The sequence below is a fragment of the Dermacentor andersoni genome, chromosome 5, assembly GCF_023375885.2.
Source record: "Dermacentor andersoni chromosome 5, qqDerAnde1_hic_scaffold, whole genome shotgun sequence".
NCBI classification, from domain to species: domain Eukaryota; kingdom Metazoa; phylum Arthropoda; class Arachnida; order Ixodida; family Ixodidae; genus Dermacentor; species Dermacentor andersoni.
Genome location: NC_092818.1, coordinates 119,114,440 through 119,258,618, shown reverse-complemented (window position 1 = coordinate 119,258,618; position 144,179 = coordinate 119,114,440). Strand labels below are relative to the sequence as shown.

Sequence of the window (144,179 nt, the reverse complement as noted above, 5' to 3'; positions counted from 1 at the left end):
ATAGAATAACCACTGTGTGTGCGTGCGTGTGTGTGTGTGTGTGTGTGCGTGTGTGTGCGTGCGCACGCACGCACGCACCCATTCACCCACACACACACACACACATCACACACACACGCGCGCGCGCGTGTGTGTGTGTGTGTTTGTGTGGTGATACAGAGGAGTGAAAAAGGAGGAACCTTAACCTGACGCCGTCCCACTGGTGCACTCAACACGTGCACCCGCACGCAGAGACGCGCATACAAAACGCGCACAGACGCAAGCAGACAAACGCAAAGCGCTCACAAAACACGTATGTAGACGCACGCACCCTCGCGACCACGCCAGGAAGGGCCAGTATCGCGTCGGTGCTTTAGAAAGGCTTAAGCCTGTCATAACTTCTTTTTCTACACGATACAAAACATTGTCGACCACATTTCACTTAAGTACGAAGGACCGTGCTATAAGCCGTGCCGAACTTGCACGAACATCGTATTTCTTAAAGTTCAAGCGCTCGGAAACAGTGCAGAAATACGCAGCAGCACCACGCCCGGCGTAGCGCAGCAATTTTGACAGAAACGCCTGTTACACGGGGGGCCATCGAGGTAGCCATCTTGACGTACTTCTAGCGCAACTTCTTTAGCGCTTACATGAGTGAATTATGCTATGGCATCATAGTGAAATACTTCTACAGTCAACCATAACACGTAATCAAATAGACGAACAATAATAAACGGCCACTTGCCTGAAAGCTTTCATGCTGACAGTTGTACACCGACCGCCGGCCCCGGACACGTTTCAACTGGTCGCATCAGTCTCCGTATATCCATCTTCCAGCGCATACCAGCACTTTGCGTTGAGTTGGGGCACTGTTAGTACAAACCGCATGGGCCAGAGATTCAATTACACCGCGCACAAAACCAACACCCGTTTACAGTTATTCGCAGAGCGCCAGACGCGAACAAAGGCAAGAAAAGGCAATGCATCTTTTGAATCAAGTGCCATAGAACATCGAATGAAGTGACAGACAGCTTCCACCTTCCAGGCCTGGCGCACACTGGTTTTTCTAGGCAATGGTACAGCCGTACAACGTCGTCGCGTCACTTCCTGTCGCTTTTCATTCTGGAGGAAGGAGCCGCGTAAATATTGATGCGCCGAGAGCAGTCGAACTGTACCGATATTATCTACCGCTACCCGTTTATTCGGGCAGGTTTGCTTGCTCGCGTGGCCGCATGCTTGCTGCTACTTCGCTGTGGTCTCTAGATACAGCGATGAGCTGGGAGTTGCGAATACAATGCGGTTCGGGCCGAGCCTTTCTTTTTTTTTTTCTTTTTGGACGACGCCTATGCCGCGTCTCTGTAGGTACAGCGCACCAACCCTGATCATGTGCGAGACGATCGGAGCTCTTCTACAGGTGTTATCAAACTACCCGCTTCGTCCGAACTAGGCGACCACGCGACGTCACCGCGTGAAGTTTCAGCGAGATCGTGACTCGATAAGGGCACTCACATATTGGTTGTGCGTCGGTGAGGCGCAAGCATTCACGTCCCTCATGCTCGTCTGCCAAAGGAGTGATAGTTGTGCTCTTCCGCAGTATATGTTTTGGTTTGAGTAATTCCATAGTCCGTAATTCATAACGCTGAAGCAATAAGCGAGATCAGTTCTTTGCATTCATGCAACCTAATTGGTTGACAAGTAAATTAGCCAAATTTTGATGCTTGCATGTCTAATCACTACCTCGAATCGTTGAAAAGATGTCTCACCGTGCTTACACAACCTCGAGAAAGTTGCCTAATTATAGCATCTTTCAAAATTTTGAGGATTTTCGAACTTATTTACTGAAATCAACGTAACCTTGCCTAAGTACGTTTACTGGAGAACGATGGCCTGGCTTACCAATCTCAAATTAGTCCTACTAAATTCTTACCTATACTAGCTCACGCCTACTTTTTCCTTGAAATTTCGTCATTTCAGCACACGACCTAGTTCTGTCAAATAACGTCCTTTTCGTAGAAAGAGAGGAGGAGAGTGAAGGCTGCGTTTCTAAGAGTGTAATTTATTGTGGAGCAGCCATTACAATTCTGACGACACCAGCCCCTAATGCGGGGACAAATCAGAAAGACTTTGCCCCTTTCCTTTTTAGCTAAATTACGGCTGTAAATGCGAAGTCAACATATCCATTGTGGGTGTAGATACGGGAAACACCCCTTTTAACAGCCTTAAGGGTGGGAAATCATTTAGTTTATGCCAAAAATCCTGACCTGCATCCTTAACAGTTTAGTTTCATCAGAATTGAGCGGACGTAAGCTCACGCTTTCCAGAACGACGGCGCCTTAAAACATTCGACAACATTTTGGCGACCGGGCGTTGGCCACGTTCTACTTCATAACGTTTTCGTCCAGCTGTATCAATTGCACATCAAAGGTGTCCTGCGCCCTAGCAGAGCTGCTGCGTCACCATATCCGAAATTTGTATGGTGTATACAGCTTATTTGGCCGTGTGATGTCATTTCTGCTTCATTGCCGGAACTGAAGATTAATTTGTCTGACGGAGAGAGGGCATGTTTCCAGGAAGCACGGATGGTCACAGATGCGTGCACCTAGGCTGTAGCTTATCTGGTTCAAGCATCTAGGCTTGTGTTTAGCGACTTTTTGATTAATTTGGAAGAAAAGGCCGGTAATTTAGAAGCCCGTTCTCATTATGAGAACTGAACTGGCCGAAGCAGCTTTGGCCCCATTCAACGTATATAGCTTCCCTTGATGAGTTGAAGTACTAGCGCTTTGTGTTAAGCTCCGCTTAGGCCTACGATCAATTCCCGTGAGCATAGTCATTGCCTACATAATTTCAGGTTTATTTTTTTTTTTGTCAGCCAGGTTACTTGTCTCCCGTTTGCTCAACGCTCAACTACTCTGCGATTCCATCCTCTTCAATGCTCCCCACCTTCTCTCTTTCCCCTGTCCTTTTCGCATATTTGCCTGTTGTGGTCATTATCTACATTTCATCTTGTTTCAATTTCCTCAAGGGCTACCGAGCGACGTGACCGAAATTTCCGCGATTACTTTGGAAGGCGCAAGCTTACTCGACTCCGGTCAAATACGTGCTGCCTTTAACTGTCATGTGTGTTTGCCTTCGATATCCAATAGCAAATAAGCATCGCTGCCGCGCTCCGGCTTCCGTCTCTTGCGTGGCCCAGTCTCTAGCTGCATTCATCTGTCGATTTACTCATTTTGAACATCCAGTCACCGTTTGCGAGCAATTGAATATTGCAGCATGCACGTCACGTTTGACTCGAAAGGAAAAAAAGACTGCACTCGTGTTTCACCCTGTGTATAAACAAGCGAAAAGGCGGAAATCCTTCAAGTAAAATGAAGCTGCATAACAGGTGCCAGTTATTTCTCTTTTTTCTTCTTTAAATACAAATGTATCCATCACGTCTTTTTTCTCTCAATTAGATACTATGTCTCAGCAAACACTATACTTCTTCTCTGAGGACATCCACGTTTCTTTTGAACATTTTTGCTGCAGAGCGATGTCTTTCAAAGAAGTGATGTGCTTTCCTATTAGCACAAGTTGAGGTTCAACAGAAAATAAAATGTTAGCGTACTCAGGACCAAATTACGAGGGGCTGAATTGTCTATACAACTAAATTCCTGCAATTGCTCAAAGTTTTGAGATAGCCGTCGCTAAGTCTACTTATCCCTCGTGGCGCTTATTATCACACTTTAGTGGATGGTCTGCGCAACTGTAATGACGTCATTACCTCCGCGAAAATTGTGCACGCAACACTACACATCCCTCATTTTTGGCATTGTCGTGATATCTTTCCAATTTTATTTTTTCGCTTTCCTGCTGTGCTGCGCCGCAGAAAAGTGCGTACTGGCTAAGGGCAGACATACTCACGTTACTCTAAAAGTATTTTGTTTCTCGCACAATCTGTATCTATATTTCTGTACTTTTGTTACTTATGTCAAACATTTTTGGCTTTTAAAGGTTGGTTTCATTAGGCGTAACTATTACGTGTATTCAAGAGGTGGCAGGTAGGCATCGGGCTGTGCTGCACACAATAATTTAACTTGGCTGTTTCGCAAAAAGAAGTATTGCTCAAGTCCCTTTTAGAATGCAATGGTTCCAGATGTATAAACACGAAGAAACAAAATATTACATTAAAATACCATTTGATTAATCGAAAGCACGCACGTGACAATCTCTGTGGGTTTATAAAACAAAATTCATGCAGACAAGTGAACGATCTGTGAACCTTTGGTGAGCTTCAAAACTCCCGTTTTAAAATTAATGATGTGATGGCAGGAGGTATTCGGGCAACAGATGCCGCCATCGTGTCAATAACATTTTTTTTATTGCACACAGAGTCGTCATCGTTCGTTACAATATTGCTGGTTGTGGTCTCTGAAATACCAAGCAGAGGCGACAGAACTCTCTAAGCCGGCGCGGTCGCAGTCTCTAAGAGTTCCGCACAAATTGATGAGCCCCGATGTTTCGCGGTGTCGCTGTGCCTAGCGCAGCTTAGTTTCAACTTCACGTCGGTCCAGGAGCAGTAGTTCGACTACCAGTGACTGTGCTTTGCCAAGCATTTTTTTCTAAGCTAAATCTCGATGGGTAAGCTGAGAATGAAAATGAGCGCCACCTGCATGGCGATCTTTGACTAGTTCTGGCCCTAATTGCGCCACTAAACACCGCATACCATGATGAGAATGAGAATATAGCCAGGCAATGACAATGACGGTTGGACGGTGACGACAGTGGAATGACAGCAGTGGTTCGCTAAGGAAAACACGGACGAATGCATGGACGCTGCAAACCCAGTTTATAGGTTCTAAGTGGTGGTGCAGTAAAAAGGCAAAGCAATGCGGCCTAGATTGTGTTGGTCGGTGAGCAAGGTTGATCGAAAGCAAACGCTCAGAAACTCGCTGCTCAGCAGGCTAGTTAATTTACGTGCATTTAACTCTGAATCAAATGTGTGGAAAAGTTTATTGCCACTGATTAGGACTAGCTACCGTCGGACAGCAGAGCGTACTGCCTAACGAGAAGACGTCCAAAGCTATGGGGTATGAGAAACCACCACAAGGGCTCAATCGGATTGCCGTCAGCTTTTCTGGCAAAAAATTCGTTGGAACGGTGGCTTCATTAACCGGCGGCTTCTCTTACGCCGGGTGATCAGACTACTTGGTCAGCGGCGTCATATTTCTTTGGGCTCTTTCTCACCAACACTAGCCGAGATTGCTCCACATGTCATAACAGCCATGTTCGTAGTGTACTGTGCGCGCATATGTAATGGTGGCAGGAACCCGAAGCACATAAAAAAAAATAAGAAACAGAGCGGGCAAAGCAGTGTGCGCCGAGTGAAAGGCAGTGCTACCGGCCTTTAAAAAAATTGCCTAGATCTAGAAATTTTTGGTCTCGTTCAGAGCAAAACGAAAACTTTTCAAAACGTTGCAAAATTTTTCGTACGAAAGAATAATATGGAGGGATGACATAATGTGGAGGATTGAAAAAAACTAGGTGACGTGAGAAACGAGTGCTGCATCGCCGGTATGATTGACACGTGGAACAGCTAATATGATGGAGTGTTTGGATTTTCACTCCCAGGAATTTAGGATACTGCCCCTTCGACAATATGTTGAAATTCACCGCAATACATAAGCGCCAATGAATGAGCAGCATTCTCAAAATATTCCTCACGTCGTGAGGGTAGTTCATAGTTCATTCTAACATAACATACTCTTACAGCACTTAGTCGGCACTTAGCGCTTTGTTACAGGAGTTTTCTTGTCCTGACCAATACACTTCAATAACGCAGCACCATGTGCCGACTGAGGGCCTTACATGCGCATGCTATTGGAAGTACCCTCGTTACGTTGCTATCTGAAACTTTTTGAAACTATTAAAAGTTGTTTAAAAAGCTGCCGCACACCTGCGTGTTTCACTACAAATGACGCGTAAGCGTGGCGGTGCTATGACAGGACATAATACACAATAACAATTTAATGAACTTTTTTTTTACATTTATGTCCTCAAGTGGCACACTGCTCTCACCCCAGTACATTATGCAAGAAAAGCCCTGGGTCTACTGCCCTAAAGGTAAAATGATAATCTGTGTCAATCTTCAGGTCTTGTAATTTAAATTTATTTTCAATGTAAGGCAATGTGAAAACGTGCTTCCGCCTTCTTCAGGGAGTTTGGCTGGACGCTGTGCTGTCAGCGTAACAATTTGCACTGCGGCCCAGTTGCAGCTTGAACGCAGTGACTTCCTTATTTAGATATTTTAAAAGAAGCTCAGGTATAAACTTGCACGACGAAATTTGTGGCGCCTTTGCCTACCATAAACAAACATTTATATTTGTAATAAGACACACATACAAATGAGGAACCTGGGAAATATCTAGAGAATCTATTTGTCCAAGTGATAGGAATACTGGCTTCGGAGGTTGGCCGCACTGGGAGGGGCTGTAAGTACTAAGAAAACGAAATCCTAATCTTAGTGCACCAAAGTGTGAAAGTTTGCGAAGCACAACACGCGCCTTAAGCATGGACGCTCCTTGCTACCTTTGCTCCCGGTGCTACGTTCACCATATTAGCAAGCTGAAACATAATGCAGAACAGGACTCGCAAAGAAATCACCTGAGAGAGAGGGAGGATCCTAGGCCTTTACCTGAGCATTGAGGTTCACGTAATATGAATGAAAAGTAGATTGATTCTTAGCGATTGTCTTCTCGAGTGCACTCTGACTACTGTGAAATGTCGCTCTGTGATATAGTAGGCGCTGAAAAACCTTGATTGTTGTATTCATATAGGAGGTTGTGGAGTATATAGGAGTGCGTTACCGGTTCTAGGCACCGGGATCAGGCCACATTCTAGGCCTGTTTATGCAATTTTATCAACACGCGGCTTTTTTTTTATCCGGTGAAAAATTGCGCGGCACCGGGATTCGAACCACGGTCCCCTTGCACGTGAGGCGGATGCTCTACCTCTACGCCACCGCTATCATGAGATTAAGAAGTTTGCAGGGACAACATGGCCACAATTAGTACATGACCGGGATAGTTGGAGAAGTATGGGAGAAGCCTTTGCCCTGCAGTGGACGTAACCAGGCTGATGATGATGATCATGATGATGATGAGAAACCTTGCGTCGTTTCATGCATCATTTACTCCTCCGTTGAAGTGTTCAGTGGTTTCCGCCGCTGACACTGCCGAATTCTAGCTGTCTTACGTTCCACTGTTATTCCTGTTTTACACTCCTTCAGTCAACGCTAGTATATGCTGTACAGATGCCCTCTATGGATACTAGCCGCAAGGGGCACCCGTGGCGCGGGACCACCCGAGTCACAGTGTATGAGCTCGGGATGGTCAGGTTCATCGCTGCTGACAGAAATTCGCAGGGATAGGTATTGCATCCTCGAGCGGCTCCTCCAAATGGTCTCGGAGTCATCTGTGATGGTCACAAAGAGTTTCTTTAGATTAGAGACTCGTTTCACCATTAAAGGAAAAATAATTCTGCATCTCATATGTGACACTAGAGGTACACGCGCTCTGATTTATATAATACATAAATGAAATTGTGCTAGGTTACGAATTGTCGATTCGGAGAAAAGGCATGCAATTAAAAAAACTTTATGTGGTTGTACGTGCCAAAACCAGGATCTGATTATGAGGCACACCATAGTTGGGGAGTGCAGAAATTGGGACCACCTGAAGTTCTTTAACGTTTACGTAAACATAAGTGGGTGTTTTTGCATTTCGCCCCCCCCCCCCCCCCCCCCCCCATCGAAATGCCACCGCTGGAATTTGATCCCGCGACCGCGTGCTTAGCAGCCCAACACCATAGCCACTAAGCAACCAGGGTGGGTCTTGTAATTATTTTATTGCGCAAGAGAATTGCACATGGGAAGCACATTGGCTTTTGACTCATGCAGTCACGAAGATAAGATCAGAGAACGAACGCTATTGAAGAGCATTCGCAAATGCAAGAATGTTTAGTTCTGAACGGACACTTAAGGTTGATCTCAAATTATCTTTCTAAAGCGCTTTCCGGCTGAGTTTCGAAGCAATTGCTTAGTTACTCTTTTCAGTGGTGTCTTGACGGAACGCAAAAAGTAAGTAAGACGCCTAAGAGCTATGAGAAAATGAAGGCCTGCATTCTTGAACTTAGTGTCATCGTAAATTATAAAGCAGTCATCAAACGAAAGCGCCCGCTCTGAAGCCAGTTGCTTGAGCAGTGAGTTGACGTGCTTCTCTAATTAAAATGAGACACGCTTTCCCACAACAAGGCCCATGACACAACACTACTTCCGTCCTTATTGGTCTTGTTTACTTCTTGTTGTTATTGTGTATTTACTGTAGGGGGTTCTCGGAAAGCTGTCGTGCGTAATAGCTAAACCAATAGCATTGCAGGACATGCACTTTTGAGCGCACGCCCAAGTTCGCGTGCACACAAGCCACGAGCTGCACTCTGCTCACAGCCCTCTTGCCTTTGTAGGTTTTATTTTTCCTTAAGATATAGATGGCATCCATTAGGTCTCACATGGCAACAGAGAGAAGGCGTAATGGTTGCAAAAAAGTGCACCACGCTTCTCCAAGAAACAGAGTGCTGAGCTCAAGAAAGGTCATCCCCCTAATGGATGAATCATACTATGCTTCTGAACTTCCCACTTTTTTTCGCTCAGCGGGGTTATCACGCGCCGGCACTTGGCGTCTCGTTGTAGGTGTATCAAGGTAATGCGCGTACAGAACACTAGTGCGGAGAGTACCTGCATGACGACACTGGTGTGTTTGCTTGCATTAGGTTTCCTTTTACGCTAGTTTGGAATTCTAAAAGTGAGTAGCTATGAGCGCAGGTGCCTAGCGAAGTGCGACGGGCATTAAATTGTCAACAATGCTTTGCTCAAGTACAATAAAGACAACATTAGAAAAATGCTGATGGTACTTCAATTTTATGTAGTCTTTAAGAAAGCGCGTTGTCTTACCCAGTGCTAAACACTCCTGCAACCTATCGTTGCACGTTCACTCCAGTGGCTCAGGTGTAAAGAGTTTCTAGAGCACAATACGATCGTAAGCAGAAAAATTCGCACAAATGTAACTGTGTTTGCGTCGAACGCACTCAAGCATAAGCGTGCACAGAGCAATGCAAACCTGACTTCGCCATGGGATTTCCAAAGTTATGCACCTAGAAAAGCACAGAAGACTTTTAAAAATATGCGGTAAGTACATTTACCCCTTGCAAATAATCTCTTTACCAGATAGGTAACATCTTTGTTTCCGTAGTTTATATGAACGGCATGAATTTATACTGCAGAGCGTCCTTGTGCAATTTAATCTTAATCTTGTCGCACACATACATATGTGGCCTATGCGTATACGACCTGAAAATCTAGGGGCATTGGTATTGCGACAACTCAGGGAGTTATCACAATACGTTTTTAACAACGTAATTTTTTTTACTTCTTTTATGTGATATGTATTATGCCATAGCATGCATTCTTTATATTTTATATTCGCACATATGCTGCTTATTTTCTCACTGCGTCACTAGCCGACAAAGCAAGTTACCCTAAACGTAGGTACGTGTAGCACAGGAAATCTTACACTGCCGTGAAACAGCTCGATAAAGGTGTGGCAATCGCGACAAATATACGGAGCTGGCGAACCTTCGACAAACACATGCAGGCAACCTGTGTAATACAAGGTTTAATGGCAGAAGGTGTGTTTCACGAGAATGATGGACTAAAATACGGCCGCAATGGGAAAAACACTATCATGCTAATGCCAACGTTAAGCAAGAAAAAAAAAGGTGGTATACGTTGTAAAACACTTCACTGGAAACGACGGAATAACGCTGTTCCCTGCACGCGGACGAGAGCAAGAAAACGCCAATAGTCGTCTGCGCGAATAAAGATTCATTGCACCTCTGCCATGCACTGCGGTGCACCCGTACGAGAAGTGGGAGACTGGAGGGAAACGCCAGGCTCCATGATCCTATTTGCGTTCCCTCTGAGAAAGCATTTCGCACATGGGCGGTGCGCAACCGCGTTGTCCCAGGCACTATGCGCGGCACCAAACAACATTGTTCGCAACATGAAAGAGCTTCTTCATCTTGCATTCAAGAAATCCGGAATTTTTGTGTAGGGGATGCTTTAATGGTATTTTGCAATATCATTTCGTGTTATTTTTTTCTCGTTGCCTCTGTTACTCAAATCCAGTGCGTTCTGTTTCCCTGGGAGCCCTCAGGGTAGAGCAAGACAAATATCCACGAACGCAGCGTGCAGAACTCAAGCTATGAGAAGCAGGCGTCCGAGCCATTGCAACAATGTTTCTGAGGACTGCGGTTTTCTCCACGGCGGCAGACACAACCAATAAGAATGGTGTATTATTGTTTGTTACAAGGGCACCGTTGGGGAAAGTGTTGGGGAAAACAAAAGCTCGGCGTTGTGTAAGTTTCTTTGTAGTCCTTTTATGGTTATAATTTTACACACTGGAAGCAGCTTGCTTTTCAGTGGCTTTACTGCGCTTTCAAAGAAAAGTGCGTGGAAAAGAAACAATACACAAATATAACTCAAAGATACCTCAATGCCACTGCTAGCAAGATGACCGGGTATGCATTCGCATGCTTTCCCTAATTAACAGAGATATATTTAGGTGCCTGTTAGAGAGACAATCTGTGAAAGCGGGCAAGAAAAAGTCTACTATATCAGGGCTGTAATGATGCCACCGCCGCGTTAACACCTGCTGCAACCTTCCGTTAAATTAAATACGCTTGCACTTAGCCCATCATCATCACCATTACTACAATGACTGACATTATGATCATACGCTCGTTGAACTGGGCTAAGTACAAGCTACTGCGATGCCAACCGGAAAGGGAACTTTAGTAAAGAAATCAAGAGTGAATGGCGTCTTTACTCATCAAGAGTGAGAAATCAAGAGTGAAGGGTTGGGGTATCCGGATCCTTTACATGGGAGCGATTCGTTACATTCAACAAGCGATACTACTGGAGGCACCCCATTTTCGCAGATGCATGACAGCTATTGGGCGGGCGTACGGAGTGAAGGAGCCAGTAGCCATGCCCTTAATTATGAACCGAGTGCCTTTTCGCAAAAATACTACAGTCGCCAAATTGCGCGATTATTGATCTCTTTTGTCCGGTCAAACGTGTATAAAAATAATAATATCATAAATAATTAAATAAATAAATAAATAACAAAGAATACGTACAATTTGCGTTTATTTTTTTTACGCTGCTTTCGAGGATGAGTAAAAAATAAAAAGAGAGAAATCTGAAGCGTAATAGAAATAAATCAATTAAGACACTTTTCTTGTTTGAACGACATCTCACCGGACAGAGACAGAGACATAAGGGAAGGTAAAACGGGGAGGTTAACTAGTGTAAGTACCGGTTGGCTACCCTGTGCTGGGTAAAGGGTTAAGGCGAACAAAAGGTGAAAGAAGAAACAAACAGAAAAAATAAAGTAAGAAAAATTCACACAATACCGTTATGCTACGCGCTCCAACTTTCAAAGTCTGTCGCACTATTCACGAGCTCTTAAGATCTTGAGTGCTGAAACCCGTCTGAACCTGTATCCTTGAACTTTTTCCTCTGTGAAGGAAAGCTTTTCGGGCCTGCTTGCCACCACTTTTCTTGCCGCATTGTAACGGGGACACTATCAGAGGAAGTGCTTGATTGTCTCCTCGCAGCCGCAGTCGTCGCAAGCAGGGCTTTCGGCCATTCCAATGCGGAAGGAATAAGCGTTCGCGAATGCCACGCCGAGCCAAAGGTGACATAGAAGCATTGCTACCCCTCTCAACTATCTATGGCACGTAATGGGAAGGTTGTTTGCGCTGCACTTATTTCAACATGTTATGCTGTGTTCTGTGTTTATTCCAAAACCTTGTTATCTAGCTTAATTAATCCGAACAGTGTCTTATCAACATGATCATAATAATTATTATTATCCTACTTTACAATTTCTATCAGTGTCTTTCCAAAATCAACCAATGTCGCCTCAACAATGAAGTTGTACTCCTGAGTACTCAACGTAGGTGGGTTTGCGAAATAATAATCACCAATCAAAGAATTTATCAATCAATTTTAAATGCCCAGCAACAGCCGAAGGTTTCAAAGCAGGCACAAAGAGCAATAAAGAAGGTAAAACAACTACACTAACACTTTTGGCATAAAAGTACAATGAAAAGAACTGAATAAAGTGGAGGAAGTGAGCAAGAAGTCACTAAAATAACATAAAATTGAGAAACACAGCACTCACATACAGAATTGGTGACACCCTATTCACACCTAAATAAACCTTGAAGCGCCCATTGAGTCGAGTTCTGGGACATATAATCATACCGGCCCAAAGGCAAGTCAACACAATAATTATCGGGCGTTGTTTTACCGAGTTCGGCATCACTTTAGTACTTATTCCACCGGCATTGTTTCGTCGTCACATTGATGGCGCTTACCATCATGAATAGCTTATGAACCACCATGTTTCGAATTATGAATGTACGTACATGCATTTAACTTATGCCACAGGGGTCGAGACGCGGTCAAGCAGAGAACCATGACACCCTGCGATCAAGAATAACACTTGGCGCACCGCTGGCTATCCATTCTGTTACAACTTCTCCGTGAATCTATAATTGTAGATGCGGACGAAAGTCCTTGCAAGGTCTTAATTAGCGTTAAGTATTTTGCTGCCGCTACAGGTATAAGGGGCCCACCGTAACGCTGGACTAGCAGCATATTCTTCTCTGAACTTCGAGTTCACGAAGTATCATAAAGTAACTAAGTAAATAAATGTTTCAGCGAGAGAGGACAATAGACGAAAACAAATTCGAGCCGTTAACAGGAAAAATACCTTGCGCGACGCATTTGAGTATGCTCTTCAAAGTTCGAACTAGTAGGCACTGATAACGGGCTCAATACCTCGAATTCAGGTTGCCTTCTGCACTGATCACCGTAAAGCGAAGCAATGAATAATTTCTGCGGTTTCCGAAAAGAACGAAAAAGTGAATATCGTAATTTGTACAAATGGTATACAGTATGCAAGAGCATCCATGCTTGTTATCTTTACAGGAAGAGGTACTGAGCGATATCATTTCGAAAAGCATGCCTGGGATGCTTCAGAAAACTTTCAAATCCTTTCGCATACTCTGGAAAAATAAGGGCCCAGGGAGGAATCTGTGTTTGTATGAAGTTAGCCTAGCAACGCACTGCAATAAAGACCAAGGCTCCAGCTCTCTGCGACATAATAGTCGGAGTGCAGGTTGAGGAAATCTTTCATCCTTGAGTTGCGAGCCTGGCCCCTTATTTATGGTGGGACGGTTTAATTGCCTACAGGCGTTGTTCTCTTTCTTTTTTTCTGGCATGGCTATTAAAACGAGACTTTCTACGCACACTCCGCCATAACACGTTTTTGCGAGCTACCGTTCTGTGCTTACTCCCCTCCAGAACAAAGCACTGATTTATTGTCTACATTTTTCACTGACGTTCTTACGAAATATTACAGGGCGTGAATTGCTCGAATCCGTTCAGCGCAAAAGTCATTATGTCTGTTTGACACATGCTTTCATCGCAAGCCAAAACAGTGAAAACTTTTCACTGGGAGAAATTGCGAATGCGATGATTTAGTGCTGCTCGAGCGGTAGGCTATCTACAATGCTGCAAATTTGTTCGTTGGGTAATGAACGAAACTACATCATAGTCCGCAACTGCAACTTTTCGTCTGCGATTAATGACGTGGAAATGGCTCAATCTCGATTCTGCTGGAAGGTGATGTAATGTCGTCGCTTGAATACGCAAATCCATCAAAAGGCTGCGTACTCTTCCCACTGGAAAATTTACCCCCAGCAGCTACCTCTTGCCAGCAAAAAATAACGTCGCCTTTTTTTTTTTTTTTTTGGCTTGTAACACCCACCGTTATATGCTGTGGCGTAACCACAAGTGTATGTTTTGCAAAATAGTCTAAATGCGTTGGGAAAGAGGTCAGTGACTTTATAGCATTCTCGGAATTGCGCGTATAGACAGCGCAAAATGTGAGCTTCTGTCATGGCTTCCAGAAACTGCGGCTGTGACTTCGCAGTTAATTACGAAACGTACATTTATGAGCAGAAAGTAAAAATTGGCAGAGTTGCGTAACAACGCCAAATTGACGTGCTAACATTCTCCAATGAACGGCAATTTGGTTGCGCGAGCTCTTTGCTGAAGCACTTACTTTTTTTTATTCACATACCCTAAAGGCTCTATCCGGGAATAATGTCTTGAAAGTCGAAAATGCCAAGTGCAATAGCAAACGCGACTGAACGCGATTGGCTGAAACACCGCCGGCGACGCTCGACGCCCTTTGAAACCATTGGGAGAGTACGCCGCACCACCTAACGCCTTCTACGCTAACTTAACCTTACCTACCCTAACCTAACCTAACCTGTCCTATCGGGTGGATACGCAAAGGCAATAATCCTCACGACGTGACATCAGAGCGTCGCCGGTGAAGTTTCAGCCAATCGCGTTACACGCGGTTTCTAAGGCGCTGTGCTTTCTAGATTTTCAATATACGCTTCTGCGCATTACAAAGGGCGTTACAGTAAAGCAAACATACAGTCGTTAACAGCAGTGCTAATAAAGCAAACAGATACAAATGAGCGCGCAGGTGTATTTAACAAGATATAGTAGGCGGCACATATAGGATTTTATGTACAATTAATGATTTCTGTTATCAAACTCTACATTTTTTGTACAAATGCGTCATGGCTTATTATAGGCACAACATCATCTAATAGATTATTCTAATGAGGGGTGGCAAGAAATAGCGCTCATCAATTAAAAGGAATACAACGCACAAGTTCAGCTTGATCTTTAGAAATGCGCTTTACGGGAGGGAAAACGAGGTGGGCTGGCTGTATATAAGAAGTCGTGAATGACAAGTGATTCTGATAAAGCTGGTAGAAGTAAGATAACAGCGCCAGCAGTCTTCACTTCCCAAGTGATGGAAGATTTAGTCATGTTTTGATATCAATGATGCTGGAATGACGTGAGTAATTTCTTATTATAAATCGGACAACACCGCATGGGGATACAAATTTGAAAGCCGCAAATGTAGACACCTATGGCTAGACGCACAACAAGAGGGCCTTACCCTCATCACATACCCGTCAACACCTACGACACGGGGGTCTAGTGTTAGTGTGGACACTACTGCCAGATCGCAACTTTACAAAGAACAATAGGGATCGGAAATGGATTAACACCCAACATGATCTAGGCAGCGATCACAACATCTTCGAAATCAGTGTTAAAGCAGGGCCACGCAAATCTAAGGGCGACGACTCAATATTGTACACTGGAACAAACGCAGACAAATTCGCGAGAAAAAGGATAATGCTATCACAAACATCGTGGAATGGAGCACGCAGCTTAAGCAGGATGTTGACGCAGCCACTAAAGTGATCCCACAGGACGCGCTAATGAAACAGACAGACCGTAAACTCCTACATATGTGGTAAGCTAAGGAAGGTCTCTTGAGGAGATAGAAAACTCAGAGACACAACAGGACGCTCCGACGCAGGCTGGCCCGGCTTAACAGAGATATAGAAGCATACGCACAACAGCTCTGTAACCAACAATGGGAAGCAACATGCACCAATATGGATAATCGATTAGGATTGTCCAGAACGTAGAACTTCCTCAGGCAGCTTGTGAATCCTGAGGAAAGCAAAGCCGCGTACAGACAAAACATAAACAAAATCTTACATGCATATTAGAAAATTGAAGCAGCTTTTATCGATGAGATAGCCGCAAGGTATTTACCTCGTGCTAAGCCAACAATTCACGCAGATTACAGAGGTACCAAAAACAGACAATTAGACGAAGAGATTAGCGAGGCGGAATTGAGAACAGCTCTACAGATCTTAACATTATATACTATACATCCGCGCCGGGACTAGACGGAATAACAAACAAGACGATCCGAAATCTCGATGAGGCCTCTGTAGAACAACTTACCAAGTATGTAAACGAATGGTGGCAGTCCGGTACAATACGAATACATTAGAAAACGGCCCAGATTATTCTAATACCTAAACCAGGAAAGTGACTAAAGTTGGAGAACTTGAGACCCATTTCACTCACGTCCTGTACGTATGGGCAAACTAATGCAGCACATTGTCCTAACGATACTGACCAACTATCTCGAGGATAACGGCGGTCTCCCCCTACAATGTTGGGCTTCCGGAGAAATTTCTCTACAAAGTATGCAATTCTCCAAATTAAGCATCAAATTATAGATAACACAATTCGGAACACCAAAGCTATCCTAGGATTGGACCTAAAGAAAGCTTTTTACAGTGTTACCCACAAAACAATACTAAACAGAATAAATGAGCTAGGCCTAGGCCAGTGAGTATACAGTTATATACGAGACTTCCTTACTATCAGACAGCCCCACATTAAGATAGGAGACCTTATCTCCGAAGAACTACAGATGGGAAGCGCAGGTACGCCCCAAGGTTCAGTAATATCACCAATGCTGTTTAACCTGGCTCTTATCGCATTACCAGCAAAGATACAGGAAATCGATGACCTCAATCATACCATCTACGCTGACGATATCACCCTCTGGGTAAGCGATGACAACGATGAACAGGTTGAAAACACATGACAGCGTGCAATAGAAGCAGTTGAACAATGCCTAGCAGGAACCGGACTGGAGTGTTCGGCGGAGAAATCTGATCTCATTTATGTACCATCGCGACGTGGCCGAAAACCACGCAACTGCGAGGAACGAAACAATCCTCAAGTTCACCTAACTACGGCAGATGGTGCGCCCATACCCAAGGTTGACAAGACCAGAGTATTGGGCTTCATCATGGAAAGTAACGGCTACAATGGAGAGACCGTACCCAAATTAGAAAATATAACATCTCAAATCATGCGGCTACTTAAATGAATAGTCAACAAACATAGTGGAATGAAAGAAGGCAATCAGCTTAGACTAGTCCAAGCGTTCGCAATAATCAGAATATTATGTGTGTCGTCGTACCTACGATGGTACTAGTCAGAAAAGTGCAAATTAGAGTGCTTAATCAGAAAAATCTACAAGCAAGCAATCGAACTCTCCATCACCACCAGCCACGATAGACTACTGCAGCTAGGTCTCCACAATACAGTGGATGAGCTAATCGAGGCACAACGAATAGCACGATACGAACGCCTGTCCAAAATTAAAACAGGTAGGCGAATATTGTATAGCCTAGGTATAAGGTATCATACCCAATATGGCGTCGAAGTAGATATGCCCAGACACATCAGAGACATGATAACCATCCCTCCAATACCAAAGAATATGCATCCTACCCACCATCAGGGTAGACGGGAAAGCAGATCACGCAATATACAGAAGAAATTGGGTAACAGAAAGGACACCACATTGGTAGACACAGCTAGATACAGACACAAGCGCGCCTACACAGCAGTGGTGATAAATTACAAGGGAAAGTGCACGACGAACGCTACAGTCAACATGCCACACGCAGAAACCGAACAGGAAATCGCTATCGCGCTAGCCATAGCGCAAACGCAAGCCGGCAGAATCATCAGTGATTCCCAGACGGCCATACAAAACTACGCCAACGGTCGAATCTCCCCAGAGGCACTACGGCTCCTAAAATGAGCTAATAACCACGACAAAAGTGTCGATCTCATCTGGACACCCGCTCACACACTACCAGATGGTAGCAATGAGGCGGTGCACCGCATGGCTCGAGAGCTTACGGACTGAGCATCGGTTAGCTCCACCTCACCGACTAACAATCAGTGGGAGTGGGAAGATCGAATGACCAGAGTTCACAAAATTTCACAACACCATAGATTGCAGAGGTGCACATACCCGCCGCCCCACCTAAAATTAGGGAAAAATCAGTCTGTCGAATGGCGGCAGTTACAGACAAAATCATATCCGAGTCCAGCTATCATGCACCTAATACACCCAGATTTATACACGACTGACAAGTGCAGAGTTGCCACTCTAGAGCCACCCTGGAGCGTATCCTATGGGAATGTACGGCTATAATACAGAATAACGGTAATGCAGCCTCAAACAGTGACAACCTTCTTGCGCGTTGGGGTGTGCGTTCCTCAGCTCGGACCCGCAGCACCAACTCTGGGCCGTCCAGTGAGCCGAGGAAGCCGCCAAGGGCCAACAACCCTTGGCCGAAACCTAGGCGGGGTCCAGGCCCACCCCACCAAATCTCAGGGCATTTAATAATGTTATTTTAATGAATGAACTTTATCCTAAACGGACTCTAGTTTATTATGAACATTTGATGTGGGCTACAAGTGAATGACGCGTTTTCTCTTTTATAGTGAACCTGGCAAGTGTACGACGTAGGCTTAGTCTTCCGGTTAGCTTTACTGTTAGGGGACGTCTGATGAATCCGACTGTCTTGGAAGCCTTTGAACTTAAGCATCAATGTTGGCATTCCCCGTTGGATCTGTAGAAAGGCGCCGAAGTATTTTAATGATGAAACATGCTCAGTGTGTATCGTCTTCGTAACGTGAAACTGTGTAGGTGCTTAGCAGCCCAGCTAAAAGTTATACCTTTTATTTTAGGAGTGTTGCTTCTCATTTCTCATTGATCGCACCAAGGGGAAATGTTTCCCGTCTTTTTTGCAAGGGAGTGCTTTCGTCGTGGTTAATAATCGGTCCGTGAATCAATTCTCAGCAATAATGAAGTAGTAAAGGACCCCGGATTTAACTTGCATTAATGAAGAAGAACATTCATTTACAGAAAGAATTCCAAAGCTGTTACATAAATCTCGTAATCCAGTTGGCAATGCTGCAGTTTATGTTAAGGCTGGTATTGTCAAACAAGTTTTAGAAACCTTATCAAATTGTCTCGTATTAACCACTTTACAACACCTTTAGTAGTAGACTCTTTAAAAAAGATCTTTATTTTCACTAACTAAACACTAACAGGTTATTGTCCTAAAAACCATTACGTTCTTAGCAAACGCAGGTAATAAAATGATGGTGAGTATTTTCACTACCTGCTGAAACTAGCAAAAGGCACTACCCTAGTAGTAACTAAATACTACCTCGCTAGTGCAGTTACTAACGAAACTGAAATATACTTGCCAACAATACAATGGGGCCTATTTGATATATAAGTGCCGCTGGCATTGGCGTACGAAGTTGATGGTATTGTAAAAGCGCAAGAAAGTAAAATAATAATTATATCCGAAAAAAAGAGATCCACGTCCTTCGCTGTAGATTAAGTCAAGAATTAAGCGTAGGTGTGGGTAGTGTCTACCGCGCACATTAGGACGCACTGCCTTCGGGCAAGAATGTACTACATATCTCTAACAAGCAACGATATGCAAGAACACACATACAGAACGACAGAGGTGCTACGCGCTACTTACTTAAAGAGCAAGTTCAAGAGTATTTATAGCCATAGTATGAGGGGACAGATGTTTCCCCGGTGAGCACCTATGTATGTGGTTAATTAATCGAAGGTTAGTGCCACAAATTTCCAAAACGCACTGTTTGCATATGTGTGTACTACGACGTCGCACATAACTGTTAGTCCAACATAATTACCAACACTGCAGTTTATCGCAATTTTGCATAAGACTCACAATAACAGCATATTAGGCCACTACCAGACGAAGTAGAAGTGGCTTAGTAGTTTCTTAGTAAAAACTACTAAGAAGCCTTTCTGGTTAGTAAAGGCAGCACTTACTAGCTTTACTAGCCACTGGCTAGTACAGAACTGGTGAGAAGGTTGTAAAATACATAGTAATCTAGTAAAGGCGTGCATTTACTAGCTACTTGCTAACTTTTTCTTTAAGAGTGTAGTAGTGAGCAGCGGAGGTAACTTTTGATTAAAAAAAGTTGTCTCACTATCTCGGTTTATTTACTGCAAACACTTGCTTGCCTCCTATATTGCTCCTAATCGCCATCAAAGACGGACTGCTTTGTTTTTGAATACACAAACGTTTTTTTCTTGTTGATGGATCGCATTACGTGCGAAGCGAACCATGAACTGTGGTTTGATTACGACGTTGTGCTTTTAGAAATGTGCTGATCTTTTAGTTGTATGAGCTTATCGTGAACCATGCGCCAGTCTTCCTTAGTATTACAACAATGGAAGCTGGTTAAAAAATGATGCCAGGAGGATGACATGTAAGAAAGGAGCGGCTCGACGTCTTTCCGTTTTTAGTCACAGATAATTTTCTTTTGTTTTTCCGGCTTAGCGACCGTTACCGTGACTTCGTAGTGGAAAACATGGTGGTTACTGATACGTTGGAGTACATGAACGCGCATATTCAGATGGTAACAAAATTAAATTGAGAGCATTACTTCCACATATAAGGAGGGAAACCATTCGCGTTAATTTAAACAACAAAATTATGTCAAGAAATTCCGTGCACCCATTTATTCTTGTAACGCCCACGTATGTGCATGTCTGTCAGTGTTTCCCTGGATAGTTAAAATCACCGGCTAATTTTATTGGCAATGCTCGGTGTTTGCAATACACCAAACTGAGTGATTCGCTCAAGTAATTGACAAATTCAAATAAATGCATCTGGTGGACGATTGTAGACCCCGATGATACAGGATAACAGCTGGTGACGATTTCAAAACAATACACAAAAGTTCAAAGTTTGTGCAGTTGTCTAAGATATGCGCGTGAAAACTGTTTTTCATAGCAGTCATGACACCGATGCCACTCTGATCCAGCTTATCTTTCCTAAAAAGCTTGAAATCGGGGGTCTGTGTCAGTTCACTCTCCGAGACATCAGGGGGCAACCGCGTCTCTGTACCGAGGGCCAAGTCGGCACTACAGGATTCAATGAGCTTGCACAGATGGTCTTTTTAAGAATACTCCGGAAATTGGATGCAAGTTACAGTTTGCATGCGTAACATTTTCCATGTCATTCAGTACTTGTACGTGGTTCACATTTTTGTAGATGAGCAATCGCGGTGTCTTTTGTATGTCCAAATCCATAGAGTGTATTACTGCAGGGAAGCTTCTCAAAAAGCCCTTTATACTTTTCGAGAGGATGTCGTTCAGCTTTTTCAAGATTGTGCTGTTTCTTTCTTATCATCTGAACTCTGGGCGAAACTACCTTTTTTTATTCAAGCTTGCGATGATACCCGTTTCGTAAAATGCTGCATTTTTCCTTATAATCCAAAAGTTCACGAAAATTGGGCGAACATGATCCGATGTCTCTCGTCCACCCATGTGGCAACGTTTGATTTCACCTGGTTGAATACCCGTGTACTGTGTTACAAATTCACGAATAAATCTTTTGTCATTCTATTTTTCTGCTGGTTGTTTTGGAATACCTTTGAGAACTTTTTCGTGCGGATTGTGCAATTTAGCTCGTCATCCTCTCGTAGATCTGCTTGCTCCAACTGTTTTATTTACAGTCATTTGAAGTGGGCGTGTGATTACCGTAGAACTTCGTTTACGCTTGTCATGTCCTTACGCAAGTTACCTACAACATCGAGTGGTATTTCAACTCTTGACAGCCGTCTTCCTGAGTCTGTGACAGTCGCCCCACGGTCTTTTAGCTCACTTGATATTTCTTTCTGAAATTTCTCAAGAGACTGTTCTATTCAAAATTTCATCCACCTTGTGTAGACCTAGGCTTGTTTCACGTCACCAGCACAAATGGGAATATGTGGAAGACAGAATGAACCCACTAGTAGACAACCTCCTGGTCTCCAGCAACTAGAAAACGCAGTTTACCGGAGCCACACGGTGGACTGGCGTTCGATTGGCCTGTAGCGCGCAAAAAAACGTGCTAGACGTGCATGATACGTCGACAAGTCTGTGCCCATAGCAAACAAGCAATAGTACGCAGCTGAGACTTGCAGTCAATAATAACAGCAATAAAGCTAGTCAAATAGGTGGCGTTCACTTACCTATCTACACCAAGTGAACAGCCAATGTTAGCAATAAGTGCTCGACCCAAAATACCTCGAGTATGTTGTAGGTGGCCATGTGACCACGGGGCGCGGCAGTCGTTGCTACAGTTGGCTGCGCAGAACATAGTGGTGAATAGACGTGCACTTCGCTTAGGTGACACGTCGAGATACGGGGCTTCTTGATCTGTGTGCTGGTGGTTCGCGATCAGCCGAACTGCTGAAAGCAAACGCAGATCAGCCGCTGTTCAAAGATACTTGGGTCCCCCGTTACGCAGCAGGTGCGTGGTCCTTACAAGGCAATCAGCCACTCAGATCAGATGCAATTGAACAGCGCACCCAGAACTGTAGGGCTCTATGTACAGTAAATCTGCGGCATTTATTATCATATTAAACGGTATTTGTAGGCGCATTATCCCTTTGTGATAGCTAGAGTAAATACCGTGGGCATGTAGGTCATACTGGCTATTCGATTTCCTTATATTCAAATTTAAATTATGCGATTTAACGTGCCAAAACCACTTTCTGATTATGAGGCACACCGCAGTGGAGGACTCCGGAGATTTCGACCACCTGGGGATCTTTAACGTGCACCTAAATCTAAGTACACGGGTGTTTTCGCATTTCGCCCTCATCGAAATGCGGCCGCCGTGGCCGGGATTCGATCCCGCGACACTTATATTCAAATTACCCATTTCTCCAGCACAGCGTAGCCAACCGGTACTTACACTGGCTAACCTCCCTGTCTTTCCTCCCCTTTTCTCTATCTCTCTCTAACATATATATACCTATATATATGAAACCGCAAATGAAACGAGATTTGTTCACAGCAAAGAAAGAAAGAAAGAAGGATATAATACAATTGAACGACTTGCTGCGGCTATTCGCTCGTGCCGGCTACCCTTTTTTCACTTGGTTAATTTTGTAGGATAATCAAACGTGTATATTTCTTCAATAGGTAATAAATAAAGTCACTCAGCGTCTATCGACACCGACTAAAATTCCTACTCCACTATTGCTAATAGAATGTGCACTTTAAGCAGCACCACAGTATGAGAAACCAATACAAAAAGTGCCTTTAGTGTTGCATAAGTGCCTAAGCGTGTCCAATAGGGGCTAATGTTAGTTCACTGACGTGACTCATCTGGTGACGTACGTGCTGAATGTTTCATGGTGGAAACATAGGGTATGTCAGTCAATTCAGTGGTGATATTATGCAGAACGCTTTTCCTGGGATTCATATGAGACGGTTCACACATGTTATCAGATGCATGCAAGTTCTATGTTCATGCTATTATAAGTCTACAAGGCCAGGGAGTACAGGCATGTTAAGATCTTTCTCTATGGGCATGACCACCTGCAACCATAACCGTTGTCACATGTCATACGATAAAGACGTATATCATCACGGACTATCTTAATGCTCTTTCGTCATCTTTGATAAAATGTATCTATGCGACCGCTGTAACTGTGAAAGTTCTCTGGAACAACTCATCTGCATCTGTCCCTGCTACCACGATTATCGCCGTCTACCCTGTGGAGTAGTAGATTACATGGACTCTGAGACCCTCTCAGGGAGAAAAGTGTTTACAATATCGTACATGTGCCACTAGCTATGAAAATGACACCTGAATTGCTACAGTTTCGCAAGTCATTTTACCTGAGTGATCATCAGTACGCTCGATGTACAGGTCTAAATGTGCATAAAGTTAGCATTATTTGTCTTTGTATACTGTATTTTTGTTATTCAAAGACCTCCCACACGATAAGCTTAGCATATCAGACCAGTGTCTCTTTCACTTAATTACATTTAGTTTTCTTTCGCTTGCATGCATAATGAGTCTGAATAGTTGCTTTATTAGTACAGGTTCCCTCCAACATTTCATCCAAGTAGAATCTAGAAAATTGACATGGTTCTGTCACACTGTTTTTCAAGTCAGTTTCTTCGACATGGTGCCAGCGCTTGACGTCCGCTAACTTAGCACTGACGTCGTTTCGTAGGTGGTGTTGCGCGGCGATTATCGAATCGTCAAACTGATCTGCATCAGATAGGAAGTTACAATAGCAACCTTAAAGCGTACCAATTTTAAATTCGCATTCAGTTGTTGATTTAGAACTAAACAGGATGCTATCTTCTATGATCATGTTGGACCACGCGTTAAATAATAAACTTCACCCTGCGCTAAAGAAACAACTTAACCTTGTCAGCGTTTTCTCACATTGAACTCAGCGCGTGCATTCGTAAAATATTAAAGCTTTTGCCCCTTCCACTTAGAAAAAAAAAGCAACCCGCAACTTCTTTTTATTGGTAGCAAGCCAAGCACTGTCCATCCAAGAGTATGTTTACGGCATTCACCAGACTGCTTTAGTGCGCATAGCAACGAGCATCCACTGTACATTGCTCTCCCCATTTGCCACCAGACTGCGACCCTCTCACGTCAATCTGTCAGCGTGCATAGACACGGGCAAATTGCTTGCACAGAGTGTGAGTCAGGACGGTACCGCAAGGGCATTTCGTAGACGACAGCACTACGCCACCGCAAATGAAACGAGGTTTGCTCACAGTAAAGAAAGAAAGAAAGAAAGAAAGAAAGAAAGAAAGAAAGAAAGAAAGAAAGAAAGAAAGAAAGAAAGAAAGAAAGAAAGAAAAGAAGAAAGGCGATCCAGGAGAAAGAAAATATGTTGGCACCACGGATATCAAAAATGCAGGACGTTGTCCACCGTCCCGGAATGCTTTTGCAATTTGTATATAATCTGGTCTGCTCTCCACCACTGGCAGCACTATCACAGTGTCTGGAGGCAAGTTTGCAAGAGAATAAAGGAATAAAGGAATGAAAGTGCAGAAATGAGAGAAATGCAAAGATACTGCAGGAAGAATGGGTTAAGTACGGAATGCGTATTACTTACTCAATGTGCCACTTCTGTTGTTACCGACAAGAATACCGCTACAGGCGAGGCGAAGTGGCTGAATGGTCTTGTGCGCCCTGAAGTCATACACGCGCACGCACTTGTTCAGCTTATACTCTTGGATGCAAACCAATATGCTAGGGCAAGCTTCAGCGCGACAAGGGCACGCTGAGGTGTTTCCAACAAGGCAGGCTTCCTATATGTTACGAATAAGAATACGTTAAAACTATTTTCATTCCGCATTTCGCCATTTAGGCGAAAAAAGAAATGTTTGCAATATTTTTTCTCCTAATACTTTCTCAAAAAAAAATGAAGAATAATTACTCTATTCAGCGCTTCAGTATTTCTATTTCCTGTGTCTAGGCGCATCGCCATAATGTGCTAGAGCGAGACCTACGCAAAAATGAACAAAATAGGAATGCAGTAAATGCACTACAAAAATAAAAATGACCTAAAAAACAAAACAAAATAAAGCCATGGTTAGGCTAGGACGAAAGCACTTCAGCACCCAAGCTGCATTTGTGTGAGAAGACAAAAACCGGCCCAACTGAAAAGGTGGAAGCAAATGGCACAGCCGGCATTTAATCACACCGTACCAGCCACAAATAAAAGCGCATAAGAATCGATCGTGGTATTGCAGCAAACACGTAGGTAACTCGACTTTCTGCTCCTGCGGCCCTTTCTTATGTCGCATTCATTGCCAATACAGCGAACATGGAGCCTTGTATAAAGTAAGTGATGAAGCATATTAGTTGATTAAGATGGCTTTGAGAGCGAACGATGGATGCACTATGTCAGCTGCGATGATGAAAGGTAAACTAGAGAAAAGACCGTGAAGCCAAAAAGAAATAAAAGCGATAAATTATTAGACGGGCCGTTCGGTTCAATAAAAGCTCGAGCATAATGTGTTATTTAATTGCAGGCCAGTGAAATTTCCATTGCGTGCAATTCCTCGAAACAAGCAACTTTGCTGGAACTTGAGCTGTGATTCTCCTATAGGTCGCGCAAATCTGGAGTTTCTTTCTCGACTCTTTTTCCATAACGCCAACGCAAGGTATCAATCAGTACACTTCTCTCTAGTAAAGCACCCTGCCTTTAATTTCTCTTTTTCTCTGATTGCTGCCCATGAATGTAAATTATACCATGATAACATGATTACGTCAATTCAAGAGTTGGTATTAAGCTACTTTAGCAACACTTTCATGCCATCTGCAGGCGGCATTGGCTTTCGTGCTGCGTTGCTGAGCATGAAGATCCTATAGAGGTGGGCTGTGCAAAACCCCTGGTATACCGTGGTTTCGGGGCACATAAAGAAGCCCAAATAGGTAAAAATTAACTTGGAGCCCGCCGCACCGAAGTCTCTCCTTAGCCCGCGAGTTGCTTTGGGACGTTAAACCTCAGAGTTGAATTCAATCCTACCAAATTATCGAATCACTAAAATAACAAATGGGTCATATAAGTGAACTTCTGCCAGCCATTTATGCCAGGCAAACTTGTATTAAACAAACTGAGATTGCAAAACTGCTAGCAGAGACGCCCTCATATAGTAACAGCTGGTTCTAATCTTTTGCCTAAATCCTCATCCCCGTTTTGCTACACCTTTGCGTCCGCGTTTATATTGGCAGTTCAGTGAGGCTCGCATTTCAGTGAGGGTTTGAATGAAACGTGATCGTCGGGCGTATAGAATACTTCAAACGGCTTTGGGTAGGTTGTGTGTGGATTGAAGGATTTATCACCGATGGACGCTTCCACGGTGTGGCGGTGAGATTACGTCCGCTGCCCTGTCCCGTCATATTGCGACTAATGTGGCCGCCGAGCGGTGTCTGCGACTAGAAAGTGCACAACGCAAAGCATCCACGCGAACGAACCGTCTTTATTGATCCGGTGTGTGTGGTTTAGGCTGTTTCGCAGGAATCATTTGTCTTCCTCCGCCCATTGGTTTATAGAACGCGTGCCATGGTCTCGAAATTGGACCATGCATCAGACTACTTGCATAATTTGCATAAGCAGCTCGGTCTCTTGGGAAGTGCGTCCACCGCTAGAATCACCCTTAAGTTTGCTAAGTGCAACTTTTAATTGCCTTAACTGTGAGGCAATGATAATGTGAAATAAACAAAAAGAAAGCTAAATACATGGTCTGCTAAAAAGAGGAAATACGGGACATTTGATTTCTCAGAGAGAAAGAATAGTTAGTGTCGTAGACGATGCCTTAAAGATAAGCCTGCCTGGTAGAGGAATTGTTGCACAACCGGTCAGACAAGCAGATCAGAATTTTAACCAAGTTTTAACCAAGGAAAGTGCGGCGACTCGGATTTTGTTAAAGGTTTTTCTATGCACTGTCGTTAGGCACAAGATTAATCGTCTGGAAGAATTATCGGCAAAAGTGTCTCCGTGGCATGTGCGTGACAGATTATTTGTGCAGGTTGCTTTGTTTGCAGAAGTCGGAAACGTAAGCCGCTTTGGAACGCTCTAATCGGAAACGGTGCCCTCGTCATTCTTATTCTGTGTAAATGAATTTGAAAGTGCAACACGTACACTGTTATGCTCAGTTAACGAGAAAGTTTTCTCAAACAGGGACCCCCACAAGTTTAATGCCCCCGGAACCGCCACTCCCGCGTTAGATAACTAGTCCATCTGCTGCGATGAGCGAGGATCGCAGAGCTGCCCGGATGGACATTAGGCTTTCTCTGGCATCGTAGAGAGAATGTGTAGTCACATATAAAGCAGGTTCATCCTGCGAAACGAATTTGGGATGAGACGCAGAAGGGTAATTTTTTACGCGAGGGCATTCTCACGCAAAGTTCCCGTTGAAGTACCTCGGCATGGCGACAAGAATCACTCAGCAACCGAGTTTTATAAGACCGTAATTAGATTTCGCTATTATTCTGGCATGGACCCATTCGCTTTGTACACCGAGTACACCATATTTGTTTGGACAACGTATAAGCGTGCGCTGTGTTCGTAGAAAACACGTGGTGCTGGAAACATCTGTCGTCTCCTTAGTGCCCCTGGCCGTTAGCGTACTGGAAATTGTTCCAACAGTGTATGTTGCAAGCCGATTAGCAAGAAATACAGTAAAGCTGCGATAATGTTATCTCGTTGCCACCGTAATGAGCAGCTCCCTGTGGCGGCGAGACACTCACCTAGAGCCACTTAGCGCTCTCTCTCGTCGCTTGGCTGGCAGCTTTAATTACCCGCCACTCCATTCCTCACTTCGGTTGGAAAACTTTAGCACCAAAGTCTTGCCAGACACATGTGCGGCTTGCTTGAAAACGTTCTTTGCACACGAGGCGCTTCGTAGGTAATTTGTCCTCGGAGCCGGCACGTCTTGCAGTCCAGCAATATGGAGGCAGCTTTCCAGCTGCGTTAATTGCGATGAAAAATTGTAGGCTGTGCACGGAGCTCCAACTCCTCGCAGGATGAGACACCAGGTAGATTTGTCTTGAAGCAGGGGTAAATGAAGCCTAACGTTTTACAATACTGAAAAAGATTGCTGTTTGATTTATGTTTGGTTAACTGTGAAAGATGCTCTGCTTTGTCGCTTATTTCTTTATAAACTGGATGGTATACCAAGATTTACTATACCACGAATCAATGAAGCGAACATCGGACTTCTCTAGAATTTTCTCTTTTATTTTAATATACTCTTGTTTAAACGAGGAAAGGAGCTCGTATACTTGTGACACAACTGTCGCAGACATCCAAGTTAACAATGTAGCTCAAATCAGCTTAACTATAAGCGAACTGTTGGAATAAGAAAGTGCATAGGAAAGGTTACATAACCTAAACGGGCTGGCGATAACATTGGCTGAATGATAACATTGCATAATTGAAGCGCAGCAGAAGCAATGGTTGAATGAAGTAAGCGTATTCGATGAAGCATTTTGCAATTAATGTAACTTGGCTAAATAGTGATGACTCAACTGATAATGATGTTGTTCGGACATATATGCTGTGCAAAATATTGTTCGAAACAATTTTGTTCCAACGTTCAGTTATTTGTCTTTATGACGACAGCATATATGAAATGAAATTGTTTATTTGCCATCCTTTACATTTACAGATGGAGGGACTGTAGATAAAAAGCTATCCTTCAACAGCTCGACGTTATGTTACTGCGTGAGGCATTCACAATATAGCTTCATTTTCCAATAAGGAAGCATAAATATCATCTCTCACAAAATGCTTTTAACCATACCTAGACTAAATGTATTTGTTTCAGCTGCAAGAGAAACTGAAGATAGGGGCTTTACTATACAAAACAAGCAGATGGACTTACAAAACAGCGGGGTCACTCTGGTGTTTTCTCTTGCGCAGTGAAAACCTTAATGGTTGTACTCTCAACCGAGCTCGCATGATTCTGTAGGAGACGAGAGGCACCCAATTCTAGCTAGTTTCACAGAGCCCAAGCTAGTTTCACAGAAGCTACGAGAGCAGTTTTATTTGTGGAGGGTTATTGTAATTCTTATGCAACACCGCAATAAATATACGAAAGAAAGAGATAATATGTTTCTAACCTGCAATCAGTGAGCACCGGTCATGACTAGTCTTTCGACTGAATTAGTAAAGACATAACACCACAAGTAATGCCCATCCTTGTTTGTTTGAGTGCCTTATATTTTTATGGGGGCAAAGAAAAAAACAATAGACACAAGAAAACCTAAAGTCTGGATGATCTTTATTACGTCAGAAAGAGCGCGTGTTCTGCGTGTTCCTTTTCTAGACCCAGTGTCCTTCTGGCTTTCTAAGTTTTCTAATAGTGAGAAAGAAATTACATCTTTTAAACTTAATCAGGGAATTTCTTTTGAACAAGCAAAGATCGCTGCAAAATTAGTAACATGCCATTGAGGTGAGGCTTACAAAACTCGGCAATTCCTGCAGAGTCGCTGGTTGTATAACACATGACAATATATATGTGCCTCTGCCCGAACACGTCATATAAGAAATCCGTGGCACTGAAACTAGAAGCTTGCGGAGGTCAACAGGGCGGCCCAGAGAGAATAAGTATTTTATTGACTTTGCGTGCGCACCGGTCATTTTTCATCTATGTCTTTGTCGCCGCAGAGGAGGTTGACAAAGAGGAAATCCTCCAACCACTCCGTTGCATCAACTAACTCCCTTCGCGAAGGCGAATGCATGAAATCCAACCAAAGATTTTTTTTCTTGTTCATCTGCTTCCTTCAACGAGATTAAGAAAGCGCCGAAAATTTTGCGGCAGCCATAAGCACCCTTACTGTAACCCCAGAGTTTGCCTCTTAGTCCAGGGATCTTTAGCGTACCGAAAATGTTTGCACACAGTGAGGGTAAGTACGTGTAAGCTGGAGCATGACGCAAGGGAGACGCCAGGAGCCTTTCGTAAATTTAGTTTGACAGCGCAGAAAGGTTTCACGTTGTTGCTATAGGAGAGAAGAAGTGTACGGGTGGGATTACTGCTCCCGTAGAATGGTTTCCGAGAGGCGTAGTAGGCCAAAAAATTACACCTTTCTTCCCCGTGTCTTCCGTGAAGCAGGTGATGAAAGTAGGCATTGTTGGCAGTTTCCGAGCAGCTCTTGCCTGGTGCTGCGCAGAGAGTAATAAGGAGATTGGAATCCCAAGCTTACATAATTTGCTGAATAGTGTGGACCTAGTAGTGGTCGTCACCCAAGATTGGGAAAAAGTGAGGACCCACGTTACCCGTGTTCCACCAGCTACAATGGTGTGCTGCACAGTAATTCCGTAAAATGTATGTGACAATCCTTTGGCTAAGGCGTCAGTTCCAAGCACATCAAACTCAGATTAGAGAGTGCTATTCCTAGAAGCCAGACAGTGCGGGTTTGCGGTCTTTTCTTAATCATCTTGAGGCGCTTGCCATGGACGCCTGTTCGTTTGAGGAAATTTGCCGCGGCAAACACTATAACACGATGACAAGCGACATGGGATTCACCATGGGTGCGTCTTAAAGGGTAAAACGTGTAAACCACGATATGACTATTCAGGAAACTAGGACACTTAACCAGACAAGGGGAACCACGCATCATACTAACACCAGCAAAACTACAAGCATAGCGTGGCGGCTGCGTTCACTTGATTCCCGCCGATGAGGCCAGGCGTGGCCTCGATTCCCATAAGTGGGAGAGCCTCAGTAATCATCTTAACCTAACACAGCTAACTGGCACTGGTAACTTGGAACATAACCACCGTGGCGCTCACGATCGCGCCATGTCTCTCCGCTCGCCATCCGCGAGCGCTATCCGCATCGCTAATTGTCATAACGTTCTCACAACTACATCAGCAAATATAGGGGAAAAAACACTGAGACAATCACCAACGCCTTGTGGTTTTCCTTTTTTCTGTGTCGACTGTGGTGCCCTTTTCTGGCGAGTACGAGGACAACGAAGCAGAGTTGGCTACCAAGAACGCTTCTCGGTGTCCCTCCCCAAAAAAGTTAGCGCTCAATGATTGATCAGTGGGCCCAGTAATGACTGCCCGAGAAGCCAAAGAAAACAGCAGGCCAGTTGTGCACTTGCGCATAGCGAAGAGCTCTGCCTTCCTTGCTTCCTTCGTCTCGACACTGACGTTCCAGATGAAATTATGATGCGGGATTATGCCGACCTTGGAGAAGACCAAGAAGCGTTCTTGGTACCAAGAAGCATTTTTGGTAGGCAACTCTGCTTCGTTGGCCTCGTACTCGCCGGAAAAGGGTAACACAGTTGGCACAGAAAAAATGAAAACCACTAGCCGTTGGTAATTGTCTCAGTGTTTTTTTTTTCCCTATATTTGCTGATGTAGTCGTGAGAACGTTATGACAATTAGGGATGCTTTTATGCTAGTCACCACTCACGAAGACCAGGCTCCCATCCTTATTAAAGCACATGATGCTCTGTTTCCTGAACAGCCGTCCTCTCGTACGCTCTTACGTGTGTTCTGCATTTGCTACCGCGCACCACAATAGAGAGACATAGGTCATCATGACCACCAGAGTAATACCAGAGCTTTGTGTTATTTCTGGACCCCCAGTTTCTTTTTCCTCCTCCTTCGGCGTGCCTCGTTTCATTGAGTTTGCCGTAGTTGTCTCTCTCGTTGGCATCTCTGAAGAGTTCATTACCCTCGTATGTTACGACTTATCTCAACTAACGAGCCATTTTGACTGCGCCCGTTACGCTTTGTTGCCTGTGACTCATTTTTTTTTAATTCAACTGCAAGAGACTAAGTCGGAAGCTTGTGTGAACTTGGGTAATTGATGGCACGCACGTTGCTAGAGCCGAACATCCTTTACACAGATCTGTTGGCTGTTTAATAATAGTTGCTCAGAACTTCCACGCATGCAACGCCAAAGTTTAATAGACTGTTCTGTTGAGATATTCATATGCATCCAATATTCGTTGTTTATTCTAGTTGCTTCCTGTTTTCTCTTTCTCTCTTGTATTTATTTGAATTCAAGTGGTAGTGTTTCCGCTTCGATATTTAGGAGCATGCCTCAGACCGTGAGAAATACTAAAGAAAAAAGTAAGGCTTGGAAGGTAACCAAAATTTCTTGAGTTAGCTATCCTAAGAGAGAGGAGGGGATGTGACAGTGAAGCGGAAAGAAGACAGAAGTTTAGATCAATCAAATGCAATATAGAAAACGCAATGCATTTATACAGGCGGACACTCGAGTTCATCGCCTTCTGGGACTGCAGAAGAGCTCGAGTGGCTTCCTGTACTGGTGATCTGCAAAGGCCGACCGTCCACTCTACTCAAGGCACACTGTATATTCTGGTATTGTTTGTCGAAATGGGAACAGTGGGAGATGAATAGATCGATAGACTCCTTACACCTGCGCTTAGCGTACCCTCGTAATTCAGCGATACCAATGTGACGACTGCATGAATTAATGACGGCTATTTCGACCCCCTATGTTAACCTCTAAGCTTCTGCCCTGTTCGTTAGTGCGCATAGATTAGAATGATTGCACAGTTTTTCTATCAAAAGGTGGTCTTTGGCTCCCAGTCAGGATTAGGTAATGCCTGCCGCGTGCACTCCAATCCATTCTTAATCTTCTTAACTTTCCCTCTTATAATCAGGGTCACCAGTGAGTAATAGACCTAGACAAACCAACCTCTACACCGACTCTAGAAGCTGACTTGCGATAATGAATTCTTTTTCCTTTGCCAGGCTATTGAAAGTTACCGCTGTCTTCTGCATGTAAATTTTTAACCCTACGCTTACACTTTCTAGGTTGATGTTATAAATCATTTGTAGTGCTTCATCCCCAATGTTGCTGAAAAAGGCAATATAAGCTGAAGACTGTAGATTGTTGAGATATTGTGCGTTCACCTTCATTTCTCATTTTTGCCAGTCACATAACTTGAATACTTCTATGTTTGCAGCAAGTAGCATTGGAGAAATTGTGTGCCCTTGTCTGACCCCTTCATTGATCGAGATCGTTTCCTTTTTTGTGTGCAACATTATTGCATAATAATGTATTCGTTCACTACGATTAACTTACGCTTCCTGTCTTCCTTGATTGCGCACTGGTTCTATTACTACTGGTGCGTCTACTGTATCATATGCCTTTTCGTAATACATGAAAGCCTTATAGAGACGCCGGTTCTACTCGACAGATTTCCAAATTACCTGAATGATGACATGGATGTGATTCATTTTAAAAAGTCCTTTCGTAAAACCAGCCTGTTCTCTTGGCCCTTCGTATCTCATTTATCTCCCTCTCTTTCTTGGTTGATTAAAGTGAAGTGTCGCATTGACTCAATTGGAATTATGAATATTCTATAGAACACTGAAAGCAACCCCCTATTGCACCTATAATTCAATTCTTAGATGTCTCCATTCTTAAGAGTTTGAATTATGTGGAATTCTTTCTACTGTCTGGTACAAGTGGTACCGTGAGGCACTGCGTATAAAGAATCTTAAGCTTTTCAGGTATAATATCTGTCTTCATATTTCAATAAATCTACTGTCATTTCATTTTTTCCTGGCACTTTTCCCCGATGCATTTCTTGCAATGTTCTTATAACGTCATCCCTAGATGAACACATAACTTCTGTTTCCTGTTCGTCGCTACATAAAATCAAGGTTCCCTGGCTGCTCTGGGTACTGTACATGTCAGTATAGAAGCCATGTGCGGCCTTTACTATATGATCAAGAATACTGATGACATTACTCTGCTTGTCTTTCAATTCATACATCTTTCCGTTTCCCATGCCAAGTTTTCTTCTCTTGATTTCATGCGGCCCCCATTTTTTATTGATTCCTCAATCTTTCCGAGGTTATAATATCACAATGTGCAAGTGAATAAATAAAACCTCAACAAGAAGTAAAAAGATATCAGAACTGAATGCAAAATCCCGATTCCTGATTATGAGCCTGGACAGACACAAGGACATTCAATATAAAGAAACCATATCCCTTATGAGAAGAAAAAATACTTTTACGACGATTGGCTTAAAAAAGTGAATAACTACCAATCTTGTTCAGTAGGCCAAGACCAGAAAAAATATGATTAACTTTTATTTTTATTGAGATAAAAAGACTTGGTTGAGACAACCAGAGCTGTTGGATGGTAAAACGATTTCAAGCAATGTGACAGGTTACAGCATTAATGCGAACAGAACTGCGTTCAACTATACCAGGCGCTCATGAACTAACCTTGTTAACCCAGAAGCCACGTTCTTCCTCATTTTTGGCGATACGCGTGACACCTTCTCGTCAGTTCTGATCGTTTGTCTGGGCCCATGTGTCAGATACATTTCACTCACTGGTAATCTCCATCGGGCCATACTAAGCTATTCGCTTCGTAGTAGTTGTGTAGTCTCTTGTGTAGTACCCAAGCATGGCGTCCACGATTAGGTCAGTGGACTATGTCATCTTCCGTACATTGCTTTGATTTTGGATCGAGACGGTTTTCCACCAGACTATAACTATTATCGATTTGTCCCTCGTTGTTAGATGCTTCTTTCGTGTTTTCACGTTTCTTGTTTACGGAGATTCCCGACGTTCTGTTACCCTATGCTGTACGGCTACGATGCTCTCAATGCAAACAATATATAATTATTTTTTATATCTCTCGTCGGTTTCTACTCATGTTAGAATCCATTAACAAAGTGCAAGAATTTGTTCACAAACAGTGTCTGGTTTTTCATGAGCCCTTGTGTGATGTTTTCTAGCAGACTATAAAGACAAAGTGAAGGACGAGACATAAACATATTTGATTGGTGGCCCACTGGTGAAATTGTATTAAAACCCCTCTGGAAAACCTCTGAAAGAAAGGAACGAAGGTGGGAACGATGAATAAACTCAAATGGAAAGAAGAGGTGGAGGAGGTAATTCGCAGCCGTTCATGCTTTTTTAGGCATCCTAACCTGTAGTTTAAATTACGTATAGCTATGAATGCTACGGTGACCTAACAGTATCAGCTTAGCCCTCTAATACTTAATTTTCTTTGAATCGGCTTTGTTCTAATCCCGAAAGCTCCATGATATGCCACCTAAGGTGACCGTCACGTGAGGAAGCGTAGCCGTTAGGGGGAATTTGGCCATTGGCGAAAAAAAAAATTAACGCAAGAGAAGCGGCGCATTCCCGCCACAAAATACCGCTAATTGCACATTTCTTCTTCAATGAAACTGTTGGAACCACGTTAAATGCAGAGATTCCAGTCCAATTAGTAAATATTGCTATGAGTGACCAAACATTTGTCCATTGCTTTCGACATACCCGGGACAATTATCGTGGACAGCAATTGTTCGCTAGCACAACAAGGTTGCAATAATTAGGGTGACATACGTATTTATTGTGGTTCTAGCAGGTAATAATTTGAGCGATTTTGGAGTTAGTGTTATTCACATAAACGCACCCCTTCTCTTGTGTTATTCTGCATCACAGCCGTAGAAAGTGTGGCGCAATTCGATGCAATAGTCGTGCAAGATATCGTCCCACTACCGATAGCTGTGTGGGCTCCCAACGACGCTGAGTCACATTGCGGCTACTTTGAGAAGCTTATATAGGTCTGCCAATGAAGTTTTCTGATCAGAAAAATGATATAGACGCTGGTTTCACTATTGCATGCGCTACTATGTTGTCCGTGCATGCGTGAGTGCAGACGGTACCAGTTGAAAATGTTCTAGAACACTCTACCAGTGCCACGGGTGCATTTCTGATGGTAAAATTTATATAATATTTTCCTTCGTGCGCACGGACTAGCGTCTACCCACTGCATACTAAAGATTACAAACAATATCTTATCAAAGGCTTCTTTCAAAAATCGCTCCAAGGTCACAGGCTTTTTGATGCAACGACTGCTTTTTTGCTTATTCCACCAAAGGTTCGCATCCCTCCATCGGTCGATCGATCAATCTGTACTTCGGTATGTCGCCAGGTAGGATACAGCGAGCGGCTTATATAGCACTAATTTAGTCCACAATATTGTGCCAGTGAACACATCTTTGTCCTGCGTACTTTAGCGTAAAATCGCCACATTAACCCCGGCAGGTGCCCTTGGCTCATAGTAATCTCTAAAGGCCACGAACCTCTAATTGTAAGAGGGCATGATATTCAACGACTACTGCGAGACACTGTATGTGCCACAACGCTCTTGCCTAGAAGAGTGGCGCATATCCACGATGATTCTGTGCCACCAGAAGCTCCGGCTTATACAGCCCCGAATTCAGACCGACAAAGTAGTGCCAATGAGCGCGCCTCTGTTCTGCGTAATAAAAGAATAAAGCACGAGGCAGAGCATGCACACATGAGAGCTCATAGTTATCTCTAATCTACAAGTACATTGGTGAACTATTCAAACGTGATAATTGGCACGCATGGCGTCCGGTTCCTTTTGCTTCACCGGTGAGCACTGGGTGAACACGGGAGCCGAATTCTGTCACAATGCCCATAAAAAGTCCTTGTTTTCATCGTACACCACCGTGAATCGGCTTGGTGTTCCTAGCGCCTACTATTGGCACAGAAAGTGTGTGGTGCCATGCAGGCCCATTACCATGTTTGAATCGCTGAGCAATGTACATATTAATACTTCATGGTATTCAACCGAGTGTTCGATCTTCTTAAGATTGTTGTACTTAGGCCACTTAATTATTAAGCAGTTTTATACAGCTCGCAGAAAAAGGTCCTTCTGTTGGTCGATCTGGCATTGTTATATCGATATAGAATCCATAAATTCATTTACATATGTGTCGTACTTTCTGTATAAACGTATTATCACAATTTTTCTCGACATTCCGTTGTCATCCTCACACTGCTGCATCCAACTGACTTTAATTTCATATTTCGGCATAGCTTGTGAACACTTAAGGGCAATAAACAAACACCGTGCGTCATTATAGCTCGGATATCTTGCGGAGCATAGGCACACCTTGTGCGAGGACACACGTTGTACAGGACTACAATCAACAATTGTGCACATCAATTTTAGCTGCTCAACATTGTTCTTTTTCTGGAGTGTCTCCCCCCCCTTCAGATACATTTCAACATTTACATTTCATCTGCATCACGTTTTATATATTTAATGTATTATTTTAAGAAGCAAGCATCAGGATGCGGATGCACGTTAAGAAACCCCAAGGGTTCAAGATTATTGTCCAGCACCGCACTACTGCGTCCCTCACAGCCAGTGCGTTGGGTTAGCACGTAAAATATCATAAGTCGATTTAGCAGAAAACACGGAAATAGATGTGCAACGAACCACAAACTAAAAACAAAGTAAAAGAAAGAAACTTTGATTAGAATGCATACTTTCAAATTTCCGTGGCTGTACAAAAATGTACAAAAAAGCGTCCATTTTGCTTCTGTGAGAAAGGAGATGCTTGTTCACTCTACATGGTAAGCTCAACGCCACAGAGCAAAACTTGCGCGACACCCGTTATTTGCCCTGACAGGAATATTGGACGTGTCAATATTGCTGTGAAGTGTACACTTTTAGGGAATAGACAAGTGCATGACCCGCATCATCTGCAAAGTGGTGAGGCCACTGCACGACAATTCTTTTGTTTTTGATTTCTTTTTTTTTTTCAGTGCCCACGCTTCCCTCATGACACCGACTGCCTTCCATATAACACCTTATACGACCTATTTCTGGCCAGAAAAAGCAACATGAATGTTCAGGCATGAAAAAAAAGCTCTTCCTAAGAAGGGAGGAAATACTTCACTCTACGAGCAAGATGCGTACGAACCAGCAACCGCTGACACCGTCGCGGTAGTTACGCTCACCAACATGCAACGAAGTAACACTCATTGCTACCAGCCACGGATGCGGTACCCATAACTAGTGAAAAATTACTCAGGCTTCCATATATTCATATTAACATTATATACTGCTGAGAAATATAGCCCGAATAAAAACAAACTTCTCCTATTATTCGACAGATATATGCGGATAATCATGATAATGGTGCCATCCAGTGGCTAACGACCATATTCTAGGTGGTTCGCAAAAGAGCGTCCGTATCTTAACGATCGGGGTTATTTCTTCTCGTTCATTCACTCTGCCAAGAGGCAATGGCTCGCCTGAACTTGTGCATTCACAGTAGTGACCATCCGCAACTGATCGGGTCCGACAATAAGAAGTGAAAAAACTTGTTGGAAAAGCATTCTATGAAAACATGTCCCCTGCTTTCATGGCCGCAATTTATTACATTGCTCTGTTCGAAAGAAACAAGTACATCAAATCAAATGAAGGTTATACCATGGAAAAAGAAGCGTCGTCAGAAGAGTGGTATATAAAAGCGATGTAATGTCCCCCAAGCTCGAACGAAGCCAAGAGAGAGTGATAGACTGCACGACAAACATAGAGGGCACAGGGATTCAAGCTATAGAGTTTCTGACAAAAAAAAAATATTAGAGGAAACTCAGGCGCTGCTATCGTTAAGTTCCAATAAAAATGTTGCTCATTAGATGAATTTGTCTAACATTTGTGCTAGTCGCTTCAAACATTTTTGTGGCGTTATTTTTTACGCCTTGTCTCTAAAACTTTTTAATGTTGCGATTTCATTATCACAGCGTCTCGCTGGTGTATACACTGGACCAACCATCCGACGTCCCAGCTACGGTTACATTCAGCGTTGGTTACCAGTACGGTGCTATACAAATTTCTAATGTTGTAATCGGTCATCCAGTATGAGCGCCTAGAACCAATACACAGGGGAGGCCTTTCACTATTTCTAACCGTTCCTCAGCCAGCATCGAACAAAGAGGGGTTGTATGAACCCGAGTCAGGACCGCTGCAGTGGAACAGTGGAAAAATGCATCTGTTTGAGGTCGCCAATGAAAACTTTGGAATAAAAAACAACAACCGTTCCGAAAAGTAACTAAATGCGCACAAAGCAGATTCACATCAACGCGCACATTCAGCGTTCATCTAAATTTTTGGTTTGCGATATCAAAATTCTAGCAGCAGGACGGACTGCACTGTCCCAGTTTTTCAGTTTTCTACCAGAGAACCTTTACCATATATTTTAAGCAACGTGCGTAGTAAGGTTTCTTCTGCTGCTTTTTATTTTCATCATTACTGTGTGACGAAGGTTGCCAGCATCACACTGTGGCAGCATGTCTTGCTGTGGTATCATTTACTCTCGGTCGCAAATAGCGTTTCTGTATCGCTGAGCCAACGTCCGAACACCGCTCGCCGCAGTGGCGTCCATATATATATATATATATATATATATATATATATATATATTACTTTCGTCCCTGTGCCCAAGCTTTTCTCGACATCTTAAATTGATTCCTGACGACGCAATCTCCCATTAAGGAAGCGCAAACAGCAGCCGCTCATGAAAACACTTAGACAGCAGCGCCAGCACGTGAAGCTAATGCTTAGGCGAAACGTAAATAGAAAACAAAAAAGACAAAGGACGAAAACAATCTTGCAGCAAGACGTCGTGCCCGGACACCATCAGTGGACCCGAGATTTGAGTCACTGCTTTGCAACTGAAAACCTTCAAAGAAGGGGAACGAAAAAAGAAATCGGAACTTCTCTCGTTAAATGACCCAGTTTCCCGACGAGACGAAGATACGCACAAGAAATTGTGAACGCAATGTCAGAAGCGAGTAAAACATGTAAGAACCTTAACATATCAAACTTACTTTGAGTACAAGGATAAGAAGTAGAGAAGTTGCTGGATATGCAGCAACCATCATTATCACACTACGTGTAACGAAACATGAACCGCCCAATCAAATTATTTTCTACTATTATATTCGTACTGCAACTCTCTATAAATTTGTTTATTTGTTTTGTTTCTAAGTGTCTCAAGTTGTTCCTGCGCTCTCCCAGTGACCGATGCTGTCGTATAAAGACTTGGTGTTGGCCGCTAACCTTAAATAAAAGCGAAAGCGGGAGAAATTACCTTATCGTTAATATTAGCATTGCGACTTCAACATGTTACACCTGTGAACCCACGCAAGCATTCGTTTAGACTCCTCTCCTATACACCCTGTCCTATATAAAAATTGCGTATTCATTCCTTGAAATCAATACTACTTACAATTAACACACTTCTAACGAAAATAATGATAACATTGGTTTATATTAGGGAAATCTATTTGGGGCATCGTTGGGTGTGGATGGGGGATGTTACATAAATAATTAAACCAGTATGTATACGAAAAACGAAGAAGAAAGGACGCAGTCTAAAAAAAAGACAGACAGCTGAGGATAAGGACACGTTAACGGAATTTCTTGCACATTCGTGGTACATACAACGCGCAGCATTGTGAAATGGAGGCGGCGCCATGCCCTGAGTGACGACATCGTCATCTGCACCTTGAGGACTACGTCGTTAAACTTGTGCGCAATACAATATTGACGGAAGAGAAGAAGGTGCGTCATATGATGAGAGGCTTAAAGGAGCAGCTCTTTGGCGGTCTTGTTCGGAATACGCCCAAGACTGTTGCGGAGTTACTCACCGAAGCCACCGCGATGGAGAACGAAGTTCGTCTCGGCATCGCGCGTCGCCGCTTACGCTTTCGTAAAGTGCAACCGCCTGTATCTTCATTCAGCTTGTATACTCCAGCAGGGTATACGCTACAATATACTCTATAAACGACGAGAGGAGGTTTGTCACTCTGTCTCTTTTAGCTTCAGTTCGTTCAATTAAACCTGGAAAAGCTTACAGATTTCTACCTTATGATACAGCTGCACTTATCCACAGGCTTTATCATCATCGTACATTTTTCGAACAGACCACATTACATTTCGCACCATATGGACCATTCTCATTAATTTACGACTGATCCATGTCAAAGAAGGCGCTTTCCCATTCTTTTCTACCTCGCATTTTCTAGATTCGTACCAACTTTCAGCTGATATAGCAATTAGTAATAGTAATGCACTTTTTAGTGAAAATTTAGCTAACATTGTACAACTAGAAACTTTTGCATTCATTCTTATTGTACTTAAGGACACGACCACTAACATTGTATAGCAAGAAGATTTTGTACCTTACATTGTTTTTCTTTTTAACAATGTTTTTTTTTCTTTACAATGAATCATGTTTTGTACTACTCCCCTCCACATTGACTCTGACCGTGAGAATATGACAAATAAATAAATACAAACAAAAAATAAAAAAAAATAAAAAAAGAACATGCATGTTTGCAGTCTCGGAGGGACGCGCATGCGTGCAGGTGTCGGTCTCGCCACCAGGGGTTCGCCGCTAGAAGGGGAGGAGGGTCGCTTTGCCACGCGCTCGCGCATCGTGCAATCTTTTGCTGTTGACTGTACATCAGTTTCTTTTATCTGCAGAAAAAATAATTTATGTCGTATCCGTAGTGAACGCTGTGAACTACACGGGTGGTTAACAAAGGAAAAATCAATAAATAAAGCGTAAGGATATCGGCTTGTATTGATGTGGCACTTCGCACACTAGAGCATTTCGTACGAACAGTTATCATCAAATTGTGATAACGAACATGTCATTTACACAGAGTACAAGATTATCCGTAGCTGATAGGAAGAGTAAATCTCCCTGTGAATTCGAGTCATGATACAGCACTACTTTTCTAGCAAGAGAGCCATTATCGTACCGTTTTAGGTACTTTGTAAAGATTGGGTTTTTAAGAAAAACGCACAGCTCAATGATGACGTATTTGGATGGAATTGAAAACGTTGCTTGTCTCTCCATAGTCAATCACCAGCATTTCCACAAAAAATGTATCACTGGCTTTCGAGGAACCAATAATTTGTTCAACAATTAAAGCATGTTCACATGCAAATGTTTCCTTTTTATTTTGATCCGTACGCATCAAATAGTAGTGTTGGTCTTGCCAAGCTAAACACATTTGAAATATATCGAGAGTTGTGATTTCACTTCCTACGGCGGTAAAAGAAGGTATGAAGGCTGCAAGTCAAGAGTGTTGGCGTAGCCTTGATAATATACCATTATGGGAAGCGCATATTTGAAAGTGGTTGAGGAAGAGAAGTGACAACAAAACTTTATTCCGTGGTAGTTTCCGCACTTAGAGCTCATTCACATAACCCGGTTCTAGAAGTTCCATGAAATACAAGCGAATTAAATGGAAAGGAAAGAGCTGAGTGTGCAAAAGGCCTCCTCTGAACTTAATGAATCGCACACAACGTCTTGACCAGCACTGTATGTACAGTAAGGGAACTGAATTCCTTTAACATTGGCGCAAGCAGATCCCTGTCCCTTATTAATTTTTTTGCGTTACGAGTAGTACGGGTAAAGGGGGTTGTGCCACTTACAAGATTTCCTTCCTAGTGACGGCAAAATTCTTCGTTATAGATCTCTCCATCCAATCACCCACTTGTGGTGGTTAAGGCGGAAATGTTATCAAATGATTAAGATATTAGCGAAAGGAGTATATAGTTAGTGACTGAGACAGTACATTGTAGAACATGTAGAAGTCTGTGCACAAGACTTGTTGAGAAACCTCGAAACTGGCAAGCTATAGAAAATGTGCTCATTGACAGAGAAGTAGGAATGCCTTTTTGCAAAGGCAGCAGTAATATAAGCGTTTTATTTTGTTTCATATGTTGGATTGAAATCAGGAGGGTTGCACAGCAAATAGAAATAAAGAAAGTACTGTCGGCTAATGAATTTTTAATAGCGACATCTAGCATGAATCTTCTATACTAAGCACTGTCACTTCACTGTGTTCTCATTATGGCAGAAGACATGCATATTTCATGTGCTAAGCATTAATACACTTTATCGAGGAACGCACATGACTATTGAATAAACTAGCGCATGCCTGCAACAAAAACTGATGCGGTATTGAGGGAATCGAAGTGTTCATTTCAGGCTTACTTCAGTGACGAGAAATCGGTAAAAAATGAATCAATGTGTGACACACCGTGAAAAATAAAAGCATGAATACCTCAACATAACAGTAGCTCTAAATTAGGACATCAAAATCTTTTATCATATTGTAAATTTAGTCGACACGCTTTTTTTTCGGATATCATTTCACTTTCTTGTCGGCTATTTCTTGAAGCTTTGTTAGAATACACGTAAAATTATTTTTACAAATGTTCTTCCGCACACCTTGACAGTCGCGAACGTAAACGCACACCTACTGCGGATCAAACGTGCACACAAGGCATCAGTGAGTTGTCTCAACCTTGCTGACGTGTTAAACTAGAACTGCCTTCATTTCCTACGGCAGAGGAAACAAACATTTTCTATGCGAGTGATATATTTATTTACCGACATGCCCCAACTTCCTAAAGCAACGATTCTTTTCGAAGACTAATTTGTAATTTTGTGAGCATTAATTATGCGTGTTGCGCAATTCCTTTAACACCCTGCCGCGCGCCTTGAAAAAGAAAAGTTAAAAATATTGAATTCTGCTATTTCACGTGCTAACATCACGATATGGCTACGAGGCACGTCGTAGTGGAGGACTCCGGAATAATTTTTAACACCTGGGGTTCTTTAATGTGCCGCCAATGCAAGGGACACGGGCGTTATTGCATTTCTCCCTCATCGAAATGCGGCCGCCGTGTACAAAAAAAAAGTGTCCTGCTAATTTGCAGTCATATCAAATTCTCTCAGAGTTAGAAGTCCCCATTCCCTCTTTTTCACAACCGCTTCTGGCGGAACATTCCCCCAGAGAGAGAAACCACAATATTTGCCTCATCCTGTCGTTAACACCTCTGTTTATCACGGCGCATGTCAGCATCTGCCGGAAAAGTCAAGAGCTGTTTTACATTTCTCCTGCCTAAGAATAGAAGCCAATATTGTATCAACTACATCATAATATTTTTGAACTGGCCTACGAAACAACAGGTGTGCTTATTCGGCTTGCATGAGGGGCTACGACAACTACACGCATTCAGTATTTTGCGACATATGAACAATGATGTCAATCAAAGTCTCAAATATGCATAAACATAGCCATGGCTTATCTCATTCAGAAAAAATTTTGAATAACTTTTGTGGTGGCTTTTTCCTCAACTAGGAAGAGTGGATGTTGGGATGTGTGCTATTGTACTCGCGCTTGAGTTTCTCCAAAGAACTGGCTTGATAAGTGCAAAACCTTCAGATGCACCGTCGCGTGATAACTACACGACTCTTCTTGAGGCTGTTTTTGTGTGAAAACCAATGCGCTTGCTATTGTCGCCATCGCAGCTATTGTCGTCGCGGTGACCAATGTTGCCTACCAAGCCTGGCAGGCTAACAAGATTATGCCGGAGGGGGCGTCACAGGCTTGCTACAAAGGCACACGGGACCCTTTTCGGAAAAAGAAATACACAGAGGGCTGTCTGTGTCAGCTCTGTTCCCTTCCTTAGCCCACTCGTACTTAACCGATTGCTGCACTGTTTCCCTGAGAAGAAAGGGAAGCCGTGGGACATCTGGCGCAATATTTTCAGTACCAATTCTGCCACCACTGATGGATTCTGAACAGCCTCTAGGACCGAGAACTGACCTCAATCGTATGCCCAAGGACAACCGCGGCCCTTTGGACCACCCTGCTTTCTGTTCTCCGAGCACGGTAGCTCGAAGTCAATCGCTGTACATTTTCTAGATATTACCCCATAGGGGCACTGCATCACTAATATTTCACCTCCTCAAAGAAATCGCTTAGTGCAAACAGAAAAAAAAAAGATTCGCGCGGCTTTTTCAGGAAGGCGCTTCGCTCTCGTTAGTTTTTTTCCGCAGTATAACAAAAGATAGTCTTTCTCCTGCTCGCTGTTCACAACAGGGCTGCTTTCGTTTATGCAAGCTGCACCAGCCGCATCTCATTATAGTTTCCTGTATGGAGTACGTCATGCATTTCAACGTGACTGGGCGCACCACTATCATCAGCTAGTTTTGAACGAAACAAGCAAACCGGTGGTACTTTCAGTTGCGTTACATCATTCTTTATCTGTGGTTCATTCTTGAAACTGCAGCTCGCATCTCTTCTTCCGACTTTCCATTTCTTTCTTCCAAAACATTTGCTTTTGTCTGCCTTAATCTGCCCGTGTGCAAATGATTCATATATTGTTATAAGTGGGAAGAATTTGGAAGACTGCTTAAGTACGCTTCACAAAACAACGCTGGAAGGAAGGGCTACCAAGCGTGGTAAACAAACATAGCGAGAAACCCTCGACTTCGCCTTGCCGATATCTAGACCGTACATACGCACATACATCCGCAAGAATAAAAAAGGCCCTAGCAGAAGCTTTATCAAATAATAGAAGAAAATACCGAGCATTCCGATGAAAGATATCTCTAAGTCATGTCATTCATCCTGTCATTTGTCAAGGGTGCTCACTCGAGCGTCTCGGCGAATCCCCGCTGTTCCCGAGGGCTTCACGCAGTTCGTCAGCTGTGGAGGTCTGCACATGCGCTTGTTGAACTTGATTTATTTTTTTTTTTTTGGTCACGTAACCTGCTCTTAGGTAACTAGTGATTTCTTTTTTTCTGTTGTTTAGATGCGTGTGTCGGCAATGGGGATACTTTTTCCTGGTGTCTTTTCCTTCATAGCCCTGCTTCGACGAACTTGCTTGATTGTCGGCCTTGTAGCACCAAATTCATGCATTTTTGCACTTTTAGGTTGTACTTGCGTCCTCATAACGACCTAAAAGCTTAAGATGTTATTCTCTATTTCCGCGAATGCTCTTGTTCGTGCTCTCCTATTGGCCTGGCGGGATGGAATTCTGTTGTGGAGCACCAGCAGCGCAAGGTACTTTCGTTTTCTCGCTCGCAAGATAGCACTGTCTTTCAGTACCTCTAAGATGTTGTGTCTATTCACGGTGTGCGTATTCTAGTGCCTTCTTTATGGTTTCACATAACAAAGAGCCCCTGCGTGACCACTGAACGTTGCTGCGCTGCCTAAGGCTGGAAGCATCGCTTACGAGTGAGTGTTGTTTCAATTTTGGGTGGCAAATCCACCAAAGTGTGACTGTTGTGGATGTCAGAAGACCGTCGAGCACATTGATTTCTCATCCAGCACCTCTTTACCTAGACCTCTTATAGTACTAGATTCTAGAAGCGTCATAGACAAAGGTTCTGGAACCGTAGCCACACCAGTCACGGACGTGAAAGTGCTGCTATTGCTACAACGTTCATTTTTAAACTACGCTGGCGCAAATGTCTTTATTGTGTTGTGCTTTCTGTAGAGCTCGCATAACTTGTTCTCTTTTTCTCCTTTATTGATTTCCCTTTACGAGTCAAGTAATGTACCAAACCGGTAGTTGGAATGGTTTCTGTCTGAAGCGTTCTCTACGTATACACGCATTCTTCTTTTTTTTTTTTTGGTGCTCACGTTCGTATGCCCAGAAAACCCATACCGGTATTTCGATGTTGTTATTGCTATTGTCGCTGAACTACGAATAAGGATAAACAATGAAAACAGTTGAGGACGTCGACAGAAAAGTGCACCTAAAATATAGTAGTTTGGTCCAGGGTGGCCAAGTCTGCACGTTCAATTGCATTTTTCATTGACGTTAGCCAGACGGGTGACATAAGCCAACATAAGGAAGACAAGAAGTTAAAATAGAAGTAAGATCTATAATTTTATTTTGTGTCTCTAGCAAGGCAGTCGTAACTGAGAAGAACGAGCTTTCTCCCAAACCTATTACCATGGTTTACTTAATGTAACTTTAATAAAAAACATAATTGAAAACGGAAAATCCGTGAGGAGGCCGCTTTTATGGACTGAATAAAAAAATAATACACAGAACGTACGTAAAAGGCGAGCAGAATCGTAAAATTCGGCTGCTTCAAGTCATGAGTTCGTGATATTGTAGTGTTCGCCTTCCTTCTTCGTCATGCCTTTTTATGATCTTAGTAGTACTTACTCTCATTCGTCTTTTTAACCAATTGAATGTTAACACACAAATAAGTGTTTATTGTTCTTGTCTTGCATGGCGAAGATTTGGTTGTCTTCCTCAAAACGAGGCAGTCCTGAATAGGCCATGTTTTATTTTGTACTTTTTATTTCGAGGTCCTGCTGCTGTTTTCTTTTTTTGCATTCTTTGAAAGGAAATCAGTGAATAAGCATTCCGTGCATCATTCTACAGAAAGATATCCCGACTTCAGCACCGAACATATCAAAGAAGCGCTAATCCTGATAAACGAAGCGCAAGAAGGGCGTCCCTTAGATATTTAGGAACGGACGTTCAACAGCAGAAGTGACGCAGATGTGAATTAATGGACACTAAAGTTGATTTGGTAAAACGTGATGGCCATATTTAGCAATCATGGCGTATGTTGAATTGTAACTTAGGCCTCCATTACGCCACAAACTGCAGCCGCGTTATCTCTAGTCAGGGGCATCACTTCCGATGCTCGTCGTTTAATATTCACTTGACTGTAGCATATAAGATTCCCCCCCCCCCCCCTTCTTTTTTGAACTATACATCACGGAAGCCCTTCGTTTTACGGCTACGGTGCTTTTGATAAACTTTACTTTCTACACTGTTATAAAGTAATTCAAGATAGTCAGTTGTATTTCAACAGATAGTTCACTCAGAAAACATGACTTCAACCGAAAAACAAAATAATTTTAGCGCGCATCGCTGTCGGCGTAAGCGAGCGAACGAGCAGAGGATGAAATAGCGAACACGGAGCGTAGGGGGGGGGGGGGGGATGAAAGGCGGGAGGAGGAAAGCGAAGAAAGAGGACGTAGCGGAACCATGAGGCGGAAAGTGGACGAAGAGTGCATGACGAAAGCGTGAGAAGAAAAGCGTAGTTCGGTGACGATGGCTACGAGATGACGCCAAAGGTGCGCACGTCGTGTGGGAAGTCCGTCAACGGCGGCTGCTGCGAATCGCGCCCACGTTTCGCCCACCTTTTCCGATCTACAGATTAGCGAGGCAGTGGCCCAACACTTCGCTTCATTTGCAACATGGCACACTGTCCGACTGTCCGTGCCAGCCAATATATCGCGAAATAAAGGAACGTATAAAGCTACGCTCAAATGTTGTATTAGGTAGTATCGAATTCTTCGGTGAATTTCTTTATCAAAACTTTTAATGGTACGGGAACAATTTACCCTACTTATTAAGTAACGTCCAGAAGCTGCACAGTGAGTATTGGGGGTCATTGTTCAGTTGCCATCTATGTGAAGAACTGCCCAGCAAAGCAGACGCAAAGCAGACGAATGACTCTCTGTCTTCATAAAATTGTGGTCGTGATGGTGAAGGAGTCGTTGCATTGTACTGAGGGAAATCTACGAATACTGGACCATTTACCCAGCAATTGTAAGACTGTGCGCTGGTGCCAAAGTTCCCATTATTTTTGAGGAGTACAGCCGCATATTATTGATTAATTATGTAGTGCGACTTAAAAGTAGGAGCTAACCATCTCTAGAGAACTCAGCTATTAGTAGCGCACTTGGTAAAACATGGACGTAGAAAACATGAGGACGCACGTGAATATCCATGGTGCAGCACCTGGTCCGAGCACAAAAGCCCGCACAAAGAAATTTTGGGAGTTTAATACACTTCACTTTCTGAATCCTGTTCATGAGGCTGAAGCCGATGCTTTATACTAAATTAATAGCGAGTTCTCCTACTCGCGGTGGGGTTTTGTCGTCATGGTAGAAACTGGCGTTTGTGGCTGAACAGAATTGCTGTCGCGCTTTAAATCCACTAGTTTGTCATTCGTAATTACGATGACGCCTGGCAACCCAAGGCTTTCGTTCGCAGCATTACTATACGTCGCTTATTCTGTGTGTCCCTCGGTGGCGATGGATATTGGTACAACCACGCCTCATTAAGGCGTGGGTATTCGTTCATCTTTTTATCGCTTTCTATCCCAAACAACAAAGTGACGCCTATGGCTTGGAAGCGTTCGCGTTGTATGCAAGAAAATGTCTGTATGTATTAGACCAAATCACTGGTACTCAAACATATATCGACACCTCGATCGTCCAGCCAAAAAAGTGTCACTAATGATATTTGAACTAACAATTACTATACAAGAGGGAACCTAGTGTGAGCACCTTTCTCCGATGATTAGCCCACGGTGGGCTCTAATTAAACGGAACAACCACAGCTTTCGCGTTTAGTTTCCGCGTGGCAAAAGTGGGGAAGTTTGGCTTGAGTTATCGAACACAGCAGTATGTGGGTAGCTTCCATGCAGGCGTACTTACGCTTCTTTTTCAGAGTAAAGGCTTCGAAAGACTCGTCTTTCCTAAACGATGCGGCTTTCGAAGCAATCCCCCACTTATTCTTGAGGCAGAAGCCCTTATTTGCGTAAATAAAGCGCTTGCCGCACCTGCGTCTTACGGCTACGCAAATCCACCTCCTCGTTCTCGAGGCCACGAGAAAGCTTCATCCGCAGCCGGGAGCTGAGACTGAACCCAGTGCGGGCGGCGCAGACTTGGATTCCTTGTGCTTCAGGCTAATGCTTATAATTTTTGTTCAGGCTTCTTTTTATTTTAGGGAACTGTATTTCCTTCGCTATTCTCGTTTGAAAGGCAGGTAAGACGTCCGCTCTGGGAGAGTGAAGGGGTAAAGAACTGACCGCACGCTGCAAATTTTCTTCCAGATATGCCTGTTTGTTTTTCAGCGTTATTGTATGTGGTATTCTTCCAACATTTGCTTGTTCGCCATTTGATCATATTACTTAAAGATTGTTTGCTATTACTTGTATCCTCTTTTCACATGTGATTTATGCTAGCTATATGTGTATTACACTACATGTTTTAGAAGATTGCACTTTAAAGTGTGTGCAGTGATCTGAATTTTGTTAAGTTGCGAAGCCTAGTCGCACGTCATAGAGACGTCTTTTGGCTTGCGTTTTCTGTTTGAAACAAATCTTATTTTGAATTGTATATTATTGTCTACGAATGCTATATTTTGGAGAATTAGAAGATATACAATCTACAAAAATAAATAAATAAATAAATAAATAAATAAATATTTCTCCTAAGTATAAAGGTATTACCAAGCTTATTATTTTATTGACGCTCTCAATGCCAGAATTAGGTAATAATGTCATCACCTAAACTGAAGCCTCATGGACTACGTAATCTCTCAGAACTGGTATTCTTTGATACCCGCGCTCAGGTACTTTTTTTCTGTAGTCATTTTTTTTCTTTCGTATTACCTGATCATACATATGCTATGTGATGCCTACGTGTGAAGAACTTTACAAAAAGATTGGACAATTTGAATGATATTTCAAGCATAAGGTGGAATCGCGGATGATAGAAATGGGATATAAAACAGCACTTAATTGTACAGCGTCGGTCTGTCTTAGAAAGCCTCGCTTAGTGAAAGCGTTGAGTTTATAAGCGACCTGCTTGATGACTCCAAACACGGCACGATGATTTGACAGTATGAAATTAAGCATTTGTAGCCCGAAATGAAACGCTTGAAACAACTGCTGATGTGCAGCAATACTCCAGACTAATTAACATTGAAGGTAAAGGAATTCACCTAACAATAGGTCACGATTACAGTGCCACCTTGAAGCCTATGGGTGAAGTCATCGTGCGTGCTGTATCTGAATCTGACATTAAGAGAGTTGATCGTGCTCCACCAAAATTATCTTACCAACATTTAACTGCTGACATTGTCGTAAGGGAGAAGAAAATTGAATTTGTAAAAGCCACAAGGCCAGGCTTCGTGTGAGCCACCTTGGATTTTCTGGCACAATTCACCCGTCTGTTTTCTTGAACGACCATCTGACAATCAGTAATAAAGGGATGTTCTCGGAGGCTCTTGCCCTGAAGAAAGAAAAAAAGAAAAGATGCCAGTAGTCATTGTAGGGTATCCCGAATTTCAGCCGAGTGGGATCTACGCATATTTCCGTAAAAGCCTGTATTGCGGTTGTAATTCGCGAAACGTGCCGGTGCGCCTTTTTTTCTGTGTTCCTGACTTCTCCGTGTGAACTTTGTTCTCTACTTTGACACCATCGTCCATCACAGCTTCATTTTAATGCCCGCAGTCTACCTAAGAATAACGAGGGCATAAAGAAATTTCTGTCTTCTCTTGATCATGATTTTTGATGATGATATGTGGTGTTTAATGGCGCAAGGGCCAGGTTTGGCCAAAGAACGCCATGACAAGTGGTGATGTTGACGATGTATTATGGAGATGTGACTTGGCTGTAAACTGGCCTAAAAATTGTCGCTGTAAAGTGCGTAAAATCTACGTGCTATAAAATTATGGCGATGACTAATGACGAGTGCTATGAACATTAAAATCCATCGTAAAAGAATGATGCAGAATAGAAGATATATGAGATAGTAAAATTACCTGGAGCACTGCTGCCTCACCGGAGCCCTTGAAACACAAGGGCCTAGAGGCATGTGCTATACCAAAGAGCTGTCACAGCGGCATCCTCTGAGGAGAGGACCCGCTATGAATATGTGGGGCTAACAACATGCAGGACAACATCTTTCAGGAAACTTAGGACTGCGTTGGTATCAAATAGCGGTTCCGGGCCGAGTAACATTGCGGGATGAAGGGGGATCTGCTGCCGGTATGCTAGGGGAAAATGCTTCTTTCTCTCAGATTCGGCTGCCCGACACTCCAGGAGGACGTGGAGGACGGTCAGCCTCTCTCCGCATCTACCGCAGGTTGGAGGATCGTTTTCAGTGAGTAAAAAGTTATGTGTGCCAAATGTGTGTCCTATTCTGAGGCGACAGAATAGGACATCTGTTCGCCGTGATTTTGTTACGGAGGGCCAAGAACCTATTTGTGGCTTTATCACGTGCAGTTTGTTATGTACTTCTGCGTCCCACTTACTTTGCCAGTGGTTTCGCAGTTTCCTTCTTAAAAAAGGCTTTAGGTCTGTGACAGGGACCGAAGAAGTTGGATTAGCTGCATGCAACGAAATTGATGTGGCCATCTGGTCTGCTAGAACGTTACCCTCGATGCCCCTATGTCCGGGCACCCAGCATATAATGACATGCTGGTTGGACATGTACGCTCTACAGAGAATGGAATAGAGCTCAGTTATTACGGGGTTTCTGTGTTTACAGTGTGACTTCAAGGCTTTCACGACGCTTAAGGAGTCTGTAAATAAAATTGTTTTTTGAATATTTGATTTTCTGATATGTTTCACAGCCGACAATAGTGCATGGGCCTCAGCCGTAAATATACTTGTTTCAGGGTGCAGTACACCAGATTCCGAGAAGGATGGACCAATGGCTGCGTAGGACACCCCGGCATGCGACTTAGAAGCGTCTGTGTAAAACTCTGTGCAAGAGTACTTGTACTGGAGCTCCAAGAAATGCATTTTGATATGTGTCTCTGGCGCATGTTTAGTGACCTCTACAAAGGATGTGTCACACTCTATCAGCTGCCACTCCCAGGGCGGTACTAGCTTAGCTGGAGGCATTAGGCGTTGTTCGAGAACTGGGACGTCCATTTCCGAGCTAAGTTCTCTTGCACGCAGTGAGAAAGGAAGTCTCATAGAGGGTCTTGATCATGATTTTTCTTCTATGGGTTTCCAAAAAGTGGCGTTTCAGTGATGACAGTAACATGCATTGGTTTCGTTCTTGCATTTATGAATATTGTCACCATTAAAAAAGTCTGCATTGTGGCGCTGCTGTCTTTGTTTTTCCCGACATCAGTTACACTCCCAGAAAGCGTTAAAGATTTCAAGTCGACTGTTGGGAAACAGTATTGGTAGAAACTAATGAGCTCGTAAAAGTATACAACACTAAAAATTTTGTTCTCAGTTGCGAATATAGGACACTGGATTCTACGATTTCCGATTTCATGCCTTCTCTGGCTAACATACTTAACAAATCATTATCAGGAATTAAAAGTCTAATGATTATTTGATATGTAAATATCAACCAGCTTGATGTTAATTATTACTTTTACACATCCTACACTCACTGCTTTAGCGGCGATCATCCTGAATCGCATATCACGTCACCTACAAGATGCATTGGCGAGGATTCTCATTCAATAATTCACCATGCTTTTACAAGTCCAGACCTTCCAATTTGACTTTAGTTGCCAACACTTATCTCATCGAACACTTTTCCATTTTTTGTAGTCTTCAATACTCCCTTTGGCTTACATTGTCACAGAATATTTTACCAAAGTATTCGGCCTACATAAATTCATCTGTACCATCAGCTCCACTGACTGGTCAGCTCTCAATTTATTCCTTAATTAAATGGAGGCTGTTGATTTTTTGTTTTGTGCGCTTTCTTCACTAACACACTCTCTTCTTGCTCTAGGACTACTCGATGTGTGTAGAGCTCACGGACACAGGTTTTCGGTATTCTGTCTGCTTCTATGATACTGGAGTAGATAAGTTCTGGAACCAACCTTCTGGATTTTAAAGCAACGGACCCTCTCACTGAGACAAGTGTTCACTCACTCCGCTGCTCTGGTAGAAATCCCATTGACTCACCATACTTCTCACAGCGCTCAAGATAATAAAGTTTGACGTTCAAGGACAGACAGCCATAAGCTACTGCTGGAATAACAGCACGCTTTCAGCGTTGTGATAAGTTACTAACTGCTTAAGGGGACCAATGGTGACTGTCGTTTTGTAATTGTTTTTTATTCCTTCAACATGGGTTGTGTGATTTGTAAGACATTTCATAGTCGAGCCGAGTGCACGACAACGCTCGGCGAGCTACCCCTGCTTTGCGATTAGGCCGGAACACCGAAATCTTTGTTTAAGCCGAACGTTAAGGCACCGAGAAAGTAGAAAGTATGGTGGCGTACAGGCAACGTCGACAACGCAGTTTCGTCTGGCGTTCCCATTCTGCCTTGCGTGTGAATCTGGCGCAGTCACGAAGAGAAGCAGCGATTGAGAGAATGGCCACCAATGGCTTGTATTGCGCCATATTTCCGCCATCCGTCCGCGCACAGGAAATTAGGAACCCTGGCCAATAGACCGTAAACTGGGATTGGAGGCTCATAAATTAGATTTCGGGCCGTTTGTCTCAGCCCGAAATCGAGTGCAGGCAAAGGTGCTCCGGAGAGTGCAGTGCACAGCTGGGTCAGCAGTGAGGCAAAAGAAAGACAGGAATGGAAGCGCAACGAGCTTTTCCTAAGTTCTGTAGCCATAAACTGCCGTTCTTTACTACTTCTTTCGCAAAAAAAGATAAGTAACTGGTTGTCAGGATAGTAATGGCGCCTCTCACGGCTCAAGGAGGGGCGTTACGGCACGCATGCCCTCGCAGCACCTTAGCAGCACCCGAAAGCCGTAAAAATACATTATCAACCGCAGAAAACAGGGGCCGTTAACTGCCGCCCAGATTAAACGTTAAGCCTACGAGGACAGCTAGAACCAGTGCATCGATGGATGGCACAGTAGGGCCTGTTCTACACATCTAAAATAAGAAGCCTTGCCTTCTTTGACGAAATGAGGGGCGAGGCACTCTAGTGCCTTCGCTGCTCTCGTGGCGTTCTCCCTGCCGTCTTTATGTCCGTCTCTATGCATATATTTCTTTGCATATTTTACTTAAGGCGAGAGACTGAAGCACATATTTATTCCCCGAAAGAATCCTTCTTCCGGAGATGCTGCTAGTTCTTTACTCACAATATTTGCTTGATCTTTACAATCACCAACAGACCTATTACAGATAAAGACCGTGTTACTACTGCTGTGCTCACGCGCTTTCTGGGCAGATTATGTTTATATCACAACTACTGCTGCTACTAATCACTCCTCGAATTCGCAAGATGTGTGTGGCGTGAGCTCCGTAACGATATTTTGCAGTGTGGCAAACTTAATTTAAACGATGAATCAGGAACCTGAAAGAGGTGCGACGTTATGCTAATGCATTTCTCTCGCATTTGCAGCTGAATCACCTCTGAATTTTTATTTAATCTTGTCGTCATTGTGTAGTATGTATAACTTTCGCCTGTAAGTTATTGTTACACTTGCTAAACAGTGTTTTACGATCATCATGTCAAGCATTTAAAGAAGCATACAGACAAGTCGGCTGTCTTATGTCCCAAGCGATAATTCAAGAAACAAACATCAGTCTCCGCTAAAGTTAGAATAAGCATCACGTTGAACAGACAAGGTATATATTAAACGGTGCAAGAAAGTAGCGGAATAAAATTAGTGCAACTGCGTCAAGAACTGCAGAGTATGCAACAGATTTGTCAATTTCGTAACGTCTTATATTAAAGCATTGATACATGCATGTTTTGAATGTTTCGTTTTCTTGGCAATGTGAACATGTAATTATATGTACTTACGTGCCTTGCAATGAGCATATATACCTTAAATAAATTTACATGTTATTCGTTCCTAAGTGGTTTACAATATCATAAACGTCTTGCATTTTTTTTAATTTCTTTAGGCCGTCGTACGTTTAAACTATTCTCAATACGGCGTTATCTATATATAGATGTACCGTGTTGATGAAATTTTCAATAAATTCCTGCCCCATTTGAGTAGACGATAGCCCCGCGTGCGACTCCTGTAGGTGCGAGGAAACCACTGAGAACCTGTTGTTTATCTGCCCTTGTTACGGCATTCGACTCTCCAAAAAACTTCAAACCAGATGGACTCGAAACCATTTTGCAGTCAAGAATACTCAGACCATGGAGACATCTTTCGCTGGTGCAAAAGTCTGTCTTGGCACTGGTGCTGTTGTTGATGTGCACCGGCCTGAGTGACCGTTTAGAATCATGTGACTCTTCCCGAGTGCACGCCAGTGCGCACTCCCTTACACTTTCCTCTTTCTGTTCCCCCTTTCCTTTACCCCCAGTGCAGCGCAGCAAACCGGACGCTTGTCTGGTTGACCTTGTTTTTCGTCTGCTTGATTTCCTTCCTCCCTACCTCCGTCTTTCCCTCCCTCCCTCCTTCCCTCCCTCCCTCCATCTTTCCCTCCCTCCCTCCTTCCGTCCCTCCCTTTGTCCCTCCATGAAGCAAACTACAACACTTTGCGGCATGATGCCTTCTTAACAGGAGCCTATGTTGTTCCATCGTATGTTACCCACCACACAAAATAAGACGTAATTCTTACTTAGTCCCACAGTTCGTAGCTTTGGCTCAATTTGCTGGCCAATTCCTTGACAAAGAATGCACGGTGCTTAAATACGTGAGAAGCTTCTACAAGCAAAACCATTGTACGGCGAAGTTGAACTACGTATGATGCATTTCAACTAGGGCTGTCAAAACACTCATGCTCTCTCACCGGCTGCAGCTCCACGCGAACTTACTATAAAATGCTCGGTAAACGTTGCCTGTCGAGCCGTTGAAAATTTAACTTAAATAAAAACGAAGAAGAAGAAAAGGAAACGTGATCGCTGTAGCCTCTCACGCAATTTCTCATTCCCACTTTTAGACATCTTGGGCGTATTTAACTCTTCAACTACGCTGCAAACACGACAGCGATAGTCATGCGTTTGGTGAAATGAGAGGATCCCGGCAAGTACAAGCAGTAGGCAGGCGCTCCTCACATGTGATCACAAAATTTTCTGTAGACGGCATCGCCATTAGAGATGGGGCGAAAGATTGAGTTGTGCAGCGCTGTCAAGTCTAATTGCGATCGATGCACCAAATGAGCGCCGTGTGTCGTTCAAAGCTGTCGCAACTGGAGCAGAGCCTCTCTGGGTGCGGTGATCGGAAACGCGTAACGAACGGGGAGTGAAAGCGCCTGCTTTCCTGACTCCGTCTATATCGACTTGAAGCTCTGGCATTTCACGACGCCTTTTGAGGATGATCACTTTAGTGCGAAAATCCCCCGCTGCGAAAGCCTGTGCCAACTTTTCGCGTTTACTAGAGTTGGGAAACGTGAATCAGCCCTGCCTGTTTGATGTCGAATCGCATTGTACAATCTATACATATGTGTGTCTCAGGCACGTGTGCGGGTTTGTTCATAAATGAGGCAGTTACTAAGACAGAGAGAAAGAGCACAAGTCCTTCAGCTGGTCTGGGTGTCGTAACGTTCTAATCTAAGTAGCGATGGTTCTCTGCAGTGACCCAGTTGCAATATATTTGAAACCCGCGCAATACCTAACACTGCCGGTCTTAGTGAAATTGTGTTGCCGGTAAGAACGTCGGACATTGCTCAAATGCAACTGACTAACTAAAGAGCGACCATAATTTGCTGTTTTATTTAATAGGGAGCTAAAAAGAAATTCACAATAATAAATCACGCATGCTGTTTTTCTACTGCAATAATTAAGACAATATCATGTACTGATGCAAGGCTTGAACTGATAGTCCGACTTATCAACATTCTTTGTGGTATAGCTACCATGCGAAAAAATGAACACAAGTTTCGGTATTACCCTGAGAATGAAAGAACGATAGGTTATTCTTCCTGGGCGAAGAAATTCGGAACGGCATTCGTCGTTGTTGCCTTCGTAGATGGGCTGAATATGAAGCGACGTTTCTTTCTAACTTTTACAAATTTATCAATTTTTTTCACTTATATACATAGATTTCTCCACTGCAAGCTTGCTGGATGTTATATTTGGCGATTATTTTTGTGAATCGACCAGCTTATTACTACAATAAAATAACAACTAGCAGGTTCATATATCCTACAACACTAGTGTCGTAAATTGCACCGTACCTAACTATGTGTCCTCGCTACCATTCAATCATCTTTTCTAGAAATACTATATCTATCCCAGCACTTGTTGCCACCACTCGCGCTCAATCGCGCAAGCGAAGCACGTTTCCCGCTCCCTGCGGTGGCATATACAGTTCGCTGTCTTCTCCTAACTCCTAGGGAGTTTCTGCGAATGACCGAAATGAAGAAACAAATATCATGCGAGAACGGGGACAAAAACATGAAGGGGTCATGTAGAAGTAAATAATGCGAAAGTAGCGCTGAGAGGACCAAAGGGAGTCACTGTGCCTGCGAGAGAAGATGGTGGAGGGTGCTCAGGATGTTGATCATATTGATATGATTAGCTCGTAATCCTCACTACGAAAATCGGCATCACCGACCATATTGTATATCAACCACTGCCACCAATACTTCAATTTCCATTTCACGCACTTTTCAGCGTGAAACCTCAAAGGCGTGACAGACATTGTGTCGTAACGCTAGAGCGTAGCACGAGAAGAAAATAGCGATTATGTTAAGCGAGCCTATTATTACGTCTACGTCTGCATGCTAAGCTAAGCAACGAAAGTTACATTATCAACATGTTGGAACGTGACCGAGTTGCCATGTGATCTCAGATCAAAATAAAAGCTTGCGCTGAGCCGCTCAGAATTAAGACTTCACCTTACAACCACAGCCCTTCTTTCTCCTTCCCTCGGTTGCCATTTCCAGACTAACCATATGGGTTTTTCACGGTGCTGACTAAAGTGTTTATGATGATCAGCTCATTACAAACTCTCGCTTGTGATGATCCACCGCAACATGTAATAGCCTGGCTGCAATTTTCTAAGGATGCCTTTTCTTATGGTATAATGGTATTTATTTGGCGCATCGTCCGTAGTCAATACGACGCTCCATCCACGTTATCAAAGGTTTCAGCAGGCTGTGAAAGGCTGACAAGAAGAGTGGCAGAAAGTCGAGCCGAAGGCATCGCTACAAAATCACGGCCCAGCATGCGAGCAGCTTCGGCATTTGCAGTTTCTGCTCACTGCAACCAAATTTGTCCAAACGACAGGAAAGTACATTACGAACACTTTAACTTAACACGTTTTCCGACCTTGTACGATTAAATCCACTCTTGCCTACTTAGTAGTCTCCGTAGTGGAGGTTGTGTGGTAAATCAGGCACACTCTACCACATATTATGGGAATGGGATAAGTACCCCGACCTACATCCCATATCCAACCTTTGCTGCGACCCGTGGGAAAGTGTGTTATGCATCGCACGCCTCGTCGACAATAACGCCTTAGCTAACCGAGCAGCCTACGTCATAGCTATCAATAGATCATTTGACTAGAAAGCCACGCCATAACTCATTTGTTTTATTTTGGTTCCATAAAGTATTTGTTTGTGCCTGCATAGGCAGAGGTATAAACTCGGTGCTGCTAAAAAAATGACTGATGGGGAAGACTTGTCACAATCAGTTTCCATTTCGCTAACACTTTCGGCTTCCTATAATATGAAAACTGGCAATATGTGCTGGTACAGTATTGGTTGAGTCGTCCACAGGCAGCAAGATAGGGGTTAAAGAAGCAGTTCGAAGTGGGGAGTCCATGAAGTGTTGGGTTACTGGCCTTCTAACAGCACGGAAGAAATTTATCAAGACAGAACGCAGTGCAGCAGTGCTGTAAAGGAGGACTGTCCTAGTTTACACTGAAAGATTATGCTTGCTGATGTCTTCCCCCTCTGGCTAAAACTCCGTAGACGCTAACCATCAAGTTGGTTTTAGCTCACGAAGTAGTTGATTTGGTAGTACAAATGCACGGACAGCTACTATAGCAATACGGTGTCTGCCGCAAGTGGTTCAGTAATGAAATAAACAAGTACATTACTTCTGAAGAATATTCCGTTCGTAAGTTAAAAATAAAGCTATGACACTATACAAGCTGTTCTACATGAAAGTAGCTGCTTGTCGCGTACACAACTTCCCGTTCGCATTTCTTAAAAAAATACGTTTATCTTTCTGTTCCCAGGCCAAGCACTCTCTATCACGGACTAAGGTAGCCCTGTACGGGACAAGCTGTCACTCTGTCAAAGCAAATTGCCAGCAGTGATTCCCAATGTTCCTACAGCCAAAGAGCTGTATCATTGGCTGCACATAGATATTATTATTATGATTGTTGTCGCGGTCGGCCGAAACCGCTGGTTACAAACTAGCCTGGCGTTCGACATATAGTGTAGAAGGCAAAGAGCTAGAAACAGAAAAAGCTTTCTCGTGCACGAGAGCGCGAGAGCACAAGAGAGCTAGAGGGCTCATTTAGGAATGGCCACGTGCACCGAAGCAGCCATGCGTAGCTACACGACCAAACAGATTAAAAGAAAAGCGTGAAAAACATGCGATGCAGAGAAAACCACCTACAGATAAATTAATGGAAACCCATAGAGCATTGGCTGCTATTAAAACCATAGCTCGATGAGCATCAAATTTTCTTACGGCCAATGTTTTTGCCCGAATCGCTGCGGAATATACTGCAGTACAAGTAACCAGGCAGCATCAAATAGGACCAATCAAGACGACTCTAAGTAGAGCTCACTTTTACTGCATCCAAACTTTGTGCTACTACCGTGGCATCAACGCATTCGCGTGAACGATTTACCTGCATGTTCTGAAATTTTTTTCCTGAATGTGCAAAGGAATTGACTTCGCGTAAATTTAGTATATTTATTCAACATCATGCACGCATATAATAAATTGAATCAAGAAAAGTGTATCAATATTCTGACTGGAAAAGATAACTTCCGGAATTAGGGTAATCGACTGGGATTGAGAAGCCAGGAAGAAAAATTAAAATAGTACGGTGAGTGGGACATAGCGCAGACGTAGAGCTCCGAAAAATCCTCGATCATTAGTGACCAACACCTCCAACCTGACTTAAAAGAAGGAATTCTCCTAGTAATATAATGAACCATAAGAAGACGACAATATCGTAGTCTGCTACACCACATGTCGTAGCAGCTTAACGCAGTTTCATTAAGCACCCCAGAAACCAAATAAATATGTCGGCTGGTTGCAACGAATCAACATGGGAGTGGTATTGGGCAATTTTAGTTTGATATGTCTAACCTGACGCAGAATTTACTGACGGGTTATGCGCCATCAGCTCATCTGGTATCCAGTGATATCAGAAAACGAAATCAAATGCAGCCAATGCGCTTATGGATGCTAATCACTAGTAATGCCGAGTTTCGTAGATGTGCAGTACAACTTAAACTTGCACCACGTACGTCCACGTTTTGTTCCTATATATTCGTACCAAAGTTCTTCCACCAGTATAACATTAGGCGCAATACAATCATCAATCATGAGCTAGTAAACTTGGGCCGTATAACGTAAAACTATTCCAATATGTTTTTATTCCAATCACCTGACGTCAAATTTGCGTAACCGCCGACGCAAGCATCGGGCGGTCACCCGATGGGTTGTATGAACAAACCAATCAAATGCTCCCCTCGTTCATAGGAGGTCACTTTTGTTAGCTTGAAACACGAATAACATTGCCTGCACTAAGCGGCTTGTCTTATCTAATTGGCTCACAAGAGACCAGCAGCATGCTCAAGTGGAGAGGGTTTCGACGGGGCCGAGCCACGGCACTGAATATCGATAACCGGATGAAGAGGATGGTGCCGGCGTCTGTGATTGGTCCTCTTTATTTTACTTAGCTTGCGGTGGCTCGTCGACAATCGCGGCGGCATGCAACGAAAGCTTAAGAATGACGCTAACATCGATCCTCAGCAAAGAAATGTTGACATAACGAGGTCGTACACATGCCGAAAGTTCTCGAAAACGTTACACAGCCACGCAAAAAGTTTTATTACACGCTAATAAACCCATGCTCTCCGGAAGGGGCGAGTAGCCATTGCCGGAGTGATCGGCGGCAGCCATCTTTTATTCCTTTCGGAATGGGGCAGCCTGCGGCTATTCAGAAGAAAATTCAGTTTTCTTCGGCATATTAATGCATCTTTAACGCGTGCGCGTCACTCTGACGCGGTAAGTTTTTGCGGTTTTGTGACGTTGCGTGAGAGGCAGGTGAAGTGGGTGCAGCCCGATCTTTTAACCAATAGCCGAGGGCTAATGGCAAAAAGGCGTCGAATCATAAATAATTATTTTTCTTTTGCTCGGTCAAATTATGCATACCCAGTGTGTGCACGTCATATCAGATGGGGAGCCATCGCGGTTTTCGTGACGTCGCGTGACAGACAGGTGAAGTGGGGGTGGCCCAAAAAAGTTTTTGAACAATTGTGGTGGGCTGATTGCAGAATTGGAATAGACAAGTTTGCAATAGTTTTACGTTATAGCGCCCCTTGTCTGGGAAAACCACTCAGGGCACACTACGGAAGGTGGAAATTTTCGGTTTTAACAAGGCTTCTCTAGTTCTGTCTCAATTTTGTGAGCATTCTGCCATAATCGCTGTCATAACTGTTTTTCGTATTGTTAAATCCTTTCTTGCGCAATCGGAGTGTACCGCACCCATTTCTAAATATTGTTAGGCGAATGAGGCCGGCTTTTACCCTAACAAGGTCTCTAAGCTATGTAAAAGCAACAAAAAGAAAGTGAAGCCATGAAGAAATAGCATTGGGCTGTGCAAATCCTTTCCCTTCGGCTTCAGACATTCATTTTGCCACGTTCGCATAAAACAAGCGGCTACAAGTGAACCATCATCGCGCACTTCTTTTTTAATAAGTATTTGTGTCGGACGGTCCTAGGCCTCTCTTCCCGTTGCAGCTAATAGAAAGCTGTCGTAGATTGCTTTGGGTGCCTTTTTGTTGCGTTTTATTTCAATCCACTACGCCATTCCTTCTGAATGCCCTAAATAGATTGTTCATGAAACACACCAACAGAAATTAAATGCAAAAGAGCGGCGCTTGATGAAAGCCGCTATAAAGCCACGTCAATGCGAAAGAGTAAGCGCTAAGTTCCACACGAATGAAACAGAAAAATAAAACATCCTAGTGCCACGGCAATGAGTGTATCCCAGATGGAGAACGATTCGAGCCTTCAGTGCGGCGTCAGGCAAATCGACGATCGAAAACGCTACTTTCATTTATTGGAGGCCGGAGGTTTCTGCTAACAACGAAATCGGAAAAAACGGAATAAGAGTCGCTTCGAGATGTAGACTAACAGCAAGAAGGACGACGGAAAGGCCGCGATTTCCAACAGAAGGCGGGGGAGAGGAGGCCGTGGCACGGCAGCCTCAAATGTTGATTTTAGTTTGGAGAGTACGTGATTGTGAGCTGAGAGGCAATTTTTAATGTTTGGGAATAAACTTGTGCAACCCCTTTGTACCAGGTCATCATGTGGTTAGCGCCTCTACGTCGCCTATGTAGCCCTTCAGCCTAGCAAAGTTGCTACAAAATCATCCGTGCGTTAAAGTGTGATCGTCCTTTTTTCCCGCTAGCCATCAGTCTTCCTTTCACTAAAGAGGTACGCATTGGGCTCTACATATGTATTATGCAAGTCTCAGCTGATTTGGGGTTTTTGCTTCGTACCTTGGTAAGATGTACGTGTAGGTATCTCTGAGACATATAGAGAGCGTCGGCTTACGGCTGCCACCTATTGCTCAGTATATAAGAATCATGTTACATAAGTACCTACTTGATAACGTGGCTACGCTATTCGAGCACGTCGTCCTTTATTTAACGCGATCCGTTTTAGAGTCTTGACGGACATAGCGAGGGCCTCATAGAGATCCTGAAGTAAGAAGCACTATTTTCAATTTCAGTACGCTCAAGGAAGCTGAATTCAACGGCGGAGTAATCCTACATTTAATGGCGATCCTCTTTCTCATTGCAGAGTTACATTAACTTTGATCGTTGAGGCATTGAACAATGCCCATTGGACTAAGCCTAGAAAAAAAGATGACACTGAAGAGTCCCCTATAAGGACAGATTAAAAAAGAGCCTTGTGCAACCTCAACAGGAAGCTTTAGGCGAGGAGTTTCTAATTCTACAACGACTAAGTTTAATAAGCATGAAAAGCGCAATTGGTCGGGCGAAATTCCCGCAGTTGTGTATCTTTTGACAATGTATGCGTGGGCATTTATGCTGCAATTGTACGTTACAGACAGTCAGCCAAACTTACAAAATGAAGGAGATTATTTGTAGAGCACAGCGGATTTTCATATCATGGAGTGCATGTCTGACATTGTGGCTCTTTATTTAGCACACAGGTGAACAAGAAAAGATATGATTCACTCAAATATAATTTCATAGTTGGCTCTGCGATATATCCTATGGCTTTTTAGATGGCGAGATTCAGTTGTACACAATTTTACCTATTTTGAGCCCTCTTTGGAATTCTAGAGGCACGGATAAGTTGCCACTGGAATACATAATGCTTTAAAACTCAGACTTTATCTTATGTTTTTCGTGGTGACGAGTAATACACTGCAAACACAAAAGTGCAAAATTATTCCTTGTTTTTATGACATAGGGCTGCAACTATCTTGTTAGTAGCTAGCGACAGGCTGACTTGTATTCCAAGCTTGTGTGGTATATGTGTTATTGCGATCATATCTTTACCTTGTCTCTTTGTTTCATCAATATTAGACTTCTCGATCTTTTATTGCCTCCTTGTTTGTTCGTAATGATAAGAAAATCGGAAATAAACATTCCATGAAAAACATTGCTGAAAACATCAGACGTTTTAAATGCAGTGTCAGAGTCACTTCTAGAGAACAGTACAATAAAAAAAGGATGAAATAGAAGAATACGCAAAAGATAATTTGTCTTTACGAACAGCGTATTTTGATCCACGCAGTCAAATCAATTGGTGTTACTGCAACGTTTGGCGTGCTCCAGGAGTCTGCTTTGGGGCCCTTGTTATATTTAGGCTATAGAAATAATATGGTTCAAGGTTATCAGTGCAATGTGTGATTATATACAGATGACTGCGTCATTTATGGCAAGGTACGTAAGGATCGTGATGCTAACAGCGTACAGAATGTTCTGAAAAAAAAAAAAAGAAATCCTGGTTGGTGCACGAAGTGGCACATGTCTCGGATCAGTGCTAAATGTTCACTCGTATCATTTGCTCATAAACATCACAGCCTTCTCCCGGTGAAATCAGTTTTCCATTTGGCCGACATTACTCCTGCACTGGTTCAACACTACAAGTATCTAAGGGTCTACGTTTCAGAAAATCGGGTATGCATCCAACATATTGAATCACTGACTTTACAGTCATCTAAAATGCTTAGACTTATTATACGTCATTTTTATAAAGTCCCGAAATGTAATAGAGGCCCATTACAATGCAAATGTTCACAGAGTACTCGAGTATGCTTACGTGGCTTGGGACCTTAACACCTCTTATAAACATTAAAAAAAAAAACGTCAACGCATCCAAAACCACGATGCCGGATTTGCTTTTGGTAGTTGATCATACTACAGCAGTATTACATTAAGTAAAGAGAGCCTTAGTTGGCAAACACTACAATAGGAGGGTTTAGAAGTGAAATTATAACTGTGTTTTTCGCAAATTTGATAAGGTTTCGCAGACATAAACAAGGACTCGTAAATATTTCAGCCTCATTTCATCTCTTTGCGATGTGGTCACGAGTTTAAAGCTCTTGAAATGTGCTGTCGTGCTGCTGTCCTTCCGCTATCCATCTTACCCGCCATACTTCTAAACACTTGAATACATAGAGCTTCATACAATATCTACCAGACCGAATTCTGGCGCTAGTGTCTACGCGAGCTGAAGGCGGTGGTTCAGCCACCGTGGTGATGGTGCGCAGTACACAAATTTGCCTAGACTTTGTCCTTTTGGCTTCAAGTTGCATCGTAATCTCGTCATTGTCAGTGAAGCATTGTGTAATAAATGATTAAATAAACACCATTAAAGTTGTTATTAATATTATTAATAAATATCACTAATAAAAGATCCGAGCACAGGATCTCTAGCAGCGAAGCGAGATATTGAAACCATTATGCAACGAACGCAAACAAGGAAAACCGGCATAAAGCCAATTTGTGAATTTCGCGCGGGCAAGTCAGCGCGGTGCGCTGAGACACTTGGAGTTTTACTGTTTGGCCAGATTGACAGGTCAGACCGCTTCAGTGAGTTGGAAATGTGCATGTTCGCACAGTCTTCTGCAGTTAGAAAAGTATAGAATGCTGTGAGGTTGAGGACAATGAAAACATATGAAACTTAACAAACATAACCACAAGGACGTGTGAATCCCCTAGCACGAAAATCAGACAGATCCAAGTAATACACATCATTCCGATAGTAGCTGAATGATTGCACCGCCAGAGATCCCTCTAGTAACAATTTCCCTAAGAGCACCGTTCAACGTACAACGTGTTGCAAGTCGTTTCAGTTGTCTTGACGTACCACCGGTCCTCCTGTTGTGCGATCGTAGGCGCTGGTCGTAGGCGTTGTACTTCATGCGATAGAGCACCCTTTCCTGCACCTTTGAGCCTATTATCTTGACGACGCTTGTGATGTAGCGTTTGTGCCTTACTGTATGCTTTCCGATTCTTAACCACCTCTTTTTATTAATATTATTATTTTTTTGGCATGTAAATGCGTCTGTGAACCTGATGTCGCAAGTCACGTTGTTAATGTCGCTCTTGTGCTTCCCCGTATCGCTTTCTGATTTGCGACGAAGTCATTTTTCCCATACGTTCTCTTTTTCTCTTACAGTGTCCCTCATGCAATAATACCTTTGTGACGCTCAGGTACTTGCGCAAATTAATTCATTAAGTAATAATGAATTAATTGTTGCTTGTTCCTTATGACTCCATATCTACAAACGCTTTCTAAAAAGGTAGAATTGTCTACAATCTACAAATACTCCCGCACTTTCAAGTACAGCTTCTTTCCCCGCACAATAGAAGTATGGAATTGCTTACCTGGCTGCCTTCGTTCACTCCCTATAAGCGAATTCGAAAGTACTCTCTATGAAAACCAGTATTTGTACCTACTTACATCAGGCTTAGTTTATACTTTATGTGGGTGTATTGCTGTGTCGTTGCTTTTTATGAATCGATCAAAACAATTTGTAAGATGTTGTAAACGATTGTAACGATGTAGCAAGAGTCATTGTTGATTTCACTTTATTTTTTGTTCAACACTGTTTTTACCCACTCCTGCAATATCCCTCCTATGGGGCTGCAGTATGTGCAAATAAATAAATAAAAAATGATCTGCATTAGCTCACTGCTCTCGTTTACCTTCTCTACCCCGACGCTTGACGCTTGACACAGCTATCACTTTGAGGGGGTAGCACGAGCACGTGCCGGAGAAAGAGCCTCATCCCGACCGTGGGTTTTCAAGCATTTTAGCAAGAATTCCTTCTTTTTGTCGTTTTTTTGTTCTGTTTTGTTTTTGTTTTAACTTTTAGACTTGCAACAAACTGATTTTGCGAAAGTCGCCTGTCTTTGATTGTATGGTTCAGTTGTCCGATTCAAGATCAGGGGTCTAATTTGGTGAAAGGTGGCCTTTCGCACAAACAGTATCCGCTGACAGTCTCTCCCAATTGCGAATTACTCGCAAAAAAAATCAATAAAAATTTTGTCGCAATTTATCGGTAAGCATTCTCCGTACACGTTGGATTAATGGGGAGAAGGCTCGTTAGAGTTTAGATAATACATGGAAGTTCAAGATTTAGAGCATGTTTGAGAACGGCTATTTCTTAAAGCATGGATGCCGTTTTACTTTGGGTAAGCCACGTCAACGTAAACAATTTCTTTTAGAATTTCAGTGGTCATCACGCATCCATCAGTGCTGATTTATTATATGTAGACAAGGGCCTCGTTTTGCCACTAAGCTCAATAATTTGTTGCCTGAAATGCCAGTTTCACCGGGATGGGAAGGTACTATTGCCCTCTCACAAATGCAGTTATTGTAGTGGGCAGCGGGAGAAGTTGATATATAATGTAGAAGGAACATGGGACGGGCGGATTGTAGTGGGTGCGCGAAAGAGAACACTAGAGAGAAAGTTATACGACGTAGCAGTGAAAAGCTATTCTTTTACAGCGAAGCTGTTAAGGTGTAGTTCCCTCATAATCGCGTCTATATGTAGACACAAAACCATCATTATCAGGATTGGCTCCAGCATCATCGTCTTCTTCCACAGCTCTCTCGTTGGCACCCATCGGCGCTACCGCGCTAACGCGCTCGTGCCACTGCTCCTGCGTTCGTTGTCATCATTAATTTACTAATAAATAATTAACTACCTAAAGAACAACAAGAACTAACTAAAGAACATTAATATGTATCCATTATTGCTGCGAGGCTGTTAAGAGATAGTTCCCCCAGGATTGTGTCCGTGTGTGTAGTCCATACGTGGGCTCGCCCCGAAGACAGTGCAATGCCGGGCCGACCCGTGACGGCGTTCAAGCAGGCATTAAGCACTCCCTATACGTGGGTGGATCCCAAAAATAGGGAAAATTTTTGAGCCCCTCAAGATGAAAAAGAACTTTAATAAAAGTGAGGGAGCCCGCATCACCATTGTTATTGCAGGTTTAAAACCAATCAAAAGAAAATGAAAGGGGGTAGATATCCAAGAGGACATTTCGTAAGAAAGCCAAATGTGTAAAGTAACAATTGCCTAGGAGTAGCCTGGTAACAAAGTAGATATAAAGGTTATCATAAGCAGATTATGACATGGGTGAAGAGGCGGCATTGAAATGGCGCCTTACCGGCCGACCCGTGGCGGAGGTGAAGCAGGCATTACGCACTCCCCATATGTGCGCCAATCCCGAAGATAGTGCAATGGCGGGTCGACACGCGGCGGAGGTGCAGTTCGCCATTAAAGGGCCCATATACACAGCTTCGCTGGCTATCCTTCTTCACAGAGTGGAAGGCCACTGAGTTTTTGACACGGGTATATAGTCATAATGCCGGACGCGGACCTCCAGGCACCTGCCAGTTTTCTTTCACATAATGTTCCATTTCTTTCTCGTTCTTTGAACTGTTCGAGATCTTTAAGTCCAGAAGTTCTTCCGAAGTACTCGTAAGCCCCTCAATTCTTCATTACGCGTGCCAGCAAAAAGTGTGCTCTCTCAGAAAAGGAGGTGTCATGGTGATTCGGCTGACGATGAGTCTCGAACTTGGGCGTGGACTTCTCTGCAATTCGTATAGATACCACTCCCATGGATTGGACGCGGTTCCAATCCCCTCAAGCAATCACCACCGTTTTTAGCGAATAAAGGGAAATACGCTTGATGGTCGCGCGAGGATCTCGACTGAATGAGCCGAGTTTATGGATGTCTGACTTTACTGCGTTTCAGAGACAATAGGCGCTGGTGGCTGGAGAACGTATAACTCGAGGCAGTACTGATACTATACGACAGCTGGAAATGGTCTAGCAATACAGAGAAAAAAAAAAGACGCGTGCCTCATTTTTTTAATATCTTGTAGAAAATGGAACTAGCTCTCTTGCGTAAAACAAGCTTACGATGCTTATGTTATGGAACATAATTCCCGTGAGGCTGGATTTGGGAAGACAAACCCCGTATATCTCTTCACGGACGAAACTGGTCGTCGTCCAAGTGTGTTTCCCCAGTTTGAGCGTGTTCATGTTCGTTCTTTAAGTTTATTTTATTATTGTCTCGCTAGGCACCTGTCAAGCGCCACAAACCTCTTTGACGGAGTACCATATTCTATGTAGTTCAGAAGTTCCGCGTATTACTGAGAGATAACGGCTGCAGCTGTTCCTGACGTTAACATCTTGACCCGTCATCAAACGTCACGGTACTATGGAACGTAACGACAAGACAGAAACTTTTTAGAAAATTGTTTTTCTGTCAAGCTTCAAATTAGGTGAATTAACGGCTCTCCTCATTTTTTCGCTTTAAGGAGTTGCGTATAAGAACGAAGAACCCTTACTGAAAGGTGATTTGTCATTCGTCATACTGTGGTAGCGATTCCACTGTCGTCAACGTATTCTCGTCATGCATTTTCTTCACTCTGCCATCGTCATTCCACCTTTGTGATCCCTTTGTCGTCATGTATTCTTGGACACACTGTGATCATCACACAGTCGCCGTCATATCGTTGTCACCATGCCGTCATCGTTAAAGCATTGTAATATTTTTAACATCGTCACCTCATCAACAACACTCCGGCTTGTGCATCTCGCTGTCGTCGCGCTATCGTCATGGCATCATTGTCATCATACCATCGTCGTCACTAAGCTGGTCTTGATGTGCTTGTCGTCGCAGAATTGGGGTCATACAATTGTCGTGATTCTTCGCACTCATTTGAGTCGTCTACATTCTTCAGAATTACTTCGCATGGCAAGGATGATTTCTGTATGATTTGTTGCTTTTGTAATAATGTTCCTGTGCCCTTCATATCACACAATCACCGGTTCTTACCTTGCTTTAGCTAATTCTCCCTGCTCCGCGAACAAAACATCCATAGAGACAAAGTACAAAGTGATACGTAATTATAGAGGTTTTCTAGGAACGAGCTTCTTGGGTAACCGCCTCAGTAGAGGTAATTTCTCTATATGTCTGGTAGCCAGCGACGTTCCTCCTTGCATAAATGTACTTCCAGACATGACAGCTAAACTTAGTTCAATCACATGAGTTTTCTTATTGGAAATGCGTTTGTTCTCTTGTCAGGCAGGTGCTAACTGCGTAGCGCATTGATTGGCAAGCTTGACAGTGAATGATTTTCGCTGCACCTGGCCTGTAATCTACCCATTTGTTTTCATTTTACAAAAAGTGATATCGAAACTGCAAGGCCCATACTTTTACTTAGACGGCTCATCCTTTTTCACGAAGAGTAAAGTAGAATCTGTCTGCAGTTGCCGGCTTGGCTTGTCGTACATTAACTGAAGGATGCATTCATTCACTTTTGTTCTCACTCCAACCCCGCGTTTTATTGTTGGCATCGATGCAGCATTATATGTGGCTCCATCATGCGCTTTTGTTTGCATTTCTGTGACACGGGATTGCGTCGTCAAGAATCCATTTAAGACATCAGGCGATGGCCGGGTACGTGGTACGGTGAAAAGAGGCAGAATCGGAGGAGGCGTTGGTCTGGTGAGCGCTGGGCTAAGGCATTGGGGAAATGAGGCGGAAGAATAATTTACGAGACAGAGTAAATGCCAGCCTATACTTCCAAATGCACGCTAAGCTCATGGCAAAGGTAGTGATTTGTGCCTCACAAAAAGCCAAAGAAAAAGAAATGTGCCTAGGAATGAAGGTGAGAGTATGCCATCGTAAGTATTGGGAGAAAGAAGGACCGAGCCGGGACTGTTCGCCAAATAGGGTTGTAAGGAAATGAAAGTGGGAAACAGGCGGGGAACAATTTGGAGCGTGAAACGCTTTGTCTTCGCGTGCTTCTCTTTCCTCAGAAAAGGTCTGTAGACCTTGTTAGGAAAGGAATACCAGGAACCATTCGCCTTGAAAATATTTCTGACGAGCCGTGGCGCGATGAAAGCAGCCGACCATGAAATGAGCAATGACGCGCGACAAAGTTTTGTACAGACAAACTATGCACAAGACTATAGTAGAGAAAGCGTTACGTAGTAAAGCAGCAAAACCTCTGATGTTCTATCTGAAGAAAATACATCGCTCAGTTAGTTTGATGTTCGAACGTATTATACTTGAAGTTAGAATAATCCTGGCACCTTCTTTTGGAATCGGCTTGCGTACTGGAATAAGAATGCAGATGTTCAGGAAGAGCACTTTTCTTGGTATATTTTCAGAGCTATACACTTGGCTTTTGAGGGGCTAAAGTGTTGGCGCTACCTCACGCAGGCATGCATGTCAGCGCAAACCCTGAACGAATGTTTGATATTTGGTTAGATGGAGGAATGCAAAACTTCAATGAAAGTCCTGAGGTACTCAGCGCGCTGCGGGTCGCTCCTACGTTGGGACAGTCAGGCCATGCCCGACCCTCGCATCGTGGGCCCTATGGACAGCCCATAGCGGAGAGCCGCTTGTCCTCATTGATTTGTTCCGTGCCTCACAACGAGGGGCAACGCCAGAGCATACGGTCTAGGCTAGCGAAATCATTGCAGTGCCTGCAAGAACTACTGGCATAAGTGTCCGGATAAAGCTTGTGGAATAAAGCCGGGCTGGGATACGAGCCTGTTTGCAATAATCTGAGGTTCAATGCCTGCGCTCTATTTAACTTCTTGGGAGCAAGGGGAAAGTCTCTCTTGCCGAGATAAAAGTGCGCAGTAATTTCATTTTAGGTGGTCGGTTGATCTCTGTCCTCCACCACTGCGGGCCAGCGGGGGAGTTCTCCATGGTCGTACAAAGCGAGACCTCGCGCCTTGGAGTGGGCCAGCGCGTTGAGATCTGTGGGGCCTGACATGTTTCAATTCTCTCCACAATCTCCACGTTGACTAAAAGATTAATTCGTAAAACCTATGGACAACAAATAGCTGAGCTGTGTTTGTCACTTTTTTTGTAAGATGTCTTCAATAAATTTCGTGCTGTTGTACTGCTTTCGTATGCAATGCCTGTAAAGATTTGCGCGAGGTCTGTGCAAAAGAACATGGACGTGAAGATGGTATCTATATGAAATCTCATGCTTGGGGGTATTGTGATTCAGCCCAGCAAAATTATGCTGAAAAGACGAAAACCATGTGTAGATGTTGTTCTCCACAAGTAAATAATAAAAGCAGCAGCCTAAGTTATCCTGAGAAGTATTTGCTCTGCTCTGCGTGGTCGAGAAAGAAGAGAATCGCTTTTTTTTTTAAGGACGTATTACATCTGAACAAAAAAAAAAAACTTAGCAGCGAAGAATTCAGGGCTATGCGCATAGTTGAAAGCCTCTCTGCTAAAGAAGTCAGCAAAAGAGCTATGTGCAGAAAAATATGTGCATATAGTGTCGAAGACCAAAGAAACTAAGAGAAAAGCAGAGTTAGACAGGGGAAAGGGCTCAGTGCTTCCTTAGTTGCAGCGAGATTTGCATACTATAATTAGACAAGGAAAGAGATGAAATGCACGAATCTATATTGAAGATACAGGATGCAGAGGTGCTGCTCCGGGCTTTCTTTAGAGACCCTACCTGAACAAGCACAAAGTAGAAAGCATACGCCGATGCATTATCTATAAAGCTTTACTCTTGGCTCACCGCAGCTACCGCTAATTCTGCTCAGACTACAGGGAGTCGGATTTCATATTTGTTTGCCTGTTGGTTGCTTATTCCATAGCAGGGGAGGACCATAGCATGTCGAATCACAGTATACTCGGCTTCGAAGCGACATACTCGGTTTAGAGCGCGGCGGAGTGGTCATAGAGAGATGTGGTACAAGCCTCTCTTATCGCTTTTTTCCCATTGTTTTAATCATACACTGACATTTTCTTTGCATGTGTGCTGCTCTGAAACGCTCGTTATACGGAAATTGTGTGAGCGCATTTCCACGTGAACGATAACGTCCGGTCATAATCCTTAGTTCGTTGAGCTGTTCATCATTTTGGGCAATGTTCCCTCGGATTCTTCAGGAATGAATGGTATACTAGTTACTCCTTTGCTTCTGAGGTTGTGGTTCTGGAGGTCGGTATGTAGCAGGGGCAGGAGGCGTCAGCCTCGCATACTGAGCCAAGAATTGTTCCGCATGAGCATCTCATACATTTTTAGCAAGGGTGTGTCACCAGGCTTTGCCCAACTCTGTGTCTCAAAGAAAGGCAAGCAAAAATCGCAGCCCACCCTTCCTGAATACTGCGGGACCTTCAGCTAACACTACATCGTCATGGCTCGCGTGTGTAAAGCCTTTCTTTTGTAAACTGCATGATTAACTTCAGAGGTTGTATTGCCTGCAGCTGCGCCAGTGAATTCTCAAATTGTTTTGCAGAATTATTCGTAAATAGGAACGACGTAGGATTGCATAAGGCCCGTTTTCCGACTTGTGTTGACAACGATTTTTTTTAATGATATAACAAGGTATCGTGCTGGAAAAGGAGTTCGTTTTGATGTAATTCTGGCATGCTGTATTGTTTGATAAGAAATTGTGCAGACACCTCTGTGACTGTTCTCATATGAACACACCCATTAGGGACAAAAAATATCACCTTAACAATAACAGAATTGATTTTTTTTTATTTTTTATTTAACTGAGACAGTAGCTGGGAGCTCGAAAATTGGTTTGACCTGTACATAGGTTTTTCCGTCCAACCGTTACGTTACTCAGCGGCCCTCGCAGCCTTCAAACCATCGTCAAACCAGCGCTGTCGTCATCGTGTCCTCATGCAGTACCCTTGCCGTCATTCATCTTCCTCCTCACCATGTGGTGATGTAAAACAAGCCGTTTCCCACAGATACCACTGGACATCAAATTTACTCTAGTACAGCAATGAGCTATAGGGGATGCCTAAACTATGGTACTTATGACGTATTTCCAGCTACCAAATTGGTTCCGGCCCATGCAGTAAGCAAATGCATAAGTTTACAGATCTGTACCTGTTATTCAGTGAGAGTTGTCGCTTTGGTAGGGATTGGAACACCACCTATTGGAAACCCTACATCTCCGTTAGCGCTCTGCTTGTCATATTGTTTTGTGCGTCCCTTTTCTGCGCTCAGTGTAGCAGCTAAAGATGCGAATCAACAACAGAGCTCAGGTTTTTAGAATTTCGAAGCTTCTTAAGTAATATTTTCCAGTCCGCAGCATGTGAAGCTCGCCCGAAGAGCAAGGCATTTCGAAGAATTGGTTTTATGGTGGGAGTACACCTCGTATCATTGCTTGCGCATTATTATGTCTTCAATGATTTGTTACAACTTCCAATTAGAAGTTAACGCATATGTTTACTCTGCCGTCGCTCAAAAGCAGACAACTATTATGAATTATGCGGTATCCAACTTATATGTCCTGATTCTGTGTATATTCCACAGTGTCACGTTCTCATAGCATCAGTGCCTCTACCGTATATCTTATAGTAACATCTCCACAATATGCTTTATATGTTAGCATTGCATGTGGCGTAAAGAGAGAGCTTGGGCAACAGTGAGCATTAAAAAGGCAACAAGTCATTCAGTACACGGGTGCTCGATATCGCCTCAAGGCCGGTAACGTGATACCTATTTAACGGGCAAATGTCCAGATGATCTCTGTATCGGTTATCTTGATGTTCTTAATTATTCTAGCCTCCCTTTGAGACGCAGTTGACCTATTTCTTCAAACGCTAGCCACAAGTCACTCATAATATGTCAATCTATTAAACAACACCTTTTTTCGATTATTTCCTTTCTTGGTTCAGCATTCCCTCTTGTGTTCTGAAAATAAATGAAATTTACATTCTCAATACCCTTTAGAGATTAGTAAAATATATAAATATATCTTGTCTCGTGCATATATATAGCAGCAGAATGTGTAATTTCCGGCATTATGGCTTATAGCGGTCGACTAGACAACATTGCTCGGGAACTCTGAAGGACACCACTTGCTTGTGAGTTTTGCACGCAGGTTCTGACCATCTTTACATCTGAAGTCATGGTCAACATTCGTCAAGGCATTTACTAAACTAAGATCTAACCATGATATGAGTCAAATACTTGCATATTCGCATCATGAACCGATTGTCTAAGTAACGAAAGCATGCAGAAGCGATCAGTGACACAGTTGTTAGTACCGACACGTATAACAAGATCATGCCCGTTGAACATAAAAAGATACAAATATGATGATTCAATTTAATGAACACCAATATGCGTGGTCTTACGCAGCAAAGATGGAAATGCCTCTGCCTATGAATTGAGAAGTTTTCTGAGAGAAGCCCAGATGAAAGAAAGTGACGCGGATGGTACAGTTTGAGCAAGTTTCCTAGCCCAAGGTGTTAGAGGAAGTGGCAGAGGAAGTAATTTGGCAGTGGCAGTTGCGGCAATTGTGCAACGCCTAAACTCTGCGTTTGTACTTTCAGGAGCCATACCATTTATTGGGGCGTCTTGGCTCTAGATTTATCAAGTTTTCCAGTGGTGATTTCTGGACGCGATGGACAAGCTTGTGTGGACTGAGTACGTGCTGCAAGTTCATCAACGGTCAGCTGCGGCTGCGTAGAATACAACTGCAATCTACCTCGAAGGGCATGTAAGGAAGCTTCAGTAGCGCCTCGGATCATTTGGCAGTGGCAGTCGCGGCAATTGTGCGACGCCTACACTCTACGCTTTTACTTTCAGGTTGGTTGTTTGGATCTTTGATTTAGCTACTTCAACTTTATTTAGCCGCAACTGCTGCCATTTCCTTGTCATTTTTTATTTTCTTGAAATTTTATCTGCTTTTCCACACGTTTGTTACGCCATGCCTACGTGTCAAGAACTTGCCGAAAAAATTGAACAGCTGGAACAACATTTCTACGATAGGATTAAATCCCCGAAGTTAGAAATGGGCTCTAGGATGAAAGTGAAATTGAACAACTTTGGTCTGCTTCGTCTAAAGGCAATGCTTCGCTTCGCGAAAGCATCGACTTTATGAGCAACCTGTCTGATGAATTCAGAGCCAGGCAGGACGAATTGAGGACTTCGAATGAGTGCTTATTGGCCCAAAATGAAATGCTTGTGGAACGGGCGGCTAATTTGTAGCAATATTCTAGGCTAAACAACACTGAATTTAAAGGAATTACTCTGACAAAGGGGGAGGACTACCGAGCCATATTGAAGCGTATGGGCGATGTCATCGAGTGTCCTGTATCTGAAAGTGACATTGAGAGAGTTCATCGTGTTCCGTCTAAATCATCCGATCAATATTTATTTGCTCGCTTTGTTTCAGGAGACAAGAAAAATGAATTTGTAAAGAGGGCTCGCTAGGCCCGGCTCCGTGTGAGCCACCTTGGGTTTTCTGGCACAAACGACACGGCTCTTTACGTGAACGACCATCTGAAAATCAGTAATAAAATTATGCTTGCCAAAGCACTTTCCCTGAAGAAGGCGAAAAGTGGCAGTACCTCTGGACTGAAAACAGCCAGATCAAAGCTCGGAAAGCTAGTGATAGCAGGGTGTTCCAAATTTCAGCCGTGTCCGATCTGCGCATATTCACCTAAGAGCGCCTATTGTGCTGATTGCGCGTGCCGGGACACTTTTTCATCGCAATGTTCCTTACGTATTCTTGTGAACTGCTTTCTTTACTTTGTCACAATAGTCATTCACTGATTCATTTTAGCACACGCAGTCTACGAAAGAATCACGAAGGAATACATAATGTTTTACCTTCGCTTGATCATGAGTTCTCTTTTATTTGTGTTTCCAAAACGTGGATTTCTAACGATGATACTAGCATGTATTGGTTCCATTCTTACAGTCGTTAATACTGTCACCGTTTAAACAGTATGGTGGTAGGTATGGTGGGGCTGCCATCTTTGTTTCACCCCGCGTCAGTTACACTCGCCGAAATGATTTAAACTTTCACGTCGATTGCTGCGAAACGATATGGGCGGAATCCAACGAACATATCAAGGCATGCAGCACTAAAAGGTTTCTTCTGGGTTGTGTTTATAGGTCACCAGGTTCTAACGTTTCGGATCTCATCTATGCTCTTGATGTACTTAACACACTGCTGTCGGAAAATAAGAGTGCAAGGATTGTGGGAGATATAAACATCAACCTGCTGCATTTTAATTCCATCTTGTATACAGCCTACATTGAATTCTTCGGTGGCTATGGCCTTGAATTCTTCATCACATTGCCTACAACATGCATTGGTGATAATTCTAATTCACTACTTAGTCATGTTTTAACAAACCTAGACGTACCCATTTCGGCGGGCGTTGTTAACACTGACTTGCCTGGTCACTTTCCGACTTTTGCGATCTTCGACACACGTTAGGCTAACATTGTCATCTCTTACTTTACAACAGTACTCGACCAAGCTAAATTCATTTCTACGATTAGCTTCATTGACTGGTCAGATCTGAATTTTTTTGAAGACCCTATAGAGGCTCTTAATTTCTTCTGCCCTTTAATCACTAAAGCAGTCAGTACTTGCTCTCGAACTGTTCTATGTAAAAATCGATTTAAACGCCCCAATAATCCTTGGATGACAGATGGTCTGCTGAAGAGCTTGCGGAAAAAAGATAATTTGTATAAAAAGAATAAAAGACAACCATTTAACTGTTCTCTGATAAATCGGTACAAAACATACTGCAACGTTCTTAACAGGACTCTCAGAGAAGCCAAAAGGCTTTACTACGAAACAGCGTTCTTGCAGCATAAAAAGAACCCTAAAAAACAATGGCAGTTGCTGAATGACTTTTTGAACAGTGAGCCGCCTAAGTTTATCTCTAAAATTGTACGCGACAATTTTAGTTTTTGTCAGCCTGCTCAGATATCATACGCGTTTTCTGATCATTTCGCATTACCTGAGAGAAGCAAGCAAACAACATTTCAGCCTAAAATGGACCGCCTGAGCCTTTCATTTTTTCCTTCATCCTGTCACGCCAGATGAAGTGCTTTCTATTACGCGTAATCTTCGTAACACAAGTCCAAGATTAGATGGTATTGCTGTGCGCCACGTAAAGCTAGTCGCTGATGCCATGTGCGAGCTCCTGAGCACCTGATCTTTAAATGTGGTGAATTTCCGCCATTGCTAAAACGTGCAAAGGTTATTTAAGTTTTGAAGAATGGCAATACAGAATTAATTTCAAATTACGGTCCAATTTCGATTCTTTGTTTCCTAAGTAAAATAACTGAAAAATTATTTTCGATCAGATTAAGCAAGTATTTGGAAAACTCCATATAATTACATCCTGCCAGATCGGTTTTCGGTCTGGAAGCTCCACCAACTTAGCTCTACTTTGCTTAACTGATTTTAATAAGAATAGTCTTGACAATGATGAATTCGTTGGTTCTGTTTTCTTAGACTTTACTAAGGTATTTGATACTATTAACCACATGATTTTAGTTCGTAAACTTGAAGCATATGGAATAACTGGCCCTGCCTACGCCTTCTTAAAAAGTCATTTGTGTGATAGCGAATTTATTGTTTATGCGTGCTAAACTTTTTCCTGTTCTAAAAAAACTTAACCAAGGGGTATCACAGGGCTCAATACTGGGGCATTTGCTTATTTCGGTTTGCATTAATGATATGCCAGACGTCACAGACTTAAGTCATTACGTTCTATATGCTGACGATACAACTATATCTACAGCCGATAAGTGTATCTATTCTCTAGTAATCAAACTAAATAAGACTCTTGACCACCTAAGGAAATGGTGAAATGACAACGATGTAGTCATTATTATCATCTAAAACGAAATTTGTAGTATTCCATTCGCACCAAAAGTCACTAATTATTCCTCCTTCGTTAACCTTAGGCAATCATTCTATTCCCATTAGCGACTCCGTTTCATTTCTATGTGTTATCCTAGACAGCCATCTGAAGTTTCACCTGTACGTAGCATATCAAGCTGAATTGCGCTTTTGGTATCCATGCGCTTATCAAGGCACGACACATTTTTCTCCTTGTGCTTAGCATTCACTCTACTTTACGTTCATTCATTCACGAATTAACTACGGATTAATCGTTCGAGGTAATACATATCTATGTTATTTGTCTTCAGTTCGGCATATACAAAATCAAGTGATCCGTACCATCACCCAAAGTTCACAGTGCTCTAATGATATCGGCCTGCTTGAGCAGTAGAAAATCTTGTGTATAAAAAAGGTATTCAATTACAATTTAGGAATAATGTTTTATAAATTTCTTGATTACCAGCTGACATTTCAATATATTCAAAGCAGCTCCCTTAGGGATACAAACCCCACTAGGTTCGCTTCTAATTATAATTTTTGTTACCGTCAGTTCGCACTGACTATGCTAAAAAAGTCTACACTCATTACCATTACACTTTGGAAACATTTCGCTACTTCACTTAAAATACTACCTACATTTCAGTGCTTCAGAGCTTTGCTAAAAAAATTTCTGCTAACCTCTGATAATTTTTTCTAATAAATATTTGTATTTTCATAGTGACCTCACGAATAAGTATTACCTGTTATTTTCTATCTTCACACTGCGCCAAATTTTTTTCTCTTTGTTGGTTCTTTTATTTTTCTCTTCTCCCTATAAAAATTGTCTAATTTTGTCACTTCCGTTGTTATTTCTGTTATAGTACATTGATTAGAGCATTGTTGCATTGTTTGTTGGGTTTTCTTTCGTTATCATCATTTGGCTTTTCTTTCAACTAATATACTATAATGCTAACCACTGTTATGCTGCCAAGAATTTTACAATTCTGTTATAGTTACTAACCGAGGGTCCCGTTTTCAGTATTAATACTTTGGGACCCTCGTCTGTATATTACATTTATGTACCTATGTTTTGCACATGAATAAACTTCAACTTCAATTTCAACTTCAAGTGGGGCACCAGATGAGTAAAGCTAACCAGGGCAAAATATTGCTACGTTGCAGAAGTCACGTATGAAGATGTATTTACAATATTTTCAAGAGAGACACCAATGCATAAACAGGATGGCTATCGAGACCGATTCCACCTCTCTTCATGAAATCGTCCTATTCTGACTAGTACCACACTTGGTAGCGCCATGACAATATTTATAAGTCCCGTGCAGACACGCCTCAGACTGTCTGTTGGGAACTGACGCTCCTGACTATTGCCAGCTTTAGTGCAATGCCAAGGACAAAGGCTTAAACTGTTGCAAGATTTATTTGGTGCGACGACATTCGGACTGCTTCTCCCCCCGGCGGTAGATGTCATGGTCATTATTACCGTCACTTGTCAGCACTGGCTTCTGCTGATGACAGTGGTATATATGAGGACTTCGGTCATGCACACAGTCTGTGCCAGCGGATGTATCGCGGAGCGCTGGGTGTAAGGAATCCTTGCCGTTGGCGTCGTAAGCCAGGGAAACACCATACTAATGAAATTAGCGCCCCAGTTGATCTAATAAACAAGACTGAACGAAGGAATCGATCGTATAATCCCTACTGTATCAATATTTTATTGCTGCAGCGTATCTTCGCGCAGCCTATACAAACATGCCATGACTAGTCGGACGACGTTAACGACATTCAGGGCGGCTCCCTGCTGGGTATACCGGTTACGATGTCCGCTGTGAGACCCACCCAGCCAGCATTCTGCCTATCTTGACCCTTATAACACCTTGTCGCAGACGACTTCCGCATGATTACTTATGCTGACACCTGCACCCTTCCTCAACAATAAGTCGCTACTCAGCTGTTTTGACCACCGGCGCTAACAGTGTTTGACGTGAAACGACAAATGATCACTCGCCGAATGCTATGCTAGTCGTTGTCGGAGCGGAATTACGGTCACTTTAGCGTTTCTGACGACAGTTAAACTGCAAATAGTCGAGAGAAATACAACAGGGTATATTAATATGCCTAGACTAACAACTGCTAGTTTGCACGTGTCATTGCGAGTGACAGGAATAACCTGGTCCTTTCAGTCACTACGTACACACAATATTTTTGCTGCCTGCCCTTACGGCACTCTTTGCCACAGCTACAATTAAGAAACTCTTTGTTTCGTTCTACTGGAACAAAGAAAAAAAAATTGCATTCCTAACGAATTGCACTAACCGCATGCATAGCTGGAATTATCGACGGAGTGGCTGGTCGTTAAGTTATTCGTGCATGCTATCACTGCAGTGGTGGTCATCGTTTACGTAGGATGAGACGAGGAATGATGTTAGAGAAAGGTGTCTTGGAAAGTAGCTGAATCTGATGTCCAACCTAGCAGCATAGAATTACTCTTCGATGGCTGTAAACTACACTTCTCTGCAGTTTCACTTCTTTCAAACAGAAATTTAAAGGTCGATAGGCCACAAGAAAGAAGGAAATCCAACTTGTATCACAAAAAATTACAAACGTGGAGCGGTGGTCCCATACTCTTTTTGTCAGTGTTTTGTGACACTGTTTAAAACGAATGATTCGTACCAAGCAGCTCACGCCCAAACTTTTCTGATTACATAAATGAGAACTAAAGAGAGAACATCTTCCTCGTCCACTACTGAGGTATAGCACAAATAGATGCAGTGTTTTTTCCGCCACTTTGGTGTCAGAGATGCTGCGACAAATTACACGTATGCTTTCTGCTTAACTTCAAGCATAATCTGCGGATTGACTACGTTTCATGGTTCGTTTCAAAGGCTGTGCAGAATTCATGGAGTAGTCTCGTATAAGTATCTAGTAAAAATAGGAGGAATAAGAAATTTAGTCTTTTAATCAAACTAATTACGGTAACGCCTTTTTAAGCTCATTACCACCTTTCTCCCCAGAAGCCAAAGGCATTGGAAGCGGAAGCGAGGGACAGGTTAATGGGCGAAGTAAAAAAGGAGCTATATTTCAGCACACTGAACGCTGCCACTTTAATAGGTAGCTTCTTCATGCCGTCTGGAAGCAAATGGGTCGATTATATTTCTCTTAGCCTTCCGTTATGTAGTTCTTGACACGGCGACAAAAATGAACGAGACTACCGGTCATGGCTGCATGCCTTAATTTCAAGACGCTGTATTATGAATATCGGCAAGAGTGAACTCGAGAGGGAGACAGAGCTACAAACTACTAACAGGGCAATGCCCGTTCACACGTGGCTCCTTCCCTTACTATACGCGATCTAAAACGCCCTTGATTTGAAACTATGAGCTAGCAATGCCAACAATTAGCAGCATTAAATGTCACTAACTGGTAAAGCTCTTTCTGCCTTTCCCTCCATAAGATAAGCACTGTAGACATGCCTGCTACACAACGCCAAGCAGAGTCCATGGAGTCACCTAGATGGTAGGAGTAATGCGTGTAGAAAATTTCATCTGAGAAGAAACGAAATATTTTAAGCGAACAAGAAAGATGAGACATGAAGTCGTGTAATAAGGAACGCAAGTGCCAAACGAATCATCTTCATGGTGCAAGCAAACTGCCGGAAAATTCCAATTCTTCGAAACTCTCCTTTCAGACTCATGAGGACCGGAATAGCGGTACGGATGGTAATGTACGAGGCGGCGGGCGATCATTGTATATGGCTTTCCTTGTGTTTTTTCGGCCTCCATCCTTCTCTGTCCCCTTTGAAACCATGAAGCTCCACCAGGGTAGCCACGTTCAATGTGCCAGAAATGGAAATAGAGAATTGCAGGCACAATGCCGTTGCACTCTCGGAAAGGGAATAATAGAGACAAAGGAGGCTAAGGAATATGGCGCACGACTTTACGAATGCTTTCCTTGCTTTGTACTGTGGAAGAAAATTGTACTGGGGTGCCATCAACGCTGCATTGTCACTAGCTTGTTTCCCCAGATGGCTACGAGCAAGGCACCGAGAGAAAAGACCGCAGTTAGTGGTCCAGGGCTGATCCTTATTGCCTCTAGCGAGAGCGAAAACCTCTATCAACCTCCCCACCTCGTCCCCGTGTTCTTCCTAAAAAAAATTTCATCTCTCTACCTTGTTCGGTTTCTCAAAGTGTAGCTTTTCCTCTTCTCTCAGCGGTGTGTTCTCTGGACCGTGGGTAGGGACCATTAATTCACCTCATGGTGGCGAAGCGCGTGCTACCAAGTGTCTGCGGTCACTTCGGGAAGGTGCTCTTGTTTTAGCACCATTCACGGTTTTTTTTTTTTTTTGCGAGGAAACTGAGGCCTGGCCATAGTGCTTTCTTTTCCTGTCGTTCATTTCTCGTTCTCCGGCTTCGGTGGTCATTCTGAGACTCCACACTTCGGAGCAGTGGCTCGCGGTAGCGCAGCAGCGGTGCGCGACGATCCGTGGCGTCGAAACCCCACGGCTGATATCTGCACATGTGCGGTGTCCCCGAAGCCACTCATATTTCTGACTGTTCTCTTTATCGTGCAATCGTCTTACTTCTTTTGCATGTGGAACCCTGCTCTGTTCATTTCTTAGCCTTTCTGATCGTCCTACAGTTAGCTCGACTGCATCCGGGTCATATATTTCTTTCCACCCCCTATGCCGACTAGGAGTTGGTTCATTGGGTATATATTATTGGGAGACATAAAAATAGAGAAACCAGTTATTAAGAAAACGTTAACTGGGATAATCCAGAAAATTTTTCTATAGTAATAGTGCACGAAAGAAACATTGGCTGATAAAGTAGCTATGTACCAATGAATATGCAGGCGGCCGCTAAAACTAGTTCCAGGATCAACTATGTCACTTCCTTTATCATAAAGAGGGTCCACGCAAGCTCCACTAAGACATGTAAAGAATAAAGACATGGGACAAAGGAAAGCCGAAGCGATGGAAGCGGTGCAACAAGTATGCCACAAACGCTAGCTACATGTGACTTCTACAACAGATACCTTGATCCGCTAAAACAGGTTTGCTCACGACGAGTAGTTCATCGTACAATACCGAATTCTTGCATTTCTTCACAGAAACATTCGCCAGTAACGCGGGGCTTAACACAGCAATTTAGATTCTACCATCACCATCTGCTTCTTTAATTGCTTCTCAAAATTAGGCGGTTCTTCACGTGTTTATTTTAAGCGGCGGTAACTTGAAGTAAAGGTAAGTGAGGCGTACAGCTGTTTGCAGAATACGAAAATGAACTTTGTCAATATATATTCCCTTTTCCGGGCTACACGTCAACTCACTTGAGCAATTTACTGGTGCTTGTTGCTTTATGGGTGTATGTGCCATATTGTCAATAAAAGCTACTAAGGGCCAACATGCAACATTTCATGGCTTGCAATTGATTGACTCTCAATGTTAACAACGAAACTTTTCTTTCGGGTGATTGCTACTATGGCAGTTGTGAATTAACTATGTAAGTACTCTACATGACGCGTCGTCGTTTTAGCAGCCATGAGCAATCAGAAAGCGGTCAAATGTTTCATGGTGGCCCTTAGTAGCTTTTCTCGACAATATGGCACATGCAAGTGTAAGGCCATGCCTCAATGTCAGAGATGACTGAGCAGTCTGATCCAACTTCAGGACAGCGGGAATGCTCTTGTAGTTTTTTGCGTCATCGACGAACGCAAGCGGCAATATCTTCGCGCGACACTGATGATGGAGAACGCAAGGACTTTCAGCCAAGACATATTCCAACGACCTATGATGGGTTCGTATTCCTTAACTCTAGTTCAACTACGAGCGAGAATGTGCGACACTTGATCATTTACATAAAAATGTAAAAGCCATTGCAGTGTGGGCACCAGCTACAATACTCGTGGAGGTAATATTTGTTATATTTGTGCTGCTTGAACCAAAGGTATTTGATAAAATTACGTGTCATATAACTCATTTTATATACTAATATTATACCGGGTGTTCCAGCGAACACTGCCAAAATGTTTTAAAGGTTGCCTGTAGCAGATAGCACAATTCTAATTCATGAGCTAGTCCACTCGAAGAGGCGGGCATTACTTGGCCAATTAAATGTATAGTCAGCTAATCAATAAAACATCACAAATTATTCTTAACTAATTACGTTAAGGCCCATATTGCAATTGACAAATTCCAGCCGTGTAGTTCGCTAGGCGGATCCATTTGGAACAAATCTCAGGATGAGGCCAGTGTCGGGATGTTAATTCCTGAACTTTGTGAAGAAGGGCATTGGCGCTCCAGTGACTGTCTTTCAGAAACATCGTTTTATGCATTCAGGCCGGTGATAAGGAGTCTTTATCGAACTACAGACAAACATCAATAACATCACAGTCATGGAAAGTCTTAGAACATATAATTAATAACCACGTATTACTTTTCCTTGAATCTCATAATCTGCTATCTAACGTGCAGCATGGATTTAGGCGTGGTTTTAGCTCGACAACGCAGTTAGTTGAGTTCAGGCATGACATTTTCCTTAACCTTGATGTTGTCAACCAGGTCGACGCCATCTTTATAGACATCTCTAAAGCATTCGACACAGTGTTGCATTCTAAACACCTTGCTAAACTTAACGCTGTGGTAAATGATCCTCAACTAGTTAACTGGATTTCAAGCTTTCTTTCACTTCGTTCCCAGTTCGTCTCCTTGAGCTCGACCGAATCTACTGCTATTGATGTGAAAGCTGGAGGGCCACAAGGCTCCGTTCTCGGACCACTGCTTTTCTTTAATTTACATAAATGATTTGCCTACTAACATCTCTTCTCAGATTCGTATTTGTGCCGATGGTTGTATTTTATATGAAGTTATGAACTCTTCTGATTGTGATTACCACCTCCAAGACCACCTCTTTTAGTAGGTTTTGTACTTCGTGCAACACCTGGCAAATGAACATTAGCTTTGATAAAACCTTCCTTATGTCCTGTAAAAATATTCTCATTCTCTTTTTCATTACTCCTTCAATAACCTCGCTATGTGTAGGGTATCTGAGCACAAGTATCTCGGTGTTGTACTTACGCATAACATGTCTTGGTTTAATCACATTGCTTACGATTGTAACAAAGCACAAAAAAAGTAGTTTACCTACGTCGTACACTATCCAACTCGCCAAAATATCATAAGCTAATGTTATATAAATCGCTAATCCGTCCTGTTGTTGACTACGAATCTGTCGTTTGGAAACCTTATAAGCAGGATTAGATTAACAGGCTTGAACTAATTAAGAAAGAAGCTGTAAAAAATATATGTCACCATTATGATCGTGACATTTCACCCAATTCTGCACTTCGTTCCTTTAATTCAGCTTCGCACTATGCACGTCGCCGCCCATAATTGTTACATCTCTAGCACGACATCGTCAATTGTTCCGTTAGACTTTCAAAAAACTATACAAACCTCGCGCCGGAGTCATCGAGGAGACGACATCACAACTTGAACTTGATGCGCTACTTTGCACGCCCACTAATCGGTTTAAACTCAGCTTTTTGCTTCGCTCCACAGATGACTGGAATTCCTTACCTGTGTTTGTTCGCTCATGCTCACCCAGAAGTTTTGTATCTATCCCAGATGGATGGTCCTAGGACATCACCCTCATAGTTGTATCGTACTATTCTGTGTACAAATTTCCTCCGTTAATCCACTCCTGGTATAGCGTTTATTAAGCTGCAGTCTGAATAAATGAATGAAATAATTAATTAATGTTACTGGAGAGCCAATAGATTTCTCCGCAAACTTTGGGAATTGGCGTCACACTGATAATTCGTTCCAATTGGATCCGCCTTGTGAACTCCATGGCTAGAATTTGTAAATTTCAATATGCGCCATGATGTAATTAGTTTAAAAGTTATTTAGTTATTTTTGTTAATTATTCTATTAAGCATTACATTTTTTGTGGAGTAGACCACCTCATGAAGTGTAATTGTGCTATCTGCCCAAGGCAACCTTTAAGAATTTTTGAAAGTGTTCGCTGAAACACCCTGTGTATGCATGAGTGTGCATGCATTGTGATAGCGCTTGTTTTTCCACAGTAGATGCTGTGAGTAAAGCCTATTCTTTTACGTCAGTTCAACAAATCAGCAAAAAAAATATACTGCTTACACTCGGGTGGAAGTTGAGATGCACTGCTGAAAATACTTATTTGTGAAGAAATTTACCTTAAATACATAGGGGCTACAAAAATAATGCTAGTAGATAATCCTCCACAATCCATCGGCGATTATTCTCAATGTTATACAGGAGCATTCGCGCGACACGCGCACGCATCAGGGAGATACCGAGTTTGTAGAAGCGCACTCTACCCCTGACGGGAATTCAGGAAAATGTTTCGCTGCGCGATTACAAAATTAGATGGTGAATTCCTCCGTCCCTATTACGGGCAAGGCGTTTTGATTTATGTTGCAGGATGGAAACTCTGTATTGTTTTGGTGTATAGTTTATTTGTATTGGTGATTTATTAAGGCTGTATATGAAGCTAGTTCGATTGGATTCATGGTAAAGACACATCAGCGCTAAGACTAACGGCAAAAAAAAAAAATCGAGAACACCTAAACACTTCTTATGAGTTGTGAATGCGAAAGCATTAATGTCCAGTTGAACGCCGTTGAGCGGCCCTTAGAGGCGTGAACTCCTCGCGGGCAAGCGAGAGCACTGAGACACTTGGCTCGTTTTCGTTTGGGGTTACCGAGGCGCATTTAGAACTCAGGCAAGAGCGTGCGTGGACAAGGAACGCGCGGATTATACAGGCTTCCGAGAGCGAGAGCGAAGGTGGCATAGTATTGCGGCGATTCCCTTTTCCCTCACGCCACACCTGACGCTACTGGTGTTCCGTTTCGTCCGCTCTGCTCCGGTGAGGTGCGCTTTTTACATGGCATCGAAGCCAATGGGAATTATTAAGGCTCCTACAGACGCCGAACGCCGGCGTTCTCGCTCAGTGAGCCATTTAACGCTTTCGCATCCAAAGGAGGTCACGATACGAGCCGTGTCAGTGCAGGACAACGTTCGTGTCATGCACTGCTTCTTCAGAGTGAAGTTTATGGCTAGGCTTCCGTGCACTATTGTTTTGCATGTGCAGAAACCGTGGGCCGATCCCAGAGACAGTGAAACACCGGGCCAAACCGCAGCAGAGGTGAAGCATGCTTCAAGCACTCACCCAACCTTGCAAAAATAAATGCAATATCTTAGCTCCGAATAAAATTCGTATGTGATTTTATGTTGATAAGAACAAATACTACATTTAGACCCACGTTGGCCATGTCTACGTTCGCACAGACCTCTCTTTGTCGTCATTTCAAACGCTTGCTCATCTACTTTCCTTGCGTTATTCTCTCCTGTGGTGGAGGTCCCGTCGAAACGTCACGCGTGTCTAGTTACCTGCGGCTCCTCGGCGCGGCGGTCCCATCGTCCATGGGAGTGTACATAAAGATAGCAGTAAATGAGCTCGTACCTTTGTCCAAAATTCTGTGTCACCTCTCTGCCGTGTACTAAGTTCCTTCGCTGGTCATCCACCTTCACGGGGTGGCATGGCTCATGATTTAATTTGTGCTTCTCCTCCAGCTTAGCGCTAGTGAAGATTTATTATCATGTATTTCTGAGTATACAACGCAGTAAAATCACCAAGGCGCGTTGGCTTTTGCACACTTGCTTGCTGCTTCTTCAAATAGAAATTTATCTTTCGGACGCTAGTTGTTTCGGCCACCTTACATAGAACCACGAGACGGATGTCACGTCACAGCGAACTGCCAATACATAGACAATATTTATGGTATATGTATGGACGAACTCTAATGGATGGATGGATGCAAAACTTTAATGAAGGTCCTGAGGTACGCGACTCAGCGCCCTGCGGGCTGCTCTCACGTTGGGGCAATCAGGACATGCCCGACCGCCGCCCTCTGGACAGCCCATAGTGGCGCCCCGGCATCGGGGCTCTTGATAGCGGAGAGCCACTTGGCCTCATTGATTTGTTCTGTGCCTCGTAACGAGGGGCAACGCCAGAGCATATGGTCTAGGCTAGCGATGTCATTGCAGTGCCTGCAAGAACCAATGGCATAGGTGTCGGGATAAAGCTTGTGGAATAAAGCTGGGCTGGGATACGAGCCTGTTAGCAATAATCTGAGGGTCAATGCCTGCGCTCTATTTAACTTCTTGTGTGGAAGGGGAACGTCTCTCCTGCCGAGATAAAAGTGCTGCGCAATTTCATTGTATGTGGTCGGTTGATCTCTGTTCTCCACCACTGCGGGCCGGCGTTGGAGTTCTCCGTAGTCGCGGAAAGCGAAATTATAAATATATAGGCAATATTTATGGTCTACTCAGCAATATGAACCGACTAGCCCAGCAACATGTACTTCTGGAGTACCAATGCATCTGGCGTCGCGCCAAGCGTCTCATTTCACCAAATGGCGTTAAAGGTCGCGCCATGCGAGCGTCCTAATGTCGCATGCATTCCGTGCTACTTGTCCACTGTTAGTGTGGCCATCAAAGATATAAATTACCCACAGGCCTACAATGCTGCAGACCCGGATCCACATTCCTCGCAGGGGATGAAATTTTCATCGTTTGTTTTAAATTCGTGAACATTTCTATGGTTACCCTTGCAACGAGAAAACGGTTTGTCCGTACCTCCTTCGCGTAAGACGATCGCTTTCAAGACAGCATCAGCCAGCAGTAAAAGTAGATGACGACGATCGCGCGAACACTGGCAGGATGCAGGAATACAGAGTATCAGCGTGAATATAGATTGTGCCGGTAACAAATGCACCAAAGTCTCTTGCCAGTCTCGATTAACAGTTCGGTGTTGAAACTACGCTTCTCAGTTTCACGATTCTTTCACGGTCGTTCTCTCCGTTATACCAAACACACCAGTTCACGACCACTCGACACCACGTCGACACTACGAAATGCTAACCCATCGTTCAGATAACTCCCCTAGGAGATTCTACGCATATTTTCTTTTTTTATGCAGTCATCGCCTTCGATGCCTGAAGGATACCCAACCGAGTCAGCAAGAACAAGGTAGGCAGGGGCAGGCAAAGGATGCTCTGGCATTAATCAGTTCATATCCCCGTATTTACACATACACAGTGACACAGAACAGAGCTGCGTTCCTCACAGCCAGGCGCTGGAACTTATTACCATCGGCAGAATTCGCGCGTCGGAGGCTACAGTGCAGTAAAGCTTAGCGCTGGATAACGCTGCGCTTGACCGGTAAAATGGCACAGCCTACTTCAGTACGGGCACTCGGGGTATTCCTAACATGGCTATGGCAGTAACGGTGTCCCAGGAATTTAAGTGCACATGAACGCCCACGCAGTGAGGGTAGCACGGATCGAAAGCAATATCGTGGAGAACGATATAGTGACTCCACCGCTGCTCTGCATCTCGATATGCAATGCGCTTCATCAAAATCCCTTTATATTGCACTGTTTTGCTTGAATCTGTGCAGCACGATGAATACAATTCTTTGGTTTGCCTTGTTGTGAATGTTCAGTTTTTACCACTCCATAAGAAAAACATCACGAGTGAGCAACAAATGACTAAGAATAACAAGTGTGGATTACGAGCTATCTCAGCATTACGTGCACTCCGTGAGGAACACGCTGGATGGGTCCGGTGCAAGACGCTCTCGAAAGCCGCACCATTGAGAAGTGCGGAACTCTTTCACCTATCTAAACTCAAAAATATACAAGAGACATTGGTCGGAGCGTCAGTGTGTTCTCAGCGGGCTGTTTTTCGCGTTCTATCGTTGCACGTGGTTATTACCCTAGAGCTGTTACTGCGACTAAAGAAACGCTCGTAAACGTTATGTAAGGGTTTTCACGATGTATTGGATAAAAGTTTTCCTGGGTCTATATTTAGAAAAGTATAGAGCATGACGGCTGGGTCGCAGGCAAAGTTTCAAGAAGGTGGAATATTTATGGGATAAATGGAAGTTTATAAAACCTCCTTTCCTTCCAGTTAGAGGCGTTATATAAAACGTAACGCTTAAATGGCTTAGTGACGGTCATGGGACCACGAAAGGTAGCGGCAATTACGTACTTAGAAATACTTGCGTTATGGGTGACATGTACCGAATGTCGGATGTGCGTATGTTGATTGCGTTCTTTGGAAATATTACTAGTCATACCTTGTAACTTCATTCGTCTGCGGAATAGGTGGAGTGCTATTGGCTACCGTGGTGCACGGTAATCATGATAAGCGTGATGTGCGACAACGATTGATAAAGGGAAAATCAGACATCAACCCGTTCATAGCAATTGCTACAAAGGAAACCCGTACGGGTTCCTCGAAAGAAAAGCCTCAGGGTTGAAGAAAAAATCGTCCTTGTCTGGGACTCGAACCCGGGACCACCGCCTATCCGGGGCAGCCGCTCTACCATCTGAGCTAACCAGGCGGCTAACAGATGGCAGGGCGAACGGGTGGATGTCTGATTTTCCCTTTATCAATTACTTCTCTCCACCTTGCGGGTTTCCGCAGAACTACTACGTCAAACGACAACGATGTGTGTAATGTTCGTTATGTACGATAACATTTTTACTGCGTCGGGTAAGTACAAGCTTAGTTGAAATTTACTTTCAACTAAGGCTGTTCAGAGCGATGTGCAGCATAATTCTACTATCTCTTCCATTTTTAGAGCGAAGCTTTCTTGCTGTGCTCGAGGCACTCTTTTGTGCATATCTGGCCTTTAATGCCAAACGCGTTTAAGTGTATTGGTGGCTCCAACTAGGAACGGCAGAGCGAAGTAGTTTACGAGTTCACAATTTCAAATATAGACTTTATACAATAACTTCTAGAGGGAACATTGGCGCTAGTGTTTGCGGGAGCTACAAGTGCGGCTACGCAACAAATTAAAAGAAAATGGGTTTTGCTTGCCAAAAGCCCGATTTGATTATGAGGCACGCCGTAGTGGGGGACTCCTGAATAATTTGAACCACCAAAGGTTCTGTACCATGCATCCAAATCCAAGTACACGGGTGTCTTCGCATTTTCCCCTCTTCGAAATACGTCCGCCATGGCCGGGATTCTATCCTGCGACCTCGAGTTTAGCAGCCCTACACCACAACCACTAAGCAACCACGGCGGATTAGGAAAATTCAGTCAGCATGGGAATGATTTTAATACTTGTGCCTTCAAACGGCATTTTGCCTTTGAAAATTCATAATTTACAACAAAATACGACCCTGTAAATAATTAAATAGAGATTAATAAAATTGTCCGACTGCAAGATCCGAACACATGACCAATGGCACACAAGTCTGATGGTGAAAACATTACACCATGGACGTGTGTGTCAACAAACGGTATGGAAACACCCTTTCTCACGGGCAAAGCTGGAGGTTGAGATGGTGGGCGCGTTTAGATCCGCACTTGCGCTATAAGAAACCGACGCATCACAAACACTTTCAGTGCAACACTACACTAATTATCGCCACAGAAAATTTAAGCAAATATATATATATATATATATATATATATATATATATATATATATATATATATATATATATATATATATATATATATATATATAATGTACAGTTGCATTCAGTATGTGTATATAATATCCAGCCTACGCGTAATTCACTGCAAATAAAAACATTTTCTTAAAAACATGCTGATTTTCAATACTCATTGTTATGCCTCGAAAATAACACTTCCTATATATATACGCGCGTAGCTCACGAGGCAATCACACCAAAAATGTTTGCTTACACTTGCTGGCTCGGGCCTCGATGGAACAAAGCGGGCGAAAGAGAACACCTGTACCGCCGTGTTGCGTGGTGGGAGAGGGCGCCGCCTCGACGCCACGTCATCCTCGCTCCCGGAAGCCAGCGTTATCCGCGTGTTTCTTATCCGCGCAAACCCTCGTCCGCCTTCTAACAGCACCTTGGAAAGGCCACCGCCTGTAAAGACAAATCAAGTCGGGCCAAGCGTCTCAACGAGCTCGCTTGCCCACGAGGAGTTGTTCACTTGAAGGACCGCTCAGCGGCGTCCAATCAGACATTAGTATTTTCACATTCACAACTCATAATTGCTTAGGTGTCCAATAAATTTTTTAGTACAAATTTAATCACAATTTCTCAGAAGTTTCCTTCATTTTACTTTGTCGAGAAAACATATAAAAGAATATGTGAGCCGCCACAACCTGTGTGCTCTCTTTTAATCCGTTCGCGAAATTATTTTTGCGGCCGCTACGTGCTAGAGACGCCAAAAATATCTACATGGGTGGTATATAAAACAACCATGCCCTTTAAATAAGAACCTAACATAAATAGTGGGGCTCACATAGGCTAAACAGATGTTCCCCCAAATTCTTTTCTTACGGAATGTAGTGTTGACTTGGCGCTATAATTCAACGAATCTGACGTGGTAGAAGGTGAAAAAATGATAAGCATTTTTATTGAAGAGGGGAGGGGCCTTCTTGAAGAAACAAATATGCTCCCATAACTCCCATATCCAATTATCCCACATGAAAACCTGTCTTTCCCAGATGTCATATGGTGTTTTTGGATAGAGATATCATTGGGAATAGGGTCTTTTTTCAGTATAGAAAGAGTTTCTCATACACCTCAAACCAGAGCGCAAGATGAAAACCATCGCCTGCATTGGCCACTTTCAAGTATGCAAATTTTATTTTATTGGATGATTTTTTACGCTGCCCATTGCCGAAAAAAATCTGACCTGGCTTGTCACCGGCGCTGTCACAAATTCCTTGCTGAGCACATAGCAGCGAACAGCAGTGGGAGGTAAGCATAGAACATGGGAGAAAGCAGCAACTATGCGTGTATCTATGCTCTAAAGCGAGGAGTTTTGTTTTGCCGTGCAATTACGAAGATGGCATATGGCGTTCTGCTGCAATGCCCCCCCCCCCCTATAACGGGCATTTTAAGAACGATGTGTAGCCAAAGTTTCAATAGCATCAGGTAATTATATGCTTTAAAAATTTTCCAAAAGGGCCCTGGAACACTTTTTATTGAAGTTGAGAAATGCATAGCCCATTTCAGATATAATTTGCTGCAAAAGGTGCTTCAATGCACCCAGTGCAAACGGAGTTATTGGAAATCGAAGCTTGCCTTTGATCACCTTCCCGATGCTCCCACTCCTTCTTCAGTGCATCGCACCGCGAAGGTTACGGCGGAGTGGGACGTGCCCGCAACTCATGCTCCTCTCTCATCGTACGGTTGAGTCCACTATACGTCATCTCTTTATTGCGTTGCAGCGGACTTGATAGCTACGCGCGGCTATTCTTCTGCCAAGTGACATGAATAGCACATTTCCTTTCGCATTACCTTTTGCGGCAATCACAGACTACCGAGCGTTGAACAAAACGTTGTCTTCATAGTATATATGTTAACTCGTGCAAGTACGTCAACAGCCCGCAAATTGACTAAGCGATTTATTCCGCTCTGTGGACTTGCGTTAAAAGGATTCTTAACGTAACGGACTTCGACCATGATGGCAACACGCCTCGAAGGTGTGCAACTCAGGAAGTGGACGACCTGTTCCAGTCGGATGTTGACGAGCGGGCCGGTTCGCCACACGCATTGAGCCACAGGCTACTCAGAGCAAGCGGTTGTCCTCAGCGAGCCGCAACGTGCTCAGCGAGCGGGCTCGTCGCGGCATCTCGCGACGGCCGCGTTATCTACGCTACGCAGCCGACGCAGTTGCATGCAACTGTACGGTGCGCAACAGCGCTTGAATGTGCTCTCGCGCTCATGTCTCCGATCTGGTCGAGCCGTAGAGTTGTGCGGACCGCCTTTGTCCTGCACCAACTTTATCCACATATAGTGGCCACATCCAAGAGGCGCACTGTGAAGCGCTGTCAAGAGCTCAGTAAGAAGCGATCTCTGCCAATACGTCTAGCCACAAGAGGCCAGAAATGAGCGCGCACTGGAAGGCGTACGAGTGGCCTCACTTTAATTTTGGCGTGGCTTGAGACGAGTTGAGCGTTCAAAACATATGCAAACATATGCATATCCGCGGGTGGCGTTTCGTCACCAAGCTCGAGTAGTGATACACGACCACTTTAAGCAACTGCTCGAAACTGTTCCACAGATGTTAACAGCAATGTTTCCCAGAGTCCTAAAACAATAAAGGACACTGATCTCACGCTCGTTATAAATAGAATTCAAGGTAAGAGTGACGAGAGCGAGAGACATTGTTTATAAGTGGTGAAAATAAGGGGCAGATTATCGGTGATTTCCAGGCATGTTAAAAGTGCGGCAGGTCGATTGCAGCCCTTGCTGTAAATTACGTATAGAAACATATGGAGCATTTTTAGTGCTTTTTAAGCAGGGTACAAGAATCAGTCTGCAGGAAGTCACTACAATTGTTGGAGATGCAGAGATTTTATATAGTCTGTGACAATGCTTAGGCTTCATGATGAATCAAACAAGAAATTTCGCTTCAGAAAAACGGAAGTGGTAATGCTGTAAACGTCAGTGTTCTACGTTGAAAATTATTAAAAAAATCAATCACACCACTGTTTCAAAGCGTCATTGAGCCCCGCACACAGACTGGTGTAAGCAAGGGCAGAAAACTCGAAGGCTTATTGTTACATAAAAACATGCGCAGTGATGTCACCTGTTCAGTATACGCTCCATAGTATCAACTTAAATACAATTACCCCCGAAATTGAACTGATTTGTTGTAACTGGCAGAAACAGCTTCAAGCAGACATAGCCTAACTTTGCTTAAAACATGGAAATTCACTGATTCGGACTTTCCGGAAGAAGACATGTAAAAAAATAACAAGATCATGATAGTCGTACCTGTTCCGCTCTCCTTATTTGGACAAAGGGAAGAAATAGCTATCTTGCATAAAGACTTGACCGAGTTCTGCTACGTTGACGTTACTTCCCGGAGAGCTAAGTCAACAAAGACATACGCGTATTAACAATTTAAGATACCAAACATCGAAAAGAAGCATGCTTTAGCAACGCACTGACAGTGCGCTTATTACGTGAATTCTCATTCATTTGATAAAAGCATGTTTTTCATAAAACATCAGTGGCCGGCGTGCTCTACACGCACCCGCATGTCTCAAAAAAGCTAGAAAATTTGTCCCAATGTCTATTAGGGGCAACAACGTGTCGTGGGGCTTGGGTATTGTAGCATGCGCTCCTTGCAGAATTAACACGTGTATGCCAGACGAAAATTTAAAAGAAAGCAATGATACTTCACAGCGACTCAGGTCTAGACCACGCGCGCAGTGCCAGAGGCTCCAGCAGTTTGTGTGTATGTTGGTCTGCAAGCATGATAGTGGCGTCATTGTATCTTGTGCCAGGAAACTGAGTCCATTAGTCACTGTTGCTCCATGAAAGCTGGCGAGCAGACGACACTACACCATCAGCGACACGCACATATAGAATGAATAATAGCGCATGTTCCCGGATAGCTGGAGGATAGCGCAGTTCGACGACTACACCAGAGCCTATGACGCTGTCGACGACACTTATCCGAGACATAGAGAAAGGGCCACGCAACTGTAGGGAACTTCCTTTATTATTTGTTTTCCTCTGGTATTAAACATTTATGTATTCTATTGGCTGCATGCTGTCTGCGCTGTTCCCAATATGTCGCGTGGTACCTATAGCGTGCACAATCGCATATTGCTACATAGCCTCAAAACTGTTACGCCTCATGAATTCAACCATCAAGAGGCGTGTGCGACGGGGCATGGACTTGTCATCATTCACTGCCTGTATTGGACCATATTTTCTGTTGGCGTCTATCCAAAGAAATTGTGTAGCCGGCTCAACCCCTCGATTGCCGTCATTGAACGTTTTGTTCACATCGGAACAAAAAAGATAACGTGCAATGTTCAGGCGACTCAATAGCAGAGAGACTATAACTTGCGTGTCTGCGCAAGGTGTTGCGTGGCACTGTCGTGTTGTCATTTGCAAAACACACTGCGTTGCCAAACCACAACGTTCTCGGATACCGGGATGTGTCACTATGATTTATACAGAATAAGGTCGCAAGATGAAGTCAGATTGCACGTTATTATGACACGTTGGGGCTTAGATTTATATCCACACTACAGCTATATGCAGCTTAGGACAAATGACAGCACACACGAAATGGGTTTCTATTTGTTGCACACCTACCTCCAAATCGATTATTGTTTATTTAAATGCCTGATCATCTCGTAAAGCTATCAACGCAAGGCATTGTCTCGTACGTTCACACAGACGTGTCTCGTCTCCCAGGACATGCCCGGCGGATTTGTGTTCTACGTAGCAATATTAATAATTATTATTATTAATAATTAGAAACAGACACGAGCATACCGTTAAAAATTCTTGCTTGTCAAAAAGTATTACATGTGATGAAAAATCTAAATGCGCATAGTTTTGTTTAGGTTAATACCCATTAGCCGAATCATTTATGACAAACAAGGATTACTCTCCACTAATTACATTTCCAATGCTACGTCCCTGTGACCCGCAAATGCTGACGGGCCCGTGTGGATATTTTTTTTATTTTGTTGTGGCCATGGTACAGCTAGGCTTGTCGCAATGAAATCAGTTTCTACCTGGAAGGAGCTTAATGTGTAATCATATGCTTCATGTACGGTTCATTAACGGACATGTCTGGTTCATTAGTCGGTTAAGTTACCAACAAAACATCAGAAATGACTGTTTTTATGAACCACCATTTTTAGGAGGCAAACCTCGCTTGATCCCTCTTTCAGGAGGCATGAACATAGCTTCATAGCGTTACCTGTACGATAGAGTTCCTTCTAATCAAAGCTTTACCATTGCTATTATGGTTAACTCTCATCCTGGTGACACCTACGTGTAAAAAAAACAGCCACGCACATTCCTCACCCGGCCGCAGTTCGTCTCTTTCTGTAGCATTTCTGGAGCTTCTATGCGTAAAAATATCAGCCAGGTTAATTAGCAGCGGCTGATCTGCGTTCATTAAGGAGTACCAGTGATGCAGCAGAAATAGGCGGCTACTTCCAAAGGCTTCTCAGGTATTCGCCTGAACACTGACATAGCAGGGAAGAAATTAAGCCTCGCATAGAAAATCAAGCTGACCCAGTTCCGCCTCTAGGCAAAATGCTGCCCGTGCCACCGAGGAAGGGGGAGGCGGGAGGGAACGGCTGGCAGGAAAATGAGTGAGACTTCTTTCGCCGGATCAGGCGTATAGAGAGCCCTTTTTTTACATTTTGATGAATAGGGCAAGAGAATGCTTCCATACACCTGGCGTACTAATGGAGACCCTTAATGAACTCTTCTCGCAAACATAGACAGGAAATGGCAAAACAGTGTGTACAGTACGGCTGGAATCTTCTGAGGGGCACCATCTAGTTGGAAGTGGTTAGGCTTGCATAACTCTATCAGTGTTATTTTATTGTCTCTCCACGATTGTATTGCGCTTAGTGTTGTAGTGACGGACGAACTTGAGGAACGAACATAAAAGAACAAGGAATGGACGTACACTGCATTCTCCAAGTTCTGTCAGTATAATTCTAAGCGCAATACAATCATGAATGTCCACCAACTAGCCCCATTCATTTTTTAAGATTTCTCGTTAATTTCTCATTCGGATAGCTCAGATAAGCATGTCGTGTCTTTGCTCGAACTTTCGCAAACGACGAAGTAATGGTTCATGGGAGGAACTTCATCCGTCTGAGTGTCCTGTCAAAATACCACCTGATATCTTCTAATCAGCAGCATACATAGCAACAGGAGATGAATTCAGCGATGGATAGATGGATGCATGGAAAAACTTTATTGACAGTCCTGAGACACGCGTTTATCGCGCAGCACGCCGCTCTCACGTTAGGACGGGCTCAGTGATCTCAAAGTAAAATTCACAACTGCTTTAAAAGTGTCCACTTTGTCTAACGTGGCAATAAAACGTATGCCAAAAACTTGACTATTGGCAAGCTGCTTTCAGGTTTCAACTGTCTGCCATGTCTTTCTTTCTGTAATCTCAGAAAAACATATTTTATGGGTTCGTACTTCGTTGATACAAGTACTCCATTTGTTTCATATGATTCCAAAGAAATTGCAGGCTATGTTTTTCTAACATATATCTATGAGCATTTAAATTATTTGTTCTCGGCGTAGCTTTATGCTACATAAGCTACAGCAAAAAGATATTAGAAATGCTCGCAGTAAACAAGTGAAGTTCACTGCTGTTTCTGTGCTATGCAACTCCTTTACTGCAAAACTAGGCACGCACCGTACTTTAGTGTTCACTGTTTCTTCTGCTACGAACCGATGACAAAATGTTATTACTGAACTCCAGACTAAAAAAAAAGTATTGTGCATGTAATGTCAAAGGTACAAGTATTCGCAGAAGTACACAAAGCACATCCGACCTTTTGACGTCATGATAAGCGAGCCTCAAACATACCCGACTGTGCCAAGTGTAAAGCGATACCAGCCTACTACCGCAAAAGTGTTGCGCTCCATCAATGATGTTCGTTGATTTATAAGCTATAACTTCCCACTATCGCACCTACAGTGCCTACTACAAGGCAGTGTAATGCAGTGATATCTTTCAAGCAGCCCCTCGTTGCAAGAATGGTCCAACATTGTAATGAAGCGCAATTTTATTCTAATATATAGTCGCATGGCGTCACGCACTTTCGATATCCCATGTTACTCCACACATAAAAAAGTACGTATATGAGGACCTGCTGATCTTGCCTGACCTGTTAGGGTTTCTAGAAAGAATGTCATGTACAAGTGAATAATGTTTTCGAAAAGCTGCCATTTCGTGGTAGGGTTGCTCGCGCGATAGAGCCCACACAATGAGAAATTGCTCCTCACAATAAAATGCCATAATATTAAGTGATTTCTTAATACGGACCACGGATACGAAGGGTCAATGGTAAGCTAAATTTCCCCATTCGCCAGTGCCGGGTAGCAAATGCTATTCTTCGTTCTGGTTAAAGTCGATGCCTTTCTTCTTTCCTAGGTATCTGGGCATGCAGTCGGCCAGAACTATCGTCCAGGGTGATTTGCTAACAACGCATTGAGCCGAAACTTATATGGGACAACTGAAGGCACGATGAAGCCAAGTAATACCTGGAAGGTTCAAGTTGCTATTTTTTTCTGTAACGATTCTTTTCCGCACCTTTTGCTTAAACAGTCTGCAAGATAAGTGTAACACATTTTCACAAATAAAAATTTTTATTGCTCTATCGGTACAGAAAGACGCATGGTGTGCTCCTGCCTCGTAAACCGGCTTTTGGCGCCATCAATCCTTAAAGGCTTGATGCTGCCAAAACACCGTAAGACATTAGTTGAGACACTGAATTATACAGACTGATATTGTGACACCGGCTTGACATTGGCTGGTCAGCTGTAATAATTTTTGCCATGCTTATTGGTCAGCGTCTCACTTCGCAATCCATCCACACATGGGGAATGCGTTGTGCATTCAGCTACGCATTTTCGATTTTAGAACTAAATGAAAGTTTCTAGTTTGTAGCGCTTTTAGTTTTCATGGCAACCAATTCGCCTACGTCGCATGCGCGTAGCCGAGTTCTTGTTGCCATCGCTAGAGAAGATGACATGAAGATAGCGAACAGTATAGTGAAAAACGGAGGGCATACAGGCTCGTGAATGAGAAGTTGTAGGTGACAGGGGCAGAGTTTGTTTCGAAGGAGCAAGAGTACAGTATCTTCTAGCCCGCTTCTTAGCACGGCATCTTGTTTCCTGTTCTTGCTCCATCTGCCTGTTTTCCTTATGGCATATGATGCCACATATGAACGTCGCGCATACACCCACAGGCGTTCTTACGCGATGCTATTCGCGTTGTTGCCATGTGTGACATCAGAATTTCTGATGTGATGCTGCCCGCTGCAAGAACATGTCCATAAACCATCACATTCGTTCAAGACCCACGTCTGAATAGAAACACGTGCGCAGAAATACAGTCAGGATTCATACATTTCCTTTTCTTTTTTCACTTACTTCTTTAGTTGCACGTTTGACCCTTATAACAGGATTAAACAAGTGCGATTAATACTGAGCTCGTTTGGGGGGTGCCGCAAAAGAGGCTTGCAGTTTCCATTTAGTTACATTTACTGACGAGTGTCATGGAAACACGTTATGTGCGGGACGTCATCACCTTATTCCGCAACGTTTTATTTCTTTCGATTATGTACGGGGCTCATTTATAGCGCTGAATTAAACTTTTTGCATGCCTTGATATGCTCGCTGTAACGTGAGGCAGTTTACACGTTTGGAGGCAAATTTTTATACCTAGATGAACAAAATTGCAGTAACTATACAGGTTAAGTATGTTACCATGGTATAGGTCTAAAGGTCTAAACTTGGTGGTCTAATGTTTAATGTTACAGCACTGTAAGAAATAAAAAAATACGTGTAACCCAGAAATATAAACATCTAAACAAGGTAACATGGGGCTTCTACTTATACACGAGCCACATATGGGCAGTTCTACTCCACGGCATCATGAAATCATATTATATATATATATATATATATATATATATATATATATATATATATATATATATATATATATATATATATATATATATATTTATTTATATGGATGTATGGGCGTTCGCTGAATGGCTAGTGATTAGTTAGGCAAAGTGCAGTGTCTAAGGCCAGCCACTGAGACACGTTGTGATGGTCAAGGAAGCGCGCGCGCCATGAGGTGAGAAGTGCGAATGGAAACAGTGCATTGGCTTATTTACAGCACAGATACGTATTACAGTGGTCGAAAGATCAGCGTTGGCCCACTAGTAAGTGGTACATGAACGAAATCGCTTGAACTTTCAGAAGAATCCTCATACTTTCTCGCACCAGCGCCTCTGTCGCTCAAGTAATCATTTCGGTTGTTTTCAACAATGTTTCAAGAGTCTTTCGAAATCATCAGGGATTAAACGTACTCATGACGATTTTTCACGAATATCAAATTACTCTTAACCAAAAATAAGGCTTAAGGGCGACCTTTGAACAGAAAAACGAAACACACATTACGAGGTCATCAGAGGCCCTTTGAAAAGAAGGACCTATTAAGAAATTGTCGGGGTTAACTTCCCGAAGTGGCGCATTGCGTTTTGAGGCACGCTGTAGTGTTGGGCTTCGGATTATGTTGACCGACTTTATTTTCTCTAGCGCTAAAAAAAAAGGAAGTCAAATAAAGGTAGACAAATGGTTTTGCATTCCGTCTGTGATCGCCGAATTTGGATCGTTAACTTGCAACCTTTTGTGCTGCAGCTTAATACAACAGCTACAAAACCACCGCAGGGGTAGACGGATTGGCAATTCGGCATTCTATGTGACTTGACAGTAGGACAATTCTCTTAAGCGGTGGCAGAGAATAAAGTTCCCTCCTGCTGAAGAGCAGAACGCCGTGCTACGATTGGTCCTGATCAAGCGGACTCTAGACCATGAACAAAGACTTTCTTGAGTACAGCGGTGACTTCATCGGCGTGGTCATAGTTCTGAGAGAGCTAGAGAGAAGTAGATGGCTGCAAATGATTTTCGAAACAGCTAAAACTACAAAATAAAAAGTTACTTTCCGGAATCTCGATCGGCTTCATGTAGCACCGGAAAATCAATGCGTTTACTGTGACCACAGTCAGCACAGAAATATGAAACGCACACTGAAAATAACGTCTAACTAGTAGCGTGCTCTGCGTGACTTTGTTGACAAGAATTAGCGGGAACGTGCTATGGCCGACGTGATAACAGCAGCCCGTGTTGCGCTGCCATGCGTCATGATCAGGGTGTAAATGAAAGGAACAACTGCAAGTTCATGGACACTCAGAGGGTCATTCGAAAATTCAAACAATATACTCCAACACTGAACTTTATTGCTTCTCTTCCCATACTACTAACGGAAGCCAACCGTTGGCACAAAGACAACGAGAGAGACAGGAGAAAGTGAAGTCATGGTGCTTAAGCAATGGTTGTCTGGTTGGCTATGCTAAACGTGGGGATGGGAGAGTGGAAGAGAGAGAGAGAGGAAATCGAAGTTGAGAATGGTCATGTGGGCTAGACGAGGTGTATTTTTTCAATAGCGGGGCACTGAAATTCGTTACCGTTTCTGCACAGGCGCTTTAGGGCATTTACGAGCGGATCAGGAATATACCGCCACAAATGGGGAAGCCTCAAAGTGTTGACTTTTAAACACTGCATCTCATTTTTAATTGTCTCTCTCTGTCTCTCATTTTTTGAAGAGATTGCTGAAAGCGAATTCAACAGGTCGATAACTTTTTTAGCTATCTACTAAGTGGCCGATCGCAGACCCCCCCCCCCCCCCCCCTTCTGTCTGCGAGATAGTTTGATCAGAGAATTTGTGGGAGCTTAAATAACCGCGATTACCAAATTAGTATTCTAGTATCACGACGACATTGGTTTTTTTGAAGTGTGAGTCTTTGGCGTGCGAGATGCTTGAGTGAGAGAGATCAGCTTCTTCGAAGTCATTGACTGTTTTGTATGTTACATGTATGTGCACTTTCAGTTATGTCTTCTTTATTGAACAAGATGGCAAAACACACGATCAAGGCGGTCACCGCTATATCCATCCAGTGTGCAGCCACTTTTATCTTCGAATTCTATTCAAGCCGTTGCTTTTGCCCATGTACAAAGGAAGTACGCTATACGCGAGCATATTCCTGCAACCTGTGTTAGATGTGGCCCTTCAATTTGGAAACGTTCCTCTCACTTGTTACACATTGTCACACACACCGCACGAAGCCGTCCCACCTTGGCCTATGTCAACCTCCTGCACTCACGCCAATAGTTCAAAATGAAAGAGGTACCTTTCTACCCAGAACCTTTACCAAAAAAAAAAATACGCATGAAAAACATTATCTGCCTTTCACAGGGCCCGCCGTGGCATTCAAAATAACGCGCCTCGGAAGCAGAAAGCGCGCGCGCCATGTGGTGAGAAGTGCGAATGGGAACAGTGTATTGGCTTGTTTACAGCGCAGATACGTATTACAGCGGTCGAAAGATCAGCGTTGGCCCCCTGTGCGTTGCCAGCGTTGGCAACGATGTCCTTTCTGAATACGAGCGCTGATACTTCGCGCATTTCTAAACTCAGTTCTGAGCATTTTACGCTCGCCAACAATCAAAAGAGCAAACACGTGGTTTTGCTGCATGTATGCATACTAAATACCCTGCTATAGGAGGTTAATTAAATCAATGCGGCGTTAACGACGTCTTAATTACAAATCTGCACATCGATCCGCTGCAGCCAACCCTGCGGTGAAGTAATGGGCGTGAATTCGCTCAAATCAAATTGATCACCCGCAGGCGTCGGCACATAATGGAGGACTGGCGTGCCGGTGTGCGCCCGCGAAACGAGGCACCTGTTGTACTGCATGAAAAAGCAGCAGCAAACAACAAAATGAGCAAGGAGCCGCAGGGCGCGTTAACGAACATCTGCAAAGGAACCAAAGCTTCAAAGGCAGGCGGGCAAGAAGACATTCAGAGTGGTAAAATACCTTGCTCTCTTTCATCACACTACGAGAAATCATTTGAAGGCTCCGTGGTAGATGACCGAAACAAAACGAAGTGATGTAGCATGGCCACAGCTGCCGTGGTTGTCGTAAGCGACGATGTCTGCTGCCGTTTTCCTGTGCCCTGCGATCGAGACCACGGTTGGTTCGCCCACCTCCACTGCCTAGTCAACTGGTTTGCTTCCCTTCTTCGGTAGTTCGATTGTCATGCAGCGCTCCTACTGTACTTCCATATGTTCCATTTGAGCCCTTTCTATATTTCCATATTGTTTTCACGCCTCTCAGAATCAGCGAATAAATTTTGATTCCTCGTTCTTTTTCGAAGCACTTTCGTGTCTGTCAGCAGTCCTTTCTCCACTCTCCATAACCTCTGAAGAAATGAAAGATGTATTAATGCTCGAGATACCTTATAATTAACGCTAATGGTCTGGTATAGTGGATAGCAGCAAGCTCACATAAGGTAAGACACAGCTTTTTTGAGGAACAAAAGCTAACATGGCTAGCTTAACCATAATTTCAGTGGTCGCATTGTTACGGTATTTTTGTCTTGTGATGCTTGCCTTCTATGATATTTTTCAAAAGCGTCCTCAGTGGCTGTAACAAAACTTGTGCGTTCTAATTGAAGTTGTAGTTTAGGTAATACTGTAACCTAGTCAAAATGCGCTTGATTTAGAAAGGAATATAACCTCTATAGCCATGCATATAAAACTTCGTATTATTTACAATTATAACTTTTAAGGCACTAGGCAATAATTATCACTGTAATCGGATATAATCGGTTCTGCACTTCTCCTGCCTTTTCCATCCTGCGTTTTTCGTCCAGTTTCGTCCAGCACGGCGATTCAGGTTATCCATCAAGGTGGCTGGACGAAGCCTGTACAAGTCATTTCTGCCGCCGTTTGAGTCATTATGAGCTGTATAGCTCGATACTACCACAAATAACCCACAAATACTGAAACTAACGAAGGCTAAACAAGTCAATTTAGTGGGCGAGCTTGTGTCTCGCGAACCAAGACACAACTCGACTGCGACGGTCACAACCAGCGCGGTTGTCAAATCAGATATTGACATTTGTGTCTTACTGTTTCACGTAAATGCTTCATCAAATCGTTCAAACGACCTCGCGGGGACAACGTAAACTCCACAATATGCCACAGTTATCACCCTGCCCGCCAACGGCTAGGCATGAAGGCCCGGTAATACTAAAGAAATTTCCGATGTTTGAAACGTACGAGTAGCGTAATATCTCAAATACAACTAGCGCGTCAGGAGAACTGTGGTAGCACCAATCTCTCAGGACACAACAGGAAAGCACGCGGCCTCATTAGCATTGAAGTAATATTGGTTGAGTTTGCGCGCCACGGTCCTCCGCCAGTGCTTTAGAGCGTTGGCAGTGCAATATACGAGATCACATACTCCTTTCAACCAGTTCCTGGTTAAGCCGATGATATACCGCCACATCAGACATACAAGCTTTAAGGTACAAACAACCAACACAACAGGATGCATTATAGGAGGTAGATTTCGGTATGACATTGTAATCACAGAAAAGGATTAAAAAGAAATTAATATAACGATGATCAATTAGATTATCTGATTCTTTCTATGACATGTCTCCGCGTTACCTAATAATTTTCATTGTCGCCTTTTGGACCATGACTGAACATTTATTTAGCTTTTGTTTTGTTTTGCAGGTCTACCTACGAACTTTTTTTGGATACGAACTATATTCGTCGCCACAAATTGTTCACCATTTCAAATTTTCTTAATTTCTACAGTCTTCGGAAGTTCTTTCATCCTCCGATACCCACTGCCTACCTTGCAAGCCGAAGCATCTTTCATAAAGCACATGCCTGCTTTAACGAATATTATGACATAAACGTTCGAGGCTGATAATTATATTTGCTGCGCTTCGCTGGTATAATCATTTAAGACGGACGGTAACTAGAAAGACTGTCTTATAATAATAATAATATCCACGGTATTACCTGTCCGTTAATTGTGGCCTGCAACGCGTACCTGCATGCGTTCGAACACAGTCTTCGCAACTCACGCCACTCTTACTCGCTTCAGCTAAACAGCCCAGTGTACAGCTGTAAGGCATAAATGACAGGCACACCTTCGAACGCGTTAGCGATGTTTTGAAACTAGTTTCTACATGTGACGGCGTTCCCAGGGGTGCACGTCGCTCTCAAGCGATCGACACGGCCTCGATTAACTGGAATAGGCAGTCGAGCCAGCTTGAAGTGAGCCGCGCACCCATCTACGCCCATGATACCTGGGAACGTTAATCACCTGTGCGGGAAAGCCTCACGCACCGGTGCCGCGATTGCACAATACTTTCTGTTTCACTTAGTTTTGCTAAGCAGGATGTCGAAACGAGCTCGATTACGTAAACTGTAAGCTGTCAAGGACGACCACAGCTGCAACCAGCTCACGGTCGTAACCTAATTACGCACCTCGCTTGTGCAGCGTGCCAAACAAATTAGCCGTTGCATGTTTAGTCTACAACGGTGTTGAGTGCCCCAAAGACCGGTAACAATATCTACGTAAGGCCTGGCTCATTTTAGAACCAAGGCAATGCGCTTCTTCTTTGTCGCTGTGCTAATACTCTCGGGAGGCGAAACAATTTTTCTGTTCAACAGTCTCTCGCTCGCTTTCTATCGCATAGAACACCTGAAGCAGTTCCTTCCCAAAACCCACTTTCCTCCCCCTCACCTGGGCTCTCAAATTCCAGCCCCAGTTGCAATCAATTTCCTCCCATCCACGCTACTTTCTTCACAACATCGTCGCAGCGTTGAGGCAATGGTGCTTTTGACAACAGTATAGTACATTTTGCAGCCGGGGATGAAGTTAAAGGTGAACTTACCAGTTCATTGGTGCTTGTGTTTGGTGCCTATCGCAATGAATATAACCTGGTATACAAAGCCTCAACAATTTCGCTGGTTCTTGCCATATCTAATCGAACCAGAGAAAAGCATGCAAGTGCTAGAATTTACGGTTGGAGTGTCAAATATCAAGTTTAGGATTAGCCTCTAGTGACAGTATCACACCAGGAAAGGCACGGACCGCAGTTTTGTCTTTCCGGGGTGAGATTTCTTCTGGGCTATTCCTTGGTTAAATGTTGAAAAGTAGCACATTTATTTATTTATTTATTTATTTATTTATTTATTTATTTATTTATTTATTTATTTATTTACTTATTTATTTATTTTCACTTAATCGTAGGCGATGTGCAGTTCTAGCTCTTAAGTTTGTATGCATTTGAGAAAACTGAAGCCTTTGACTCCTTTCTTTTTGCAGCATCGTGGTATTAACTTCTTACAAATCGACAAAAGCACACACAAAAAAAGTCTCGGTAATAAACACTGTTACAGTGTTTTAAATCTGTTACCTATTTTGAAATTGCCCCCTATAATGTGACTTCGTGACGTTTACAAGCATTGAGTGTTGCTGTCCTTTGTTCACGTACTCCTAATTCACGTACTCCTAATGTTCACGCCTTAATACTACCGTGTAGTTGGCTATACAATGCAAACGATACGAATGTTGTTTTTATAAAAACAGCTTTCATTTTCTCTCTTTTACATGTTTCCTAGGATGCACGTACAGGCCATAAATATGATCATGTAACTACGAAATATCTCAGCCTTGAGGAATACCATTGTGACGCACCATATGATTTATTTTTGCTTATGAAATGATGAAGGCTCAAACAGCTAAAGATTGCTTCTTCTTCACTTCAAACAGTAACATATATCAAATACGAAAGGAAACAATATGAGAAGTACACCACGCCGCACGTTTGGCGAGAACGTGCATTATTTGAAGAGACAAAAGGCTGCAACGGTCCCCGAAGCTTGGAAATGATAATCACTATAATGCTTCCATGCAGTTCAATGGCGCTGTATGCGTGCGCCCATGCTTTGTTCCGTTTCCTTGCGGCTTCCACTTCACGTGTGGCTGAAGTCAGGGCTGTGGTAGCAATTACTCTAGAGCGGCGAGCGTTGCTGACCTGGTGATTCGCGCTACGACCACCGCTATTAGCCCATCAAAACGCTAATTATATGCGTAGGCAAGCGAGCGCGCCTGCTGACTACCATAAATTATTCATGCACTGAGTGTTGCTTTAGCTCTCTGTTATAGTCGAGCAGATATATTTCTATATGCATGAAGAGTAGAGCATACAGAGAAATATACAAATACAATTAAATCATATAAAATACAAATGGATCGTTGGAAAAACCTGACAAAGGAAGAAATTTACTCAACTTGCTCATGGGCCATTTCTGCGGTGTCCTATAGTTACGTATTACTTTGATCTAGCGCAGTTCTATATTCGCCTTGATTTTTTTCGGTGGCCTTCTAAAACGCTGATTGTTAATCATATTGGTTTATTTAGGCTTTTGGAGGAGAAACATTTTGTTCAGGAAGCTTGTTATAGAGCCCATGCTCTGGCTTTTCATCTTAATCTTGAAGTCCCCGTTGTTCCGCTGATTCCGGAAAATCGCTCAACTTTTCCGGTTTTGGACGCATGGGCTGTACGTTTCTCCTCGTATACAGCTGACTAAAAAGACAACGCATGACCGATCCGTAGCGTGCAACACGCTCGTAAGAGAAAGGGACATACAAATCGCACTTTAAGCTAGGGGAATGACATCGACATCAGATCTTAGTGTAAGCTTACAACGAAGCCTCGACCTACGCGAGCTTTCAGTTTCCTCTCACATCTTGACTGGCATCCAAAAGCGTCCTCAGAACTCGCACATGGTCCACAGCATGCGACAGGAAAAAAGAAAACACCTCCATTTAAACCTGTGAAAGTGGATGTTAGACAAGCACGTTAGACAAGCACCACCGTCAAACGTGACGTACGCCACGCACGCACGCATGCGGAAGTGCAGCGTACGTGCTCATTGACCTAGGCCCTCTCGCAAGCGGAAATGCCTTATTTCACTCATTCAATTTGTGAAGGTAAACTTCGCAAGGGAATTTGTAAAATACGACTTACACACAAGCTGCAGACATGATAGCTTCGGATTGTAATTCGAATATACGAGAAAACATACTTCTGTTACGGGGAAACTCAATGATAGACCAATTTCCAACTACTATTTGACGTCTGAGTGGCCGCTGTCGTTAGGTAGAGGTACGGTTTTGGACAGTGTTTGCCATAATGTGGATTACAGTCGCAGCAAACGCTGTGCGACGATGCAACGTGCAGAGCGCCCACGCATAAAAGACAGACACATTGTGCGCACGCGTACGCCGCATATGTGCGCACGTGTGCGAAAGTGCAGCATACGTCCTCATCATACCAGGCCTTTCGCCAAGCGTAACTGCGTTACTGAACTAATTGAACTTCTCAAAATAAACTGTTCCGGAAAATTCGTAAGGTATATGACTTAAAAGCAAGCAGCAGACACGATAGGTTAGGATTGTAAGTCGGACATACGACCATACCGGTATCGTCACGTTACGATTTCGCCTGATGACCTAATTTGATGACGTCATCACGCAAAATGTGACGTCACGCGGTGACGTCTTTGTCAATTTATGAACTTAACTGATGACTTCACGTGATGCCTCTTGGAGAAGGAGCACACTGTGCGTTTTCGGCTTCTTTCCACTGTTCTCCGGGCTCGGCCCACATTTTCGTGTTAGCACTGCGCACGCGGACACGATAAATCCCAACCAACTAAAGCCTAACAGTTTAGCTCTGAACAGATCTTCGATGTGTAAAATGTGCTGGGCAGGACAACATTACGATATTAAGTATCCCATAATTTCTTTTTTTGTTTTTGCAATATTATGTGTCCCGTAACTTTAATATAAGTGTTGACTCTAATATAAGGATGCAGTCGTATTTCACTTAAGAAGCCTTTCTGTCAGCTCAGAGTGCCAGTATCCATGGAATCCATTCTAGAGAGTAAGCGAGAGACCAACTTTACTGACAAACGGTTCTTTGTGTGAACCGTAAGCGCATGTAGCATCTCGCTGTGCGATGATCTTGGGTTGCTTAATTATCTAAGTGTTTTATAAGCACTGCATGAAAACTCGTCAGAGCATGAGGTAAAGTGGACGAGAACTTGTTCCCAAAAATTATGTGCTGTAGCATTCACGGGAAGCTTGTGCACTTTTTTTACACTGAGTGAAATATTACCATGACAGTGCCCTAATATATATGTCTAAGTGTGGACACATGCATGTGTCACACATATATTCTCTGAAATGACTCCTATAATGAGCAGCTGTACAAAAAAGGTATAATAGAGAACGTACTGTTCATAGTTTACAAGGAAAGCCCGCATGAAGAAATGACTGTCACTGCAAAAGTGCAACATTCAATTTTTGGTTTATTAACTCGCTGGCGCACTGGAAAACACTGACAAGAATAATACCATACATCGTGATTTTTTTACACAATTATCAGCTGGCAACAGTCCTTCAATAACAGCGCCTGCCGAAATCACCGTCCTGTAGCCCATGAGTTGTTGCGACCGCCCCAGGCGAAAAAATAAGGAGAGAGAGAAATTGGAAGGCTTGCGGCTCGTTATTCTCTTTCGCCCTTTATTACTATCTTGATTTCCCTTGGCGCCTGCACCCCCGGTTGGCTTTTGTTCTATGCAGGAAAGCGCGAATAATGTTCTTCGTCTTTTTCTAAATCAATATGTTTCCACGATTCCTCGCGTTCTTTCTTGCGCTTGAAGACTGACGTAGGTCGGAATAAGCGAATCTTTATCACTAATTAGATAAAGAACAGGATAATGTTCTCTCGTAGGTCGGTGATAGAATGGACGTAAAGTGATTTCCTGCAGATCATGCCTCCTTCGTGCTTGGGCGACACGGATGGTGTACGTGAGTGAACCTAACAAACAAATCTTGTTCGTAACGAATTTATGCCCGTAGTACAGAGAAAATAGTTTCTTCTTACAAGTGTGAGTGTTAAGACGGTCCTTTCAAAAAGATGATCATGAGCAGACTGTTCCGGTGAACTTGTTGCAGCGGAAACAAGCATATCGTTGGTTGCCCAGTTCAATATGAACACACTGGCAGAAAATAGAGTTCTGCGTTGGCTCTGCTGTCACAAAGATCAATATATCTTAGTCGAGCGTCAGCCACTGTGCTTGAGAAATATCCTCTAGTTATATAGTTCCATGCACGCGCTCAAATATTCCATAATTTTGTGCGTCATCAACGTCGAACAGAACGATGACCCGGGCGACACCTACAGGTGTTGCTTACAATACATTTCTTTAATTTTTTTTACGCATGGTCACCCTTCTTAGTCTATATTTTTTCCTGGTGACACGAGGGGGCCCTTTGAACCCACAGTCGAATATTATGCAAATGAACGTGGGCCAATAATTTCACATCCTCAGGGTCCGTCATTCGGAAAGCATGGTCTGTCAAATGTAGCGACTTCCACGCTTTTTTTCTTCGTACGTAGCACTGATACACTGCACGATGGACAGTACAGAAACGAGGAGGCACTACGCTTTGCTAGTTACTGAAAGCAGTGAGTTCCAAAGCGAACTAAGCGTGAAGACGCGAGCGTTTAATGGCAATAGTGGGGGACTAGTAGAAGCAGTAGTGAAGTCATTGTTTCAAAAAGTAAATAAGCTTCTGTTCGACGAAAGGAGTGGTTAAGAATAAAGGATGTCACTCACAAGATTTAGCGTCCACGCTTTCATGTGTCCTAGCAGCAGCCGTTTTCGGACCTTTCGTTTTGTTCGGTGATGTCAGCGGAATAAGTATGTTTTTAAAGCGAAGCCTTCGTTGCCCCTTCCTTCGAGTTTGAGAAAGCGAAAATGAGAAAGCGAAAGAAGAAACATCTCTGTGCCACTTTGTGATATACGGGATAGCGAAACCAGCCCTCTGGTGCAGCTTCGATAGCGCATTCTTTCAATTTTTTTTTTTAATATTCCATTGATATTGCCTTTTTTTTTATATTGCCCTCCTGTTCCTCAAGCGCATCCAGCACAAAACCCGCGACCGGTGTCAGCGCCAGCAGCAAAAATTTAGTGCTGTCACCTTAGGACCTGGCACTCGTTTGTCATATTCTTTTTCTCGCTTTAGTGAGCCTTCCTTAACCCATCCTAGCAGCTGCCATTTCTTTCTTTGCCACTTTCTCCAACGAGGGACAGTTTCTCTGCCACCCGCCTTTTCGAATAGTGGTTCTTCCCTCTCTCCTTAGCTTCCCCTCGGTCACTTTATCCTCGTCGTACGCGACCGAGGGGGGGCGTCTTCCTTGGCGAGCGCAATCATTTCTTGGTGATTCCTGCGAAGTCATCCATCTAGGCCAGCCATTTTCCTTCCACGGTCCACTGCGAGAATACTTCTTTCATTTCTTCACTCTTCCAGCCTTTGTCGTCTTCAACCAGTTCGGTTCTACGTGGAATTCCGAACTTTCCTCTAAGACGGTACTGTTACCGAGGAAAGTTTTCTTTTTGCAACCTGTACTACCATATTTCTCCTGCGTGACGATACAGTAGTTGTCTTCACAGCATGAGGCGCGCTTTAAATGACGGGTTAAAGCACGTTGAAGAGTTTCCTTTCGGAATATTTCTTTGTTGCGCACTTTGACTTAGAGTACGGTGAAGCATGTTATTTGGCCCTCGCTATATGTAATACACTGCTGCAGCAGTCTACTCGTTACCCGTGTTACGCGCCGCGAAAACCCGCCTCTAGAAAGCAAGTTACCGCATTTCTCGTACATCTTAAAAGAAGGAAATTCTTACGAACATATTCATTTAAAAGCACATTCAATCTCTAGAGGTCATTTTCCACGAAATGACGCGCCCGTAGCGTAACTCCAGGTTCACCCCGCTCCAGGCATATGTCGGTTAGGCAGGCGTTAACAACAACGAGATAGCGGCTCGGAAGGCGTCACCTTTCGACGTTGGCCTTTTTATGCTCCCGTCGTGCCTGCAAATCTCGCTCTGCCGAAAGCATTTGGCGCAATCTGTCGAACAGTGAAGGCCATAAAAATAAAAATAGTGAAAAAGAAATTCAGAGAACAATGCACTTTGAAGTTTGGAAGGAGGAGAGAAACGTAAGAAAGACAGGAATGTCAAGGATAATGCGAACAACGCTACTTTTTCCGTATAACGTGTACTTGTGATTTGAACGTGTCCTCGCGTTTCGGGTAAAAACGATTGCCAATGCTCGAGCTGAAATATGATATAGGAATTTCTAGGTTCCTTCTCAGAGATGTTGGGCATTGCCGTTGTGTCCAGAGGTGGCAGGATAGCGTTCCTTTTTTTTCTGTTATTTTTTACTACAATGAACTCGATCGAGTTTTTCATTCTTACGCCGGACTCCTTTCCGAGCGACAAGCTTGATCATGTGCGGAAGGCAACTTCGCCATATTTATTTGCCCCTCTGGTGTTCTCGACATCGTTTTTGTCATGACCATGCTTTTTTGTACTGCTGTTGTAAAAGTAACTGCCTTTTTTTTTTCTTCAGAGGAAGCGTAAACCACTGTTGTGGCTGAGGCACAGTGTTTTTCCATGTGTCGTGACGTAAGGCATTACGCTTGCAAATTTTAGTATCCAGTCTTTATGTGTCGCGCGTTGGTTGCAGTCATGTCTTCATGGTTAAAGGTATTTCGTCGGTTTCCGATTCCAGAATTACGGAATCGACAGCCAAGTCCTACACACAGTAATCGACCCGAGCATTGGTTGAAGAAGGCTAGCTGAGACAACTCAGGATGTTTCTATTGCGTCCCGCATTGATGATATCTCATAACTTTTTTTCATAATTCCTATTCTGTGAAAATTAGTAGCTGTCACCGTCATAAAGCGCCCAAGTATCGACATAAATGTTTTTAATTTTCTGAAAGAAATGGCGAGGAACAGAACAGGTAGATGACTAATTTCTTTAGCAGATAGTGACCATCGTGGCATCAAAAGTTTCAGATATTTCTTGAAATGTCGACGACGGTGTCCAGATAATCTGATAATTTGTCACATTTCAATTTCAATAACAACAAAATGTGTTAGTCAAATCTCGCTTGAAAAATGCAATGGCTGTAAATTTTCTATATGTGCATGAGTCTGCACGCATACCCCAGAAACCTGACTCCACTGACAAACCAAAATCTTTAATATACGTTTTCTCTCTAATAGCAACCAACGCGCATAAATTTGTGAATGCTGTTCCAACTCTTTTTAAGAAAATATTTCATTGAACTCTAACCTAACGTATAATAAGCCGTAATGCGTAAAAGAAAACTTTCGTCAGCTTTTATTTTGTAGCCTTGAAGAACTTAAAGCCCGCATGCTGTTAGTTGGCTGTGTTTTATATTTACGATGCATGGCTGACTTATTAATTTTCATGGACGAAAAGAAAGCGGGCTTGTATTCACCATAAATATTCAAGCACTACTCATCTGTGATGAGTATCAAAGTATGTGAATGAGATTCTTTAAAGAAGAAAACAAATCTATTTTGTAATGAAAAGGCCACGCTAAGGAAATCTGAGCAAGATCTCCAAGATCTACGGTGCGACTGCGCAAGCGAGCACTGAGAAATACAGACGTGTAAGTGCGCCTAAGAAAGGAGGCCGAAACAGAGAACGAGACACACGTAGCACATGAGTGCCTTGTCCTTCCTTCCATCCTTGTTGTTTAGGCCTATTTACACGCCTGAAATGGTAAACCAACTCGCGCAACTAACTGTGGTGACAAACTGATAATTAATCGCTCCCTCCCGCCGACATTCCTGTCGAAACACATAAAGCGCGTGGCTATTGTGCTTGAGGATTCCACGCGAAACTGGTTCAATTATTCCCAGCACAGGAGAAATTATTAAATGACTTTTTTACTTATTGAGGACTTCCGGGAACGTGTCGGATATTTTATTACAATGCCAAGAATGATGTTCGGGCTAAATGTTGTTACGTCAGGGATCTACGTAAATCTAGACGGAAACAAATCGTGACGCCGGACGCATAATTATAGAAGGCAACCTGGCAACGGCAAACAGCATTTACGAAACATAAGTTGTGTGAAATCTGCCACTGATATTAACACAAGTCCTTAAACTAAGAAGTTGCAGTCGCCAGTCACATAAGACTCGTTTTTTTTTTTTTTTTTTTAGATCTAGCACCCCACTTAGAATCACATTCGGCGAAATCGGTTTCCGTTACCTCCCGATACCCGTTATAGCAAGGCGCGCATTCCTGAAGTATTTCCACCAGTCTTTATTTCTCTGACTACCATCGCAGCTCGAAGAATTCCGTATTTCAGTGTCTGCGAAGAGCTTCCTTGCTTCGTTTCTCATTTCTTTCAGATACAATGGAATCGGGCCAATCGTTACATGCGTGTTGCGTTACTTAGTAGATTCCGTTTATTTTTCCCTTGATGCCCGCTTATTTCTAATCGCTTCAGTTAAAAATAAAAAAAAACAGCCTGCGATGATATTTTGAGATGGTTTCGTTTCCAGCTAGTGCACTTTAATTGTATAAGTTATTAAGAAATGCGGTTCCAACATTCTTGTACGTTCTTTCATACTGACTTGACAATTCCTAAACTTGAACGTTTGCCACCGATTTTAAGTCGGGCAAAGAATGCAATTAGTAATATTTTTCTGCCGGCTTATGAATGAAATCTGCTAAATAACGTATAAATAATGTACAACGTACATTAGCTATTTTCGTAGTATTACAAGGCTGCGAAAAACAAAGCGACAACCGCCCCTGAGGAGGAAAGAACATTCGCATTTCCTTAAACCGTTATACGAAATGCTTGACTAAGAAAACTGAATTCGGGAATTGATCCTGTTGATGCGATGCCCACGTGAGGAGGAGAGAGCTCTTGATGGTATTTCCGTACAAGTTGCATTAAAGAAAAAGAATGATTCCTAAAGAGTGCTTTTTTCACAGGGAAGGATCGTTCGTTCATCTGAAACCCATTACAGCGAAGTCTTTTCAAGAACTGATACGAACAGGCGCAGTTGACGGGCGACTTTTTGGAATCGCACTCAATGCAGACCCATATTGGGAATAAAGTTCAAAGCTGTTGCAGAACTTCAAATCAGAATACGGCAGGAATAAGAATTATTTTAAAACTGCGGAGGCCATAGGAAAAGGAGGGAAACAGGGGCGCTATAACATGCGACTATTCCAAACTGTTTCTATACCTGGTGTCGGGGAATTTCTTTATTTGAAGATAATAAAACTTTTTGCGGGGCAGTATAACGTTTGAGCCATTTAGACACGTATTCGACATTTTTAACTACGCGCTGCACAGCACCGTGATTTTTGGCCAGCCACCGCTAGATAAAGGGAGGCGAAACAATCGCAGACGACGGTCCCACCTTCCTAATCCGGCTATCTACTTTCCGTGTACTGGCTCGGCCAACGCCTACTGAAAGCAGGTCTATGCAGTCTGATTAATGATTCAGTCCTACTCGGACCGAAATTTTCATTTCCAAGTCCGGTGGAACGGAAGTGGTGACGTCAAAATCATCATGGCTTACTCGGAAGCCCCCTTATTAGATTCTATGACAGTAGAGCAAGCTAGCATGACGTCATGACTAGGATAATAATAATACTAATAATAATAATGATAATAATAATAATAATAATAATAATAATAATAATAGTAGTAGAGGAAGAAGAGGAAAGATAACTGCAGAAGTTTAAACATCCTCGAATTATGACATATCATGAGAAGCCAACAAACAAAGACACGAAGAAAAACATAGGGGAAATTACTAGTACTTACTAATTGTATGAAAGAAATGATAAATTAATGGCAATGGAAGTGGATGAAAAAACAACTTGCCGCAGGTGGGGAACAATCCCACATCGCATTCCGCGTGCGATGCTCTAATTAGGGACTATGTACTTGATTTCGCAACGTTTTCTAGTGCTTCAAATGAATCAAACATCCTGCTGAAGCTGTATGTCATCTGATAATAACTACGCGGTCATCTTCTAGCATTATCAAAAAATCTTCTTCTATTCCAAAATTATGCTGCATTTTATCATTTGCCAATTTCACGATGATGCTAAAGAGATAATTCGTTCGATCCTTCCCTGTGATCCTGCGAGACAAGTTCAAATCTCTGAACGTCGCAGTATTCATGCAAAGGTAAGCCTCCTTTAAGTCTCCTTCAATTAGTCTTTCAAAAAGTTTTAGTGAGCAGGAGTCTCTTTTAAACACAATTCACTTTTGCTTATTGAAATACTCAGTGTCCTTTCTGGGTGTATTTTTTTTTCGACTGCACTGCTTTGCCTGCATGCAGCAATTGCTGTAAAAATTCACAGATGTCACATAAAACATCACAGTGAAATTAGGCTTCTGTTCATGAAATTTACGAGAAATATGACACTACTTCTTTCCGCATCATAACTTTGTATTTTAGCTTGCCTCAGTGTACGACACCCTGTCTAAACGGCGGATGTTTAGTCTAACAGAACATGTTGGGACATAATTTCGCATTGAATGAATACTCCTTTATATACAATACAATGATCCATTTAAATATAGCTTCACGTAATCTCGTAGTGAGCTCGTATTTTAATTTGTATTGGTTTAGAATGTGATCATTTTTAGGATGTCTTAAATGTAGTGTAATTTTCTCCGCCTTCTCTTTGTCAATGTGACATGCTGTGCACAATACACGAGGCACAATAGACCGCAAAATGCTGCGATAAGCAAAAGTACATCGTAGGCAAATGAGGAGGTTATCACAGCTTGAGGCAAAGTGCTGCTGATGCGGCACTTTGCCGCGAAGACTGTTTTATGTATTTCAAAAGAAATAAAAAACAGATATTACCACGATGATCTGCAGTTTGAACATTCCCCGCGGGTTTGACCGCATTCTCAACCTCATTCCCCACGGATAATTACCCCATTTATCACCTTAAAACATTTGTCGCGTTTCAAACACATAGGCCTCGCTTTGTGATCCCTTACCTCCCTGAGCCTTACCACTTTTATTTCCGGTTCGCAGTTTGACATAAGTTCTTAGTTTAAGCCTTCGCTATAAGTTTCGCCATCACGATGGAGGCACTGCGTCAATCGCGGTCCCGCTGTACTTTCGATGGTCTCATGTACGGAGCTTCAGTCAAGAGTGATACTATAAACTCTATATTTGCTGTAGGTAATGGCTGTGAGGCGCGCGTGGCGCTTGGATTCGGCGCTTATTGGCGCTGCGGCAGCACTTTCGACCCGGTGCATTGAAATGCATCAGGCTTTCTCACCAGCCTTCGCTATTCTGCACATTTCGCTGAGTGGTCTAATGGCTTGTCGGCTGTTTCGTAGAGCAGCTGGGACTGGGAGTATTGCACCACTCGAAAGGTACGTCGTCGCTGGCGGGCATAGCATTATGAGCCTGCTCATACTGCGCCTTTAGGAAGTAGCGGAATATTTACGTAACCTTGCAGATTAGGATTTATTTATTCGTTTGCATGATTGCATGGTTACATCACCAATCATATTAATTATTATTAATATTGGGAAAGGTCGCTGGTGCAGTGCATGAAACCTCAAAAACAATACGCGCATATATCAGTGCATGCTTTCAGCCTAATTGCGTGATCGTGCGGGCAAGCATCAAAAATAGGACTGTGCAAGCCAGTGAAATTACACACAGTGGAAAAGAAACGTGCAAGTTTCTAGTCATATCACGAGGTAAAAACGAAGAGGTAAAAACGGAGATGTGGTTTAATGTGTCATTTTAGAAGAAACATTGGAATGTGGTTCAACTTCCAGTTGAAGCCGATATAAGACGATGCCATTGTGGGCAAGCTGGGGCTGAGAACCGGGTAATTTACTGCGACAGGTGCGCTAAACGACGTTAACTAAAGGTTGAAACGCCTGCCAACTTTCAAAAGCGGAGCTTTTCCTGGCGAACCATGTGGAGATTTGTGACCGTGGCTACGGCTGGATAGGTCAACCAATGACAGCGGAGCAGGTGCGCCGCGCGCGCCGCTGGGTTCCTTACGCCACCCCCAGATGGCGCCGGCCTCAGCACATCAGCGGCGTCGTCGATGTCATCATTGTCTCATTCACCTTTACCGTTATCACCATCACAATCAGAGGCATTATTATCATTATTATCGTTATTGTGATCATTAAATCCACCACGTACCCAGCGGCGCATGCCAAAGTTGGTGTCAAGAAGTTTGGTGGTTGGTGTCAAAAAGTAACCCATAACCAGTAACTCCAGGGTCGCATGCCCAGTTCATAATACCCAGTGGTACTCGTATTTAGACCGCACTACATCTGAAATCAGTACATGAAAGAGGCTGCAAACGGACGTCCGAAACAGCATACCCGTTACGGAAAACTGGCGGAAACTCGCCAAAGAAGTCATTGTCCTGAAGAACCCAACCGCGTGCGTCAGCGTTTGGCAAATGCGCTTGGAAGCAAATGTTTTAAAACGAAAATTTCTCAGTGAACCCAGCGGGTATTTTCTGTGAGTGACTGCTGCTGCGTTCTTCCTTAATAGGCACGGGATTTACGTCGTGTAGCTTGTGCACTCGACACCACGTCCACGCGAGAGCGCGTGGGCTTGCGCCAGTTTCAGTCACACGGGAAATGTATTAGACAACCTTCAGATGTCCTTCGCGTCAAGCTTATCTTTCCTTACCATTCCCTCTTTGACAAACACCACACATCGTATTCGTCCTTGTCACATAAACGCGACGATGTCTATTAGTGTGCATTTGGTGCATTTCGGCTTAAATTCCGAACGGTGTGCCGCATAATCGTAAACATTGCATGACAATAATGTTTTGAACAGAATGGTTTATAAAAATAAAGAATACATCACACGTCTAGTTGCATAGGCGACATTATTAAGAATAATACAGATATTATTTGTAAAGCATTAACTTAACGGTTTCACGAAAGCTTCGCTTCTCACAAATTCCAACATCTGCTTGTTTTTTTTTTTCATCTTTAGAGCACAATAATCGCGGTCCAGGCAGTTTATTACTGTTTAGTCAGTCTCTTGTGGCAAACCTTAAACGTTAGTAGTTTTGTTGTTTTGTCCCATCCAAAATTTAGTCATCCTCAAGCTATGAGAATATTTAAACGTTATCCTACCGGCGACCAATATTAGCAGCATAGTTTACCTGCGTCAGTTTTATATTAGTGCCGCTACATCTCTCCCCATGTGTTGAACTTGCAATAAAAGCTTTTCCAACGTAGTTCGTCGCAATGTTTTTTTCTGTGCTATGTTTATTATTATTATTCCTACCTCCTCCGGTGGCGACTAAGAACAAAATACCAGTCACATTCTACTTCTCATGCAGCCGTCAATTATTGCAACGTAGCATTTTTTTTTTTTGCTTCCTTAGCCAGTGTGGATGGCCCTTGTCTTTTTCTATGTGCTTTAGTTTTGTGGTATGTTTAGTTATGATTTAGAGGCAAGAGGCTCCTTCGTGATTCTTTAGCCAAAATTCGCACTTATTTGCTGTGAAGCAGCGATGATACATAACCAGGTTTTTCGTGTTTGTCTCATTCCTTTTAATATATTGCATACAGTAGTTTAATACTACTTCTCGGCAGAATCCTTGCGCTTGGATTTGCTCCGTCGCGTATCTGTGTGCTGGCAAGCTGTAGAAAGGTAATGCACAGCCTGGAGCAAGCTGAGAGACCGTGTTCACTCTGTATGAACGGACGACTCATTTTATTCGAGGAGGAACCCAAAGGCAACGAAGTTTATTTTAAGGTTTGACAGCCTAGGCTTCTTTTACATGAATCAAAATCTCAGTACACGGGCGTTTTCGCATTTCACCCCCATCAAAATTTTGCCGCTGTCGCAGCGACTGAGCCTCCAAACTCGAGTGAGTTACGCAACGCCATGGTTATTTCTCTACAGCGACTAGACAAGGCACTTCCTTATTTAAGATAGCGATTTTTAACTTCCCACGATTTCGGCAACCTAATGGATTGACGCCCTCTAATGAAGACCGCATTACTTTTCCCCCCCACGGATGCATTGTTTAATGAGTTTGGCATGAAAAGTAAGTGTATGTGATCTTCACGTGGAAACACAAAAGTAATAGCGCGCCCTAAGCTTTTTAAACTATTGAACATACGATATGTACGTTGACTGAAAGGTACCCGACACCTGCTTCCTTAGCCGCTCGCAGCCTATACTTTGCAACTTCAGTCTTACCAAGCGGAGGTGGCTGCATCACGTATCATATGCAAATTGAGATAAAAAGAAGCGTGACGTCTAGACAAACAACCCATCGTGGTTCGCTAAACCTAATAGTCGTGGATCTTCAGCCGCGACAAACCAGGCACGCAGCACGTAAACTCCTCACACGGAATACTAAGCCGCATTTGCCGGCGGCGCGAACGTCTCTCATACACATACCACGAGGTCCTAACTTTGTTTGGTTTGTAACAGCCTTGGCCCTCGCATGCCCTGGAGCTATTCCTGTGGTTTCCAACGTGCTTGAGCACCAGTGCAAACCAACGGCGAGCCACGAGGTTTCAGAGACCGGGTGTACCACTTCGTTAAAACAGTACGCCAGTGCAACGTTGTAAGAGCGCAGTCGGTCAAATAAATAAAGAAAACAAAGCAACAAAGATAAAATAACCAGGAAAAATTTTCATACACCCGAGTGTAGCATGAAGCTGTAAAAGAAACCAATGCGGGTTTTTCTTGAGTATGCACTTGCTGCTGAAGTTCAATTCTTCCTGGTCTGTGCATCTTAACCGGGGCCAACGGTTTTCCAGGGCGACCGCTCTATAATCTGAGTTAGCCACGAGGCAAGCGGATTGCACAGTGAGGGCGTCTTATTCGTCACCAAGAAGCACAGAGGATTCTGAAAACGGAAAATAAGCTCTGCGGAATTCCGCAAGGTGGAGCAAGGTCTATGAAATGGACAATTGTAATTCACCCATCAGTGGGTGGATGACAATGTTTCCCTTTCATAAACCGCCCTGCACCCTGCATGATCCTACAGAATTAAAGATAAAATGAAGAGCGTAAAGCTTTGGTACAGACTCGCCGCTCAACAATGAATGGTTCCACTTTCTATGTTTACTTTTGCTGCAAATTTCGAAGCTGACGCCATATAACACAGCTTGAAGCCCATGCTATATGGTTTAGCTCGGGCATGCGAGTGAGTAAAAAAGAATTTTTCGAATTTTGAGAGGAGTTCATGTGGATGATGAAGTAGTGTAATTAGGGGGAGACCGACGTATGTGATAGAGCAAAACTATAGCATTGTTTAAAAAAGCGACATGGCTACATTGACGGGTAATGACAGGAAATTATTGAGGCCTGGCTTACCTTCTTAATTATGATATCACTGTCAAACGTGTCATTAAGCTTGTTGTCGTAAAAATCAAATGACTGTTGCGCCACATTAACCCATGGTCATTATGTAATCATTCGGTTTCATGACGTCTCACATGCTTCGAAAATTTATCGAGATTCTTTAGGGCTTACTTCTTTCGGCCAGCGCGCAAAGTTCAGGCAAGTAATATTTATATTTTTCTCCCATTCGAGACTGTAGAGAGATTAGGCTGGATTCACAATTTGCAGCTTATTCAGATAGTATTCAAAGGTTCAGCTAAATAAGCTAGCATTGTCATAAATGCAAGAATTTTCGTTAATTCGGCGGGGACGGCCTATTGCACTGACAGATTACGCGTGCCTCCTTTCTTTACACTGCACAACATCAATAGCAAACAATCCATCTAGGAGTCTCGGAATGATGTGGATTCCAATTAGATACACGATGGAAGAACAACGATACGGAAACTAATTTTATTCCAATGGCACTCATGAACACTTCCACAAGAGAACACCTTCAGCTTACGAATACAGCGTGATCCGCTTTGTGCAACAGGCCAGCTTAATGTAGGCCGAGTTGCTCTAAGCGTTTTCTTCGAATGTTTTGTGCGTTCGCGGCTAGCTAACCAGCAAGCTAGCACTAGAGATTTTTAACAGGATTAATCGCAGCTCGGCGCGAGAACTCTCGCGAAAGCAACTCGAGCGCTTTAGGATACTTCATATTATTATTTGCGGAAATAGATATAATTATTCCACTGGAGGTGATAAACCTCGAAGATACGTAAGTTTGTTTCTCGCGAAAGAACAGGTGAAAGGGCATCCTATCCTGCTAAACTTTTAAACAAGGCCTAACTAAAACCTATTTTCCTCTGTTATTTGTCCATGTTCGACATGAATACAGAAAGCATTGACCATCGTATGTCTCAATAGTGCTTAATTACTTATTCGCAACGTTAAGAAATCCTGGGATGGCAGGACTTCAGTGTTTATTTGATGCAATAACTTTTTACGGAATCGTCTGAGAAACATATATGTTTCTTGTCCCTCCAAAGCTCCCATTGACAACGTTTGTCTGTCTGACCTTTGCTCAGCCCCGAAGGTTAAGTGCTTTGACACGTACCGGATGTGCAACTATCACAAAGGCTGTCACTTTATTAAATGTCGCTGAACACCAAGCCTGTTGAAGTTCCTGTGTATGCTTTGCAAGCATGCGTCTCGAGCTATTTTGCATATGCTTTGACATGAGCAAGGGCATTAGCGCCGGGACGGTCTAGGTCTATGGCAAGATAAACAATTAAAGAATATCTGTATGAATATTTCTAGACATGAGACGTTCCTTATTTTTCTGATAAGCAAATCAATATCTGAACAAGAAGTTCTATAACAAATTATTTGATAATCTTGCTTGCTCGAATTTTACTCCGGTGGTTCGGTGGCCAACGTCAACGTTTCATTCGTGGAAGTTCTCTATGACATAGCTTACTCAATGTTACCACCTGACTGTCCGTGCTTGTCAAAAACTAAGCGACCGATTTTTTCGATACCTTCCAGTAAAACACAAATAAGTAAAAACGCGGATGACGAAAAGCCTAATTTTTTCGCGTTATTATTCGCGTACATTAATGACATTTTGTGATGGAATGAACCGGTCCTTCGTTTTCTTTCTTAACGCTTCATTCAATTTTTCAATGGCTCTTCTATCATTGCTACACGTACAAAAATCCGGAAAGGGACAAAACACAGTGTTTATCGAAGGTGTCAAAGCATGTGTGCTTGGTACCAGTCTCGCAACAATCAGGTATAGTGTACAACAAGTGAACGTAAATGGGAAAGGTTATTGAAGTTTGAAAAAAAAAAAAATCTGTTTACGCTGGCCGTTTGCTAAAGGTGATCAGCAAGTCTGCGTTTAGGTGATGCAATATTGAACACTTTCTGTAGTTGCTGTGATTGCTGTGGTAAAGAGAATAATCTGCAAGCTCAACTTTGGCCACACAGTTTGCAATGAGCCATGCATGCTCTTTCCTAAAAGTTTGTCTCCTAGAACAGTGATGAACTTCCCTTAACTGCGACCAGGCCGAGCACGAACGAGAACCTCCACCGGAAACCGTTATGGAAGTCTTCTGTGATGAAGCGCCTGTCATGGCGACAAAGACTGATCTGCTCGTATCGTGCTTGGGCCCGCAGGGTACTCAGAACATCCTTCATCGCCACACTATTAAGACAGGATAAATTTTCTCCAAGAAACCTAGACCCAGTATTGTGGTAGCGTGAACACACTCCACGTTGTGTTATCATCGTAATCAGTATTTTTTTTCCTTTCTATCCTTTCAACACACATAATTTCTGAGACTCAGGTGTTAAAGCCTTAGCTATCAATATCATTGACTTCAAGGATGCCCTCGGAAATTATTCGTTAGTCTTTTCAATTATATAGTCGCACATAGTCGGTAGTTTGCACATATATGCCTTCAATGAGCTGATGACTGTTTTTGCAATAGCGACAAACATTCGCATTAGTGTAAGCAACGGGCACGCTCAACAGAAGGCGGAAGTTATCTAATTACTTACTCAATTTTCATGCTTTCATTGGCTTTTAGGTTTAAATTAGCGCTAACGCTATTCCACATAAAGAATCTAGGTGCAAATTCCCTTACAGTGCAGAGTTATCTTTACTAAATTTGTTAACTCCTTACCACAATGTAATAACGCACTTTGTGGCGAATACATAATATAAACCTCTAACATTTCCAAACTTGTTCCACTTTTTAACCACATAACACATTGAACATTTATTTTCACACGAGTTCCGCGGTAAAAAGCACGAAACATTGAAGGCGCGGGTCCCCAAGCTATGCAATCACTGTCACACTGAAAGGTCAGTTCAGAATGTTATTCTGAAAGGTCAAAATAACAGTTAGCCCTACACAAGTCACCAGCGTTTATTCAGCACCGCGGCTTGTCAGCCCGCGGTGCTGTCTCACATAACTTTTTTTTTCTTCATATTTTACAAATTGTCGAGCACATAGTTATGCTTCAATAAATGCACAATGTAGATAAGCTGTTTCTCTTACGTTTCTTTGCAGGTTTCTTTGACTGCATTTTATTATTATTATTATTATTATTATTATTATTATTATTATTATTAATATTATTATTGACACACAATTGACGCTGAATGCACCTTTACGAGGCTGCAGCTGCATTTAGTCGCACCCTCGCGGGAGGAATGAATTATCAAGAAGCTTGAATATACCAGCGTTTTTTTATGTATCTCTTCAATAAAGATAACCGATTAGGTCTGTCTAAATAAGAAAAGCCACGGCGCGTATGAGCTGGTGACAAAATTAGGCGTCATCTGACCCTGTCACGCAGTGTTGTCGATTTCCTGGGAAAGCGCACACCCAATTTGGCTTCAAGCGATGCTGAATACTCCTCGCATCAGTTGATGTTCATTATGGTGGTTTAAAAATAGATAAGTGCCTTAGCATGTACGCGTAGAAGAGAAGGTGCAGATGCAAAACTTTCAGCGGGACACCATATTGTAAGATATTGGTTAATTACAGGATAGGCGAGTCTAAAACCACTGGGCGTACAAATGATTAAAATGACATAATGGAAATAATAAATGTGAAAAAAAATTGTACAGAGAGCTTACGTTTGACCATTTAAATAATAAACGCCCACGCATCAAGATAAATAGAAAAACCAACTAAAAGAAAAAGAAGCTGCAGGCTTCCTGCAGGCTGCATTTCCTGCAGCTGCATTTCCTGCAGGCTGCAGGAAATGAGTAAATTAGTAAATTGTGGCATGACACAAAAAAATAACATGAAGATTATACAGGAAACAAATATGTACCAGATGTAAAACTATTCACATTGGAATAACTATCAGGCATAACCAGAAGACAAGATTAGCGATCTGGGAAACTTACTTTTGAAGTAGAGATAAATAAATATTCGACGTGGATTTATATGACGCTAAGGTTCGGCGTGTTTTAATAAACGTATTCAAACAATTCGCGATAATAATTGTACTAAACAACACTGTCACTGTCTGCTTGCCATATTGCCCTTCAATTTTCATTAATAGCAGGCATAATGGCTGGAGATCGAATCTTGTGTAAAAACTTGGAAGAGAATACGACGGAATATATATGGCTCGATTTCATAAGCACTGTTGAGGAAAACTGATTCCAACAAGAAGACAACGCCCACAAGAAGAAAGCCCACTAGAAAGCGCTTCCCTTCCTGTGTACGTTCTTTTTGTTGCATTAAGTTTTCCTCATCAGCAATGCAAGACCAACCAGCCCAAGGATTATTCCTCTGGGTGCATAAGAGTCCAAATACAAAATTACTAGCCTAAAATTTCTCGTGCGTCAGCATCCCACCTCTGAAATTACCTCCGCTAATGGCAGATTCGGCCCGTACTTTGATTTTGGCAACTGCGCACTGCCAACGTATTTGCCACAACCGCTCTTCTATCGATCACATATGTCGATTTTTATTGTGAATGCATTGTACTGTATTCTGGATATGATCGTTGCCCAAAACGGACCAAACTGAAAGTATGACAGACAGAAAAAAGAAACGGTGAAGTAGTTTTTATGAGATACAGTGACGCCACACGGTGGCAGAAACTGCAAGCTTTGCACCTCCGCGATGCGTGCCGCTACCGCCCACTCGCAAAGTCAAGCGTGGCAAGTTTCTACACTATATATCTTTCCATCTAAGGTTGAAACAAGCAAAGAAAACGAAAGCGCAGCTGTGCTCACAGTCAGGCGTAAAGCAACTTGAGGCCCAAAATCCTGTTTAATTACAGTACTCTAACGCTTTCCTTGCCGACAAAGCCCTCGGGCAGTTTCAGTAAGCCTAGACAGTGAAGGGCAAGAAGTGTAAAGAGGAAAGCACATAGCGTCTTCGCGTGCTGGGGTTAACAGCTCGGAACAGCACCCCTTCGTCACCGCCACTGTAGCTTTGGAGAAGAGGTGCGCGAATTACCAGCGTACGTGAAACCGTCTTCGTGCTAGGGAGCGTTAAAGCGATCGCTAACGCGCTTCCCCTTACGCGATCATGGCGCTGGACAGAGCATAGTGAGCGAGCAGTTTCTGGACCGCGGCGGAAAATAAAGTGATCCGGCAGGAAGAACTACAGTTGGGCTACACGTTGCTGCAAGAGGAACAAGGAGAAAGACCAAAGATGTGTAAGGGGCGAAAAGCGCGACCTAAATTGCCCCACGCAGCTAGGGGCGAGTTCGAGGGCTCGCTAACACTCGCCGAGTTCTACGGGAAGCAGCGCTCTCCAGTCGTTAGGTTCCAAGGAAAATTTATGTCAGCAGAAGCAGGGCCTAAGTGGCAATCCCACGCGCTGCTACACTGGACTCTATAGGGCAACTATCTCGTCATCACAGAAGGTGTTTCAGCTGCCAACCACTCGTATCAAGAACATGACTGTTTTTGTTTTGTGAGCTTTCTGTCTTGTCTTTCTCGTTTTTTTTCCAAGGTGAAGAGAGCATACAGAACAATACTAAACAGACTTAGCTGCAGTATGCTGGTATCTAAAAGTCTCGTCGCGTTCCGTGCTTCCTTGGGGAAATCTATTTTACACTGACATTGTGATGCGCCAACAAAGTACGAGCAGAAGTTAGCATTCTTCAAGATCATCCCTGTAGTTCACGTCAGCTGTAGCACTCGATACTCCATCTTGAATCAGCATCGCGACGAGGTGTAGAAATATCACTGCGGCATAATCATAAGCAGCAGCAGAATAAGCATTCACTCGTAGCAACATTAGAATCACAGCAACAAGAAAATTTTCCGTCGTACCTAAGGAATAAATGAAGTTACACTCAAGTAAGTGATCTTTTTCTCTTGCGCTGAAAGCGTCCAGAACGACCACATGATGACCCCACTATTACGCTCGCTAACATGAGTACAAGTACAGTAGATAGGTGACGAAGACATGAGGCTACTAATAAGGATCAAAATTATTATTTTGAACAAAAACTCGCCAAGCGACCAAGGGATCAAGGGGGGCTTTGTTTATTTTATTTCGCAATACAAGGTACAGTATCAGCTCTAATCTTATCGAAAGAACTAGGGAAATACTATTCGTCAGGCTTCGAGCCACGTCTGGACTAACTGTGAACAAATTCGAACAAGCATAAAATTTACCTAAAAATGTGCATAGCAGCTATGCGTTTGCGCCTACATTTTGTCGTTAGCTGTAAGGACGCACCTACTATGCTTTTTGGGGCCCGTATGGGAGTGCAACTTCCTGCTTATGCACCAATTAATTTAGCTGATCTCGGAAACGTTAGGGCAAGAAAATTATGAGCTGAGCTGTAGAGGTCTGTGCTGTATTGCCATAGGAAGCTTACGGCGTATCCTCAAAAAAAAAAAAAAACTGTTTGATTGCGCTCAAGTTTCACTGCTTAGCAAAGGTGGGCCTTTCACATCGCAAAAGTACGAATTAAGCTCCTGTATGACGCAGAGTCATGGAAAATACGCAAAAATAATATCAAAGTAGGATCAGAAAACTGAAGTTGGAAACAATGTCGAAGAGAACGCAGCTCATTGAAACAAATCGTAAAGTCACCATTGAAGAACAACCCATTTGCATTATTGGTTCGAGTATCAGACTATATTGATTGAAAAGCTGGTATTAAAAACGGCATCTCTGACGTATAAAAAACAACATTTCCGAAAATCTACATCAAGGAACGTAGTCGCTAACTCTTTAAACTGCTTAAAATTTGAAAAAAATGAGGGAGCAAGAGACAAAAACGAACTGTGGCTCTTCAGTGCAGCTAGTTTATCAGCAGCGACAGTGCACCACAAAAAGAAAAGGAGGCAAAACATATAATGGTGAAGGGGAATAGCGGGCCTAGAGGCTTACAGAGAACGCTGTCCCGTTCAATGTCTATGATGATACATGAAAGAAAACGGCTGTCTAGACACGCTAAGTACATGATCGACAGCTTCTTCAACAAAGCAATAGAAAAAGACACGTGAACGAAGGGAAAATGTTAAGCCTGCGGCAACGAAGTCAGCTGGGATTCGGTTTGGCAAGTGCGGCAATATACGGCTTGGGTGCCGATTCCGGTTCTAATAGCCAAAACAGTGCGGTCATACTGACGCGTGCGCGAAACCATAAACAGTTCAGAGAGTGTGTAAAGGCTGTGCCGTGAACGAGCTGCCAGGCATGCGACAATCTTTGACGCCATTTGTGCGCGTTTTGAACGACGACCGGAAACAAGTTTGAAGCCGGAGGCGGCGACTTTCGATTGCTTCCGGAAAACTAGCCCTCCAGAAATCGTTCGAGAGCCCTCCCCTCCTGTCCTCTTCGCTAGAAATATCAGTGGCGTGCGCAGTGGAAAGAGGAAGTGAACGAAAGCTACTGACGCTGCTTGATCATCCCGGAAATTAACGCTGCCAGAAAAAAAAAAATAGCACACCACGAGCATTCGTGCAAAATGGACATGAACATTTCGAGTTCGTGTGCAAGGCCATAATAATGAGAATGAAATACCGAGGTTTCAAGCTCAGAGTCGAAGATATGAGTGCGCCGGCTGTGAAGAGATCTCGCATTCGGCAAACATGTGCGCTTATATATCCGGTCGCCACCAACATAGACGACATTTTTCTTATATTCCCAACGCTGTATAGTCAGCTTTGGTGCTATTTCTTTTGAATCCTTATTATCACCCTTTTGTCATTGATTCGCTTTTCCTTCGGGCGATTTATGGTTCCCTTCTCGCTTGCTTGTTTCCTTGTTTTGGTGCTTGTCTGGAAAGAAATAAATGTTACTGTTAGCAGACATCTTTTAGCTTCATGTGTGTGACCATTGGCACACGCACAAAACCACGTGCCTAACGACGCGGCCGTAAACTGCACAATATAAATTTCTGGTGTGGCTCATGCTTCTTCCCGGATCTTCTGTTTCGTTGAGGGCTTACGGATCTTTAAAGTGCAGCATATGTGGGAGAAGGTTTGCCTGAACGTTAAAGGGGGATGTCGCGTTGATTCTAAGCGTATTTACGTGCAAACCTGCGGTTTTCTGCCTGTCACGACCAAAGGCGCGGGACACATAAATTTTATTCCTCCCCACTCGTATTTCTGCTTCAGTATACGAGTTTATTTACTTGCCGGGTGGAACTTCGCAGGTTGAATTTGCCGTCACTGTACTGATAAGAAACTCCGTAATAAATAGGAATCCAAAGAAAAGCAATATTTCGCGTTTTAGCAAAGTAACACTTTAAAAGTTTATGTCACGTAGGGCTCATATGTGTTTATTCAACGAGGCATAAATATGGTTAGTGCGGTAGAAACAAGAGAGACTAACAGGAATGATAAATGGCAACTATTGGCAAACTTCGAATCCCTTCCGGACGCGCAACTCACCCTTGACATACTTTAAGAGGTTGCACCTAAAACAAAACATTATCTCCTCATGAGGATAACATTTCTTTAGTTTTTGGAACATTATAATTACACCAACTGTACGACATCGATGGTTCAGGTTTTCATTAGTTTGTTACAGGTTCTCACCACGCAAGCTTAGCAGGATAGCGTCACCACTTAACAGCGCTTAATGACCCAAACAATGGCTACTTTCTCCATGCTCCAAGCACGCCTCTTTCTGTTTCTTGCTCACTCCCGTCGTAAATGCAAGTGAGAAATATACAACTTCTGCAGATCCTTTTTCGCATATTTATGTGAGTCGCCTCCACATTTTTAATACACAAAAACTCTATTCATGCTTATATTTCCATTTCGGTAGAGCTCAATAAAATATGCAGCAACCATTAGTGTCCAATCTGACAGAAAAACCAGTCTGTCTCAGCAGTTGTCCACTGCATAGTGTTCTTTCATACATTCAACAATTTCTTAGTACCTTGAACTATGCAAGCACAATTGTGCAAATTAAAAACAACGTTTTCAGTGCTAGCAAGCTATCGAGAGAAAATTGCAAGTACATGCAGCTACTATTTTCCATTCATGAGAGCTTTAGATCTGCTCAGTCTTATGTGGTGCACTTGTTTCTTAAGCAACCTGCCAGGTGGGGCCCTCATTCCGACGTCAAGTCGACAATAACACATTATCTTTTCTAATACTATTCTAATACATTATCAGCTCTAATTATTCCATTCAGATTTACCCAACAGGACTCAGTGTGTGTATATCGGCAATTACCACTCATCTCCCCTCCTTACAGAATATGGTGTGACCGAAGGGAGTATCCTAGGCCATTTTTATTTATTGTATACATAGACAACATCCTCTGCATTGATACAAGCTGAAAATTTATTATATACGCAAATGACAAACACTATCTTCTCTCTGGCCGTCATGACAGCGATATAGCTTCAAGATGCAATCACGTCCTTGATAAACTAGTATTTTGGTCGCATTCAGTCTTATAATTGACTCTTTTGCTTGCCCAAAATAAAGTAATTAACTTGGAACAGAATATCTACCGTTATGGACAGAAAATTTAAATTGTCAAAGACCATAAGATTGTTCGCCTTACGTTTAGCTCGTATCTCACCTGGGGATTCCCGCATTCACAATTTGTGTAAAAACACTTTCAATGAGTAAAGGAGCGCTGTTGCGTTGTCGTCCCATTATTCCAGTGCAAGCAAAATTACAAATTTAATGCGCACTATTTGCTTCACATATTAATTGCTGCAGTTGGTTATGGCTGACTACTACGCGAAGAATTATTACAAATATTTATTTATTGCAAAAGAAAATTATTCGCATCATCCCAAATACTGATTCCTCATCTTCAACAGAATATTTTTTGCAGTCATAAAACCGTATGATAATAAAGCATATGTATGAATTTCGTTGTTTTGCGCTCATTATATATAACTTCACCCACTTTGAAGTAATTCGTTACTTCAATTGAACTGCTTCAATAGTATAGTGATAATCACAAAAGTAGCACTGACTTATGGCTAATACCACGTTACCGTAACTTATATAAATAACAGTCCTTAAAACAGAACCTTTCGTTAATCCTCAATAGATATTAAGATATAGTGAAGCCAACATTAAAATTACTATGTGAACAATTTTAATTAAATTATTTTGGCATACATTCCTTTACCTTCTTATTAGGTTGCGTTGTTTGAACATGGGTGAACCCATCCTGCCATTATTTGTCCTTCATGTCGTTTTGTTTTATATAGTGAATAAATTCACGTTCACTTGTTTAATGGTTAGTGTTTATCTAATGCATTTCTGTTCATATGTTACTTTAATGCTTTGTTACACACTCATACGTTTGCTATATTCTCTGTGGTACCATTAATGCTAGTATTTCTTCATGGTAAGCTTACATAGATATGTGGTATTGCCTACTTTAGTACTCTAACGGGTTTACTCCATTCTTTGTGTTATCATTTCTTAGCGTTTCGTACGACGTTCTTATTTCTGAAGATTTGCTATTTTTAATTCTCGGTTACCTCCTTATATGTATCTCTTCGTGGTTTGGCAAGGACATCAAGGTCGGGCACCACGTGTGCATGAAGGAAAACCCTGCTTTGTATTTGGTTTGTGGGCCTCTCTGAAGCTGCCGAGCGCAACTTTTAGCTCTGGAATTCATTCCAAACCTGTTTGGAAAATAAAGAATTTTAATTTGAATTCAAACCAAAGATATTTACCCGTAAAAAGCCACACAAGAATCCAGACTGAAAAAAGCTTGCCCCTTCTTCGTTGATGTGCCTTCGTCTTTTTTAGAACAGATTCAAAGAAAAAGTTTACCCTTTATACAGAACTGGAGATGTGTTTCATAGAAGATAAAGCATCAAGACCTAAGACTTATTCACAAGGCAATGATCGATGGCATCCATCTAGAGGGGTGTGGTACTTCTTGCAAGCACGGCAATCGGGGATGGCAGAATGCCCCCAGTATCCTTCGTGTACCCGAGCAAGCTCGTTCGGCTTGATACAATCAGGAAACTTTGGCCACAATCCATTATTATCACAATCCACAATCCACATTATTAGATCAGTACTTTGCCTAATTTATCTTTGTCCTGTCTGCCGAAACGATCGTATTTGCTTTTCTAGCACACATAGGAGGGCTTCTTAATTTCTCGCGGAAGCATCCGAACAATTATTAAACAAGCCAACGTCTTTCAGTTAAATTTTTCATTTTTCGTTTTTGAATTTTTCATTTTTTGCAGGCAACGAGCTCTTACGCGCTCGTTGCCTGCGGCGAGCGTCGGCGTTGTTCCTCGTAACAGAGCGAGCAAACGCAGCGAAGGATGAAAGGGAACATGCAACGCAGCGTGAGATGAAAGACACCGATAGCGAAGAGAGTACGGGGGAGGCAAGCGGTGGAGGAGGGTGCAGCGGAACCATGAGGCCGAAAGTGGCGAAGCATGGTTTGGCGAAAGCGAGAGAAGAGCGTAGTGCCGCGCAAGGCGGGCTTTGTGGTGAGAATAGGCATGAGATGACGCCATAGTAGCACGCGTCGTCTCTATGTGAACAAAGCTCTGCGTGAACGGAGGTCTGTTTGCTGCGGCTGCAGTGAATCACGCCCATATGTCACCTATGGGCCACCTCTCGAGATCTCCCGATTAGCAAAGCATTAGCGCTACGCATCGGTCCGTTTGCAACGTGTCGTAGGAGACACACTGTCCGCGCCAGCCAATATATCACGAAATGAAAACACGTATACAGCTGCGCTCAAATTTTGCATTGGAGAGTATCTTAATCGTCAGTGAATTTTCTTTGTTTAAAAATATTTTTGACCCCTACGGCGCAATCCGGTGGTCCTGTCACCATTATGAGCGAGTAAATCTTTTTCTTTGGCTTTCATCACATTAAAACAGTTATTCTTTCAAAATGAGCCCGATAAAATTGTGAAATTGTTAAGCATGGCACGACCCCAGCTGATATCTGATGGAACATAGGAAATTTGAGCCCAGACACTGAAAGAAGACACTACAAGGCATGCTGCTGTTGGATGTTTGGGGGCACAGCATGTCGCTCCAACCACAATAGCAGCAACCACGTACTATTTGTAAAAACGTTTAAAACAACCACGTAAATTAAGTGTCAAAATTAGCCCTACCAAAACAACATACACAGTAAGGGTTATATATATATATATATATATATATATATATATATATATATATATATATATATATATATATATATATATATATACATATGGGTGTGTGTGTGTGTGTGTGTGTGTGTGTGTGTTGCACAATCACAGTTAGAACAAGTATACGCCAAAAATGGTCGTGCAAGCAGTTATAGAGAGCGGTAAGCAGTGCGCTTATCGGCTCACTGATGCAACGATCTGTTTTTGTTGATAACAATAGGCTTTCACAACAAGTCTTCATGAAGTGTTAATGCTCCTGCCTAGAATGGTTGTCTCCGGGAAACCAGCCTCACAACCTCATGCCGTAACGTGGGCTGCCATATGCGCGCCCACGTCCTCTTGCTTGCTTCTTTTTGCCCATGCTTCGGTCGTTCACGCAACGCTCGGTCCAGCCGACATACATTCTACCGAAGGACATTCGCTAGGCATAAACCACGCCTCCTGAACACTTAACGAAGCGCTTCTCATACCCTGTACGGCAACCTCGTCTGCTTTCACAGCAAATTAAAGGGCCGAGTTCAGAGATTTTATTGGGCGCAACAAAAGCACTTGAGGCACGCCGTGACTGCTGAAGGTTGTGACGCTTTGTGCACGCATAGTATAAACTCTGGTCTTAGCTTCGGACTTTCAGCAGGTGCCCTTGCTCGTCATGCTGCATGCTTTACTCGCTGCAGTGACTTTTTTCTGTTACGTATGGTCACGCCCGAAAAGGAAGACATATTCAAGTAAGTCCAGAGATTGTGGGGATGAGCGAAGGATACGATGTTCGAGCATCAAAGCTTCGTAATTGCTATGGTGGTGCTTTGGCACCACTTTGCTAACATCCGCTTTTGCGCAGCTCCATCGGGGTTGCCCTCTGCTTGTTTCTTTGTCTTGTTTCTTGAGAGAACGCAACTTCGTTGTTTTTAAACCGATAGCCTTAAGAACCCCGTGTCGCAGAAATTCAGGTGTCGGACGTCATTTCGGCGAATAGATTTTTGAATCACTCATATCCCGGCCCTCCACGTGGTGCAAGCAAGCTAGTGAATTGAATTTCTCAAGCTAAAATACCAAGAAAAATCATAAAGTACGATTTACGCACAACCTACAGACACGATAGCCTCGGATAGTAATTTCGCTATACGAGAAAACATAATTCCGTTAGGCGAAAACTCGAAGAAACCCCTTTTCGAGCGTTTCTACCAAGCATAGACCGGCCACGAAGTCCGCCATTTGCGCGCGCCAGCGCGTTAGTATCTCGGGAGCCACAGAGCGGCGCGCCCTGTTCCTTGCGATACCTCCAAGTGGCGCTCGCCTCCACCGCATCGCGGCGCACACAATGGGCCACGTGTCTACCAGGAAGCCCGCCTTCGTTCACAGCGTTTGCTGCCAGCGTTTCCCGCTAATCATTATGGTCACATACGCTCCAGTTGCCGGGAAGCATGAGAAGCAGTCAGGGATCTTTGAATTCTATCACGTTCCATTCTTAAAGGCGAAGCTTCAGCGTCCTCCATCATTTATTCTGCTGCCTGCCAAACTCAGCCCGTTTGGTAAAGTCGAAAGCTTATCCCGTTAGCCGCCCATCGTGAACGCTTTAGAATCTCTCTCAGTAAGTCGTCGTCTACCCGAATGTTCTCACGCCCTTTCTTTTACCCCTGGTACGCTTGCAGTCTACTAACAATAAATCCTTATCACCGTGGTATGCGCACCCGGCTGTCGTAATTTTGACACAGGGGTGCTCCAACACTTCGCCTCACCTTTTATCACCGCATGCATGTTGAATTTCTTGCCCCTATCATGGTTCCTGTGCCGAAGGGGAACGCCTCTGTGCGAAAACAACCCCAGACGAGTCATGTCGGAGTAAACGCTATAGTAAGAAATACTGACACCCAGGGAAACTTCCGACTAGCAAGGAACCTTCTGCGTGATCGAAGCGGCGATATCAACAATTTCAAATTAATCGGGGAACCCTTCTTAATAGGCCCAGTTGTTGGTTCATCTAAACTAGTGGGGATGCCGGGGCCGCGTCAACGGTAATCTCGCCCAGTCAGGCGATGCTACAAAGACAGATTATTTACCTGGGGCTCAAACATCAGTGCATTGAGATGGGTATGAAAGCGGAAGGCGGTAACGTATAACTCGGCACTACCTTTTTTTTTCCCCTTCGCTGGGTCTACAGATATCACCCGGTATGTGTGTTGACTAAAAAAATTGAAGGCTTAGTGTAAAGCTTGAGTGTTACTCAAGTTACTGCGCGTGTTACGTTCAAATTTTGTTACAAATATATCACATGGGTGAATTAGACTATAACATATAACAGTTTGTTTGGTTATGTGCAAGTGCTTCAGCTTTACGTGCTGATAATGGTAACAAATTTCTGAAAATGGTTTTTCTTTTGCTACAGCCATATGACTTGGGAAACGCGTAACCCTTCGCAAATACACGAAATAAACATCAGGAACATTCCGCGGTTCGTAAATCTATCCTTGCGATCAATCTTTATTCCTCAGTAGTATTACTTGATCACTAAATTATAAGTGAGAACTCGCGCCAACGAAGATTGAGGACCGTTGCGGTTGTTACTGTAAGCCAGTAACATAGGTGTATTTGGTCTCTATACTGCCTGCTGGTGTTTATTTCAGATCAATGTGTAAAATGCCAGTTCAGTTTGCCACCCGTGTGCCAGGTGGCTGGCTTCATTCATTCAAGTTTTCATTGTTGTCAAATCCGATAGTGGCCGGGATGGAGGCAGAAAATAAGGCATCGTTCCGAAACTTGAATCACGATTTCCGTGTTGGCTCTGGAGGAGATAAGGCGTCTGCATCGTAGGAAAAAGGGTCAGAAGTGAGATATGGGCTAAACTAGAAAGTCTCGAAGAAGTGTGATCCGTCAAAATGTCGTTAATCATGCGAGCTATCACGGCCAGTCGGAAGAATCAGCAATATCTACGCTTTCAAGCTGCAGAATTTTGAAAAGGTCCAGCTGCCGCGGCTGTTAAAGCACGCAACTTGCTCACACTTTGTTATCTCTCTATTGTATAGAAAGAGCACAAAAATAAATACAAGTATGGAAAAATAAATAAGATACTAATAGCCTACAATGGGTAGGTTGCACGTCCTCGTTGTCGCCGGTGAATGGCATACTTTTCCTCAAGCTTCATCGCAAGGAAGCATTTGTGCAACAAGAAATAAGCGCTTTGTTGTGATGCGCACACTCACATTGCAGCAAGAAGTGTGGTGCTGACATCCTCACAATAAGGCAATGATCGCATACGAAAAGTAAGTGTATTTTATCTTGTTCGTCAACGTGTGACTCATGACCCTCTTTCTACTTGGTGTATGTGCTTGCGAATCAAAATTACTTTCGCATAGGAAAAAAAACGCTTCTCTAAACGCAAAACTAATTTGGTCTAAAATAAAAACCGCGAGACTGCAAGTTCTGCAGCAAATAGTACGAAAAGCAGGAAAACGGTCGATGAATAAAATGCGCCCTTCCTCCACACACATATGCAGCTCTCGACTTAGAAGATCAATACACTACCCACCCAGCACGAAGGAGAGAAATATCATCCCACTTCGAAGTGACATGTGTGTCGTTCTCCCCTCACTGCATCAGCATGGCGTTGCATGGTGTGTGCAAACAACTGACCTGTTTCGCACTCAGCGGGATATCCAAAGCGACGGCGATCGGTCTAACTCGGAGTGCTCAGAACTAGGCCACCTTTACTTATTCTAGGCGGAGGCTGTAGCGCTACCATGGAGCTCTTCTAATTGAAACTCGCATCATTTCCAAACTGTGACCAAGTTGTATGTTCTCACTTCTGCCTTGTGCGATCAAAGACTGTACTGTAGTTCCCGGCAGCGCAACAAAGGCAATAAAGTTGTAGACTGAGACTTTCTACAGGTTCCTCGGTGACGTAACAGTCGAGCAGACCCTAAGTTAGAATTTTTGCTATGGTGGCGTGCGAGCTTTGCTCCTTGCGGCGTTTTTCTTTCTTATTTTATTCAACGCGCGCTTACCTTCTTAGCTTCCATCAGCCGGGAGGTGCACCTGAATGCCAACCTACATCACACAGGCACGTAAAACCCCATAATTTTTTTTTACATCACACAGGGAAGATTGTGCTGCTGTTCCAGAACTTTCTGGGTTTCCGGTCCTTCCATTTTTGAAAGCTCCTATTTCGCTCTGCAAACGAGTATGTCGCAAGATCTCTTCACGTCATTTCTATTTTTCAATATTTCTCGCAAGGTGCTCGATGTGTGCTCGATGCAAGGCGAACGATGTTTAACGAAACAGGTTTAAGAATCAAGATTACAGTTTACGCTAAGTAGAAGTTTACGCTAAACGCAAGTTTACGCTAAATGGAATTGGCGAAACAACAGTCAAAGCACACACAATCTGGCTTCTTCAATGTAAAACATGGGCGTACTTCATGCGCATTCATTCCAGACATATCTTCACACTTTTGCTGTTTAATAATAACCAATTGCTTCATCAAGGCGGATGGGTGGAAAGTTGGGCGATTTGGTATACATTCGTAATAGGAACAGCGCGAACAAGACCACGAGGGAGTGAAATGAAAGCGCTCGTCCTGTGTGATTTCACTCCGTCGTCATCTTGTTCGCGCTGTTCCCATTATGAAGATGGATGGTATAAATAAATGTTGTGCGCAGCTATAGTGATCTCGTTATTGCAATTACACATTCTCATTATCCATGCGAGCCAAATCTTGATTCCGAGCATCGAGCAATCACGTTGGACGAGCAGGAAATTTTCAACATAACAACCAAAGTTCAATAATAGAATAAGTAGAGGATTACATATATTTTTCAAAACTAAGGTCTCTCTAATTTCTATTGCTCGCAGGCGTGGTGGTTTTCATTGTCCATGAAGCTTAAGTCACTCTCCGGCTTCACTCCTTCTGACGTCAAGGAAATGAACTTGTCAGTCATCGGCTAGCTGTCTTTTGAACGTCTGCGTTATTGTACCATCCCTTTCGTTGTCCTGAATCCTTCACATTTCGTTTACCTCGCATTATATGTACTTACATGAAGTAATTCGGTTGAGGAAGCATTTCAGGGAATGTTATAAATATGTAAGAATAAAGAGCCAATAATAGAGACTAAATCGGCAAAATAAAATCATGGTAAAGCCTTTAGCGCAGTTAGAGAGGAATATGACCAATGTTCCACTTCTCCCTATATTGTGCTCCCCATTACTCCTAAGGGTACAGGTGAGAGCAAAAAACTTTTCGCATGGAACAGTCGTTGGTTGTACTTTAGGGCACAGTGGCAGAAAACACTCCCAAAATTGAAATTTTGTAACAAATGTTTTCACTACAGATTGATAACTACAACGCCACTACTTTTCCTAATTTCTTAAAGACGATTTTTTGTTCATGCGCACTTCTACACATCGAATCGGTCACATATTGTTACTAAACCTCTATATACGGTAGCATTATCTTGGATGTGGTTCTTGAACTGCAGAGATAAGGGGTTAACAAAGTTTGAACTGTCTGACTCCTCCAACCGTCACACTCCGCCTGCCTCTTCCGTGCATACTTGTCGGGCGCTATGTTAATATGAGCTCATTCAGCATGCCATATGCGTAGAAGAACAGGTGCGCACGTTCGAAGCATACCTACACAATTATTCGAACCCCATCCTGCCCATATTATATCTACTGTTCTTATTATGTCATTCTGCTGCGTAAGCTTCTCTCCTTTGGTGTCTTCAACGTTTCCTCAACGCTGCTTGTTTTATACCATGGAGGGAAATGCGAATATATGAACAGCTCACGTAGCTTATTCAGCTGCTTCCTCATTCACTTGCTCCTTCTACGATCTTGTATCTTTATTTTATAGAACACTGGGACTCTTACTACGCCTCGTACAGCCTGCAAATCCCTGCCGTTCCACCAGCTCTCGAGAGCCTTCCTTTTATTGTTCCGCGCTTCGCATCTTTTTTCAGCCGTATTTCCAGTTCACTTCCTCTACCCGCACCAACACAACACAGTCAACTATCGCAAACGTGAATTTCACTTCACAAAGTACGGCATAGTAGAATAACGTTGAGTGCCTATAACATGCATCCACATCCACCGAGAACGCCAGAACTGCCCGACTCTGATTCGAGGATGAAGGTGACCAGTAGAAAATACCATTTATCAACGTGCATAATTATCAAATCCACTCATTAATGAAGTGCCTGAAGCGGAGTGCCCCAGTCTCTGCTATCACTCGCAATAATCGAGCGAGAGGCAGGGCTTGCTACTTTGAGGTGAGATTAAAAAATTGGCTTACGTCACAGGAAGTATTCATTAAAACTCGGCCGACCTACAACTTCTGCAGCTCTTTGGTACCATGGCTCCTGAGTTGCGCTTTCAATAATCTAATCAGTAATACGCCTGTATTTATTCATTCACTGGCTTCAAACACGTGTATATTGTCCACACGAAATAAACTTTCCATGCGCATTCGTGATAATGTTACTTTCATTTTCAACAAACTTGATTTCACAGACAATTGTAGTCCTCCCAAGATAGTGAGCTATGTCATTCGACGTTGGTAAAGCACGCTTATAACACTCCGGAGCATTTATTTACACAGTTTAACGTAAAGGCTGTAATTAACGCACACAATTGGAAATTTGCCTCGAAATCCCCCAAGACCAGCCACCTAATTCGACAAAATACGATCCGTACAACTCGTTTATTTCATCGACGAAACCACGGGCTGATTAATTGTTGGCAAGGCTCCTAATTATTCAATAAACAGAAAAAATTTTTTCAGCCCGCGTATCACCTGAATTTCACAATGACGAATTGCGGAAATAAAACTAGTGCATTTTCCACGGAATTAGGAGGCAGAACGTACATCCTTTCTGCAAACATAAAAATAGCGAAATTGTTATTTTTGCTCGAGCAGTGCGTGAAAGCCTTGCGAGAATTCTCTAATAATAAGCGTCAATCGACTCTTTCCCGAGCAGTCATTCACTTGCTCGCGATGGCCTAGCATAAGTCTGTCAAGTTTGCAAAATAAAAAATAATAAAGAAAGGAAATAACATTACGACTGGGATCAGCATACGAACACCCGCCAGCTATCCTTCTGAGTAGGTTACGTGCGTTATATTTATTTTTTCTTCACCCTTCAAGCGTCACTCAGGACAAGCCATAGCAACAGCGACGGAGATAGTGCAAACGTTATTACGAATCATCCACTGTCAAATATGGCCAGATAGTGGCAGCTGTTCCTCGAGAGCACCATTCGTACGTCCATCTTGCTCTTCCTCCCTGCACTCTTCATGTCTGTTGGGGGAACAACAGTTTCTGACAACCTTGGGCGTCACCAACTGCAATAAACCACTGCTGTTTCTTATCTGTATATTGAACACATCAATCTGTCAAATAAGCGATCAAATAAGCGGTTCCCAACCTTAACCTGCGAGTAAGGCCTCTTAATTAAATACGCTACCACAAGAGCAGCTCACAAAATCGAAAGTTGTAGCACACCCGAATGGTGGCTCAACAAGTTCCGCACGTCATCATTCATTGTTTTTCGTTTGTCCATGATACTGCGCACTTTACACTTTCAAATAATGCATTACGCATAAGTGCGGTGATTTATTTGACGCCGGCAGAGCGCTCAAGCTTCTGCAGTTAAAATTACGCATCTGTAGTGCAACTTGGGAAAAGAAAAGGAAATTTAGGGTGGCCTGCAGCTCAGTGTAACAGGCGGCGTTATCTGTGTGACATTAGCTGTGAAATTATCTTTGTGACGTTATCTGTGTGGCCACAGTAGCCAGTGTATTAGGCCGCATTATCTTATTCACTCTGTTCATTATAGTCATCATCATCGTCAGCCTATTTTTCTACTGTGCAGGACAAAGGCCTCTCCCTGGGATCTCCAATTACCACTGTCCTGTGCCAACTGATTCCAACTTGTGCCTGCGAATTTCCTAATTTCATCACCCCATCTAGGTTCCTATCACCCTCGACGACGCTTGCCTTCATTTGCCACCCATTCCGTAACTCCAATCGTCCACCGGTTATCCATCCTGCCATTACATGCCTGGCCCAGCTCAATTTGTTTCTTTTAATGTCAATGAGAATATCGTCTATACCCGCTTGCTCTCTCATCCAAACCGCTCTCTTTCTGTCTCTTAACATTATGCCTAATAATCTTCGTTCCATCGCTCTGCGCGGTTCTTAACTTGTTATCAAGCTACTTTGTCAGTCTCCAAGTCTCTGCCCCTTATGTGAGCCCTGGTAATATGCACTGATTGTACACCTTCCTTTTCAATGATAGTGGTAAGCTTCCAGTCAGGAGCTGGCAATGCCTACCGTATGCGATCCAACCTATTTTTATTCTCCTGCGAATTTTCTTCTCATGATTAGGGTTCCCTGTGATTAATTGACCTAGGTAAACATACTCATTCACAGACTCTAGAGGCTGACTGGCGATCCTAAACTGTCGTTGCTTTGCCCGGCTATTTATCATTATCTTTGTCTTCTGCTTATTCATCTTCAACCCCACTCTTACACTCTCTCTGTTAACGTCCTCAATCATTTGTCGCAATTGTCCTCAGTGTTGCTGAGCAGGACAATGTCAGTAGAAACCGAATGTTGCTGAGATATTCGCCGTTGATCCTCCCTCCTAAGCTTTCCCAGTTTAATAGCTTCGATACTTCTTCCAAGCTTGCAATGAATAGCATTGGAGTGAGGTAGCTGTGTAATAAAGTAGCTGTGTAATATTTGTAGATATTTCACAAGATATTTACGTATACCTCCTGTACACTTCGATTACGTAATGCCTCTATCACTGCGTGTATCTATACTGAATCAAATGCCTTTTCACTAACTTTGAAGGCTATATAGGCAGGTCTATTGTACTCTGTAGATTTCTCGATTACCTGATTGATGACATGGATGTGATCCATTGTAGAGCATCCCTTCCTGAAGCCAGCCTGTTCTCTTGGAAGACTGAAGTCTGTTCACTCTGTTATTGTCCCTGTAATATTTGTCATATAAAAGTAAAATCAGTTGATTTTCTATCTGCGGGAATAGGATTACCGCTGTATTTCGCATCGTGAATGTATTTGTGGGTGTATGCGTGTGCAAATGGAATATAATAATAATAATAATAATAATAATAATAATAATAATAATAATAATAATAATAATAATAATAATAATAATAATAATGTTTACTGCATCACATACTGCGTACAGGACGCTGATCCACGAAGAGCAATTGCAGTTCGTCTTAGTGATCCGCTTCTAGAACAACCATCTCCCTGTTTCACTGCATCTCGATGCTTTGATATTCAGTTCGATACAACCTGATGGGAACGCAAAATGC

At 43.1% G+C, this 144,179-nt stretch overlaps 1 pseudogene; it reads right to left on the bottom strand.

The window, feature by feature from the left end:
- Window positions 1–88,043: 88,043 nt before the first annotated feature.
- On the bottom strand, window positions 88,044–88,224 carry LOC126532522 (U2 spliceosomal RNA; annotated as a pseudogene).
- Between the last annotated feature and the right edge of the window lie 55,955 nt (window positions 88,225–144,179).